We start from the raw sequence: 144,179 nt of genomic DNA, 5'->3' as shown, positions 1-144,179 counted from the left end.
GTGATTTCTGCTTATTCAATAATATTAATATTCAATAAAGGAGTCACCTAAAAATGTCATTTCTAAAATACTTAGCAACCTCATTGACACTTGTGTGCTTTACATGTACAAAGCATGTTATGAGAGACAGAGCTGAATGTGGGAGTATGGCATGCATTTACTAAAATACAAATGTTTGAGGTCAGTTGTGTCACGAGCTCTGTGATGTTTCATTTTACTTGCAAAAATGAAAGTAAATTTGTAGTTATTCTGAAAACTTTCCTGCAGAAAGGACTTCACGTGGTTATTATACATACCTCAGCATCAGGGGTTTTGAATTAAAAACTACAGCATTTCAAGTGGTTCAAACCAGGTTAAAGGAACCATACAAATAGGGGAAAAAAACTGCATGCAGGTAATCATGCTGGCAATTTGGGATTTTGAAAGAAGCGATATTGAAGACAGTGACTTGGCTGCGGCATCTTTTGGATTCAATCCAAGACCCAATGTTTTGGGTCTTTGTTTTTATTGCAGTTTTACCAACATCCTTCTATAAGTTGATTTGTTTCAATGTGAAAATATGGTAGGCTTATGTCACTTCCCCAGTTAGTAAATTTCTGGCATGCACCGTGAAGTCAACAGTGAGTACTTGTATTGGAAAAGAGTAAAACAAATGCTGCATTTCATCTAGCAGCATTGCAGGGTGTGAATAGGAATTGGTGCAGATGTGTGAAGCATTTACAGCTCAGCTCAGCTGACACTATGAGCGTGAAACTTCTGTTACTCTAAAAGCACTGATGCTTTCTGGCTTCAGCCAAACTTAGACTGCGACACTTTCAGGTTTCCTTGTACTTCTTTTTAACTAACTGAATTTAGAGGGAGAACTAATAAAAAATGTACAAAGCTTCATGTCTATCTTTATTGTAAATACAAATGTGACAATTTTTTCAGGCAAAACCTAAAATGGAAGAGAAGGAAACATTCATTTCAAATTAGGTGGCAATATACTCAAGATGAAAAAGCCCCAAGAAAGCAGGAGAGATCTCTGAAAAGCAAATTAACCTACCTACCCACCTATTCTGTGATGGGAAGTTATTTTTAGCACACCTGTGACACTTCCTGATAATTACTTTTCCATGTAATCCAAGGTTGCATTTAGCAAAGCAGAGATGAAATGGGAGTTCAAAATGAAAGGAAAGATGTCTCTGCAATCAGATTTATTGTGATCTCATTAATAACTGGAGAAAGCACTGCTACAGAACCCAAAGTTACCTTCTCAAAACAGAGCAGAAATAATTACCTATATTAAGTACTTCCTAAAATCCAGTGTAATTCATTTTAAATTTGCTTCTGAATGATCAAATTCCAACAAGTGTATAGCAGGCTGCAGAACCACAGAAATAGGTGAGTGGTGTTAACTGTTTTCACAGCAAGCTGCTTCTTTTCCAGACATCACGTCATATCAAGGTACCATTGAATTTGAATACAAAAGAACAAATTTGTTCTTTTGTATGTGTAGTTTGTCAGCAACAGTGAATATAATTTCTCCAGACTTATTTTGCTGAGGGCATTTTTCCTGTCTTTGGTCTCTTTCTGATCTTCTGTACTTCCTGAGAAAAGAAAGATCTATACTTTATTAGCCTTGCTGAGGAAATTGAGTGGTAGGATTTTTTTCCTTGACTGACTGCTGAGTGAAAAAGAAATTATGGATAGGTTATGATTATTTTCTCCTGCTGTGCTGAGATTAGAAAAGCTCAAGTCAGCACCTGGTTGTGGGCTGCCATCAATAAAGACATACAATAAAAATGAAATACAGTATTTCATTCACTGTTGGAGAAGGGTCTCAATTTCTGTGCTCACTTCCTTATTAAGAAAGTTCTCTTCCATCATTCAGCAATGCTTCTCTGCTTTTTCAAGATGATGTGCACTTCCAAACTTAGCACTTAGTAGGAAAGACGATTATTTTTGAGCTTTTCAATTCTCTTCATTGACTCAAAAAAGGAAAAATATAATGTAACAATTCCTTTCAGCCTGAAAAGAAGGTGAGATACATACTTGTTGGTATACCTGGAATGCTGGTCATGCCAGTATGATCATCTGTTGCCTTTTTCAAAACTTGTTACAAACTGGTTAAGTTATAACATAAGTTCAATTTAGAGTTTGTTGAAGTCTTCCTCGTGTTTTCATCTTTTCTATGGATTTTGCTAGCAATGTTGGAAATGATCCCACAGTGGTTTTCATTTTAGAAGTGAATGTAGGTATTTCAAATGTATTTTGAAATATTGAAAGTGAAAAACTTTAGAAAGCATTTGAGTATAGAAAATTCTCTCTGTTGTGTTCAAAATCTGGCAGTTTTCACAGGCAGCATATTTTTAGAACTTTTAAAGAAAATGTATCAGTTACGAGTCTTTACAAGCCCCAACTTCAGATGGAATTTAACAATTAGAGTCTAATTTTATCAAAATAAATGCTTGAGAAGGAAAACAAGTATAATTTGAGCATGACACTTCATTGTGAAGCGCTGAGCACAGATTCCCTCAGTTGCACATAGCTACCTATACTGGTCCAAACTGTCAAAACCAGGTGCCTTGAAATGTTGTAGAAAGGTTGAAAAAATGCAGTAGTTAAGCCATGGTAGTTTTCCTGTTAAAGGTTGCCTTGTTTACAAGCTATTCAAAATATATACTGTTACTATAATTTTATAATAAATGGATATATATGACCTGAAAAATTTTCCTGACCAGATGAAAACAGAAAACTGCTTCTGTTACTCTGAAGAACCTACTAGGAAGATTTCATGAGGGGATATCAGGTATTTTATTAACTATACATTTTAGCCAATCCGTTTCTTAATCTCAGTTCTTGAGGACAGGGCATTTGTGCTGTGGAGCAGCTGCCACTATTGCTATTTGATCAAACTATTTCTCTGGTGCTACTTCCTAACCCTACAGATTTGCCAGTAGACTGCCCTGTTCTGCTGCACTGTTTGGGAGTTTTTTACCATCTATTTTTCAGAACTTTTCTTCTTCTCTTAAATTCCTTCCCATGAAAGACATGTTTTTTGTAATATGAAGGAACATTATTTCAACAGCTTATTCATAAATTCTGATTGCGGTGCTGCTTTGTGATAAAAAAAGATGGTTCTATGTTACATGTTTTCTTTCTGATTACTAGTCCTGTTTTTCTTAACTGTGCAAAAGAAAGCTAATGTGTTTCAGCTGGCCTTGCTTTTACTTTGAAAACTGGACTTACTACTATGACATATGGAAATAATGGTAAAACAAATATGAGGGTGACAAGTTAAGCTTTTGCCTTCTACGTTAACACCGAGGTATTGCATTTGAGTTCATTGCTTTTTATTCATAGCCAAAATCATCTTTTCTTCACCATTTGAAGCTGCTGTTCCCCCTTCCCTCCCCCCCCCCCCCCCCCAAAGAAAAAAACAAAAAACATCAGTACAACAAAATTACCTAAGCTAGCCATTATGATAATAGTTGTTCGTGCTTCACCGCAGTCAACATTCGTAGATGTATTAATGGGTTTGTAGTTTATGCTTGACTAGTGTGACTAAATCTATCATGGGTTCACAGATACTCACTATCAGGTGATCATTACCTATGATGTTGTTGAACGACATTCAAAGTCTCCTTAAAAACCTGTTCTGATTACTGTTGTGTCCAAAACTGTCCTACAGGACAGAACTCCCTCAGCATTCCCACTCCTTTAGTCTACACACCATGTGACTTATGTCCTGAGAGATTTCTGAACCCACAAATCATGAAGTAATATGGAGCTGAACTATTTATTTCCCATTTACAGTCAGGACACAGAGGTTCTCTTATGTCATAGCTAAGGGAATAGCTTAGATGGACTATGGGTAGGGCAGAATATCCTACACTGAGGTCACAAACAGAATACTTCAATCTTTTACACATTCCCTTCTAAGCGAATTTACAGGTGTATAGCCCTTGCCTCTGTTTTCAGTAATTTATTCTTTTACTTAAACCAGGGAATGAACATATGAATTATCTTCCTGTCTGACATTTGCATATTTATTAAACATTTTGTTAAGTTATTTCACAGTGTTTTCAATGATCATTCACTGACAACCCAGGACGTACTTATCGCATAGCAATCTAAATTGGTAAAGTTGTACAGAGGCAGACTTCAAAGGGAATGATAATTCTTACCCGCTGTAAAATACAGCAGTGTCAGAGACTGTGCTTTTAATAGGCAATTTACTATTGCAGGTTGTCTTCATTTCTAAATTGCTTTAAAATATTTGCCTGTTTAGCAGCACCAAACATATTTTCACTAGCATACAGGCATAATAGAAACACAGGTCTTGGCATTTCATATTCTAATTTGCATTCATGGTTTTGACATTAAGACTTAATTTGTATTTGTATTCTAAAATAGCATGGACAGGAAATTAGCACAAAATAAAGTAAAATAATAAGGATATAGACTGGTGGATTAACTTTTGGAGTCTGACATGAAGCCCTCTGCTGATGGCACCATTTTTGAGAAAATATCCCTAATAACTACACTGGGTTTACATCATAGAATCATTGTTATTTTACAGACATTCAAGATAGCTGGAAGAATAATCCATTCAAATGTCAAACTGTGAATACTCCCCAGTATGGTACTAACAGCAGTGATTTATTGGTTTTGGCAAATAACACAAAAGACCACCTTTTCTTGGGTGTTAAATAGAAGCATACGCTGGTTGTGCACAGGTCAAGATCTGCAAGGTAAGATCCATGTACTCACAAGGTAGTGAAGTGCTAACCACTCAAGACAATGTGGTGTATATGATTTGGTTATAAATTCAACTTTGTTTGACAACATAACTTGGAACTAAGTAGAATTTACCTTTTCATCTTTACAAGGTTGAAGCTATGTAGCTGTACAGTAAAAAGCTATTCCTATAAATTTCCTGGGATTTAGTTTTTTGTCCCATAAAGATTTACAACTCTGTCTTCAAAATTTAAGAAGTTACATTCAACTCAAGATAGCACATTTGAAATGTAAGTCTTAACAAAAAGCAGTTCTACCTGCTTTGCTCTTAGTAGTAGCATTAATAGGGATGACAGTAGAAGAAATGTGTTGACGTGTGTTTTTAAGCCATAAGACAAGATTAAAATGATAAATTGTACATAGTTTTTCTCTGGTGGGATTTATTGACTATAAATACAGATGATGATGTTAGAAGGCATAGACAGGAACTGCTGGAACGTGAGTTATTTCCTACCTCACTTGAAATGTACAAAGAGTTTGGCTGTGAAACGTGGGGGGCGGGGGCAAAAGGGGGGAATCAATCAAAACAAAAAAATTACACAACTATTTTATAGAAGGCTTTGTTCCAGTTTTACTTCTTTGCTAGTTTTTGTTTGTTCCAAAAACTTTGAAAAATGTTTTAAAGAAAATTTAGAACACAAAAAGAAACATTGCAGGAAGTACTTTTTAGTGTTGGAGGAGCATTTATCTTTTCTAAGGATCGTTCATTAAAATGCTACAAACTTAATAATGTTACTTTGATTGGAAACAATTTAGTTTTTCACTTAATGCATAAAAGTGATTCTCAGTGATGACTGTATATGAGCAATTGTTAAGTAACTCCATCAGAATTGACTTCAAAAAGCTCACTGAAATATTTAGTAATTTGGACAAAAAATGAGCACTGCTGGGGATGACCTGGTCTAATGTTTTTTTCTATTTAACAAGTAATGGGGAAGTTGTAATGGGTTTATTATGCAACATCGGTAAAAACAGTGGTATGGTTTGTAAGAAGCCTTATCAGTACTTCAAAGCCTGTTACTAAAAAGCTTTCTCAAGGTTCAAGACAACATCTTTATCTTTAATGTGACGATGGAGTATTAAACATAAAATTGTTTTTATTTGTTCTATGTGCAGAAACTATAGTTGACATAACATTTCTAGAATTGGGAAATCAAACAGGTTATTACTCTCTCCAAAGCAAATTGTTACTGCTATTTCAGGACTATTTGTTCTATTCATTTTCAGTGCGACACATTCATTTTGCAAAATTTCATTATTTTCTTCCTCCCCACCCCCAAATCTGTTTTGTCTTCTTGTTAAGCTTAGGTTAATGAAGGACCAAGTGCATTTTGCATATGTAAAGGTGTATACAAATCTGCTTACTCTCAGCAAGTTTTCTTACAGAACATATCAATTATGCTTTAATGATGCAAAACCCCTGTAAGTTTTTTAGATGTTGACTGTATTATCTTTTATGAATCCTTAGCCAGCATGACTCATCATTCTATAAACCTTATTGTATTGTCTTAACTCTCCTATAAAAGAGTATTGTTAAGAAATGTCATGATTCTCAACTTAAGGCAAATGAACTATGCTAAACTTTCCAGGAATCAGACTGAATTGATGATTTTAAATGCTTGGAAGAGGTCAAAACAAACAAAAAACCCTGCATCATTTGCATTTTTTTGGTCACCTTGTTGCCTCTTAAGGTGTTTGCTGCTGCTCAGGCCACTTCTAGCACAGTATGATTAGCATCCCAAACCAGTGAAAAGTTTTAAGCTTTAAGTTTTTGTAACTGACCTGGATTTCTTGTGACAGACACTCCACACTGATGACCCTCTGCAGGGACTTCTGCATGCTCAGCAGGGCGGTGGGACCGCATGACTCCTTGCTTTGTACTTATCCTGCTGAACAGCACACAGCTCTCTCCAGGTGTCTTTGGAATGGAATGCAAACTGGGTTTGTTTCTACTGAAAATTAGGAAAAAATGACACAAATGAATAATAGCACATGTAATAAGCATATAATCTGCATGTACTTCAGTAGTTGTGTGCATGGCAGTTCCTCTGTGGTGTTTGTATCTCTCAGTTCTGTTTGCATGTTACAATGATGCTGTTTTTTATTTTTCACACCTCAGAGAGCAGGCTGTGAGGGGGCAGATGTTCATATGCTGAGATATACAGGATAAGAAATCCCCATAAGCTTCCAGCCCATTCCATGTTGCTAAACATACCTATCCCACCGTCTGTGTCCATTCTGTGTGTGAGGAATGCCTCCACGTTCATCCACAAGAAATTGTTTTGTGAAGTTCTACTTCTCTTTAGTCCATAACCATAAAAAAACTTAGTCCATAAGTTTTTTAGATGTATAAGGGGAACTTTAGCAAGGGGAGAAGCTGGGAAGGCTCTGCATGATCACAGAGGAAGACGTTTACATAGGAAGAAATGTGGCCTGCCTTCAGGATCTCCGTCGTGACTGCTATGAGGCAGCGCATCCCGGCGGGACAAGCAACCCCTCCTGCCTACAGGCGGCGGGGAGCAGAGCAGGGAGGGCCCGCTGGCTTTCCTCGCTGAGTGGGATCGGCCCCACAGCCCCTCTGGGCCCGACTCCAAGCGCTGGATGGCGGCTTTCACAGGGCGCCGCGCTGCTCCCTCGGGCGGCGCTGAGAGACAAGGCGGGAAGGCGCCACGGAACGGAGTAGAAGTAGGAGTCAGAGGCAGCTTCTCTCTGGGGACGTGTTTAAAAGAAAAAAAAAGCAAAACACCTTGAGTAAAATGGCGTTTTCGCCACCCGTTTTTCACGTGCATACCGTCGTTGTCGTGCACCGTAGTTCTGGTGCTTCTTGGTGAGCTCATAGTTCGTTTCAGAGCTGTGGTGTTTTGGGTTTGTTGTTTCTTTGTTTTACTGAGTGCTGAACAAAGAAACTGAAATACCTCAGATGTATTTTCACGGATTTTTTTATTTATTTTTTTTTTATTTTTTTCCAAGATGGAGAACTTGAAGGACTTTAAGGAAAACACACAAGGTAAAAGCACATATTTGCCTCCCATGTGCTGCAGATGTATCCCAACAAATAACTCTGGTTTTCATTTCCCTTTTATCACCAAATGTGATGCCTGTGAGGCCTCAGGTACAAGCAGAGCCCTCTGTGTGCAGCTCCCAGCCTCGTGCTGGCTGCTCTCAGGTCCCCACGGCTGCAGAACCACCTCACCCTCTGCTCCAGGTAAAGGATTTGGGGCTGCAAAGAAATAAAGCCTTTGAATTTTGGCTTTTCTGCATTACTGTGGGTAACAGCCTGTTGTGTAGTAGTGGTGCTGACAGCAAATCAAAATTAGGGAGTCTTTCTTAATGAATGCATAGGAAGATTAGAAGCCATGTATTCAGACTTAGATGTATACCTGTGTTTGCTGTAAGCAGCATTTAGCCCTTATTTAATTCTGGAAAGCTTGGGAACTTAAAAGCTGCTGTGGAAGAGTTTGCAGAGAAGCGTAACATTTGGGTGTTTCATGGGTTTTGATTCTGAGTTTTTCAAACCAAACGTTCATTCCATCAGTCTTTGTGTTGGCATTAGGATCTGACCTAAGGGGGCAAGGCACATTGCATTGCATGAGGAAGTTCTTGATTAGGGCCCACATTGATTGTGAAAGACAATTATTTACTGTGAAAAAAAAAAAAAAGAGAAGCACACAGGAATTCTGTTGCTTTTCTGTGATTTTTACAATGTTTTCAGTAATTCTGTAACAATATATTATAAATTGGGGGGGGGGGGGGGGGGGGAGGTGGGAGGGGGAAGAAATGATACTGCTTTGTATTCTTGGTTTGGGTTGTTTTTTGTTTTGTTTTTTATTTGCTTGCTTTTGCACATGAAGTTACAAATAATCAAATGCATGTATATATATACATATATATATATATATATATATATATATAATATATATATATATTTCTGCTGTTGATTACACAGTCACAGTTAGAGGGCAGTTATGAATGCTTGTTCCTGAAGTAGGTGAGATAGAAATGTCACTGGGAGTCCAAGCTGGTACCCAGGAGGGACTGCAGGATCACTTTTAATTAACTGTTAATTAGTCTAAATGAAGGTGAGTCCCTCTGATTTGTATTAATTTTTTAAAAAGCTTTAATTCAAATGGAGAATAACCAGATAGGCATTTTATTAGCTCACTGTTAAGTTTATTTGCCTAATCAGAAGTACCGTTGTTTTGTCTGTCTATGTATATTTTGTATTCTGGTGGAGAAAAGCCTGATGTGATAAAGCTTTTGGAATCTTCCTCAGAGTTTCCATCTTAAAGTCTACTCATTGGCCATGTGTTAAACAGCTGCAACACAGAATTACATAGCAATGCTATGTGTAAAGAACAGTTGAATTTACGTGGAGCAGAGATGAGATAACTCAGCTCTCCTTGCAACTATTCCAGGACACACACAAACACACAGTGGATATTCTTCCTGAGAGTTCAAGGCCCTGATTTCAGATGTTTTGTTCAGTTGGTTCTTAGTTCTTTCCTATTTGTCTTGTAATTATTATATTAATTGTGAGCTTCAGTGAAACTACTTTAGAACTTCTCTTATGTGAATTCTTGAGTGCATTTCCATCATATGTCCCATTTCATGAGACAGGCTCTGTTGAAATGTACACAGATGTAACTGTATCTGTGATAACCATTAATGTCTGCATCTGGGTCCTATTAGACTTTTCCTTTGGAAAGAAGGTGAGTTGACTTTCTTTGCTTGGTGGCTGTGAAGCATCCTAGATGCACTTTAGTACTGTTATGGTTACAGTTTCTGATACAGGATCTCACTGAGAAAACGATGGTAAATATCCACTCTATACATGATTTGTTTATACTGAGCCTGGGCTGCAGCTGGAATAATATCTAGCAACATGAAGAAGACTCGTTCATTTTAGACTCAGTATGCTCATTGGTGCTGTGGAGGAGAGAGGTGAGCTTAGAGCTACTAGCAAGTGCGTGTGAATGGATACTTCTGCTATGTTGACTAGTAGGAAAAGTTAGGCCTATTCCATTTTAAGCACCTCTTCTCAGACAGCTCAAAAACTGACAAGTTTGTAGGTCTTTGTTGTTTTCTTTGTCCTTTGAATTTTTGTTTAGTGTGACAACTGCACTGAACTACAGCACAAAACAAAGATAACAATAAACTCTTCCCATGTTATTCCAGACACATATTCTGGTAGTAGCAGTGTCCTCAGTTGTATCACTTATCTTTTTTGGCTTGCTCTGTTACATACCTCTTACACCCTAATGTGCAATTTTTTTTTTTATTTTTTTATTTTTTTGTAAGAGTCTTATATTTTCTGTTTATAAAACTGCCCTTTAGAACTCTGCTGAGTAATGATCTAGTCACAGGGTACTGTTGAACAATCAACTTTATAGACTGCAAACGCATTTTAAACATCTGTTGGATGAAAGAAGTACGGAACTTATCAGTTAGGGACAAATATATCCTAGATATTGCCTTCTTACCCTTGAAGGAATCTTTTTTAGACTTTCAGCTTTGTGACAAAGAATGAAAATTGTTTTTATTGGACTACAGTTGTCTATTATTTTAGCAAATGTTATGAGTTCCTGAAAGACAAGTTAACCTTAATATAAACAGAATGTCCTCTGTTTCATATTGCTCTTTGGAAGCTCTGTTGAAGTTTGCAGTGATTGCTCACAGTGGTAATTAGATGTTAAAGTGGTATTCTCTGGGGAATCAAGAAGCTGTGAAGCATTCTCAAGGGATCAAGGAGAAGATGATAGCCTGCAAACTGAAGGTGAGGTGGAGTTGTGAAACCTTCCTTTTTGCTTTTTCAGAAAAGAATAACCACTTCAGAAATAGCTGAATACCTCCTGACAAGTGGAAGTGCATTTTTAAAGTGGTTAATTAGGCATAAGTTGCTTCCTTGTGTTTAATTGCTTCTTGTAGAAGAATGGAAGATAGGAAAAGATTATCAAAGATATTTCTTAAATCCTCACCAAGGCAAAGATTATCTAAGTTCTGTATAAATTCTGCTTACAAAGAAGATTCATTGTTTAAAAGACAGTGCTAGGATGAAACTGGTGTGAATTCTCTACATTAGCTACTTACTGCGATGCCTTTACCATCCAGTGTTTGTTAGATCTGAGTTGCAGACATGTTGGGAGTTACCAGACTTCTAAAAGATAAACGCCATATTAGTACTTCTGATCTCCCTGCTCTTACAGAGCTGTGTTTTAATAGTGAGCTTAATTCTGAGGAGCCCTGGGAAGCATGGGTGCCTATGGGTGCCTTGATCATATACCAGAGGCTGTTAGTACAGCTTGAGATGTCTGCTCAGGTGGATGGGAAGAAACCATGAGCATGCCTTTATGAGAACTCTCTCTTGGGTCTGTCATAGGGCATTAAGTGTACATGTGGGCTACAAGAAGAAGGCAGTCTTTTCTATGTAATCATGTTTTTATGTAAGTAATTACTTGTGTCAGAAATTAGATGCTACAGGTATCAGGTAGTTATGATTTTTTAGGTGTATTCTTCCACCTACTTTGCATTTTATGTATTTATGTACTCAGGAGTCCTATTGTTCCTTATACCTCTGGCCATTCTTACTGTTATTATTATTATTCAGACAGTCTTATGTCAATCCAATTAAAAGGTCTTTCTGCTTCTTAACTGACCTAGTTTAGTCATTGCTAATTGTTTCTGCACAGCACACCTGTGCTTATCCTTCCCTTAAGCTCTGTTATAACTTCATGTTTTGGTGTATGTACACTTGTCACCAATATTCTCTGGGAACAGGAAATAAGGGATCAGGTTGTCTGTTCTGGCAGAGTCTGAGCAGCAGTTCAGAAATACAGCTAAGGTGGACTGGCTGTAGTGCTGGGCAGAGAGGTTCTTGCAATGGCAAATCCTATGCAAATTGTGTTTCCCCAGTATGCTGCTTTGCTTCAATTACAGCTTGAGTGATGTTTCCCTCTGCCTGTAAATTTAAATAATGTGCCATTGACTTTTCATGGATAATTTTATTATTTCCTGTTCCTTATGCATAACCCATGTGGGAGATGAAGCAGGTTTGATGTCCAGTACTGCTGAAAGTGGAAGTGACAAGCACACAGTGCACACTCATTTTATGCACGTGAGTTGTTTTTGTTCTGTTGGTGGTGTCTTTTAATAAGAAGTTAAAACCAGATAATAAGGAGCTAAAACCAGATATGAGTACTTAGTCTTTGACTTGGTTTGCTTAACATTCATTCCTTGTTGTAAGTATCTCTGTTTAGATGTGTACACAATACCTGGCAAAAACAAGCTACCTGGGATTTGTCAGGTTTCAGGTGCTTTCCTTCCACACAGTGCTGGCTATTTATGACTATGTGAACAAGTGTAAATTTCACCTGGAGCAAACCTTATATGCAGTCAGTGGGCTGTATGTGCAACCTTGCACTTGCAATTTATTTTTTTAATGTGATTCTTTGTTACTAAAGTATTCCTTGAATGGACATCTAAACACCAATATATCCAGTTATGTCTCCTCTAGACACTAATTTGTCTTCATGTGTACGATCACACAGCATGCACATAGGGTGTTCTGCAACCTGTTTATTTCCACAGAAATTACAATAGATGCAAAGAGCAATTACACTACTTAACAGAGCAAATTCTCAGCTACAAAACACTATTTTTCAACATAACCACCACCATTAACTGTGCATTTTTACCTGAAATGAACTAGAGCCTGCATGGCTGTCTGGAACCAGGCTTGTATTTCTTGTATTTCACATTGCAGTCATTGCTGCTGAAACACACCACTCACTGCCTTACTGTGCTCATATCAGTTGGTAGGTCTCCAGAAACATTCAGAATGTCAATGGGTGCCATTTTTCCACATGGAGGAATTCAGTGGCACCCTTTTGCTTCAGACACACTTCCATGTCAGACACCATTCTGTCAGACTGTCTCTCTGCTGCCATCTGTCACACAGCAACAAGGTGTAATAGAACACTGGTGGGAAGGTTCAGTCTCTGCTGCCATCCCATCAGCATCAGTTCTAACACTGTGGGCAAACATCATAACAAAGGAGGCGTTACTTTCAGGGCACCCTTCATAAATCACTTATTACATAGAAACCTTCAGAATTTCTCTTACATTTTTCCAAGATGCATCTTTAAATCCTGTGCTTTTGTGAAGCAGTGCCACTTTCTGAGCTGTTCTGATACTGTTATTTTGTAAGTAGATTCTTCAGAAAGTATTTTTGCTGTTATCACTGGTAGGATGGCCTTGGTGGCTCTTATGTCTTTATCTACAAGTGGTCGTAAGAGTGTGTGAGTATGGAGTTAAGCAAGTATAAATTATGTTGTAATTATGACAATGGCAATTTCATTAATCTATTTATGTCAGGGGAACTACCTGCAAAATATATTATTTTTGCCCCAAAATATTCCTGTTTGTGAATAATGCTATTAAAATCTTGTCTATTAAGTGCCAGGGATTTGTGAATTATGAATTAATATTCACAGGCAAAGTATGTGAAAGTTTTGGATTTCAAACAAATGACCTCATGGAACATTTAGACAGTTACAGTGTATTTATTTATTCCAAAAATATCTCAGAGTTCAGATTGAAAAGACCTTTGGAAAGCAGAACATAGGAAAAATTAATGAAAGTAAAACATTTGCTTCTGAAAACTGTGCCTCATGAAATATTCATAGTTTTACAGATAGGATATAGTTTGTGAGGTGGAATAAAGAAGTTTGTTACAGATCTTGAAGTTTGATGTCTGCTGATTAGCATTAGACTGTAATTATTTTACATAATCACATGATAATCGCATTGGGATAGCAGATATATATGGCTTTGACTGGAAAGATTGTTTCATAAATGTGAGAAGGTGTCCTACAAGCGTCCTGTGAGATTTCTGCTGCTGGCCTTGGGTGAGAGTTGGAAAAGTACACCTCTGTTTCACTTAATTTACTGATATTTTCATCGTGCAAAACTGTTGCTAGTCTAAATATTCCGAATATCTTCAGTATCCCACTGACTTCAACTTTTCTTGTTACCACCATCCATTTAAAAGGATTTTTAATAAGATTAATTTTAACATTTAAGAATGTGCAGTTGTCTTAAGTTTGCCTCTAAAAAGTGCCCATTTCAGTTGCAAGTTCTACTTTAGAGTTCTAGTGAGTAGAGGCATTAGTCTTGAATTCTTTTCTTTGCTTGTCAGCTTGGTAACAGCTTGTCAGAGCCAAAATATATGCCCTTGTCAGTGGAGCAGAACAGAAGTAGCTTAGTACCTGCCTGCAGCAGAGTTCCTGACCTCTACTGTACTTTTGGTTTTAGAAAAGAGGTTGATCTGCATTAAAGATATCACCATTTCTTAAAAATTAATTCAGCTCAGTATGCATTAGAGTGTTCTGTCACTTCAGGCATGGTAAGATGCTCAGCCACAGTTTCACGTGCCTGCATGGCTGTTTAGTGTTCTTTTTTCCTCCTCTCATACTGTATAGATTGGCAATAAGGTGTACTGAAACAAAAATATCCTAACACATTTACTCCCCCCAAACTACAGCACAGCTAATTTGTAAATGAATATAAATTCAAATTTGTATGTTCAGATCTTGCAGTACTGATCTTGCAGGCCAGTCTAAGAGCTGAACCCTACGTTCAAGGTGTCCTTCTGAACAAGAAGCAAAAGTGAAGAGGCAGTAATTGCAACTGATTATTTATGGTTCACGTTAAACGCTTCCAAAAATGCCCTAAAGGGCTTCTGAAAATCAAAGTGACTGTGGGGGTAAAGTACCAAGGCTGGAAATGGCACTTAAGAACCTGGGACTGGAATGCAGGCTACTGGATGTGACCTATAACCTCAAAGGTTTTGCTACGGAGATGTAAAACCAGAATTAATTTCTCCCACTGTGGTCTCTAAATACATTTGTACACTCCTAGAAGACTGTATAAAATGAACAATGTAATTTCTGTCATCTTGATGTGTTTCTTTGTTTCAGAACTGTCTAGGCTGGGATTGCAGGTGCCTTCCAAGTTACAAAACCCTCTGGGGTTTTTGCAGTAGGAGGAAAGAAGTCTGGGTGGAATTTTTCTTTGGTTTGTGCTTTTGCCATTCTTTGGTCGTGTTCTCTTGTTCCTTAGTAAGCTTCCTTATCTTTTTTTTCTGATTAACATCTTAAAGTGAATGTTCGTAATAAACTGACAGAACTTCATATGTTTGGCATTCCTATGGTTGCTGGTGATCCTTGTTCCTCTTAATCTGCAAAAAATAATCTGTCTGCTGGCTGCCATGAGACTGTTGCATAAATTTATGCTAAATTCATGCAATTCAGTCAGTTATGTTCATTCAGTAGAAATAACGGAATTAAATACATGATAATTCTGAGCTGTCTGTGCACTGAGAAACATCTTCCGTACTCGTTTTTAAAATAAGTATCAGACTTGTACTGTTTCATCAGATAAACAACAATGCCTTTAGGAAAACCACAGTGATTTAGTGGTGATTAGTCTGTCATTGAAATTAAATCTAACTCTGTTTTAGGCTGTTAATCTAGCAAGTTTTTGGTAACCATTTATGTTCCATGGTGAAAAGGCAGTGCATATGGCGACTTCCTGTTACCTCAGGGCGTATTAAAAATAACAGCTATTTTCACAGAACTATAAAGTTTTATAATTTCTGTATTTGATAATTTACTTTTAATGAAACATGCTGTTAATATTTTGCTGTGCACGTAGTGATAGTAAGGCAGTAATAACTGTGGTGTGTTGTGTGTATTAGGGCAGAAAATGACTGTGCTGGCAAAGCACTTTGTGTTGTGGCTACCTGCCTCTGATTACTGTGATTTTTTGTAAGTTGCTTTGTTCAGCCTGTTCAGTCTGGAGAAGAGAAAACTAAGGGGGGGGGGGGGGGGAAGGGATCTTATCAATGCTTATAAATATATCAAGGGCATGTGTCAAGTGGATAGGACTTTTTTTGGTAGTGCCCAGCAACAGGGCAATGGGCAGAAACTGGAACACACATGAGAAAGAACTGTCCTTTCCCAAAACTGTGTTCTGTATCCTCCTGTTTCTTTGTTATTATATCTTATATATATTCTTGTTCATCTATTGCCTGTTGACTTGGAAGAATAGCAGCTGAGGGGACCCTGCTCAGAGAATCTAAAAGTAGCTGCTGATTTTGATCATTGCTTTACTCAGATACATTTGATAACTCCTTTGGGGTCTGGCTTGTTTCTTTCTTGCAGGAATTTTTTGTTAGTTTTAAAAATTTTATTGGGAGTTTGAGGTTATCTCAGGCAACTGGGAGAGGATGTGAGGATGTTTGTGTGTGGTTTAGCGTGGAAAGAATACTTATCCAGTGGCTTTAGTTAGGTATTTATTAACAGAAACACTATAAAGGCTAGTTTTCTGTTTTGTAGACAACTTTTTCTATCAAAAATTGTTTTCTATCATATCTATTGTTTTCTTCTACTCCTTTTGAACACTTAACAGAATTTTTCTATTATTCCACGTTTTTAGTGCATATACATTTATTTTACTGAAAACAGAATAATCAGCATTGTAAAAGTTAATATGCCATAAATGTAGGTAGAGCCAACTGCTTCAGTAAGTTTAGATTTTTTAGATATTTATGTTGAGTATTTATATGTTCTTGAGCAAAGAATACTTTATCAATGCAAGAGAAAAATGATTTGATGTCTCTTACATGTTGAAGAAGAAATAACTGTAGTTAGATGAGATGTCTTTAGATACCAGCTGCCCTGAAGCTGGAACGTGGCATTCTGACTGTAGCATTAGGTAACGTTAGGACTGATCCTTTTTAGTGTACTACATCCTCACTTATAGCGAAGTAGGAATTCATAGTGAAATTTCAGTCCTCTAGGATGGGCTATGAATTGTGTATTTAAAAAAAAAAAAAAAAAAAAAGCATCTAACTGGAACAATTCATCCCACTTTGTGTGTTTCAGCTCCTTTGTAATTATTACCGGCTGGCCTCAAGATAGAGTCCTTTTGTGCCTTTGCTGACGAATCTCAAATGCTGCTTTGCTGTAGACTTTTTGAGCATTTTTGTGTTGCTCTGCTTGTTCACAGCTGTGAAAAACCCAATCTTGGAATTAGTCCAGTGATTGTGTATATTGTGACATAATGTGGCTTTCACCTGGAACATGTTGGTGGTGAAGTTAGTACTTATAGAATGCTTAGTCTGTGGTTTCTCCTGTCTCAGCTTTCAAAAGATCAATTAAAATTTTACCTAGCTTCAGTTTCAGTAATTAAAGATGAATGTAGAATTCTTTATTACATTTTGTCTGGAAATGTCATTCTTCAAAGTAAACTAGGTAGAAACACCAATGTGTTTAAATGTTATTAATATGTGAAACATAAATTAAAGATGGCTTCTTCCCTGTCTGACATAAAAAAAAGAAGAAGTAAACCAGAGAAGCCTCTTGGATTGAAAAAGCTCATGGCATCCAACTCTAGCTCTGTCAAGGAAGTTAACTAAGTTTGCTACAGAAAATGATTTAAAACTTTCACTTTTTCCTAGTTTGGTATAGGCTGAGCAGATGCAGCGTGTGAAATCTTTGGATCTAATGAAGAATTAGACCTGATAAAGAAGCAGTATTTCAAATGAAAACGCTCCGTCAATTTTATCTTCATGACATAGCAAAATACTTACTTTGAGTTCCCTATCTGAAATGTTTTTACTGCACTCACTATTTTCTTCCCCTACTTTGGAAGTAGCAACTCACCTGAGAGATAAGAAGATTCTGTGAGGCAGCTTTATAACTTAAGAATATTAAGTAGAGAGAACATAATTCTTAGCTGTCTTTGGAATGGAGTGGAAGAGTTCCCTAAACTCTTGAACTGTATCTGCAAGCTAGGCTTACAGCTCAAGTGTGGTGTCAGATACAAACTGTGCTGTATTTTGTGGAAGGAGCCTGCACTCTGCATTTAAGCATGCTTCCCTTTTCACCTCCTTCTTTCTATCAGGAAGCTAATTTATCACAACTTCTCTTTTCTGCATTTTGCTATGCACAGTTAATCTTGTCTGTAAGGGGTATGTACACCCAGTTGGCTTCCTGGGGTGCAGAACTAATCCAATAGTTTATGAGTTCAGCAGATGTTTCTGCTTTTGTGGCCAGGTGTAATCTCCTTTTCCCTGGAGTAAATGCTATCTGAGCGAATGGCCAAAAAATTTAATTACATTTCTTTTTTTCTTTTTCTTCTTTTTTTTCTTTATGCCTTCTAGATGCACATAATGTCACCTTAAAATTAGACTTGCTCTCTTTTAGTGAGCATATGATGCTCGTGCTTATACTTCCAGCAAAGAATAACCACTGGTTGCTTAATCTTTACAGTAGCATTTTTGGAGTTATATGAGTGTGTTTGGTATAACTGGAACATCCCAACTGGTGGCAGAGGTTGATGAGTGGAATATATGCTAGTGAAAATGCCTCTTGGTTATATTCATATCAGGATAATGCAGCTGTGTTGCTACTGGTTGACTGTAGTTTGATTAGAAAAAAAGTGCAATGATAACAACAAAAAATATCTAATTGTGGAGAGGCAAGAATGGTACTTTGGGAATGTCTGTTAGGTCTGCATTTATAAACTGTCTTATGACTTACCTGGAAGTAGAAAACAGCATGCTTGTCAAACTTATAAAAGACATTAAATTGAGAGTAACTATGCACCAGTGTCGAGCCATGCAGGGGTTAGAATATGGAAAAAGGATAATAAACTCCCACAAAACATGTAAAACATGAAAATGTTGCCTGTGGGGGCTAGAAATCCTTAGTTCATTTCCCTCCACCATACCCAAGTTAGTTGTAAAAATTAAACAAAATAGTCCAATATCTGTCACCTTAGCAGGCGAAACAGATTGCCAGTAAGAAAAAGAAAGGAGAAGGAGAAGATTTTTCAAGCCTAACTATCCTGACTGTGCATGCAGAAGCATTGAATATAATGGCAATTGCTGCCGCCGAACTCCGCTTTTTGCTGGTGCAGCTTATATTGCTGGAGAAGGGTACTGTATGCACTCCACTGGCAATGGTGTTGCTGGCACAAAACATTTATTTGGCAGAATTAAACAAAAAGCTGTCTTTCTACTGGCAAAACAGTTCTTGGACAAGCCTGGTCTTGGTCAGTTTAGGAAATTATTTTTAAGTAATTTGTCACTGCAAAAGGAGTTGTGTGTGTTTGGAAGAAAAATTCTGTCTGATGTATTTGGAAATGTACTGTTGACTTATAATGTTCATTAAGTTCACCCCTCACTTATCAAAAAAATCTACCAAAAAAAAAAAAAAATCAAGTAAAAAAGCCCAAACATTACCAGTAGTGGAGTACCTTTTGTTCTTGACCAGTTTCTGTGAGATAGTTGCAGCACACCACGTATTCTGTGCTGTTCTGCAAAAGGTTTTGCCTTCATCATTTTGCTTGTTTTCAGTTAAGTTCCCCCTTGATACATTTTTAAATTTCTCATGAACGAAAGTTCAGTGATGGGGGAGAAATCCTCGATCAATATATCTTTGAATTACTTCAGTATTGTAATACAAATTTAATGCTGTATTAATTAAAATTAAACTTCATCACATTTCCTTCCTGGTATGCTGAAATACATTAAAGTTCTTGGAAGTTTCGTAAGTTTTTCTCTCTCTTTTTTTCCTTAAGGTAGATGCATTCCTGACTATGCTAAGCCTACTTCTTTTCACACTGTTTGGTTCCACTGAGGACTTTCTTACTGGCTCTGCATATTTGACAGGGTGCAGAAGCTGACCTCTGGGTGACCTTCTTGTAATTTACTTTTCCTATTTATTAATGATTTGAGATTTTGTAGAGAATTTGTAGCAGCAGAGCAGGAGATTAACAATAATTTATGCCCTCATTAAATCCTCAGTATTACTTTTTCATTGAACTTTTCAGTAACTGAAAAGAACTAAGCCATTGTTCAATGTTACTGTAATCAGAATTGTCCTCCTTAAGTAACCAAATGTCTACTGAACTTCTTAATTTGCTTTCAGTGAAGGGATTACATAGCGGCATTATGTGGAGCTGAGGGTAGTGGCTAGCAAGCATGTTTGTTTCCCCCAGAATGGCTTTTTTCCTTCTAGGCTGCTCTGATGGAAAGCAGTTTGATTACATGTTTAAACAGCCCAGCCAAAGATCTTTTTAATCAGTTCTCAGTGCAGCTCATTCCTGCACCTCTGTTTCCTGTTGATAACCCACTATTTTGTCACTAACTTGAAAATTCTACATGTAAACTTGTATCAAAAGTTTTTGGAATACTGCATGAAGTTCTGGCACCTGATAGATAATTCTCTGCCTCCCCCACCATGTGTTTCGCTGATTTCTGTGGTGGCTTTTAAATGCTGTTTTTCTTTTCCCTTGTTTGGTTTCCTCACTTTCCTGCCCTCATGTTTTACCCTAAAACACAGTGGTGTTTTTATTTTTGAGCTCATATAGATGAGCCCTTATTGATTTTTAATTTTTTTTTTAATTTATTTAAACATTACTAAATTTATGGACATCTCTTATGAGCATGGTTGATTTTCTGCTGTAAAATCATTGTTCAGGTAATATTTTAAAAGTACTGAAATTGGTATTAAAATGTCTACTCATGTCATCCCACACTTTTAAAAATGAAATTGCAGACACTGAGGAAGTTTGAATTCAAATGTGAAGTGACATGTACCTATGTATTTAACATATGGTGGCAGCAGCTTTGCTTTTTCTGGCTGTGATCCAATGTTTGAGTCTCCTTTTCTCTTTCTTTGCTCATTGGAAGTTCCAGTTGCTTAAGGTGGATTTAAGGAAAGACTATTAGGAAACAAATGACAAAATAATGGTTAAAGGAATGAGAAGTATATGAAATGTAGTGTAAACTGGGCAGTTAACTGCTTTCTGATGCTCTGTTTCTGGATCATCAATCTCATTCCAACTGGATTTTTTTAAATTTCATTTTGAAAATGTTACTTCAAAAAAGTAAAGTATTTTAACTTTTTACTTTTTTTTTAACATTTAAAAAATATATTTGCACAAACATATCATGTGCACTCACTGTGTAATGAATAGTGTATGTATCAAATTGTTTACAGCACCTAGATCACTTCTAGGGTTTTGCTAATTACAACTCTGTTTGCGTGTAACTTTGTTCCTAATCAGAGCAGTATGGTTGATCCTAGATAGTTTATAAATGTTTTCTACTTTTATGATGAGCTTTTTTCTCTCTAGCAATACAAGTAAAGCAGGCCCTTTTCAGGATATTGCATTTCTTTTTGCAGCAAAGCACTGTTAGTTAGATATACTCTATGCTTCCTTTTTTTTTTCCCTCAAGGTCTGCCTTAAGCTGTTGTGTGTTTGTCTTTCTATTCCTTAGGCAACAGCATTCCAGCTGCCTGAAGCACAAACACCTCAATCCCAATGTCAAATGGAATTGTTTTAGAAAAATCCACTGGCAGAGTGAAAGAGAGCAAAGAAATCAGTCAGCTTGCTAAAATGAGGGTTGAAAAGCCTGAAAATTTTAGCATTTAAATAAGAAAATGCTGATATCCTGACAATCATCTACTTTCTGTTCTCAATGCTTGTGAACTGCTAAGATATCAAATTAGGTTAGTTAGCCTTGTGAAGCTATTAAGGGGAAGCTGTCTTGTCTCCTTCAGTTCCCTGCTGACTCAGGAGAAAGGAACTAGCAGGCTGAGCTATCAAATGCATATTTTAAGTGGACAACTTATTTACATTTATTTTTCTTTCCAGCTCTCCTGCAAAGACTTAGAAATAAGTTTTAAGTTCTAAATTTCAAGTAGTAGTGAAGTAATTCTTCATACTATATGTACCCTACTTCTAGAAAAAAAAAAGAAAAGAAAAAGAAAGAGCATCTTCCTTGCAGTGGAAGGATATACAGAGGAAGATGATCTGCACATTGGAATCTATTAAACTTGACAATATCAATACTGAAATCACCAGGTACCCAAAGAACATGAGGCTCACATACAAATCACAACATTAGAAGCTGTTTGTTATTTTGGCTTCTCTCTATGTAGTATGCCTTTGGAACTATTTTAAAACACCTCTTAGCACTCATGAGAGTGACCCTACTCTAAAACCTGGGATTGTCATGTAAATGTTTCATTTCTGAAGCATGCCCTTTTTAGTAAGTCATGAATATTGTGAGACCCCACTGTACTAATTGCCAGTTTCTATCCAGGCAGAGAAGAAGTGAACTTACATGCTGGGCTAAACTTTCTGTCTGTGCTACCTGAGTTTGGTTCCTGCTTTTTGATGCCTGTTCAGAAATAGTAGAAGAAGCTAACTGCTGGTTTGGATTTCTAGGTTTGCAGACTGTTCCCCACAAGCTAAGGTGTCATCTCCATTCCTGCAAAGAGCTGGGATCTCAGTCTCTAGGATCTAACTCGAGAAAGAAACACCCATATCTTCTGCCTAGCCAAAGCTGGGCAAAGTGGGCAGGAAAATAGGCATTGTGGTCAAGTGCTGTTTGTGTTAATGTACAGATATGCTGCTGAGAGGAGACAGATGGCAAATCCACAATGAAGCAATGGGCAAATTTTAATGATTGTTTTCCTTTTTACTTTTCAAGGAAATGTATTACTTTGTTTTGTATGTTCTTTAAGATTTAGGGACTGCCACAGAGATGGTGATCAATAGTGCTTTATTGTAGTTATAATTTTTCTATGTGGTATCTCTTAGGAAATTACAGCGGCTGGAACAATTTATAAGAGAGCAGTAGGGCTGCATTCATTCAGAGTTTTGGATTGTTATGCATTTAAAAGTCAGTTCTTAATAATAATCTACCAAGTATCAGTCTTTAAGCAGAAAAATGAACTAAAGATGAGACCCAAAACTCTGAGTGCAATCCCATTACATTATCAAGGTGACCTTTTAGCTTTTTAGTAAAGATAATCTACCATCTTTGTTCAATAATAAAACCCTTCAGGTTATCAATTTACAGTATTATTTTGGTAGTCTCTGTAAAGATCATTAAGAGGAAAAATGTAAGATGAATTGTGTAATGTTTTTGATCTTACTTCAGTATAAGAGAGTAAAAGAAATATATGGCTCTAATTTATGATTCCTTAGTTGAGCCACAGCAAGCTGCTGCTCAGGATGCTGAGTGAACAAAGCTGCCATTTCTCAATGCTGAGTCATAGCTCGTTTTGTTTTGTTCTGTCTTTGGCCATCTAGTTATGGTTTGCCTGCAAAAGGGAACTGGGTGGTTTAGGGTGACTGCTGTGCTTTTGATGAATCGACATTGCTGTCACACTCTTGGGCTTTCATTTTCATGTTTCTTTTGTCTCTTCTGTTTTACAGTGGAAGAATAAATGAAAGTTTCAATCATTTCTTACACAGCAAACATTTTCTAAATTATAAGATTTTCTCCCATTTGGTCAAAACTAAACTGTATTTCAAATGAGAGCAGCTAGTGAGAACACTTGCAGGCAGTCATAACCCAAGTTACATGTGCAACTTCTGCCTGGGAGCTGCCCAAATTCCTACAGAAAGAGCCATGTCCTCTCTTAACTACTCTCACAACTGAATTTCTCTGAAATGAAACAGTGTGTTTTTAGGGTGGAAAGTGTCTAACAGGAGTCTAGCAAGAAGTAAAATGAACTTGGATTTTAGCGATTCATGTTAGAATTACACTTAAGGGAAAACAAACATCTTAAAGATTTGGAGTAACTATGAAATAAAGACAAGATTATTTTAGGAATAGTTTTATTTTTTATCTTGAATTCAATGCTGAGAATTTTAGGGTCTTTTATTTGTATTCGTTTCCATTTGTTTCTCTTTGCACCCTTTGTTTCTCTTAAGCCTCATAAGTCTATAATGTGTTGTGCCTTCACATCTGTCTAAACACAAATGGTATTTCTGATGTTTTTTGCACCCTGAGGGAATTCATAAACTTTGACCCTGCAGTTGATATTAACGGGTCTGACTGACCAAGATCTTTTTTGGACTATCTGTCCTTTCAACGGCTCCTTACAGTAGCCCTGATGTAGAGGGTTGATGCTAAATTTAATTTAAATTGCAGGATTTAAGAAATAAGTGGTTTAAAGATGAATTTTCTTTGAAGTTAACAATAAAGTGACTGTCTACTGCACTACTCTTATGCATATGCCCATAAACGTCAAGACACAGATTTTCTTTTAAAACCGATAGAGGCCTGAATCAGTTGAAATGTCTGCTTTCTTATGTTCCAGCCACTTCTAATGAAATGGCTTTAATATTTAAGTAACTGTTTTTATGAGCCTCTGTTAGGCTTTAATAGGTGTTCCTGGAGTGCAGCTGACTTGCTCTTTAATAGTTAGCTGAGAGGAAAAGCTTTTATTCTTCTCCAGCAGGACCCTGAGGGTGTCATTCAACACCCCAAGGGCAAGAGGCAGAACCTAATTCTAATTCAGCATTAAGATGTAATGTTAAATCTGGATTTGAAGGAGATTTAGCAAGTTAGATCTCAGTTGCGCTCATTATCTACTTTTGTTAAATTCTACTTTTTATATGACCAGAGCATAATCAGATGCTATTTCCTACCAGTAAAATTTGAAAGTTAATTGTTAATTATTAATGCAAAGGAATTTCCCTTAGTGCTTTGGGCTACGCTTAGTTTTGTGTGAAAAATGGTTCTTGAGAAAACATCCATCTCTATATTAGAGACAACTTTGTCACTTTAAAAAAAAATCACAAATTATTAATTTTATGCACACACACACCCAATAAGACATGACATCTTATATCGTAGTAGATCTCATGGTGAGACTTGGGCCCTGCAATCCTAATACTGCTAGGCCTCCTCTTCAGGAGTGAATGAACAAGGTTTTCATGTTAGATGGGAAAAACAAAACAGAACTGTCATTTCTATTGAGTTGTATATATTTTATAGTTTATATTCTACCCTACAATATAGGTTCTCATTTGCTAGTTAAATACTGTGTTTCAATAAGAAGTAGTTAAGTCGGATTTATTCCCAACAGATGTTATAATGACTGTCTGAAGAGATGCAGTGCAACTGGGACTCAGACTAAAACATCTCTGAAGATGAGGCCTCCGAAATCTAACAAAGTATAAAATTGGAGTAACTGACAAGGTTGGTCTGTATTTTCCTACTTATGTTCAAAATGGAATTTGGGAAAAGCTTGTGCATACTGGAGCCTTCTAATGCTATGATGCACAGTCATGAGACAATTTTTTGTATATAGATTATTAGTATTAAAATTTCTTGGCAATACTGGCTAGAGAAATGTGTATTCATTGGAAGAGATTTTAACATGGAGAATAAGCGAGGTTAGCAACCACTTATAAAAACTGTAGATTTTATGGGACAATAATGTTTGAAATAACTGTTTTACATGAATGATAGATATGTAATTCAGCATAAGCTACCTGCAAAAAAATACATAAACTTCATGCATTATTCCACAATTTGAGGAAAACTGATGTAGTTTTATAATTCCAGTTATTAAAAAATACTTGTCATTTTTAATTCCTATAATTTAATTTGTAAAAATCCAATCAAAAAGATGGTTCTTCTGTGAGGACAATTGATGTGTCTTTAAAACATTTTCTTAAAAAATCCTTAAAGTATGTTAAAAGCTAAGTCAGTACCAAAGACGAAATTTGCTGAAAATGGGTAAGTAAAGATACAATTTTTGACTTAATATTTGGCAGAGAAAATACTGTGTGGGTTTTTTTTAATAGAAATGCTTTAACATATAAATCTTGGTTATAACAAAGTACCTGCAATATCTGCTGTCAAATTTGTTTTCTGGATAGCTTAACAGTTCAGAACTTAAGCCTGTATGTGTTTTCACTTTTTTTCCCCCCTTGCTTTCAGCAACTACTGTTGTCACCAAAGCGCTTATGATATTTTTCCTTTTGCACAGAAGTGTTGATAGGTTGTAAATACTGCTTTAGGGTTAATTTTCTGGAGTGATGTTTTGAAATGTAGCTATTTTTGTAAGTCACTAGGCAGTATAAACCAGACAAACTAACAAAATGTGAAATATTATGGCTGCTGGGCATAGATTGAAGGCTAAATATAATTAAATTGAAACAACAGGATGAACAGCATCAGGCTCAAAATAGAACCCGCATAACTTATAGTCTAGTTTGAAGCACTCGGTCTTACTCTTGCAGCTCTACGACACTGAGCAATGAACATTTAGTGGTTATTATTTTCACTGTTACTAAAAAGAGGAGTTCAGTAACAGAATTTACCAGCTTTCTTAAATGTAAATAATACAGTTCAGTATAGAAGCTAATTACCATGGAGCTTTACCCCATAAAGATGGGGTAAAAGTAAAGAATATTCATGTCAAAGACACAGGGAATAGCTTGTCCCTTTAAATCTCTCTGGGATAAGATCAGAAAAGCAAAGTGGAAATCTGATTTCTGATGTAATTTCCCCAGATCATAAATCTCAGTGGCACAAGGAGTCGTGTGGTTGTGGGTTGTTTTATTTTTTTGTTTGTTTAAAGCTAAGCTTCTGTATGAAACTTCTGGGCCTTCATCTGACCTGGGTTTCTTCACTCAGTGGTAAATGGCTTTCTCAGCAGTGGCAACCTGCCTGTATTAAAAGGGTATCTCAGCTGTAGAGGAAATGATAGAATATGAAGTGTCTGAATCTAGTCACACTCTATCAATCAGAAATGTAGGAGATGGAGATAACATTGTTTTGCTCATTATCACATGAGGACAGCTCTTCCCATTCAGTCCCTTTTCTGTCATCACTGTAGTACATTCTTGTGTTCTGAATGAGGCATCTTTCTGCTAGAGAACTGCAAGAAATGGGCCTCATCTTATGGAGACTCCGATGAGCTCCATGACTCATGCCTTAGGAATGGAGGCTTGCCAGTGTGGCTCCCATCTACATGAAGGATCATAAGGAGGACCTCAAGAACTGCAGGCCCACCAGGTTGATCTCAGTGCCAGGAAAAGTTATGGAGCAGATCATCTTGAGGGAGATCACATGGCACATTCTGGATGACAGAGATCCAGCCAGCATGGGTTCAAGAAAAGCAGATCCTGCTTTACAAACCTGATCTTCTATGATCTAGCGACCCACCTGGTAGATGAGGGAAAGGCTGTTGACGTAGTCTACATAGTCTTAAGCAAAGTTCTTGACACAGTTTCCTGGGCCCAGAGAGGTGAATGGAGTTAAATCCAAAGGAAATGGAGCTGAATCAGTCATTAGAGGTGTTCCTCACAGGTTGGTACTGGGGCCTGTCCTCTCCCATATTTTATTGATGATCCTCAGTAAGTTTGCAGATGACACCAAGCTGAGAAGATGTATCAATCTGCCTGGAGGTAGGAAGGCCCTACAGAGAGAGGGATCTGGACAGTCCAGATCACTGGGCTGAGGGCAATGCGATGAAGTCCAACAAAGCTAAGAGGTGGGTCCTGCACTGTGGCCACAGCAACCTCAGGCAATGGTACAGGCTTAGGGCAGAGTGGCTAGAAGACTGTGCAGAAGAAACAGACCTGGAGGCGTTGTTTGATGCTCAGCTGAATGTGAGCCACCTGTGTTCCCAGGTGGCCAAGAAGGTCTATGGCATCCTACTTGTATCTAAAATAGTGTTGCCAGAAGGAGCAGGGAGGTGACTGTCCCCTATATTCAGCACTGGTGACTGAACTGTGTTCCATTTTGGGCCCCTCACTGCAAGAAAGACATTGAGGCCCTGGAGCATGTTCAGAGAAGGGCAATGGAGCTGGTGAGGGGTCTGGAGCACAAGTCTTTTAAGGTGAAGATGAGGGAACTGAGATTATTTAGTCTGGAGGAGAAGAGACTCAGGGGAGACCTTACTGTTCTCTACAAGCACCTGAAAGGTGGTTGTACCTGATATTTATAGTTCTTTATAATAATGAAATTAGGCAATATACGAAGGCAAACAGCAGTTTCTCTTGGACTGCTTATGAGGTTAGGATACTTACTACTTTTAAGATGTGCCAGTATTGTACTGTAAATCAGTGATAATCAAAGGAGTTCTAACCTGGATATATAGGTACTTAAGAAAACTTAAATGCATTTATTCAGAGATTTGCTCTTTTTACTTTCCAATGAGGTGGTTGCACAGTACTGTGATGTATGCAACCTTATGTTGAATGGATGTCATATCCAAGCATTTGTTAGGTTTCAGCTTTCTGAAATCCCATTTGTCTCTCTTTGGCACATCATGTAGTCTGACTGTGGCTATAGCTGTGAACCAAGTTCATGGATACTTGTCACAGTGACTTGGCTTTTGCTTAACTGTAGGAAGAATTTAGGTTTATCTCTACCTATCCAAAATGCATTTGCCTGTAACTATTAGAAGTGACCAGTATAAGGTATCTGAAGATGGGTATGAAATCATTTGCCCACAATTCCAAAAAGTGAAAAATCTGATGTTTTTTATGTATGTATCAATATACAGGTATACAGGCACACACATACACTTAATCATTGCATTTTATGGACGTTTGACTGCATATTTGTGTGTATGGGTATATTTGTGAATATGCATTTCTATTTTGTAATTGTTTTTTATTTGTTTTTATTATTGTAGAATTACTAGATAGATAGTTTGCTAGCTTCTTCAAAAAAGAAAACAAATGAGGGAAACTCTAGAAAGCCGGAAAGATTTGTTTAGCTTTCAGCTAGAATAAACATGTCAAGTTAAACATCCTAATATAGGCAATTTGGTTCAGCTCTGACATTTTTGCCTTTGGCAGTGATTAGAGAATTGCGGTTTATGTCACAACCAACCACCTACATTGCCTAATTTTGATCCTGAAATTTCCATAATCAAAATGTTTCAATTTGTTTTGTCTTTGAAATTGAAACCTCTTTATTCTGCTTGTTTTTTAGCTGATTAATATTTTCCATTCTTCTAAAATGTTTATATGTAGCTTGAAGTAACAAGAAATCGCCTCTTCTGAAAGACAAATGTAATTTACATTGAACTCTTTGAAATAATTCTTTCAAAAATACTGCAGGCTCTATCCATAGTTTCTCTTCTCAATTGAAGACCTCTCCCAGAAATCTGTATTTTACTAGCCATTCACAATCTCCTAAGAAAACCACCATGTCATTCCCTATGAGGCATCAGGCTCTGAACAGTGGTACAGAGTGAAAGGATGAGAAATAATGAGCATAAATTTAGAGAAGAGAGGTTCAAAATGGATTCAATGTTTTTATTTATGTATTTTTACTATTGGTGTTTATTTTCTTTCACAACATGGAAGACAGTGAGACTACGGCACAGGTTGCCTAGAAGGATTAAACAGCCTCTGCCTTTTGATGGTGTCAGGATCCAACTGCCTATAGTTTAAGCAAAATGAGTTGAACCTGCTATGAGCAAGAGTTTGGACCAGGAACTCCCTGTGGTCCCTTCCAACACGATCATTCTGTAACAAAACAACCAGAACAACTTACGTACTTGTGAAATTAAACTTTTTTCTGAATTTGTAAGGAATGTGCACACATTATGTATGAAACACTTGGTCTGAAATGTAAAATTATTGATAACAAAGCTGTACCTGAGACATTTCAGCATAATGAGCAATTAAATCTGTACCCATTTATAAAATATATGAAATTTATTAAAAAAGCAGGCACTTTTTCCCCTTCACAGCTGTTCACTTCTGGGAGCTTTCTGCTTTTCCTGCCTAAAGGCCTGTCACCTTCTTTCTTCTTTCTTCCTTACTTAATGAGATGTGGAAGCATCCTTCTTGGAATTGGCTGTATTTGACAGCACACTGCAACTTAACGCTCCTTTCTCATCGTATGAATATGTTAAAATATGAACTTTGGGATATGCTTGAGAAATTAAATTTGTGGTCTTTTGTTTTTTTCTTTTTTTCTTTTTGTTCTGTGAATATCTGTAAAAGCCTGTTTGACTTAAAACAGAAGTAAAATTTTAATTGCAGAGATTTGATGGCTGCTTGCAAATCAGTAGTACCTACTATTACTTTTGTTGATTTAGGACCTACTGAGGCATGGATTTATACCCACTTTTAAGGAATGTTCTGAACTAGATGAATTAGGATGGATTTAGGTCTATACATACCACTGATCTTGCTGTGTAATATCTATACCACAGGTGTCCCACCTTTTGGTTTGCCTGGGCCGGACTGGGTAAAGAGGTATTGTCTTGGGCTGCAAATGCTAAGTCTTAGGACCTAAATCACTCTGAAAGTAATGCCTCCTATTTATTTCCATGGAAACTAGAATCAATACAAAGAGCATAATAATACTATTTGATATAATACTTTCTCAGCTACAGAACACTACTTTTCAACATAGTCACCGTCATTAGCTATGCATTTTTGCCAGCAATTAACAAGAGCCTGCATGCCATGCTTATAAAAATGTGCACCAGCAGAGGTGACCCACTGTTGCCAATGCTGAAACGCATCACCCACTGCCACACTGTGCTCATATCCACTGTTTGGTCTCCAGAAACATTCAGCAAGCATCCATGAATGTCAATGGGTGCAATTATGTCTGCACAGAGGAATTCAGTGGCACACCTTTGCTTCTCATACACTTCTATGTCAGGTACCTTTTTGTCAGACTGCCCCTCTGCTGCCACCTGTCATACCTCTGCCATCCCACCAACATCAGCCTCTGATGACATGGGCCAACATAATAAAACAGGAGGCATTACTTTCCGAGCAGTCCATTAACTGCAGCTCTGGGCAGACTTCAAAACAGTGTATTGGAAGAACAGAAGAACTGTTTTTTGCAGAAGTGTTATAATACTTTTATAGCTGCATGTAATTCTTTAGCATTATAAAAGTTGACGGAGACAGCATTTCAAGTTCTTTTTAACTTGTATACTTGTTAGTGTATATGCAGGCCAACTGATAACAATGCAGTACCCGGTTCGCTTCTATTAGTGAAATGTGCAGCTGGTAATCTAAGAACTATTGAATTCAGGAAGAAAGATGAGAAATGTAATTGTGTGAGAGGATGATTACAGAACAGAAAAGGAAGCAAGGTGAAACTGAAGGAGAATCATCTCTTTACTAGAAAGGATGTGGTCTCACTAATGTAGAAGGGTTTAATTCTAATTCTCAAAGATTTACACTTCTTAACTTCCTTGGAAATGAATCCTGCTCTGTTGGTGCAGATCCTTTTTTCTTCCTCTTAACTTGAGTTCCTTTCAATCTTTTGTCTGTTAGTCTGAGTTTTCCTCTTCCCCAGATGATTATAATTTTTAATGTAATTGCTGTATTATTTCTTTTTGGAGTCTGTCTTATGATTTAAATTACATAAGAAAAGCTCACAGAGATTTCTCTGAGCATTAAACTTCAGCTGACAAGGAAAAAAAGTGCAGCCATGCCATTTTCTCTCTCTTGTCAACTTTTAAGCAAATTGAATCTTACATTCTTTTTGAAATTAAAATAAATAACATCCCATTTTGCCCTAGGACCTTTTTAAAAGTGTGATAATGATATCAAAACAGGCTTAAACTCAATCTGTAGCTTTCTCAGCTCTCAATTCTGGGTACGGGAATGTAGTAATGAACATATACGTGTGTGGCAGTCTGTGTACACATATACATTTACAAAGTATCTATATATACTGGTTATATGTACTTTTCCCCTGGAAGGGTAACCACAAAATAAATTAAAAAAAAATCCACTGTGAACAGATTTTATTTACTTAGCTTATTTTGCTTTTGCTTACCAAAGGAAAAAAATTGAATTAAATTGTAGTTTATTCACAAGTAAGGTTTGTCTCTGAAGAGTTTCAGGGGGCAAATATCTTTTGGGCATTGCATTTCTCCAATCATTATTTTACACCAAGGTCTTACTGGCCCTTTATTTAGTAGTTGTTGTTCTGCTGCTATCAGAAGTGTTGAACTAAGAGACACTGCCATGAGAATGTCTATTTTTAACCTTTCTGTAGCATAGGCAAAACAGGTACATTTATGAGTAGAAAAGATAGGGGATAGAGGGGTTAACAGTGTGGTGATTACAGATTCCAAGGCGGTTTGTTTGCAGTACACACTTTGCAACTTATTTCTCTAATTAAAGGTAAACAAACTTGTAAACAAGAATTTAGCAATAGCCAATACAAAACTAAGTATCTAAACTAAAAAAAAAAGACCAATTAACAAAAAATTAAGAAACTGTGTTTCTTACTGCTGGTTTGACCTGAAGCAGCCTGAGTGGTAATAAGAAGACTCTGAATGCTTGGCCTCTGACTTCATGAATGCTTGCTGCACGGTAAATAATACTGGAGAAAGCCTATCCCTCTACCTGACTCTGAAATCTCTTTTTTAATTTTGTGTTAGTGTTACACTTTTATGTACTCTCAAATTCCAAGTTCATCCTGAAATCTTGTTTTCCATTGCTGCGTGAATGCCCTCAAACAGTGTTAGCATCCCCAAGAAGAGTGTTCTGTGAGCTATACATGCCTTCAATTATTTTTACATGAATTATGACATTGATTTATATTGTTTTGAGAAAATCCTGCCCTTTCTCTCATGTGCATGTGTAAAGATATTCTGAACTTTGTAACTGCTGAGCATGCCCAGACCCATACGGATCAGGGTCAGTTAAATCGATCAAGCCCTCTATAGAAAACTTTATTAGCCTGCAAAAAGAAATTTTGAAGGCTATGAACACAGTTACACAACAGAGCTTTTCTCAGGGAAGCAGGCTGACATGGCTGCTGTGATGTGACTGCTGTGACATGACTTGTTTCAGCCCATTCCCATGCTGACCCTCAATTATGGTCTAATTGATCTACTCTCACAGCAGAGTAATTATTCCCAAATGAAAATTTACTTCTGTTTTCCCAGAATAGAGTGTTTATATGAATTGTTGGGAAAGAGGGACTCTCAGGTTGCTGAAAAAGTATTGAAATAGGCAGTCTCTAGCATATGTAATACATACAGTGTGTATGAGTGTTGTGTGTAAAGAGCTGAGACTCAATGAATTGAAAAACAAGTATTGAAGAAAGCAAGTATTTCAGGGGAGTGGATCTCTGTTGAAAACATTAACTGTACCACACAGTAAATTAATTAAAATAAAGCAATGTCAATAGTATGAAAAGGGAATGTGTGCATATTGGCTGAATTAGACTTCAGACCCATTAGTTTCTTAAAATGTACAAAAATATGCAAATTATTACTAATATGTACCCATATTTGACATCTCAGTGTCTTTGCTCTTGGATGGGACCTATTCTTACACTGCAAAGATGTGAAGGTCTGTATATAGTGTTCATGTAAAACATAAATCTGTATTAATAGAAATGTGCAAAGCGGTTACCTCTGAATTGTCTTCCAGTGTCTGGAAAGAGTAGGCCTAGTTTCTCTCACTAATACTGTTGTCTGTATTTACCTAAACATGTCAGATCTTGGGCTTTGTGAAGCCGAACTGAAAATGTGTACAGAAGTGTTATGATCACTACATTATCTCTGCCTTTCTTTTAAGAGATCTTTTTGCTCTTTAAAAGAAGATCAGCCCTTCTAATCTGTTTGCAGAGCACTTACGGAGTCTCTTAATGTATGGCTGGGACTCCTTGACATATTAAGTCCAGGATAACTTACCAAGCTTCTGTGCCTGGCAGGTGGATCGATGTACAGTGTTTGTGCTTTCTCTGCTTGTAGGAGAACATTCTTTATGCTCACATTTAACTTGTCAGTAGTGGTTAGACATCTTGTGGGATCTCAGCCACGCCTTCCGTATTTCTGTCACTACTGTGAATGTGACTGCAGAGAAGTGTGAAGAAAAAAAATTGATCTGAGGATAACTTGATAGAACTTGATTCAAGCACAATTGATGCTTCATTTTCCCTGTAAACCTCCTTGAACGGTCCACAATTCTTTGGGAATACCAGAGTGCAATACTGAGTGTGTCTGAAGAACACAAAAAGAAAAGAGATTATGAATCCTGGGGAAAAAAAAGATTGCAAAATGGAAGCTTTCTTCTATGCTGCTTCTTCGAAGTGGTTCTACTCTATGCTATCTGATGCAATTTTAGCACTGGATGAGGTGACGTTTCTAGCAAGCTGCTTCACTCTGCGTTTTGTTTTCAGCTTTTTCATGTCTGATTGACAGTCCCTACTAGAAATAACAATGAAAAATTCATGAGGTCAATCCCTAAGTGATTCAGAAAGGACGTTCATGGGATTAGATGGTGGCAGTTAAATTTCCTGGGGCACAAGTTTGTTTTCAAGAAAGGGGTAAAAGTGCATTGTTCTCAAAATAATCCTGACTAAAATACGAAGGATAATATTGGGTGAATTAGAAATTAGAAAAAGTGTCCCCAAACTGTCTTTAATGGTATAGCATAAAAAGCAGTATTAATAGAGATGAGATATGTTTGCTTTGTCTACATATAAGTGAAGGAGGTATCTTCTCTTAATTACACAGGATAACTTGCCTTTTTAGCTCCCTTTAGTGAGAGTGACCAGGTAATTTTGGCTCATTGAGTGAGGAGAGTACAGAACTATTAACCAAGTCTTAAGATACTTTTGTGTTATATTAATTCTTATGTTTTCCTTCATTTTTTCCCTCTATAGGGAAGAGTGTTTTCTTTCACTTTACTGTTTTTGTTTTATTTAACAATCGACAGGGACATATCAGAATAACATGTGTGAGTGACATTAATTTGTATTTCTGATCTGCATTGCCAGGAGATAAAGAGCAATTTGTTTCTATCCATTGCAAAGCATGCAGATACACAGTTGCAGAAAAATGAGGCTACATTCTCTTTCTGCCTATAATTCATTGTTATGTGCTGCAGTCGAGTACTGGGCTTGAACTAGCAGGAGGTAAGCATATGTCAGGAAATCAAATTTCTGTGATGAGCTGCTGGTGCTTTTGGAGGAACTTTCCAGTGAAGACTGCGGCAATGGAAATTTAACTGTTATGATTTCACATACCCAGAGAAAAGCTGGTTTGTGAGCTCCAGAAATAACGCACAGTCTTTCTCACGGTGCATGGAAAAATCGTTCTGTTTTCAGATACTGAGAGAGGGAGCAGCACAAAAACATGCATGCCCAAGGGGTCTGGCCAGGATCTTTACATGTGGCAATGTTGGTGGGTATTGAGTCTTCACTGCCTCTTTTTTCTTGGATGGTGGTAAGTAACTGAGTTTTGGCAGGTCATTTATGTTCCTGAGGTGGCAACAGTTATGGTTTGTGATTTGTCTTAATCTCACTTATTCATCCTGCTTAAATCTCCAATTGCCCATTTTCTTTGTTTCTGTTTGTGGTCACGTTATGCTGCAGTATGCCTTCCTGCTGGGATAACAGGATGAGAAATGATACAGATTGCTTCATCCTGATGCAAACATCATGCTCTGGTGCCACTGTTCCAACTCCCAACATTTATTCTGGTGCTTTTACACATAGATGTTTCTATTCATGCTTCATTCAGAACAATATTAATGCAGATATTTACCTTATTGTTTGTTGCTCAATGGTGCTATATTCTGCTTTCTGTCACAAAATTACCTTTTTTTTCTGGAAGCAGACAAATTATTCACTAAGAGTGCTTAGAAGAAACATGTTAGATAGCAGAGGATTTGTTGGGTTGTTAGGTTAAAAAGGCATTCACCCCCTTGAGTGTGGTTCATGTTGGCACCTGCTAACAACGTTTTCTTAGTAGCTTTGGAGAGTTTCTTCCAAACTCTGTTGCAGTGAGTTGGGCAGCTGTCTCCATTGAGTCCTGCTGCTCCCTTTTGCTCAGCTAGCAGCAGGAGTGAAGGAACATTAGGAACTGTGAACAATCACTCCACTGCTGACAAGTTCTCTTTCATCTTGCTGCCTTCATTCATCTCAGTGTCATATTTCGTTTTTAGGATGTAGGTGAGATCTTTTTAAACAGGAAGTTGCATTTGATACATCAGAATCACTGTGATTAGAGTATTTGCTACCATGATGGCTGTGATCCTTTACAAAATGCTTTGCCCAGAGGAATAATGTAACTTTTATGTAGATAATTAAAGTGGAAACTAAGTTTAGTGTTTTCTTGGATTTGTTTTGGGTTTTCGTGGTTTCTTTGTTTTGTTTTTTAAGATCTCTAGTATATGTGATTGCTGTTCAAACTAATTTTGAACAGCAATAACGTTATCAAAGTAATTACCTGAATGTTAGTGCTTTCTTTGTGTTTTCCTTCTATCTACATTTACCAATGATTCTGTTATGGCACAAATAGGTTTTGTATCTTTAAAATTTGGTCTTATTAAAGAACTTTAACAAAGTATTTCCTTCTGTGGGAGAAAAAGAAATGTTCCCTTCTCCTGATATCTTGGCAGTGTGTATTCTCTGCCTGTCTGCTTCTCTCTGACAATCACCCTTGCTCTTCAACGAGGCTATTTTGGTTCTGCTGAGATTGTCTTTTTCAAATAACTGATGTACGAATAACGCAAAACAGACTTGCTCTGCTTAGTTTGTTTGGGAAAGCTTGCAAATGCTCAAAGGAAAATGTTGCAAAACAAATTCCCTGTTATCATTCATGTGGCACTTACTATTTCTTCTACTGCTTAGTTCATTTAGATCTGTGGGTATCCAAAAATGATTTTTATGATTACCTTATTCTTGAATGTTCTCAGAGCATCTGGGTTGCCTGCTGTTGTTTTTTTCCAGATTAACTCTCTGCCTTTCAGCTTGCTCTTCATCTCATTCATTACAGGGAAGAACTAAATTCTTTAAAATGAGAGGAAGCAGAGGGAGGGTTATGAGCACTTTGATACTTTGAGCACGAACTCAGCTATTTCACAGAAAGTCTCTGGAGAAGTGTTGGTGGTCTGAGGGGTCCCACAGTTGGGTGGTCTGCAAAACAGCCTGCCTCAAGTCTGGGTGAGGTACAAGAGGAAAGAATGCAATTACAGGCTAATTAGAAATCCAGATTCTTTTCTGAAAAATGTGAAGTTTCCTTTTTTGCCTCAGAAGTGAAACAGACCTTACAAGCACTTAAAAACCAACTTGCCAGCAAAGAAATGACATAGTCCAAAATAGCCAGTAACAAGAGAATGTATTTTTTCCTTGATTCACATCTGTGGTCTCTAACTACTCACCTGTTAGCTAGCTGGTGGGAAAACAGAGCCGCATCACAAAGAGCTTCTCCCACAGAACCTTCTTTGAAAGGGATCCATTCCAAGAAAAAGATTCTCTTTCCCCTTTGCCTACTAAGTTTTTTTTTTCTTTTCTGTTTGTTGTTTCTTTTCTTTTCTTTCTTTCTTTTTTTTTTTTTTTTTCCTGGTTTTGCCATACTGCTAAGAAGTGAGATAGTGTGCTCTGGGCAATATGGCAACTGTCCTTTCTGGAGAAAAGGCAGTTGCTTACAAGCATGATTAATGTCAAATCCATGCTGTGAGGCTGGCTTTGTACTTGCTTTGGGTGTTGTCTAAGGATTTTAGTAGTGTGTAAAAACAGTTCTCAGGAAGATCACTTTACTAAATGGATCTGGCAGAGGTTTTCTTCAAAATTATTACATATATTTGGATTGTAGGAAAGCACCTTTCTTCAAATGTGTCATTAGATTCCTAGTGGAAATATTTGTCAGATGTTCAGTCAGCTTTTATATAATGCCTACACCAATGTTAAGTAAATTTTATTGATTATCTATGTTAATTCTAGCTGTATATGTCCTTATTCTAGCTATAGATATTCATTACAAGAGAGCTGGATTAGATGACCTTTAAGGGTACCATCCAACTCATAAGATTCTATTATTCTAATTATACAATCAATAACCTTTTAAAATGTCAATTCCCAAGTTGCAAAGTTCTCAGATCATTTAGAAGCTGAATCCTTGTCCCATTAATTTGAAAATATTTCCCTTGATTTAGTTATCCCTCTTGAATCTAACCAAGGAAAGTAGAAGGCAACAGCACCATGCTGGGCAGTGTGAATAATGAGCAGGAAGGAATACTTTACCTTGGGGTAAATTCACTTCCTATGTCTTATTCACTGTCATACGATTAAGCATCTACGAGTTTGGTTAGAGCTAAGATGTATAGAATAGATTTCCAGAATAGGGAAAGACTCAGTGCTTCCCATAAAAGAAAGAGCATGCATAAGTTCTCAGAGAGACTGAGAAAGATCTGCTTTAAGATATAACTCTTCAGATCTGGTCAAACAATTGTTTTCTGTTTTAGTATCTCGCAAATGAACCTGATCATCCGCCAAGCACCATTCAAAGATTGTTCACAGTAATGTGAGCAGATTTTGTGAGGGGGCCTTCCTAATTAAAGCAAGAAAGGAAATACTGCAAGTAAAATTAGGGATGGCTGTCATGGTTCCACTTGCATTGTTTCTTTCCTCAATTTTTTGCAAGAGATAACTGTGGCTGAAATTAAGTTAAAACTTATTTTACTTAAGTACTGGTATTTTGTCATCGTGTGTGTGATTTGTATGCTCTGCATTGGTAACTGATTACTAAAAAAGAATGAGCAGATTAAAATATTGAAAGGTGGTTAACCCACGAAGATGAGGATGTCACATGAATGCCACTGGGGCAGATTGGTCAGGATTGATTTCATTTTGTGGAGTTTCAGACAAAATGGTCTGGAAAATGTTCATTTATTTACAGAACAGCAGAATCACCCAGTTTACAGAATTGGTGTATTTATAACAGAGGAATGGAGGAACTTTTACTTGGAGTACTTGCCTAAGTTTGATACCTGCACACCTAATTCTGTGATTCATCAGATACTTTTGTTGATTCTATCTTGTACTGCACAGTGTTATAAAAAAAAAACACAGAACTAGTTGTGAGAACCTCTTAGGCCCACGCAGATCACTGGTGCTGTAAAAAGATAACGGTTTTCATCCTTTGCAAGACAGCATATTCTCAGTGGTTTATATATGTCACTGAGTTTGCTAATTCACAGGCACAGCAATACAAATTATGCAACCTGGCAATTTCCTCTTTTCCCGATGCTATCATTGCAGTTGCTGGTTTTATTCTGAAATCTCATGGTCAGATTTGATGAGTGTTTGATATTTGGGTTTTCTTTTCAGTGACCCTTTTCCTAAGGCTATTACTAGAAATACATGGAGGTATTTGCTCACCAGTAACTCACTGACAGCAGCACGGTTCCTTGCTAGTTAGCACCTATTAACAAGGACAATGCTAATTTGCATTTCAAAAGGTAAATGTGAAGAGCTAAATTTGAGGTTTGGGTGGTGTGGGTTCTTTGTCCTGTTTAGAATTCTGTGCACACAGCCTGCTTTGTCTTCCTAATGTTCCTTTAGTGACGTAAACTAAGCATCTTTTACTACTTTTGCTGAAGTCTACTCGGTTTAGCCCGAATCTGAAGCCCTTCGTGATATTTCGAATTACATTTAATGAATACTTTTTTTTTTTTTATCCTGTATTCACTTCCTTTGTTTCTTGATGTTAAAGTGTTTATGTATGTACTTTGTCATACCCTGTGAATAGCTGCTTTAGTGAGTCTCAGAGATTAACGTTAGTGTGAAGCTATTACCTGTAATATGGCTTTGTTTTTTCTCTTCTTAATAAGCTGTCATGGATTCTACTATACAGTCAGCTTAGTGTCACAATTAGTCTAGTAATATGCCTATGTTACTCTTAATCCTCTCCTTCTAAATCAGCCCTAATGGAAGAAATTCTATTTTATATTTGTGTAATAGTGATTTTATTTTAAGGTTATTCATTTTCCAGCATTGTTGTCTTGCTTAAAAACAATGAAGGAAATTAAACAACAACAAAAAAGAACGCAGCAGAAACAAAATGCGAACAAACGGTGCAGTGGTGGTGATCACCCAATAAGCAATAATGTGCACCAGTAAATTCTGCATATGCCTGTGGTACACTGCAGCTATTCCTCATTCTACTTATATCAGAAGTTACCAATCCAGTCAATACATGATATAAATTCATCCTGTTATTCACCAGTGCTGAATGTTGTCTCTCAAGCTGAATTTAGGTACATTCTTGTGTCATCTCTCATTTCATCCTTTTTAAATGGACACCATAACGTACATTAGCGATGGATTCCTTTGCCACTTCCATTGTTAATGAGCCCAGGAAGGATCGGTGAGTTCCCTAAAAGCTCGGTGGTGAATTGATTGCTTTCAATCCCTTTTGAAAAAGATAGTTTTGTTACTGCGCTAACCGAGGCATCTCATTCTGATAAATTCAAGTAAGCATTTGCTGATTCATGTGAAACGTAGCTTCTCAGCTTGGTATAGTCTGACACTGGTAATAACCAGGTTCTTCTGAAGTAAATTAGATTTTGATCCTTTAAACAAAATGAGAGCAGGCTTTGCATTGGACAAACCAGGGATACGTATTACAGCAGTAGTCAATGTTGTTCTTTGCATTTTAAGAGAATATCTATGAATGGAAGCTGTTGTTTTATCTTTTTTAAAAAGCATATTTTTTTAGAAATAATTGCTTTTAAGCAACACATTGAGATATTCTTTAATATACCCCCAGTAAAATGAATAATAAAAAATTCCACTACAACAAAATTAATATGAAGGTTCAAGATATTCTGTACAAGAGTTTTTTGTGTGTTTGTGTTGGCTTCTGTTTGTTTGGGTGGTCAGTGTTTTATTTATAACTGTTAAAAAAATTTCCATTTTAAATTGTACACCAAAAAGCCAATTTTGAAACTGAAGACAGAATTCCCATTGATTTTGCTCTTTGTTATTGCATTCTGGGAGTTAAACTAACCAGAGTAAATTAGGGAAGTCAGTAGAGAGCATTATTCAATTTCTAGCGCTAAGAGTGTCTGACTGAGATGTAAAACATGAAACCTGATTTCTTAAATGATGAGTGGGACTTCAAGACTAGTTTGTAATAGATGGAAGGCTTACTATTCCCTCTGCTCATACGTTCCGCTTCTTTCCTTGCATTGGCTCAATCAGGGCAGTTTTTCCTCATACTTCCCCTGTCACCTTTGAACACTTGGGCTTGATAGTACTGCAAAATGCATTTGCCAGCAAATCAAAAGAAAACCGATAAAAGCAGCTCTTCATAAACTGCTTATTTAATTTGCATCCTGTTTTTAAATTTTAAAATAGTCTTTTGTAGTGGTAAAGCAAGTAGTCAGAAAACTTCTTAGAGCTTAATGGGTTTTGACAAAGTCTGGGGGCAATGGTATTATTACTCACTTTTTCTAAAAGATTTTGATCCCAAATAAAGTTTAAACCAATGTAGGCTGTTACAGCTTCTGAACAGTGCTCTCACTCCCTTTACAACATTTATTGTCAAAATAAACTCTGTAAAAAAATCCTCCAGCAATACTCAAGTTAATAAATGTCTTAACAAATGATGAGCTGTCCAACCTAGAAGGAATTGTGTTAGCAGTAGTAATTTTACTGATGGAATATATTGTGAAAAATTTAATTTACACAGAGGCACAGAACAGACAAAAATGTTTGTTATTGCACCTTTTTGTGTACTGTTCTTTTTTTTTTTTTTTTCCTCTGTGTAGTTGTTCATTTACTACTTCTAACTTCCTTTCACTTAGGTTTTATTAAAATGCTTTTTATGGGGGGAAGGAGAACTAGTAGAGACTTTTTCCTATCTGGATTCAGTCTACCTTAGGTTAAGTCACATGTATGAACTTTCACTGGATTGAGATAGAATCAGGAGGAGCAATTAAGTTCCTGTAAACTATGAATTACTTCTTATCGATTGTTCTTGTTTGAGACCCTCTATGGATTTAGAAGCAGTCTTTGCCCATGCAGCCTCTCATGACTGTGCATATCTTAAACTTCTGACATGAGAGTCATTTTGTCTTCTGTCTGAATACAAGTGATATTCCTCAGGGCTCTGAAATGTTTACGAGTGTTCACAAAAAATAAATTTAAAAAAAAAAAAAAAAAAGTAAAGTAATATATTCATGTAATAGAATGGTCTAGTCAATTTCAAATAATTCTATTCAGAATCTACTTGTGCTGAGGTCTTTGTGCTTACTTGACAGCCTTTGCCTTCAGCAGGCATACAGAGTTTACTAGCTAACTCCAACAAGCAGGCATCTCACTCCCATGAGCAGGTGTCTTCTTGGACTCTTCTCCATGCTTTTTTGGAAGGGATCTCCAACTGCTTTGGTGTGCCCAGCCCACTGGCTTTATTTTGTCTTAAGGCAGAGTGCAGTTTTAATTGTCTGAAGTGGCAAACGAGGCAGGAAAGGGTTAAGAAACTTTGCTTTTAACAAGGCCACACGCAGGCTGAAGGCATTCTCACCTCTCTGTTAGTCTGATCCAGATAGCTGGGAGACATGGAAGAGGTGTCAGCCTCCTGCCAGGGTTAAACAACAAAATCCTCCCCCACTCTTGTTGACAAGCCTCAAAGCTGGCCAAGAAACCCAAGCCAAGAAAACTCAGAGGAGAGACAACCTGGAGACATACATTGGGCGAGCTGAAGGAAATTTAAGAAGCTGAGGCTGGGATTGTTTCAGTTAAGAGCTTAAGCAGAAGGATTTTACAGACACTAAGGCAGAGTTGGTACTTCTTCATTATGCTCACTCAGTTTTTCTAATCTTGTGAAGTCAGAGAGTAGAAGATGCAATAATTTCGCCATCCATAGTTAAAACAAATTGTCTTAATTACTCAACCCTTTTTCAGAATGGTACACCTGCAGATTGCTGCTAGTGATGGCTGCAGTGTGATCAGTTAGCAAACTGTCTGCATGCTGTTATGTTTGGCTGCATGCTAATCATGGAGAGAATGGACTGATCATGTACTGCAAGAAAATACAATTAATTGAATGTTTTCAGTGTTATAGAATGTTGCCTTAATGATATGTAAGGAGAATTTCATTGTCTCCCTTCCCAAAAAGTTGGTTGCAGCTAGTCATGACATGTATAAACCAAGGAAAGCAAATAAAGAAATGGATGTGGGAAAGGCAGGAATCCTTAAAATAAGGGAAAAAATAAAGGGTTGGTTTTTGTTTTTTTGTTTTGTTGTTGTTTTTTTGTATGCATGTGTAAACTTTGTTTTATTGCTGTTCATATTGAGAAAAGCAGTTTTCTAAGAAGCTCATCAATGAGATGCAGCAGGACACAAGGCATTCAAGATATTAAGAAGAAATGAAACAGCTGCAGTGTACCCTTGCAGCTGAAATGTTACTGGCTAGGTAGAGAACTGAGTTGTAAGTAGCTGTGTATTTTCAATAGCTCTTCCTGAAATGACAGTGGGACAGATAACATTCCACATCATTTTTTGCTTATTTATAATGCCTTTCTGTACTGTCTGTAGTAGTAAATACTGACTAACAAATTAACTCACTGACTGCTTTGTTCAAGTGTTTATCTGTACACAGATTTAAATTACTTCAGTAATTTTTCTATTACTAAAACAGAATATATATTTTGTCCAGCTGCACTCCCTGGTTTATTTGGCCCTGGGACACTTGCAAGTTTTCCTTACAGAACAAACTCAGAGGAAGCAGTGGTAGTATTAGCACATGAAAGACTCAGTGAAAGAGGCAAATAAGTGAACTCTAGTCTGCAATTATGCCAATACTGTTTTTATTTAAACAGTAAATAGTGAGCTTAAATATTATGAGTATGTTGTAGTTACATCACATCATTTCTTTATTTAAAATACTTTTTAAAGAATCTTGTAAATCTTTGCTTTTATGTCATGGATTTTAATTTGTTTATACAGTCATTGGAAGTTTATGCTCTCTTCAGCTAATTTCAGTTGAAGGTGATGGAAGCTGTGGGTCTCTTGTGAAGGACTTCCTTAATGACCTCATATATATATATATATATGTAATATATATATATATGTATATATATATATATATATAGTAAATGTCTTTGAATTATTTAAGAATTCAATGTATTATTTTTTAAAAGACTTTGAATGATATATACTGGTTCTGATTGTCTAATCTGGGATGCTATTGATTGTGCACTGATGCTGACAGAACCATTTTTCTTCCCTTTGTGACTTTTTCACCTTTAGGACTTGCACAAGGTGATTCTGGTATCCAGAGCAATGTTTGGGGGTATGTGAAATAGGTGAATTATAAATCCCCAAGCAGAGTCTTGAAGTTTAACTTGAAAGATATGTTTCTTTCACATGAAGTTTGTAGAGTTTTAGGTAGTCAACTGATTTTGAAAGATTCTGAGAACATGTTTAAAGAGTGACCAGTGAAGTAAGCAAATGTTTAAGCTTTTTCTTACCCTATAGGTATCAAACACAAAGTTCCTTGAAAAGTCTGGATTTCTAAGTCAAAATAGAAGAGTTATTTTTAGCATTTCCACATAGCTGCATGTTCTTTATTTCCACAGGCTCTGTATTGTTTAAAGGTACTGTTGGAGCAGTGTTCACACCAACTTCATTAACTGCCATTCAGGGCACTGATTTGGTCCCAAGATTGCCTTACATTTTTTTTTTTTTTTTACGTTATGAATATAAAATTTGTTTTAGGTGTTATAGGAAGTCACAATTTGCAGAAATGCCAGATAAGGCATAATACTGAGTAACGTAATTTGAAAAATTAAATGTTTGTTTGAGGTTTATGACAAAGTGTGCCCTGGTGGCGCAGGTGGTAGGAATGCTGCATTGCAACACTGGGGCCCGGGTGTTCAAATCCCCTGTGGCACAAGTGGTAGAAGTGCCGCTCTGCAACACAGAGGCTTGAATCCCGGGGGTTGGACTCGGTGATCTCTAAGGTCCCTTCCAACCTGCACGAGACTATTACTATTACTATATTACTATTACTTTATTAGCTAAATGCCTGAACTGATTTTAGGACAGATATTAGGAGGTGCAACTCGCAGTCTGCAAATACACAACTGAAATCCCTTATCTAGTTGTACTTTTGTGCTCACACCAAGCAAGTGGAAGAAATAACAACTTGATCTAACCTCCTTCAGCCATCTGCTTGGAGAAGTGTATTTGAAATCTTTGGGATGGGAACCATGCTAGGAGTCACTTTTCAGACTAAAAAGCCATTGTAACTCTGAACAAATGACTAATTGTGAATTAATTGAAGGAATTGTGCTTTTTCATCTTTATTTGTACTTATTGCTTTTGAACAGGTCACAGAGAACATACTGATTTGTTATTTGCTTGTTTGTTATTTACATATTACTTCAGCATGTTATTGCTGGCTGGCAGGTCATTGGAGTTCTTGCTTTGAAAATTTGTTATTAATTTTATGATGGTTTGAGATTTTGTTCTGCAGTGTTTTACGTGTATAGGATCTTGTTTAGTTTCATGCTGATGTGGGAAAAATCAGGAGTCATATAATAAAGTGAGAGTAGAAAGAAATTAACATCTCAAAGCTGTCAGAAAGGAGGTATAATATTCTGATGAATGTTACGGGAACCTTATATAACTCATACATTTTTGAAAGAAGTGCACTTCATGTAGCCTGTACAAAATTGGAGACAGAGGTAGTTAGAAAAAAGGAAATGATGTAATAAATTTTCCCATGCATTATTCGCATTCGCTGATAGTCTGAACTACTCTGGAATTGTAGATTATTTATAAACTGCAGAAATTAACCATGCAAATCAAAATGTAGAAATGTCATCACACAACTCTTTTCTGATGATTTTCTGCTTAAAAACTGCAAGATAAAAAGAACACAATAGTACTATGTGATAGAGCAATTTCTCAGCTACAAAACACTACTTTTCCACAGAGCCACCATCATTAGCTGTGCATTTTTGCCAGCAGTGAAAAGAACCTGCGTGCCGTGCCTATAAAAACGTGAACCAGGGGAGGTGACCCATAGTTGCTGTCATCACTGCTGAAATGCACCACCCACCACAGAGGGTTGCAGCTCACATCCGCTGTTTGGTCTCCAGAAGCTGTCAGCAATCATTGATGAATGTCAGTGGGTGCCATTTTTTCCACGTGGAACAATTCAGTGACACACCTTTGCTTCGTATGTATTTCCATGTCAGATGCCATTCTGTCAGACTGCCCCTCTGTTACCATCTGTCGCACAATGGAGCATCAACAGAATACTGATGGGTAGGTTAAACCTCTACTGCCATCCCAACACCTGCCTCTGATGTTATGGGCCAATGTAGTACAATTAGTAGGCATTACTTCTGAAGCAGCCCTGATGGTATTTTACAGTATGTTAGCAGCTGTGTAACTTGTCTTTAATTACACTTTGGTTCTGCTGTGCAGAGCTGGCATGCTGTTTGTGTTATTGCTTGAGTTGTCATAGAGCTAAATCTCATGTTTGCATTTCTGAGGGGTGACCAGCAGTAAGATATCCTCTGCTTGGTATCTTCTCTTCCACTGCTGCTCTAGATTTCACACTCTTATCTGGGGTGTAACTAGTAGTGCAGTTTGCATTCAAACTATGAAAATGTTTACATTTCTGAGGACTGAAGAAGTTGGTCCAGGCTAAGTGGCTGGAAAAAGATATTGGTTTGTGTCTCTGCAAAGAGTCCTACACTTCCTAAACATTTGAGGAACTGGGACTGGCAGCACTTGTGCAGATGTTAAATAATATGTATGATTCACAGAAACATCACTATCAAAGGCAAGGCAGGAACTCTGCTGCTGTATTTTGTTCTGCCCTTTAGGTTCATCTGCTTGTAGAATGATGCAGCTGATGAATTCTTCATCTCTGAAGAACAGCTGCTTGATAACAGTTTTTTGTCCCTCAACATAAAACGTCATGTTAATGTTTTAGAATTTCATCTTGATTTGAAATTTCTCAGTAGAAGAACATGGACAAATTCACGAGGAAACAGCTATGCCAGCATATGGCAAGTTCACAAAGTCACGATGGTGAAGGTGAAACGTTTGCAAATAGTGTCTGCAATACTGCCTATGCCCACGCATTTGTTACTATCACCAGGTGTGGCTGAATACCGTGAAACTTCTTTGTTTTCTGCTCTTTTTGTGTTGATAGATTATAAGCCTTATGTGTGAACAGTATTTGTCAGCAGTGAATGTGGCTCATTGAGGCCTCATTAACTTCTCAAGTAAATTAGATTGCCACGTCTAACCTACTTGTGCCTTTTATTTGATGTGTCAGTTGTACACGTTATGTTCCAAAAATCTCCGGTGTGATTATGTGTTCTTGAGTTGAGGGTTAGATGAAGATTAGGGAGAACTTCAAAGCTACAGTTAATCTGAGGAAAGATGAGTTAAAACCAAGTCATTAGAGATCCCTTTGAAGTGTTTTCAGATTAAGTCCTGTACCTTTTAAGTGGGATACTTCTCTGCCTTTCAATATTTAAATAATAAGACATGACAGGCAGTGCTTTTCTGAAGGATTATTATATGCCTGTGGTGTGTTGTAGAGGCGTGAGGCCAAAGGCAAGGAACTTCAGTTGTGGAAACACTGTAGTAATCCTTTCAGTTCACTGCCAGAATCCTTCTGCCAGGGGTTAAGCAGACAGTTTGGAGGTGAGAAGACCACACACCGTATGAGCTTCGAAATGAGTCTTGCAGATGATTGTGTGTCGTTGGCGTTAGCATCACTGCGAATGTGATGCTTATGTTTTAGAAGGGATAATGAGATGTTACAATAACATTTTACTAGAAACAAATTTATTAACCTTAAGCAAATTAAAATGCTGCCTTATCCTGCTACCCACGCTAATCCATTTTGACCTGTCAAGCTTAGTGCAACAGTTAAAACAAGCACAGGAGACCTGTGGGCTGTGATCGCGTATATATTAATACAAATGAAAGCAAACTGGATTTTAGAGTGCTTTTCTGTATAAAAAGTGACAGATGGCTTTGTGTGTGTGTGTGTGTGTGTGTATGAATATCTACATATTCAGAAAATTCTTAGCGTTTCTACCAATTACTCTAAATGTTTGTAGCCATAACCAGAGTTGTTTTCTTATAGTATGAAATCAAATTGTTTATGTTTTGGTCTCTATAAAAAGAAAACTTGAGTACAAAAGTTTATGGAATTGTGGAGTAATTTATGCTAGAAGGAACTCTGGGAGGTTGAGTGGCCTGGCATCCTGTGATGCAATACTACAAATGAGACAAACAGGAAGCAGGGATGGAATAATTAATATAAATACAAAAACCTTTCTCTGTCTGAAAGAACCTTGAATATGTACATATACCTACAGTGGCATCAATCCATCCAGGCTGCTTGTCAGCAGAAACTTGATTGCATGAGAATCTCTTTATCCTGATGATGCAAAGACCAAAATCTGATAACTGAAATGTTGCTAAGCAGCTGGCATACTCCCTTGATTTTAGAAGTCTTTTCCAAGTGGATTAGTATTACAAATCATTACCTGCAGATCTTAGAGGCTTGTTTCTCAGTCCTAAGCCTGCTAATGTGAGCCTTCAGGGTCAATTTGTATTTTGCTTCTTATAGGTCACTTTCCATAAAGACCTGTGTTTCACAGCTTTGCTTTCCCATTTATTTTCAGTGCAGTATAGAGTAGAAAAAGGAAATTCTGTTTCTGCTTTTATGGAAACAAATATTTATTTCTAGCATGATGCCAGTCCTCATTTGATGACTTTTTAATGTGTAAAATTTTGTTAGAGATACAGGTTATTAATCTGAATGTTAGAAATATGAAATAGCATTTATTAGGGTTGTCGTTGCTGGAACTGAAGGTGTTGAAATGTAACGCTATTAGTATGATGAGGGCTGGGTAGCTCTGTGCTTGCCACATCATTACCATTTTTGGCAAAGATACCTGGGCAGTTATTTACAGGGGTTCCTGAAGTAACCTCCTGGCCCAGAGAGTAACTCGGGATTTTCCCTTTTTCCCATTTCACATTTTGTTCTCATATAAAGAAAAACAAAACAAAAAAAGCATCATGATTAGCAAATTATTAATATTATATGCAATTTATCTCCCTGATAATTCTTGAGTTCTTTAGGATCAAATGGTTCCTGATGTCCAAAGCCTCCCAGTCCACTCGGAATGATTACTACTTACCTAAAGCAGCAGCTGAAGTGTGTGGGCAGTGCCCGCTGCACATGCATAGGTTGATGTGGATGGTGGTAAGCTAGAACTGTACCTGTGTTACCAGCCTTGGGCTCCTTGCATATGGATGCCATGATGTAGAGTGCATGTGTGCCCCTCTGTTCATGCAGGAGCTCTGAACCTCTGTGGTATGAAGTGTGAAGTGTGCTGGTTGTTTTTTTTGTTTGTTTGTTTGTTTGTTTGTTTGTGTTTTGTCTTTTCTTGTTGGGAAAATTTCAGATTTGCTTAGAATGTATGGTTTTAATTTAACAAATATTATTTGCCAGAAGGTTCAAACTAGATTACAAGCCAAACTGCTATGTTGTGATGGAATTCCCTATCTTCCTATCTTAACAGTAGCTGTAGAACTGACAAATGGTTTCCTGTGTACAAAGGTTATTCTTTGGTGATATGTATGACACTCTATTTTCAAGGTAATGCAGTTTTCTGCTGGCAGCAATTAAGTGCACAACATTTAGCAACAGTCCATCTATGGAACTATGAGCTCTCTTTGTTGGGTCAGCTGAATGTCCCTCCTGATAGGCAGTAGATTCAGTTTCCATGCCTTTTTTTCCCCATTCCTCTTCCAAATAGTATGTTTGGTTTTTGTTTAGTGGAAAGCAGGAGAGTGCTTATGTTTCATCCTCTCTAATTTCTAGGCTAGGTGGATTGCAGATAAAACACCCTCTATATGGTATGCAATGTCAGAGAGGAATATTGTCTGCACATATTCTAGCTTCCAATCTGTTTGCAATTTGGCTGTTTGGGGAACATACAATAGATGGTGTTAATTAAAAATTTTTCTTCCTTTTAGTATCTTGTGTTACTCTTGTTTTGGAACTAAAGCAGAATACTACTTAATGGTCTGGAGCTTTCCCTTCCAATTATATTTCTAAAAATGAGTTTTACAAACATTTCAGACATATTATAAGTGCAGCAAATCTGTTCCCTCAACTTGTAACTCATATAACTGGAATATCTGGCTCGCTGAGACATATTTTGTCTGCCTGCCCTATTTGTTTCACTTGGCAGATAGAAAGTGGTAAGAAAAGTTTTAGAAGTATTTAGAGCGAAGTTGTCAGAGCAGCCTAAAGGAATTCAGGTGGCCAAATCTCTGTCCTCGCCAGGGGCTTTACAACCGCTTTTTATTCCTGCCTATCAGCTCACCAGCAACGATGAAGCCAGATTAAGTCTTTCCATTCAGTCAGTTTCTGTGGGCTAATGTTTACTAAGCGTTTGACACTGTGCCACTGTCTTTTTTTCTATGACACCTGCTGTTACACACCAGGGGTTTCCCTTTCCATCCAAGGGGTAGGCAGGCCAGAGTCTGCCCAGCTGTAAGGTCAGGTGCGTTCAGCCCAGTATATGATTGTGTATATAAAATATCATTTGCTGAAAACGTTCACTTTTGGGAAGAGTGAATTTTCCACTATTGATTTTTAGTGTACTGAGGGATTGTATTACCTGAACATAAACTGCTATTGGTTTAAATAAACTGATTTTGTCTGGCATATATTGTTCAGGATTGTGCCTTTAAAGATTCTTATTGACTAGAGCATCGTGGATGTCTCATTAAAACCATTTGTCATTGTACATTGCTATATTTATTCTGTAATAAAACCACAATATTATGTAACTTTTGATTTTTCCACCTTAAGGTGGTATTAAGCTAAATCTTTATTTCCTTTCAAATGATAAATAAGTAATTTTATACCCGTAACATTCATGCTTAACATTTCCAGCCTTGGCCACATTCCACAGAGGAAGATGAAACAAAATTCAGTGAGATTGTTTTCAGGTAGAATTCCTTTTTTAATTGTAGTCTCTGCCATCTAATATGTAGTTCGAGGCAGGAAGTCTGTTAGCTGACTCAGAAGAGAAAGAACTGCCTGATTTAAATTTAAATTGTATTGTTCAACAATGTTGTGTAATTAGATGGGAAAGCAGGAAAATCCTTTTATTAGAGATGTCTTTGTAGACAGTAGCCATGAAAGACACAGTGGTTGATGCTAATTACCATATTTTGTTTAAACTTCCATCTAAATGAAAGGATCATTCAATTCAGAAACTGCAGCCATACAAAAAACACAAGTGCAGTTGAATTGCTGCTGCCAAGCAGATGGGGCTTTGATCAGAATAAGTTATTTGCAGCGTTATTGTCTGGCTGCCAGGGTGGGGCTTGTATTGAACCACCTCGTGCAGGAGGAGGAGAAAAGGGACTTGCTGATTCGAGAGTTCATGGGAGATATTTCCCATTCCTAGTTTATTTCTGCATATGAAAATACAAATTTTCATAGAAAAAGGAAGATCTTTGGTATTGGGTTACACTAATGCCTATGATGGTTTTGTTAGGAACATGTTGTTAAGTTTGTTTTATCTATAGGATGGGATGAGGGAGAACAGGGAACACTGAGCACAGCTGACTTAGTATTTTTTTTCCAAGGTCTGTTCTTTCCAAAGTACACGATGAGAACATTGCACTACTATAGTCATTCACTGCAAAAGCCCAACAGCTTTGCAGGTCTGCGATACCTTCTGCATACCCAGTGCTGTAAACTAGCCAATTTACAAAGCCATCAAGAGAGTTACATTGAGGTGAGTGAGAGAGAAGGCAGGAGAATAGACAAGATGTAAAAAGTAGCATTGGGTAGCATTACTGGGATGTATGGAGGATCTTTAAATACATCATTTTATTGACACAAAAACTGATTTCTAGCATTGACTGGAGAAGGCTCAGAAACATTACCTGGAACTGTGTGGATCTGAGGTGGAAAAGCTGTACATACTGAAAAACAGAAGTAGACTTCTACTTTGTATCGGGAGTTTCATAGCTGAGCAATATATAGCATGCTTATTTTCTGTTACTGAACTGTACTGCCTCAAACTTTTCTTCCAGTGAAAACTAAACTCTGAAAGTGAGAATCAATAATTGCTTCTGATATATATACCTAGGTATGTGCATTTAATGAAGGAGGATAGCCATGAAAGTGATCTTATTTTGGCCTGCACCATTACTGTATGATTTCAGGAATACAAAGTCTTTCACAAGCCAAGGTGGAGGGAGGCAAAACAAAAGTCAAACTTGGAAGCACTGTATTTCTTCAGTGCTGTGCTACAAATAGTGTGGCAGATCTGCATCATTTCCAGGCAACTAAAATTGGGAATATTTGGAGGCTGCTTCAGAATTACGTTGTTTGACTTTTTTTTCCTGAGATGACAATCCTGTTTGTAGGCATGTTAATATGCGCTGATGCTCAGAGTCCTTGAGTTTTGGCCTTCACCATGCATATGAATCTTGATAGTGATAATAATGCATGATCTTAAATCCAGGTGTTCAGATCAGTGTGATTAGTACAGTTGGAGTGGATTGGAGAGAAATGTTTAGATTTACTGAAACTCCCTCCAGACAAATCTTCTTAATATATTTTGTATTGTGCCCCTTCCTCTTTCCTTTCTCTGCTTGTCATCCCTGAAAAGAAAATCTCCCTGGTGCTCTATACAAAAGAGCATTTCAAAAGAAAGCTTGCAATCTAGTCTTTATATCAGACTATTTGAACAAAAGTGTGATGAAATTTAAAACCAAAGTGTAGCACTTAAAATTTTAGTGTTTTGCAAAGTCATACTTGGTTTTAGAAGGATAAAAATATAGATAGGTTTGTTCTGAGTAAATGGAGTGCTCCTCCTGAAAGAAATAGGTTTGAAAACTAATTTTTTTTCATAAAGAAAAAAAGAAAAAGAAAAAAAAAGAAACTTAGATTTGAAATGCTGTGTTTAGTTGAGCAGATTTAAGATACAAATTTCTAAACTCAGTAGCAGTAGGTTTACCCACCTTGTCTCTCAGGCAAAACCATAATTGAGAACATGCATTAGTAGCTTAGTTAGTGGGGTGTTAACATTAGTACTTGGTTTTCTAAACATAGTAAACATAGAGTTAAAGAAATTTTCAGCCATCATAAGTGGTACAGCAGCACATGAATGAAACACCCAACAAATCTCAAGCTCTTCTGCAGAGGTGACATGCAGTAAATATACACTTTAAGTAAGGCATTCATATATGTGTTCCAAGATGTTATTCATCTGACTTTCTGAAAGATGGTAGAAGACTTGGGAACCTTTTAGGGCGTAATTTTTGGAAAGACTGTGGAACTGTAGGACAGGTCTTTTTTCTTGTCTGTGAGAGTGCTAGTGGATAAGCAAAACCTTTTTGTCATATTTTTGGCAGTAATTTAACTTTTTTTTTAATGTACTTTCTATAAGTTTTGGCTTTTCTCCAGATGCAGAAGGCATCAATGGTGCTGAAGAGGGAAAGCATTGGTGGCAGGAAGCAAGTAGAGACCTGAAGGGTTCACTGTGGTGGGAAAGGCTTGATTTCACTTAGCTGTAGCATTTGACTTGACAAGAAGTTACGAGTAAAAAATTCATATTTCGATCATATGCAGCCTGAATGCAGTATACTGCCAGCATAACAGAAGACTTTGTTGCTACACATTGAGAAGTGCTCAGTGGAGTATCTGTTATACCCAGTGTCTGCTGAATACTTGGGCTCAGGGGCAAATGTTGGATGTGTGCTGTTCCAGGAGATGATCCTGCTGCTTCTCACTGAAGATTTCATCACAAGAGCATTTCTTTGCTTAGTAAAAAACTTTCCACCAGTAAAATGTCCAGATTAGCCCCCAGACTGAACTTGTGGTATACTTGTTGCTGAGTAGCTGAAAGCTTACTATTGAAGTAATCCTCAAAGTACAGTGGCAAGTTGGAGTGATAGAGAATAATGTCTCCACACACTTTATTGTTTAAAGACACAGCAGAAGGACAGTCATAACACTGATCTGTGCATGAATCTAGGGACTGATACTGCAATTTGTTGACTTGACAATAACATGAACGGTGCACTCATTGCAAATTTGTGGCTTTAGGAGTTAACAGGTGAAGTGATAAAAGAAGTGATAAAGATCATAATCTATGTAGAGTAACATGGAGGAGGACAGAGTTGTTTCATTTTCTTTTATCCTAAAAAAAACATTTGTTTTGCATGGTTCTAGAAGTTCAAATGAGGTTAAACAAATGCAGTAAGTCTGGGAAAGCACATTAATGAACTAAGATTATTTATCATAGATGTCAATTTGCCACCAAGTTATGCTATAGATGAAGTTACATCATTGTTGGGTAGTTTATATCTTTATCTATTTATGTATCTTTATAAGAATAAAGCTTAAAAAAGATCTGCTAGAGAGCAGCATACATGTATATAGCTTGCCTTCTTTTTACTTTCTTTTTTGAAATAGGAAGATATTTTATGAGCCATTATCACAATGACCTTTTGATTCACAAGTTTCTGTTCTTATTAGTGGTTAACTTAAAAATTCAAGGTGACAGCTGCGTGGTTGCTATAGTGATGGTTTGGAAATAAGAAGTTCAGAGGGTTTATTTTAACCAGGAAGGAGTAAAAAGTGAACCAAAATCCTGATCATGTGTAAATAATCTAAAATTGGCAGCACTTCGGACAAGAACTTCCCAAACTGTTAAGCATGGATTACAGCCATTTGGCATGGTTTTCTCAGTTGTGCAATGTTATGTAATACAGTAGCTGGATGGTTATACCATATTTTGGGAGACAATGTAAATACTTGAAAACTTTCATGTAGTCACCTCTGTCTTTTTAGTTTCTCAGGAAATAGTTCTATTTTTGAATACTCTAGTTTAGCCAGCGCCTGTGAAAACCATTAAGGAATGCTAAAGCAATGAGCTCCCTGTGTTATGGATTTCTGCTCTTTAGTATCTGCAAAGCAGCTGATGCATTTTGGGACAGTTTCTGAGGACTGATTTATTTGGGGAAATGAATGTTCCATAGGTTGAAGGAGAAACTATACTGTATTCATGCTGTTGTATTTAGCTTCTGTCTTTAGCCTCTGCCTTTGAGCACTGAGGATTCTTGTATAACTAAAAAGTAAGGCACAATAAATCCAACAGGTAGTTTTTTAACATGACTATAATTATAAAATTACTCAGTTCTCCTGAGAAGTGTGTCCATTTCCATACAGGAGACATTGTAAATGTATCTCAGTGTAGTGCTGTGAGGAGAGGGAACTCCTAACTTAGGCTGGTGAAGTTAAAGATTGAGAGTAAATACTGTGAATATTGCCCTTTCTGTGCAGTATGCGAGATGACTTTAAATAAGGCTTCATGAAAAGTAATTGTGCAAGCAAATACTCCCAATTTTCATGGCAAATTTACTACTCGCTTCAAAGTGAGCCTGCTTATAAAATAGGGATGCAGATAATTAAAGAAACTGTCTTCAGAATATCTGGCCTTACAGACAGCATTTGTTTGAAAAAATATATAAAAATTTGAGAAAATTTATTCAGGGGGAGCTTGAGTAGGGCATCAATAGAACATGAAATTTCAGAACATGTTGCTGTGATAGATGCATAAAAATTCATAGTAATCTAATTTTTTAAAAATAAGAAATAATACTTAAAATAGCTGCTCCTAATCTAGGAAGGTTTTTCTGTGTATTACTAAAATTAATCCATTTCAGGTCAGGTTCTCAAAAGCAGTGAAGAATTTAAATAAATTGGTTCTTTTTGCTCTGCTATAAAAGTGTGTGGTTAAAAGATTGCAGTTAACTAAAGCATTAAGAACTGTGCACCTAATTGTGCACTTAACTACTTTCAGAACAGTTTCCTTATTTAAAGCAGAACTTTACTTTTGCAGAAGCTATAGAGGAGGCTGGATAAACTATATAAAGGAGACTAGGAGGGCTTCCTCTGGGTTGCTTTTGTTAAGGTTTTTCCCTTATAAGACTCATTCTTCTCTATTGGCTCAAGATCAGCCAGTGACTTTCCTGGCTCACTTGAAGCACAGCAGAAATGAAAACACTTCTGGAAAGGTCTCTTGTCTGTTGCCCTTGGAACTGGTCCTTAAGAAGGTTTTTGTCTTTAAAAGTGTGGAGGAACAACATTAAGCCTCAGCGAAATCTTCATTTAATTCCTAGTTTCTAGACTGAGAGGCTGTATGTGTTTCTTATTCTGCTTGAAGATTTCTCCTCCCTCTCTCTACTCCTTTTCTGACCTTGCAGAGGTATTTTGGCTGGAGCTAGAGCTGTAGTGATGGCTGACACACAGTAGTGGAAGAGAGGGAGATGAAAACCTGAACTGCTCAGCTGTTGAGACTGTCCTTCAGTATTTGCCAACCTTAATTCCATTGGAGTTTTGCACTGAATAAGACTTCAGTACATTGTCTTGATACTGCCATTGCATTAGTGCTGCTTACTAATACAATTAGCAGGTATTAACCACTTTTCTCAATAAAATAAAATAAAAGAGCAGTAATAGAATTTCCTTATAAACTAGTTTTCACAAACTGAAATTCTGAGCTATACTGTTATGGAAAAGTAGTACAAATGTAGTTCTTTTTGATTTGAAAAGTCAGCCATTGGATTTGAAGTGGCTTAAGTAGCCCTAAGAATACATTTGAGCTGTAATTGTGTTTGTAACCTGTTTTACGGTTACCTGGACCAAATCTTGATTTTAAGTTCTGTGTTCTGAAAGCAGTATTACTTCAAATTACAGGTTCATGTATCAGCAGCATTAATTAATGTTATCAGTCACTCTTTATCCTCTAGAGAGTTATTTTCTAGTGAGCATATTTTGCTTTGCAGGAATGAAAATATAATGATGCATGATTTCGTTAAATGAGGGCTAAGGTTTCTCTATGTGTGATTTCACTGTTTGATTCTTTTTAGTATTTAATTCAAATCCTGATGTCTGTATTTTCATCTTCATTTTAATAACTTCAGAAAGAGATTATCTTTTACTAAAGAATCAAAAAGTATCTTTCATTTTGTTGGCAGAAAAAACTGTAGATTTGAATTTGCCTTTATTCTTTACATTGAATTTTTAGGGCATTATTTTAGTTCTTAGGATATTTACTTTTGTATGAGGAGAAATAGCAACACATTTTAAAATTTATTTTTCTTCCTATAGCAAGAACTTGTCAATATATATATCACAATTCAGATTTAGAGATGCTGGTTGAATTGCATTTAACTTTTCAGTTCTGTCGATCCACTATCAGAAGGAAAAAGAAGAGTACAAAGTCGGGTGAAACTACCCAGCACCTAGCAGTCCAGGGAGAAAAGCATTTGAATGGAACCAGGTATCAATAGCAAGATGATCAGTGTTTCAAAAGCAAAAAAAGCAATGATATAGTCAGTAGAACAGATGCCTGCTCCTTAAAATCAAAACAAAGCAAAGAAAATAATTATTAAAATGAAATAAATCCTGAAACTTACTGTTTGTAAGCAAGTGAGTTTCTGCCTTATGGGTTTGCTCACACAAACACCAGCTGAACAATAGTGAAGTTTATTGTATTCACTTCAAACAGATGTTCTTTGGAGAGTACCTTTTTTACCAAATACGCTTTTTGTTGGTTTTAGTTTCTCAGTAGCATCCTCCTTTCATCTTCTAGATTTTGAATACGTTTTGACAGCATGATATATGGTTTGGGGGGAAAAAAAAGCAGCTCAATGCCATCTTGTATGTAGGACTTTTTTTAACCTAAGAAAATTGTAAAGGATCTTGTCAAAGTTGACTTCTTTGTGTTGATCTAAAGAGCTCAAGATAACAGCTTTTAGAAGCGTTAGCAATTTATACGGATGGCAGATCAGAGCTATATAATAAATAGCTAGCTGAATATATGGAAACTTCTAAAAGCCTCCTGTCTTGTCATTTACATAACTTTTTAATTAAAGAAAAATAAGAAACTTCTAATATACCCTATAGTAACACTGTGATTAAAGGAAGTTTAATTTGAACTTGTATTCATTTACTTACCAATGTGAAATTTATTTTGGCAACATACTATTTATCTCCATCTCTCAATTGAGCTTTCTACATCATAGTAATATTACTGCAGTTTAATGATATAGCTGCTGACTTGCAGCTTCACTACCATGTGATTACCAAGCTTCTCCAGCAGCCACGCTCCTCATCCAAGTCCCTTATTTAGAGGTTATGGGCAACTGCCCCAGAGATGCCTGGTACTCTGTGCTCATGGTTCACTTCAGCATCCTGCCACAATCCTGCCACAAAGTACAGTCTATGCAGCTGTTATCAGTTAGCTTCTAAGGTTTCTGCTATGTATTTTTTTAATTTCTTGACCAAACTGCACTTCTGTCATATATCAGAATTGGGAAGAAGTTACTGTTCAGACATAATCACTTTTACTGATAGAACAAACTGGAAACATAGATACTAAATGCTGGAGCTCATGTATATGGAGTACATAACATATATATTTTGTAAAATATTTTAGAATTTAATAAGGGTAAAATTTATCAATGCAACCAAATGATTTTGTTTCCATTAAAATGCCTTTTAATAGGTTTCTGATGAAGTTGCAACTTTCTCCAAAAATCGTGAAAACAGCAGAAATGCTCCAAATAGTAGAATGCAATTGCAATGAAGTAGATCATCCTTCAAAGGAAAGGACATCTTGCATATCCAGTCCCATGTCCTGGTTGTGCTTCCTAGTGTCATTGATTTCAGAGCATGTGACAGCACTTTTTCCAGACAAAGAAGTTCTCAAGTTAAAATGTTTAGATTGTGACACCCAGGAAGTAATCAATTAGAGGTGGAACACTTGGAGGTGCAAATGTTGAGTTGCAGCGTTGATCCAATTAACTGGGAAAAAAAAAGAAAAAAGAAAAAAAAAAGAAACTTAGAGTTTATGAAGTTGCTGCTTTATGTCCAGCACATCTGAAATTGCTTTGTCTGTTTTAGGAAAGGGAGCTGTATATTAGTCCTGAACTACTTTTCTCTCTTTTATGTAGTTTAGTTGGATGATGTTTTCACATCATCAGACGTGCATTGTGTCTTCTCTGTATTAACGTGGCAGTGACGTTATTTCTAGATTTGCACAATTCAATCTCCATGAAAAATCTGTGTGCTTTCTCATCATTAGCTCTTCTCATTTTACTCTTCATCCTTACTCTTCTGTGACCTGCTGTACTTGCCTGAGCAGCTGTTCCTGCTGCAATTACCTTTTCCCCCATCTGGAAGGCAGATGGACTAATCCTTGAAGAGACAGTATTTGTTCATGGATCAGTTTTCAGGGAGCCTGAAGTGAACAAGTGACAACCTTCCTAGAGATGCTGAACATGTCCCTGACCGGGCAATGTTCTGCAAATCCAGAAAAGTCTTTCAAGGATGGATAGATTTTTGTGCATGTGCACATACATTGGAATAGGAAGATGAAAGTATTTCTTTGTAGTTAGATTACTTTGTACATACCCTTATGCTAGCATTTTATGGCTATGCATTTTGTTGTTGTTGCTTCTTTAAAAAAAAAAAAAAAATAAAGAAAGGAAAAAGGAAGGACTTTCCTATTAGATGGCAGCAACTGCAATATTGAAATTCAGCAAGGACTGTGCCATTTCAGAAGGCTGGTGTCTGTCTGTATTCACCTGTGGTCTCCGATTTTTCAGTTTTCCTGGAGACATCTTGCTTTTTATTTAAATATTTGGGCTTTGTTGCCAGGAGAGTCACTGTACTTGCAGTTTTAGTATGATGTAAAACTATTTTACCCTCTCTTCTCAGAAACTTTGAAGAAGTGAGCTAAAAATGAAATGAGCTAAAACTACACTTAGCCATTCAAAGTTTTGTTAGCAGTGGGATGTATGCCAGTGTATCTAGTATCATGTTAAACTGTGTGTGTATTACCATGTGGAAAAGCTCCATCCAAGGGTAATTTGTTTCTTTATAAATCCTATTTTTAAAACAATTGTAACATATTAGATGATCGAAAAGAAGTGAATAATGTTTTTCAGGTGTATCTTGTGTGAGTTAAATGAAGCTGTTTTCTTTATGTCCTCAGACCTCGAGTTTCTATTCTGAAAGGCAGACAGTGAGTTCTGTTCCCCTGACAAGTGACTGTGCCAAACTAGTATCTCTGCAGCAGTATGCATTATTTTCTTTCCCAAATACCTGTGGGTGCTGCCAGTTAGTGCTGGTAACACCTCACAGAAAACATGGAAAATGAGTCTACACGTACTGTGAGTTACTAGGAAGCTGGCCTGGAGCTGTGAGAGTCCCAGAAAGAAAATGATACGTTTAGGCTGTGGCTGATGTAACTGAGGAGTGAAACTGCCTCCCTGTACAGAACCGCCCTGGCGCATTGTGTCTCTTCACCTTTGTTCACCATCTGTCCTCACTGGAGTTGATGTCTGCCATCTGAGGGCTGCCTCTCTGATGCTTAATTCTCTGATTAGATGCTTATGGCACCTTCAAAAAAGCATGAAAGCAAAGACAATTGCGTGTCTTTGTGTGGTACACACTTCCACATCCCCATGGTGCTTTTGTGCATGCACCCTTAAGAACAGCCTTTTGTGTGCCCATACCGCAGATGGTTGCCTGCAGTCACACTCTTTAGTAGAAGAATCATATTCAAATGGACTAATGGATAATAAACTGTACTGACTTTGCTTTTGATGTGAATGGATGTTTTCAAGTTGAAGAAACAAAAGATCTCCCAGGGAAAATTGCCAAAGATATGTATCATTGTAAATCTTGAAGGAGGCTGAGGGCAAATCGAATAAATTGCAACTACTTAGTGGCTTTGCTGTGAAAACAGGCAGCACTGAAGTTAATAACTGAAACACAGAAAGTAAGGTGGATTAGCAGAATCTCTCTTAAATCCTGTTGTCTAAGTTATCACACCTAAGCAATTAACACAGACTTTTTTGTTTGTGGCCACACGTTCTGCCTGGAATATTTAGTGGCTTAATTTTACTGAAACAAAATGCTTTCAAGACAAAGACTTCACAGTTGCAAGTGTATTCCCAGAAATGTACGATAGTGATAGCTGAGCACCTATGAGGATCTCTCCCCTCCCCTCTGCCCTTCAAGTCAGGGAACTGAAATATGTGACACATTCTAAAAGTTTCAGATGAAGTTTCCTGGAATTTCAGATGCTGGTAATCAGTCTGCGTAGAAAGAGTCCAAGTGGATATTAATCAAACTTAGGCGATATCTTTGAGTAATTATTCCAGGGCTGGGAAAACAAAGGGTTTTTTTGACTTCTGTTTTGTTTTAAACATGATGGAAAATATGTATTAATGTTGAGATCTTTTTTAGTTCTGAGGCACGTTGCGGAAACACGATGCTTTTCTAACAACAAAAGTGTAATTTTTATGGAAGTAGCAATTGACACTGGATTTTTTTCGACATAGTAAGACTGTGAAACAAAACTCATAGACGTAGCTAATATTTGAGGAACATTAGGAATATATAACAAAGTTGAATGTTTGGAATGTTTTGGTTAACAGCAAATAGTGTATATTTACAGGGAGGATGTGAATAAATCTGACTTTGGTTATCATAGTTTCCCAAAAATATATTAAAATGCAGGATTTGTCTTCAAGAATCAAGGCAGAATGCAGGGTAAGTTCTGTCTTTTCGAGAGAATAATCTGGTTTGGACCTACCTCTTTATTTGTTTGATACCTATCTTCTAAAACATTGTGGAAACTAAGTAGATTTGGAGAGTAGTTTTGATACAAAAAACAATCTGCTTCAGCTAGAAACAAATATTTCTGACTGAGATACATGTATTACTTTAGATTTTCAGAAATGCATCATGTGGAAATCTGGGTGATACATCTAACCACATCAGCTCCTTGTGACAGTATTTGATATAACAGCTAATGCGTTATGGATTTACATTCTGTAGTTGCCTGCAATCTGATGTCTGCATCTTGTGGCTTTCCACAAGTAATTATTTTGAGATGTCTTATTTACTTCAAAAGAAAAAGATGGGAGAGAAAGATCACTACAGTCACTTCTTGCTAACTGTAAGGTCAGTGCTTTTCCCATGGGAGACCATAATGACTTATTTTCTCACTTGACCAGTTCAGCGAATTGATATTAGCAAAAGTGTCAGTAACAGTTAAATGAGTTTCCTTCACCTATGTAGTAGCTGATGTAGCAGAATGGATGCACAGTGGCCTTCTAATCCAAGGAGTCTGGATAAGTCATGATCCAGTCTAAATCAAGCTGAGATGATCCTGGTGCTTCAGGAAGCTTCAAGAGAGCTGCGTTCTTGCACCTTGGTCTGACTGTCCTTTTGAAAACTACAACAAAACAAAAAACATTATCTACTGCAACATCAGCAATCTTGTATAATAATTTGGTTTTTGATGATCCGTGACAGTTGTGGTCCCAAACTCTATATCCATTGGTTTTTTAACTGAGATTTTTGTGTTTGATTTCCCTTTTGAAATTGGCCTTTTAGTAGTGGCACGTGATCGCTGTAATATAGTCTGCTAAGTGCTATACAGTAATACCACTTGATAAATTAGAAGTTGTACAAGAAGTTGTAGATTGTCTGCATTAGTGCATTTCAAAGCCAAGAGTACAACACCAGAGTTCTGCGATATGAACTAGAGGCCATTCAGTTTCTGATGAAGCTTGTGACACTGTAATGACTTCAAGAGGTTTAATGTATTTTCAAAGCAAGTCTTAGTGAACACCTACTTGTCCTGGGTTGCAGCAGGCAGTGGAAGTACGCTGACTTCCCAAACAGGAACTGCCTCCTCAGAGGTCATTTTCAGTCAGATGCTTCTGCATCAGAATGTAACCACTAGAATTTGCCCTTTCGGTCTTGCAGAATCCTGAATAAGTAAGTAGAATGAATTTTTCATTGTTCTCAGTGTTCTAATAACTGCTACCATTGCTTATCGGTTGATTGTGGTATGTCTTCTGAGATGTCTCTGCCTTGTTTACTGCTGGCACAAGACAAGCAATCATTACTGTGTTTAAGAGAAAAACTTCTCTAAAAACCTTTGGCTTCTCTGTTGTTGGGAACTTATGGCTACCTCTGTCCAACTAAATTTTGCATAAAGGAAACACTTAAACACCAACTCCACAGAGAAATCAGTTACTTTATTCCTCATGACTCTGGGCTCTGAAAATAATATATGAACAAAAAGAATAAGGATAGCTTTCTTCTTAACTTGTTAAGTATTGTGCTTGCATAGTCTGAAAGTAGTGGGAAAATAGTTGGGAAATAAACTTGTCTATGTTGTAGGATGTGAAGTATATAGTAAGCTCTGGAAGTATATTTGGGAGTACAGGTGACTCTGCTTTTAGATGGACTGACTTTTGACATTTTAAAATAAGCTACTTCTGCAATGTTAAGTGTTTCTGAATGTCATCCTTATTTCTCAAATGAGGCATTCAAAACCTTTATGCCCTGTTCAGAATCTTTGAACTAATAGAACATTTCTCTGAGCAGTGATTTCCTAATCTGTGTGGGCTTTCAGTGTTGTGGTTCTACAAGGTTTTGCTCAAAGAAGTAAATTCTAACTTCTGCCCAGTGACCTGGGAGAGCAGATCTCTGTCTTGTAGCCATTTCTCAGTTCAGAGATATAAGTGTCCTAGCTTCCTAGTTAATAACTTTGGTAGAGCAGTGACGAAGTTTGCTACAAGGACAGATACGGTAGAGAAGCTATGTCACCTGGCAGTGCTTTTCATGTGGATTTCTAAAATCTGTGAAGAGACCAACTTGTCATTATTTCCAACTAATGATTATTTTATATTAATAACAATAATTATTAATTATAATAATTTCCTAAGCAGAAACAAAATGTGGCCTTCTCCAATCTAAATCAACTTCCATTCTCTTACCCATTCCTAGGCAGCAGTGGGTGGCTTCTCTGACTAGTCTGCCCGGCAGTTCCAAGCAGAGAGGAAAGGCAAAAGGTTTTCACTTGCACCTCACAGTGTGTTTCCTAGTCATAGTGGGAAATCACGTATATTATTCTTAAACTTTAATCAGTCAGGTACATTGTTCTTTTTCTTTCTGAGTGATTTTTATTTTGTGAGAATTATCAAAGAAGTGGAAGATGTTGATAATGTGAATAATGCATGGTACTTATGACAAGTCTGAATTCTTTCCTTCACAGTGTGCAGGTCCAGGAACTGCACCACGTGGTTAATTTTGCTGACTTTATGCATCACAGAGTTTATCTTGAAAGGTTCATAGTGCTGTCCTACCTGTGCCTCTTCCTCTCCCCCCCAGTTACTGTATCAGATATAGATCAGCTCAGAAGAATACACCGTATCTGTGTTGTGTTCCAAGTCTTTTAAAATCCTACTTGTATTATAAGTTGTCTGTTTCCTGTTCCCTTAATAATCAGTGTGGAGAGGTACATATATATTCTCATTTACATATGAGGCACATATATATTCTGATCTATATACAATAGTGTGTTCTAGCCCTCATTAATCAAAATGACACTTTCTACAGCCTGCATTTGCACATGAAGTGTGTTCCCAAAACTCTGTTCTGCCTGATTGATCTCTGCACCGTTCAGTTTTCAGACCTGGGTGTCTAAAGCTAGCTGGAAAGACACAAAAGTTGACTTCTAATGTGACTTCTTTCATTTTTTCTTTGTCAAATTGGTATTACTAACTGTGCAGAAGAACTTTCCAAGTTTGCTTTTTGTACTGAGCTTGGCACAGACAGGAACAACCACATCTCATCTTATGCTGAAAGTTATACTGCCTACCTACAGAGGAGGTGCTAGGAGACACTGCTGCACTGGGAAGCTGCTTAAAGAAAAGAATTCTGTTAGAAACTGAAGAAAAGAAAGCAAGGCGTAGGTTTTCCCCCTTAACTGTTTAAACATTGCCCATCCTAAAGCTTTTCTCCCAAATGAAAGCTGAGGGGTAGATCCCACTGGTACTCAAACCCAAGAGAATCACAGGATTTAAATTCAGTAACTTGTCCACTAGGAAAGAATATGGAAGACTGCTTGTTCCAAGATTTCCCACTGAGTGTATTTAAACTAGCAGCCACCTGAGTGAATGTGGAGCAGGAGAAAACCTTTTCTAGGCTTGAAGAACTTTGGAACATATGGAGACCTTCCATTCATCTGTTCAACATATGGGATACATTGGTGGCAGGGATGTATGTGTGTATGCAGGGCCAGGAGGGGGAATTAAATATTAGTCCTGCTTTCCACATAGGTTTGGTGGATGTTCTGAGTGTGGGAGCCCTGCAGGCACCTCCAGATCCCCCCAGAAGCACACTGCCATCATCTTACACTTGTGCTGCCCACATGGAACGTGTGAAACAAATGGTCTTTTGTACGTCAGCTCATCCTGAGCTATTTTGGCTGAGGATTCAAATAATTTGCAGCTTTAAGGTCTGAGAATCTCCTCTCTATTGTTTACGGTGTAAGCACAGCCATTTTTCTTGTCCGGTTCGTTGGACTTGCTAAAGTCTGAAAACTTCAGTAAAAAAAAGTAACGTGAACATAAATATCATCATGAAAATCAGTGTAAAAATTTCTTGCACTCTTCACCCCAGAAGTATAGAGCATAGATAGCACTGGAGGAAGTAGAATTTGGGGAAAAATACCAGTGGGAAGTACTCTAAGTTGTTCACCTCTGTAAGCTTTTACTGTCTCTTCCCATAGGAGACATCTATTTCGTGTCTCCCATAAGGAATGCAATGTAAGGACTACTACTGTGTCCTTAATCTTCATTGGTTCCCTCCTTATAGTAAGTTTTGGGGAGGGACGTGCGTAGGCGGTGCAAGGAGAAGCTGCTTCTGAAATGAGATGAGTGGATCTGTGAGCCGAGCAGGGTGTGTGAGGGAAAGCGCACCATCTGCACGGTGTTTGCTGGTGGTCCTGGAGATGGGCAACTTAGAGCCAGGGTTATTAGGATTAAAAAAACACTGCTGTTTCAAGTTAGCGTTTAGAGACACTGGTGAGCAGCGATGGAAGTGCTCACGTTTTGACTCTTGTGTAGCTTTCAGGGATTTGACGGAACTCGCTCTGGCCGTGACTCAGCGCTTACCTGGAAGCACGCGTTTATTTTTGGCACCCCAAAGTGTAAATCAGCTGCCTGTACACAGCCTAGAGAGATGGAATACTACAGAAACCCCCCAGCAAACCCCACGAGCACTCACGCTTGCTTAAGTTTCCGCGGACCGCTGCCCGTGCAGCACAGCGCGTCCGTCCTTTCCCAGCCAGCAGCTCAGCGCTCCCGCACGCCGGGCTGCGCTGCCCCGAAGTGGGCTCGGGGCGGTTCCGGCTCCGGGCGGGCAGCGGCGCTCCGCGCCCTCCGTGCAGCCGAACCCCGGGTGCCCGGGGCCGATCTCCCCCTCGGCTCGGGTCCGCCTCGGGCGCCCGCCCGCGGACGGGAGGGCCGGCCCGGGGGGAAGGGGCGTCGCCATCTGGTGTTAATTCCCCGGCCATTGGATTCGTGACCCGCCGCGATGAGATCAGCGGGATCGGCTTTCGCGAGGGGGCACGGCGGTCCCCGCCGCCGCTCTCCCCAGCTGCGTCGGCTCTCGCATGCGGCGGCGGGCGGCGCTGGGGGAGGCAGCGCGCACAAAGCCCGGTAGCCGCGCCAGGCCGCCTCCCGCCTGCACCGGGCACCGGGCGGGGCTCCCGGCGGCCCGGCCCGGCCCAGCCGAGCGCGGCGCAGCCGAGCGGGGCGCGCCGCCCCGGTCCCGCTGCCCACCCCCGGGCGCCCTGCCCGCCTCGCCGCTGGGCCGTGGCTCCGGGCAGCGCCGTGCGACACCGCCCGGCTCGTCTGCGCGCCTCCCGGGGCAGCTCCCGGAGCGGCGGGGTCTCCTGCCCCCGGCGGAAGAACCGCGTGGGGAAATTGTCTTGCGAGTCGTGGCGAGTTTCTTCTCGGTCTTCGAGTTTGTTTACTTACAGTTGGCGTCCTCTCCTTTGGATTGCCCTTCTGGTCGCATAACGGAGTTGCTTTGATGGTTCTTTTATGGTAAGTTTGGGACGGATCGGTTCATCTGCTTTTGGTAGTTCTGTGTTTTGTTGCATGGGAAGGCTGTAGAGATGAGGTGTATTTTTACACGGCTGTTCTCCATGCTGCTATTAGAAGAAATACATTTCTGGAATGTTTCCTATTTTCTAACGTAACGTTTTGAAGAAGAAATTACTTATTTGGCTTGTAAAAGAGGATTGTTCCTAGATGTTACCTTAGCTGAAGATTTAGGTTTCTTATAAACTTGTGTTGATTTGACTTTATGCTGGTGAAAGCAAACCCTTCTGTGTAACCCCTGCTGCAAGCTTCTATTTGGCAGTTTTTAGTTGGTGCTTTTTCAGGTACTAAAACCTTGGCTTCGCCGTTCAGATTGGCTGGAAATATTGAGCCATCTCTCTGTGAGAGGAAGAGGCAACTCGATTCGTGTGCGAGGCTTGACTTGCCACAAAGAAAGGTATTGCCCGAATCCATCCTCTTGTTACTTCTAAGAACTCCTGCTGCTGGCGGTGCTGGCGTGCAGCGATTCCTGCGGCCGAGGGCTGGAGAACCGCACGCTGAGCTCTGCCCCATTCATTCTCTAGGATCGCCTGTGTGTCAGCGCGGCAGAGGAAGTTGATGTGGCAGTGTCCGTGCTGGCAGCGAGTCGCTTCTGTTCCTTTGTGTTTAGTACTTGTGCTTGGAGTGCTGTGCGGGGAAAGTGTCCTTTGTGTGGGGATGGCTGGTCACTGGTTTGATGCTGGCTGCAAAGTGTAAGTTGCAACTGATATTTTCACAGCGTGTTTGCCGTGGGTGACAGAAACGATCCCTGATAAGGTGTCTGCTGGCTGTGAAAGACTTTATCCTCCAGGGAGGAACCAGCCTCGTGGAGCCGTTTGCTGTGCTTGGGGCTGGAGCTTGCCCCGCTTCTTCAACTATTTCAAAGGATGCTGCATTTTTAATGCTGTTTCTGTAACTAAAGCAGCCTGTCAGAGACATGAATATCAGATTGCTGTGACATTATTTGGTGCTGCTGACAGAATAATGCCAGATACCACACATTCTCTTAACAACTCAAAGTTTTGTAACTGGCATTGGTACTAGTGCAGTTCTCTTAGTGGCTGACATGCTTCAGAGTCCTGCTGCTGGCTGTGCCAGGCTGGGTGCAGGCTGACAGCTTCCACATCACAGTGATGAGTGGCTAAGCTCCACAGCCTTGCCAAAGCCCCCCTATAGGTATATGGACGTTGCCGGGCTCCGTCCTGCAGGCCCGGCATCAGTGCAGTTTATGAGTCTGTGGTTGTCTTTGTTAATGTCACCCGTGCCCATTTAGAAGACCGAGGCTTCCTGTCCAACAAGACTGGGGCTTTGATGTAATCAGGCTGTTCTTGCTTTCTGCAAGTAGCCCTTGAGAGTTGAGGGTTTTGTTTGCTTGCATTGGGTTTTTTATTGTTTTATGTGCAGAAATGCAAAAACAAACAATGAAACCCTAACCCTCCAGTGAAGCACTGTCTGAATATATTGCTTCCTGAAGGAATCAGAGCTGGTGATTTTTGATCTGACTGAATTAGTCATCCTCATGATTTGTGTCCTGTGCCACACAGGAATTTCTGAGCCATGGGCTGCCTCTCCCATGACTCCACATGCAGCAGCTCATTAACTTATCAGGCCTCACTGTTGCTCTATGAACTTCTGAAATGGATTTTCCATGTGCCAAGAAAAATCAAGCAAGCTTTTTTTGTCTTATTTTCTTTTGCAGTGACCATTTGCCCCTCTTCTGTGGGTGGGTCACTACCCTCTTTCTGTGGGGAAGGAGACTACTTGGCACAGTGGAACTCAGTGCCACATTCCAGAAGGCTGTTTGAGGGTTACTTTGGTTGGATATTTTTTGTTGTTTCTTTTTTAATTGAGACTTATGGAGACTTTTCCTGTGCCTACACACGTAAGGTACAGTAACAACAATGGAAGAAGAAAGCAGGGCATGGTTTTCTGATGCTTTTACTGTTAAAAGTATTTAATTAAAGTGATCAGCAACAGTGGTTAGGTACCCAGCTGTCCTGTCTCCTTAGTTCCTCTTCATCAAGATTAGAGTGAAAAAGAGGTTTTCAATCTGAGGAGATGCCTTTACCAGAGCAGGGTTCTGTACCTTGGGTTGCATTTAGTCTGCATTTTCTCTTTAGCTCATTTGGCTGCTTGTTGCTGTTCACTGACATCCTTTACTCATGTGCTTTTGTGCTCTGGCAGCATCACTTCAGGGCAAATGTGGGGCTTCTAGAGCACTTGTGGGTGCCCATCTTCAATAATGGCAACACAGAGCAGTGTTGCTATTCAATTCCATTTCCTCCTTCACCTAGTGGCTATAAATGCACTCTTCTTAATATAATATACACCAAAGGGAAACGTAGAGGTTTGACGTAAATGTTGCTGGACTTCATAAGCCCTGGCTGAAGGCCAAAGAGAGGTGGATGGCAGAGGGGAGCACGAGTCTGGTGCTGCTGGCTGCTCTGTGAACTGGGGCTCTGTGCTGGTGGAACTCGGCTTAGATTGATGCAGCTCATTTAGTTCCGTTTTGCTGGGCTACGTTAATACAGCACACAGCTTGAGGCTAATGGAAATGTAGGCCACACATGTTGTCCTGGGGTCTTAAAGTATTTATTAAGCCAGTGCAGGCCCGTTTGCTGTTCTGAAACCAGTGGTTAAAAAAAATGAGGTTGTTTATTCAACTGGTAGCCTTAAGTCAAAGCTCAATATACGGTTGCTATGCATAGCTAAATATTTGCTGATAATTCTGTAAATTACTGTTGTTGGACTTACTGTTAGGAAATAAACATGTGCTGTGGACTGAAACTTGCCAGACCAGATAGCTACCTCACCCACACGTATTTTTCATGGGATTGTGTATGTTGCTGAGAGAAACACAGCATGTACATGTCTTTCAGCAATGACTTAAAGCTGTCTTTATAAAATGCAGTTTAAGATAGGAGGAGCTCTGGCTGATGTATGAGCGCTGCTCTGAAAGCAGTGCTTCCTGTTTCATGATGTTAGCTCATGATGTCAGAGGCGGATGTCAGTGGTATAGCAGCAGAGGTTGAACCTTCCCACCAATATTCTGCTACATTTTATTGCTGTGTGACAGATGGCAGCATAACAAAATGGCATCTGACATGGAAATGCGCATGAAACAAAGGTGTGGAACAGAATTCCCCCATGTGGAAAAAAATGGCACCCACTGACATTCATGGATGCTTGTTGAATGTTTCTGGAGACCAAACAGTGGATAGGAGCAGTGAGGCCTGAGCAGGACTTTCAGCTAAGAACTGCCAGAATCTGATTGGAAGTATTTGCTTAAAACCTAATGGCTGTATTTCAGCTACCCCTTTCTGTTACAGACTGGGCCTGCACATCAAGGTCATTAGGAAGAGTTCAATTCTTTCCTGGTTTTTGCCAACTTCTGGACCAAACAGTGGAATAGTAGGTTCTAGTGTGCTTATATTTGTGTGTGTATTTGGGGCTTTGTGCCATTTTTCTTAAAGGGATGTTTTCTTTGCCTCAGAGACCAATGCAGTTCATTCTTTATGTGTTCACTTCCTTAGTGAGAAACATGGGTGTTCAGTGTTGACCTAGATCTGTTCATAATTAAGTCAGCTGAACTTAAACTAAAGCTAAGCAGCAGCAGTTATATTTCCTTCTCTGTTGTGTATCTTTGAGTTGGATGCTGTAGGCTAATCCTGTTCATGATGGGTGTCAGGTGCCGAGTTGGATTGTGTTGTGCTACAGTGAGGGTGACTTAGCAACTTTATCTTTGAGGATTTGTCAGAGGCTGAGTGACAAGTAAGCTTTGGTGTGCAGCATAAAACGTGGCAATGAAATCCATCTTTTGAGCTGACTGCAGGCTAATTCTTGCAGAGCCATATGGCTGACTGTCTAGTTGAGTTCACTATCTCGTGACTTCCCAGAAGGATGTTCTTGTTGGCAACCCAAGTTTCAAATGCACTCGCATGCTGTTTTGACTGGGCTGTCGCTTCTTATTCTAACAATTCCTAAGGAACGTCTTGCAAAGGGACTTTGAGAGATGTCCCAACTTTATTCCGCCTTGCCAGAAGAATCAGGATTTCCTTCCTGCAGAAGTAGGGCCATGTCCTGAAACATAACCAGGATCTGGACTGTTCTAGCTCTGTCACCTTTAACTTTTTCCTTTGTGTTATCTGCTGATCTTTCTCAGCAGCTGGATGCAGTAGAAAGCCTGAAACTTTTCTATCTTAAGTCTTCAGTCTTAAAGGGTTGTAAAAGGACTGTTGACATACACTTTGCTGTTGCTGTTTCTTTAGATTTTGGTATTGTCAGTCTCTGAGGCTGTTAACATCTGGGTAATATTAATTGTGGTAGTCACGCTTGTAATTCACAATGTACTGATCGTTCATTAAATATTTATATAATCCTTGCTTTTGATGTTGCAAGATAAAAAGGGTGTGTTTTCTGTCATCTTTCCTATTCAAAAACAAATGGCACACCGAGGCTGCTGGCTACTTACAATGTTTGAAATATCAGATAAAGAATTTCCTCTGTACTTTGGTCAGTGCTAGCATAACTGTTTCCTGTAATCTTAAAAATCTTCCACTTAGCTCATCGATGATTTGAATAAAGTTAGATTCAGCATTGTAAGCACACCAGTCATCTATCAAAGATGTGAAAATGTGGATGCATCTGGAGAAAAGGTGGTGAATTCATTAATCAACTAAGTCTAAAAATTCATCAGTTTTAAGAAATGAAATGTGAAGTGTAAGCAGTTTTCATAGTCAAGGGGCATGAATGAAATCAACAGTTTCTGTGAGATACCTGTGTGTGCTTGAACTCCTTGCTGTGGGACATTAGTGCTGCCGTGGCAGTGTCCCTCACCTCGCCTGCTGGAGCAGCTCCTTCTTAGTGGTGCTGGGAGTAGAGAAAGTGGATAAGATTGCTGCCTTGAATTCATGTCTATGGGCAGGGTGGTCTTTTTGTTTTATGGCATTTTTTTCCAGCAAGCCATGTACAGCACTGATAATTGGCTTGTGTTTCCTACCCTTAGACTAACAAGAACTAGCAGTTCGTTCACTCGTATACACTTCATTCCAGCAAAGCTGAATGAAAGTGCAAGAGAAGAAGAAATTTGTATCTGCCAGGCTGTCACAACTTGACTACTGGAAGAAAACACCAAAGGGAAATTGAAGCTGAAGCGTATTGACACTCCATAGATGTGAGACTTACTGATCTGGCTTTTACTTCTGTACTCCATCCACATTCTGCTAATAGAGGATGCTGGACAAGGAAGCTTCAATGAAGCCAAGCCAACATGCTCCCTTAATTTTTAAACTCTGTTTTGTTCGTTGCAGTAAAACGGCTTTAAACTCATGGGAGTTAGGCCCAAGGTTGGGCAGAAATGTCACAAAGTAGAGAGCACAGGCTAATATGTAATTACTGACTCCTGTGTCAGAAGATGGGAGGAGACTCTTTTCTTTTGCTCGGCAGCTGGAGATTGCCGAGATTGGTAGATTGCTGTAATCTACTACAGGCTGCTCTGCCTGTGCATGAAGGTCTACTCCTGCTTCTGCATATGGATAAAGATAAGTTAATTGATCGTTTGTTTGTTTTGATTGTTAGAGTGGGAAGTGTGCTGCCTAACTCTGCCATCTAAATTTAGATGCCTGAATTAGGAATGCAGGAAACAAAATAGTGAGTATAGCAAGTAGCTCATTTCCCCCGGAACCTTGCTGATAGTATAGACACTGGGACATTTACTCTTTCAAGTATCTAAACTGTGCAGAGCAGGCATCTGTTTGCACCTGTTATGAAAAATGTGTGTGGGATGCTTCCTCTGGATATCCTTACACCAGGGCATAACTGACATTTAGTAACACTTTCATCACAGAGTTCCCACTTAAGTGGCCTTCACAAGGGATATTCTGCTTGCATGTTTTTGATCTGAATATTTACATACAGTGGGGTTTGATTCCACAGCTGTTCTGTGTTTGGTTTCTGAAGAAATGTGGTGTGCTGGAATCAAAGCTGAGGTCTGTTGTATAAAAATAATTGTTGTTGAGCGATCACTATTACAGCAAAGGTGTTTGGGGTGACAGGCTCTTAGCAGAATTCAGGTCTTGCATTTAAGTCTGTAATGGTGCAAGAAGATATTTTTATTATATGTAACAACTAGCTGTTTAAATAAAGCGGAATATCTTTTAGTTTAATCACTCTGCCTTATATCAGAGAAAAATAAATTGTTCTTTTGTAGGAATTCAAGCTCTGTGTTTTCTAGAATGACATTTTAATTGAATGTTATGTTTATTACATATTGTTATTCTGTTGGGTTCTTACCTGTTCCTCAGCCTACAGAATCAGCTGTGCTATTACAGATGATAAACTTCTGTCCTTTTTGTCCTATCAAACAAATATTCAGTGGGAAAGGAAAGGAAATTACTACTTCTACTGGTTATTTTTAATTCATAACTCACATTCAACTACACTTTTCTTGTTTACACTGAACACTGTACAGCTGCTTCATATGCAGTACATGAATAGCTTGTAAATAACAAAAGTAGGTTTAAATTTCATACATGTACTTAGCAAAACTAATAGCTGGTAATCAGCCTAATGGCTGATGATAGATTGTGCAGTGCCAGCAGGGGAGCTTGTGCCCAGGAAGAGTAACACGAGATTGGGAATGGCTAGAGAATAGTTGGTGAATTTGGCGCTTTCTTAATTCCCTCAATTAACTTGATTAAGTAGCTTAGTTTTAAATAGACAGAATTTGGGGATTGAATGTTCTCTCATGTAGTATTTCCCACTGCCTTAGAAATTAATTCCTTTTGTCTGTGTAAAGCGGGCGGCCTTGGTTGTTCCTGTGTTCTGCACAGACGTGAAGTGGTATATGCTTAATATGAGAGGCACACACAGCCTTTTTTCCTCTGCAGTTGGGTCTAGGCAGAAGTCATAAATCATAGTGATTTCTGTACAGTGCAGTTGAATGGTGACTGACTACCATATTTTATTAATATTGAAAGTTCCCTGTGCTTACATTGCTATTAATTCTTCCTTGCAGAAGAGCATGCTGTGTTTTTTTTTGTTTTTGTTTGTTTTCCCATTTTATTCTTCTTCAGAGCTGTGTTTGCAGTGTAAGACAAGCTCCAAACGCAGTCCTCTGGTGTGTGAGCTAGTTTTAGCTAGTGTGCTGTGGTAAAGCCTTGCCTTAGCATTGCCTGGGAGCATTTTAGACATGAGATTCCTCATTGAAGAACGCTGTGTACTGTGTCCCAGCTATAGCATTTGAGGCTGTCTTTTCTCATTGCTCTTGAATGTCTGTGTTGGCTGCAGCTGTGGCACAGTTCAGTAAATATTTTTCCTCTTCTCCTTGCCTGATTGTTCCTGTGTTCTTCTGACCACTGCTTTAAGGCAGCGGTTCCCAAACAAGGGAATCTTAGCAACCACTTGGGAGGATACCTGAGGTTCCTGGCTCCACCACCAGTGTCCTTAACAGATACATCTTCTTTCCTACCCAAAGTCTATGTCTTCATAGCATCGGGTGAGGAATTGGGATAGGGATGTTAGATAGGAAAGTTAGATGGTAGCACAGAGTTCTTCCTCTCTCTGCTTTCTAGTTTTTTCCCTTTCTAGTAAGGGTTGTGGTCATGTTAGAGGATCTTATAGTATTTTCTGTTTTGTAGAGCTCAGAAAAGCAACCTGAGCCAGAACCAATTTCTGCATGTCCCACAGCCCCTGGTGCTACTTGGGAACTTATTCATCAGCAGCTGCTGCAGCACAAATATGCCTCAGTTCTACAAGTATGTGGCCACAGATGAGTTTAAATGATTTTCTGAAGTAACTGAAGTACTTTTGCAGTACTAGATGTTTTGATATCATTAGATATCACATTGATTTTCATTAAAGCCATGTGGTAGATTTGGAAACTGGGATCTGTGTTTCTGTCTTATTTTTGCTTACAAGAATTTCAGAGCTAAGACCTTGACACTATTGCAACCTTATCTCTTCCTCTGGATTATACTGTGCTACCCAAAAGCCATGACATAATGTTTTAGTAATGATGGTGAGTCTGTGCATTTAGATTGAATCAAGTATATGCTGCCTGATGAAAGTTGGTAGATGTGTGTGATTCTGTGGTCTGTCTTTTTAGCAGTGCCGGGGGGCTACGCTAGCCAGAAAAGCCTGTGCTGTGAGGTTGGATGTAACCATCTTAAACTAGTGCTAAACAGCAGCAATAATGTCAGAATGGTTTTGGTGGTCTTCATGTATGCGTCTACTTCTTCCCTGTTCTTTATGTTGCTTATGAGAAGCACATTAAGTGAGTTAGTGTGTTGGTTTTGTGCTGTATGAGATGAATTCCACTATCTCCTCTAATTTTAGCCAGAGTCACTTTTTATATTCATTGCAAACTGGACATTTACAGACTTTAATTTTATCCTAATGATGAGCTCATGTACATCACAGAATCTAAATTTTGTCAGATTAATCCCACCCATGGGTCAGGTTAATGTTTCCAAATGACAAAGTCAGCTGTAAATAAATAAGTGCTCTTTCAGGAACTGTAGTGGGCTGGTGCCAGAGGAGAAAATAGAAACAGCATCTGCTGGAGATTCCCTGTGGTGATGACTATGAAGGGGAGGTCAGGAGAGCTTGTATGGAGAGGTGGGGTGGGGGCAAAGCTGTAGTTCTTAGGAAGAAAGAAAATTCCTGATGGTAACACACGGAGGTCTCTCCTTCTGTTATGCAGCTGGGAATAGTTTGGTGTAGAAGCTTGTGTCTCAGTGACTAATGAAAGCTGGTTAACTTTTATAAACAATCCTGTTTAATTGCAAATACTTTGAGGATGGGTTTTTTTTATGAATTGTTGAGTCCAAATGTGAGAGTCAGATGTAAGTCCACTGGTAAGGCTGCATGAGAAAGCAACCTCTGACTTCCAGACTTCTTGGAAGAAGGGCTTCACTGTACTAAACAGCTGACAATGTGGCACGTGGAGAAAGGATGGAAAGGAGAGGGAGGGTGTGGGGAGACAGGGATTGTAACAGGCAGGCCCTCTGCCATAAGCCTGTGTTGAAGAAGATATACATTGGAACTGAAGTGTCTGTTCTTTTTTTCCCTCATTTTCATGAACTCTGTTCCCTCCTGTGTGTGTGCTGTTCTTAAAAATGGTAAAAGAAACCAAACCGAGCTCTGATAGAGCTGAAAAAGAATTGTTTTCCCAATGTTTGTTTCATAGTGTAGGCCACATCAGGAGTGTTACAGTTTTATAACTCATTGGGAAAACAGATATCTTTTCTTCCTGAAGGTTGTCTCATAACCGTGAAGACATTTCTAAATGTCACTTTAATTCTTTATTATGCTGGAAACCAAGGTGGTCTGTACATCCCATTGTAGTCTAGGGTTTCAATACTTTTTCCAGAAGAACTCTGAAACAGTGCTTTTTTTCCCCCCTCTGTTGCTGGAGTTCAGTTTTTTCACTCTGTGCATGGTGCTACTGATCCAAACTTAGCCTGAGCATATTCACTCCTGGGCAAAGCAGGGCCTGCCTGAGTTACTAGAGAGCTGGTACCTGGCAAATTTAGATGATGGCTTGAAGATTCTTTATAATCATATCAATTTTTATTTATTTATTTATTTTCTTGTGAAGTTTTAATAGGAGAGTGCATGTTTTTGTGTAGCTTTGGCAAGGCTTCCAGAATACTGTGCTAATTGTTGTAGTTCACTGGCAGTATATGTAGACATTGAGCACTGATATCTTTTTACTACTATCAGAAATTGTGTCCTGGTGCAGCTTTTTCCCAAATCATTTGCTTTTTTTTTTTTTTTTTCCCCTTCCTCTATTTTCCCCCAGTGCATTCAAGAATGAAATAAAATTAGTAATGAAATACTGCTTGAAAGCAAAGTCTCTGCAGAAGACTGCTTAGCGGCAGGAACTTAAGAGGGAAGTTATTTTGAGAAACAGCCTTTGCAATGGAGCTTATGGATCAGTCTGTGTTGAGACTCCTGTAGGTAGGCACAAAGCTGATTTCTTTCTATCCATATCTCTATCAGGAAGTCCCGTGGGTTGTTTTGTTTTAAGTACTTCCCTGTGGTCAGAAATATCTGGAATTGTTGGCACTTGTAGCATGAAATTCTTCTAGGATGTGCTTTGTTAGGTCAGTGGTAAGAAGATGTAAACACTTCTCGGCATGACAACATCTTTCACTATGGCTTTTCCTAGTTCTAGCAGTGGAAAGTCTAGGTAATGGGGATGCATTTTCCTGTATAAAATAGTATTCGTTTGAGAAGTCAGCCCTTTTTTGTCTAGCTCTGGCAAAATGGAAGATCCAGAAAGGAAATAGCAGTATGTCTGGTCGCTCCCAGGGGAGGACCTGTCCTGGGTCCTCACACAGGCAACCCTTGTGCCTTCAGGGGTCAGAGATGCTTACTGTGCGGGGACCTAAGTGGCTGTACAGCTTTAACTCTTTAAGTCCCTGTGGCCTTTCTGAGACTCCTCTACATTACTAAATGCTCTGCTTCCTTTATTAACAGAAAGCATGGCAAAATACTGCCCTGTAAAATGAGGACGCTTTTAAGTGTATGAGAAGAAAGAATTTCTAGTTGGATTTCAGGTGGTTTGTTTCTATTTTATTACTCCTCCGTTCCCATTTGTCTGTGGAATTGTTCGCTACTGGCAGTTGGGCTTTAGCAAAGCCGTGTTTAAGACAGATGACGTTTGCTGCTGTTGCTGGTTTTGTTTTTTTTTTTCTGTTCTTTTTCCTTTTTTGAGGAAATATTTGTTTATATAAGAGGAAGTTGTTTGGTCTCTTTGTCAGAGCTCAGGAGCTCTGTGTCACTTTGTAACCTCACTTGGGAAATATAAAACCGTCATAAATCAGTTCATGGTCTGAATTTCTGATGCTGCTTCCTTAAGATGTGTAGAGTCTGTTTACTTTACCTCTGTTCTTTAAAAGAAGTCCCTCCAGAAACTGCAGGACTAATGAAGCATTTCTTCCTGCTCCCTTCAGGACCTGAAGCCTGCAGGATGCCTCGCCTGCAGTAGGGTTACAGTTACAGCTTGCAGTAGGCTTGTTGGGTTCAGTGCTTCTTCTTAGCCATTGGCTTGCAGTCCAACCTGACAGTCTGTGTGGTCACTTGCAGGGTGCCTGTCCGCTGCCCAGCTGCCCCTTCAGTTGTAATGTAGTTACTCTGAGCCGCTGCTGTTCAGACTTGGCAGGGGGTGACTGCTGGCTGAAGTAGTTAAGGGGGAAGGGTTAGGAGGGATGCAGATGGTGTGATTGTGTAAGCCTATTTTCCTATTAGACAAAAGAATACGCTTTTGTTCAGAATGGAACTTGTTCTCGTGCATTCATCCTCAACATGTTTGCAGAGTACAATGGCTGGGTGCCCTCCAGCCCTGCCCTCCCCCCCTTCATGACACCCTGAGTACAGCAGTGGCTTCCCTGAAGCCTGTCCCAGCCCGCCTTGCGCCAGGCTGAGCAGCTCACTGCAGGGAGCCCATCTCCAACGCCTGGCCAGTGTGTTCGGCCAGAGAAACAATATGTTTCTGTCACTGGAATTTGGCAGTTCTGCTGGAATTATTAAAGCCATCCAGGTCGGATCAGGAGCTGCTTGGTATGCGCTGCTTCAGCTGCAGTGTTGGATGTGTTTGCCAGTGGCCCACCAGCAGTGAGCATCTGACAGGTATTGTTCCTCAGCTTTTGCTCTAATTCACATGAGCACTGAGCAGTGTAAGCCTTCAAAGCACTACAAGCAGATGAACATAGTCTGGTCGTTCCAGCAGCACTGTAACTTTTAAGCCTTCAGTGAATTAGTTTTAATAAATGGTACAGAGGCTAAGAACTCACTCAGCTCATTCATCGATGGCTAAACACGCAGACAGGCATTGTGGAGATGGAAAACTTCTTGCAGAATCTTTGAAGTCTGCAGCAGCCTTGTGATTAAAACAAGCGTGTTCTTCCTTACTCCCATCTTTACCATAGAAGTGACCCTTGAAAACCACCTGTACACCTCATCTTCTTCATGGTTCAGACTCACCAGATGTGGGTAACACTGAGTCTTGCAGTGACTTAGCCTGGAGCTGAGGGGCCAGCTTTTTGCTGGAGTACACTATTACTGTTCCTGCAATTGTGATAAGGTTCTGGAGAGCAATCGCGTTAAGCTGGGGGTGTGCTTGTTTGTCTGATAATCTCTTTCTGCCGTCTTTGGAGCTCCTCTCAGCCGGGGTGCAGTTTTGGCACGTCCCCTGTGATGTGAAGCTGGCTGCGTGACCAATGTGGTGCTTTCCAGTGGAGTTTTTCTCATCTCTGACTTTGTAACTTTTTTTTGCATTTTGAAGGCCATCTGATTCCACTGGAAGTTACATCAAAAGAAATGTAAGCAGATGGTGTGTAGTCAGCTTCATCCATGGCTGGAGTTCTTTGTTTTGAAACTGACACTGTGAGGGTATTGATCCTATTCAAAGGTGTGGAGTTAAAAGTGTAAAATAAATTACAAACAAACAAAAAAAAAGGTGTTAGGCTGGTGAAAAGTAGTAATGACTGGAGAGAAATTGAGATATTAAAGCTTAATTACTTTTTGAGCTTTAAATCTCGTGTGTTCTGACACCTATTGCTATTACTTATTTATTTGATGAAGCAAATGTAAAGTAGGAAATTATACCATATAGTGCAAAATGGAACAGAAAGCATAATTCTCCCTTTAGTGGTAAGCTTTATTCTTGTATTAATTTGCTCTATTAATATAAGTGTGACACTTGAACATTCAAAATATCCACTTCTGGAAGGCATTGGCCATAGGGGATGGTTGGCTGGAGGCCAAAAGATGCACGATGCCTTGCCAGAAGGGTGAAGAAGATGTAAACTCATGGCTTGAATTCAGATGCTATGACACTGCAAGTGTTTACAGGACTGTCTGATGTGTCAGATCAAAGGGCTCACAGACTTGAAAATAACCTGGCAAAACAAAATGCAAGATTTTACCAACTACAGTTTCCTGAGACAAATTCAAGGGCATTTGAATGCAGGTGGCTGCAAGACAAAAGGGGAGGAAGGAATGGGTTAGGAGTGGTAGGAAAGTGCAGCAGCTTGAATGTGAGTAAGCTGATGGTAATTGTGGAATCACGTGGGTATTCCTGTTAAACACCCTGAAACAAAAGTATGTTTCTTTTCAGTAATTTTCCAGCGAAATGTTTTAAATAGTACCACGTAACAAAAAATATTTCATTGCATTATGTTAGTATAATTGGTTTTCATTTTATGTTAGTCTATTCTAAGAAGTCATTATGCAAAAAAAATAAAAACAAGTATTTTTTGTCATCTTGGGAAAATGTTTCCATCTAAACCCAACATTCAGTACTGCAGAATTAAGTTCTGGAAACCTGCAGAGAGAGGGGGCTGAAAAACGAGCTAAAACGTCAAAGCAGCTCAATTCCAACATACAGTAAATGGAAGCATTTAAAAATATACATTCCACTGTATTCATAGCTATTCAAGATTCTTTCTGAATTCTTCATCATCTGACTAAACTGCTTCTAACTGTGGTGGTACAGATGGTGTGATATTTCAAGTTATTCTAATTCCAAACAACTAAATGCACAATCTATTTTAACAACAAGCTTATCTTGAATTTTGGAACAATTACATTTTTGTAACATTACTAAACAAGTTACCCTTTATGGACGCACATCCTTGGGATTTTCATGATGTGCATTCCTTTTGGAGTTGAAGAAGTCATGACTTAGTGCTGCAGTGTTCATCCCACATGTGAAATGTTGTTTTGCTAAGTGTGTATGCAACACAAAATGTTATCTGTAGCATGGGATAGCTCAGGGTGTCCAAGCTTTTCTGGCTGCTTGCATTGTTACTGTATATTCCCAGTCTGACAAAGGAAGCCAACGCTGTTCAAATATGCAATAAATCAGAAATGTTGGATGCCAGGACCTATAGCTGAAACCAAGCTGGCCAATATTTTAGGGTGCCAAAAATGTACTTAATTCATTGTCACCCTCGGAGCGGTGTTGTCATGGTTTCATAGCTGTTTGCATGCTGTGAACATAAGCTGTAGACACTCGGCCTCATGCCTTTACATTTTCTGTACGGAGCTAAAGGTCCTTGTTCTTTAACTTGTGAAATGCTTTTCATTGGCTTGTCCAGCACAACAGAGCTTGTGTTTCTCTTCTTACTGTCTTCTCTGGAGAGAGGTTAGGACCAGATTCAGAGTGCTGGAACACTTAGGGGATTTGTTCTGTTCAGGCACCTGGTGAAAGGACAATGGCTGTGCCCAGGCAGAAGAGGCACTGGTTTGGAGACTTCTGTTGCAGCCCTTACTGTCTGGGAGCCTTTGCCTGCTGGAATCAGCCTATGGCAGAAGGAGCAGTGCTGCAGGAGCTGAATGCATGAAGGCAAAAAGCCAGCCAGATGCAATTGCAAGAAGATTGGGAACTATTGCATAGGAGTTTGCAGTGCTTGCAGGCTGAGGGGTCACCTTCCTGAAGTGAGATTATCTTAGTACTGTTTGTTAGGACTTGCCTCACTTCACTTATTTTGGTGCCTCATTAGTAGAACTGACATAAGCTTCAGAATGTTCTAACTGTAGTTTTGCATTATTTCTATGTTATTATTTCTCATCTGTGTTTTTCAAGTTTTCTGCATATGTGGTTCAGGGTAATTGATGGGGAAACATAAACATGAATGCTGAAAGCTGACTTTGCAAGAAAGCGTGTTTCTTTTATCAGCAGTTCTGTTCTACTGATGCCAACATACCGAATTGCTAAAAATGCACTGTATTTAATTACAGTGAAGTAATATCCCAGCAAGCTTTTCTTTGCTGAGTATAATTGGTGTTTTTATTGTGAATAACTTCCCTAAATATTTTGGCAGTCTGCATGAAGACACAGCTAAGCGACGCTGACACACTTTTCCTGTTAGGAGTTGGCTTGTTCTTGTACAGTATGCTTAATCTAATTGTCAGATCCTGACAAAGCCTGGCAGGAGTGCGAGACTGAGACAGAAACGCTTTAGGCTACACCAACTAGCAGTCTTCCCAGCCAGAGCTTTCCAGTTGCTTAGGGACAATACTGGTATGATTCTTTTACTCTTCCCATGAAAATACTACCCTCTTCCACAAAATGTGTTTTAATCACAAGGGTGATGACGTTTAATGTTTCACTTCTAGCCTCTGGATGGATATACTGGAGAGATCAAACCTACTATGCTAAATGGGAATATTTTCTTTCTTAACTGCTGTGGTGGTTTGAAATTGTTGGAGGAGCAGCACACTGTGAAGGCAGCATCTTCCAAATCAAATTTGACATTTGGCATTCAGAGCAAAATTATACAGTGAAATTGTGTGTTGCTTTAATTTTGGGATGTTTATATGTCTATATATGTTGTTCCTGATGATGATTTTTGACTTTGAAAGGACGGGGAAGGAGCTGAGTTTCCGTAAGTAAAGTAACGTGAGGTCATTCAAAGTCACAGGAGGTTGATGACAGTGCAATGCTTCAGCAAGTTTTCATCATTTCAGGGGATGGTGAGAAGGTTTGTGACCAAATATTTCTGTAAGTGGATTGAGTAGAGCTTAACCTGAAAGGAGCAATCTTATCCCATCCTATCCATTAACCCTCAACTTTTCTATTGAGAGCTGTCTCACCATTCTGTCCTGCAGACTGGAAGCAAGTTTTGTGGTTTCTTTGCTAGGGAAGTTGTTAACAAGTAGCTCTTCTTCCCCTTGTGAACATTTGGGCTTTCCTTACAAGTTCTGTTGAGCTGTCAGTGGGCAGTTGTGTGATGAGGAGCTGACAATGGTGGTGAGCGGGGCACTGCCAGGGCTGCTGTGTTGGCAGAGTGATGTTCCATGAGAAGGGGGAGAGCAGCCAGCTGTGCTCTTGCAGCTGCACCCCAGAAAGCTGCACTCATCTTGCAGGATGAAGGATGAGCTGTGATGCCTCTGCTGATGCATTCTTGCTTCAGAGCTCGTCTCTACCATCTGTTTGATGTTGAATGGGCAGGATGCTGACAAAGGAAGGGGATGGATGACCCGTGCTTGGAGGCAAGCTGGTGCTGCGGGCAGCCAGAGGGACTGTTGTATTCCAAGAACACTGTCTACATGAGTTGCTCCTTACAGGGCTCAGGTTAGTGGTGCGTAGGCTGTGAGCAGAAGGCATGCACTGCAACCTCAGATAGAGAATTACATTTCAGTTGCCACTAAATGCACGTGATCAGAGCTGTGAAGTAGCAGCTAGTGTGGGGTTACACCTGTGCTGCTCTAGCAGTACAATTGTGTTCAATTTGCTTTTGCTTTTATTTGTCCAGGTCCTCTGACAGCTGAATGTTACAAGTGTGGTTACAGTTGGCCTTATAGCAGAACAAATGTTAGACATGCACAACAAGAATGGGAAGAGCACAATATGTTATAGTCGGTGGGAGAAAGTATTTGATGAAGGGCAGCTTTGAAGCTCCATGGAGCTCTTATCTTTAACACATCTGGAACTATAAAATTTTACATTATCATTCAGTCCTATGTACATACAAAGCCATTTGGCAAAATGCTTCAGTGTATGATTAAGTTGTTTGATAATGTTGATATGTGAACAGCGGTGTTCACGTATAACCAAGCACAACCCAGAGTAAAGGCACAATTATGCTTGTATCAAAGTACTTACGATGATATATTTTACTCCTCTGAATTACTGATCTGTTTATTAGCAACCTATTTCTGTTACAGTTCGGGGCACTTTAGGAAGAATGTTTGTCTATGGCTTGCCAAGTGAGTCCCTTTGGTGTTTATAGTCTTTTGGTAACCTGCCAGTTAAATCTCAGTGCCAAGGTTAGTTCCTCATGTAATCGGGAAGTGAAATGCGAGGATGCACCAAGGACTTCCCTGGCTGTCTCCCCTCAGCATGCTAGCAGGAACATGGCAGTTGCCTTGTGCTTTCAAGATGAAAATTTAAGAGACATGTTGAGCTAAAGCTCTTCCGGGAATCACTGGGGTTCCTATCAAACAGCTGACATTTTCTCTTCCCATATACTCCTTTCAAGCTCAAGCATGTCTTTGAAAGGAGCTGCCCAATTACTGATCACGTGTCCTTCTAGGAAAGCCTTCTTATCTGATAATATTTATTCCTTGTCACTTCTCTGTGTGTGTATTATTGCCAGTATTTTGTTGCCCTCTGGGTAATTACAGTACCGACCTTGCTTCAGCAGACCACATTCATCACTGTACCTTTGAGTCAGCTTTGCAGAAGTCTGCAAGTGCCTCTGCAAGTTTGCAAAGGCAAGCATCAAGTTAAATCTAATTACTGTTTGAACTTCCAGATTCTCTTTATGTAGTGTGGAAAGAAGGAAGAGATCTTTCGAGTTGATCTCATGTTGGGTAATTTTCAAGTTGCTGTACTGTTTCAGTGAGAAGGAGATCCTGGGGAATGTCTTTACTTTCCCTGTACCACTCTTCAAAGTGACAGAGCTGAGATTCCTCTCTGTCAGAGATGCTTTCACACTTTGCTAAACAGGGTACCCTAAAAATAAACATTTAGAACTCTTCAGCCATTTGCTGCTGGCTTCATTTCTTCTAGAGGAACCCAAAGCTGAAGCCCTGTTTTGCAAGGGCCCAGGGAAAAGAACAGCTAGAAATGCAAGGAGATGTAGTGCATATTTCTGAGAGCATGAAACAAAAGAATAAGTGAAAGTGAAGCTGCAGCTGGACACTAAGTTTATTGCTGTTGCTGGGGAATACCATGCGCCTTTTTCAAGACTGCTGTGAACCTGGCTAGACAAAATGGGTAGAAGGGCAGAAGGTGAGGAATGTCTGTATCCTATTATGAATTGGAGGAAATGACTGTCTGTGCTCTGTGTGCTGGTGGGCTCAGAATATGCTGTCATCAGTCTGGTTAGCGTGGTACATTACTGAACAAAAAGTGGTAAATTGTCAGCTTTTGTGTTTCAAATAACTACCAGGGAAAATAAGTTGTTCTTTAAAAATATGCTGTGGGTTTTCTATTGACTTTCTTAAACTAACTGGAAAATTTCTGTTGTTTGTTTGTTTCAGGAACATTTTTTTTCTCTGGAAACATTGCTGCTAAAAAGCTCCAAACAGGAGAAGTAAATTCAGTCAGCTTGTCAGGCCACTGGCTCAGAGTACAAGTGCTTCCATGAGGTAACGTTGGGCCAAAGTCAGCTTTTCTTTCTCCTTGGTAAATCTGCAGCCAAGCAATGGGCCAGAAAATCTCAGGGAGCATAAAGTCTGTGGATGTGAGGGAGCCCCCTTTTAGGCCAGTGAAACGAGAGCTGAGAGGCCCAGATTTCTGTAAGCCTGCACGGCTGGACATGTTGTTGGATATGCCTCCTGCCAAGCTGGAGATCCAGTACAAACATGCTTGGAACAACGAAGATCGCTCTTTAAATATATTTGTAAAGGAAGACGATAAACTGACTTTTCACAGACACCCCGTTGCCCAAAGCACAGATTGCATCCGAGGTAAAGTCGGCTACACAAGAGGCCTCCATGTCTGGCAAATCCACTGGCCCACGAGGCAGCGGGGGACTCACGCGGTGGTGGGTGTCTCTACAGCCGAAGCACCACTGCACTCGGTGGGGTACACGTCTCTGGTGGGCAGCAACAGTGAGTCGTGGGGCTGGGATCTGGGACGCAACAAACTTTATCACAACTGTAAAAACCAGCCTGGGGTCACCTATCCTGTCTTTTTGGAACCGGATGAATCTTTTGTACTCCCAGACTCCTTACTGGTGGTTTTGGATATGGACGAAGGAACGCTCAGCTTTATGGTAGATGGACAGTATCTCGGAGTGGCCTTCAGAGGACTAAAGGGGAAAAAACTTTACCCGATAGTCAGTGCAGTTTGGGGGCACTGTGAAATTACAATGAGATACATCAATGGACTTGACCGTAAGTCTTACCATATTTCTTCATTACATTCTCCTTCAACCCTTCTCTTGTTGAATTTTTTTTTATCTTTTTATCTTCTAATTGTGAGACGTGTACTATGGGATGAATATCTGCTGTTAGTAAACTGCATCCCGTAGTTATTACAAGTTTCTATGAGGATGGTATGGACTGCATTTTCTTCTGCAAGCATTTTCTGTTTCAACAAGCAGAGCGGTAAGAAATCTGTCTCCAATGGAAGTGAGTTGACTTAGGGGGGAAAAAAAACTGAGAAATTTCTGGATGTGCTGAACAGTAAAGCTCTTGTTTACTTGAGGAGATGTCTTAGATCTGTGGTTTTCAAATAGGATCTGTGAACCTTACAAGTTTATAGCAGTGGGAACTCTTGCATGGTGTGTAGAAACATACAAGAATTCAGACTGATAGGCTTTCTTTCATAGTTGTCTTTCCTGGACCCTCAGAAGCAGTGGTTGAAATGCAGTTTCTTGGATTAAGCTTTAGCTGCTTTTGATCTGGAGGGATAATATAAAATTAAATGCTTCTGTAGTCAGGAGCAGCATGTCGCTGTCGTGTCCCTGAAGTAGCAGCACGCCAGTGTGTGTGTTGCAGACTGAGTTTTGTCCAGCTCTTCTTGCTGCTTGGGAAGGAGCAATCTCTACCAGATCCAGCTGCAGCGCAGTGTGTGGTAGGTTGTGACCAGTTATCTGCAGCCAGCTTATCTGCTGCTGGGAATTATGCAGCGAAGGCTGAACAATGTAGTAAGTGGAACTTTGTTCTTGTTAATACTGTATTATCTGACCCACAGTATCAGCTGTGAATATAAATGCATAGACTTAGCAAAAAAAAAGATTACTGAACTAAAATTCCTAGATTTTTGGATTTGAACAGAACTTAGTCTCGTACACCTGCTATTAGATTATTCTTTCTACAGCACCTGTGCTTTTCAGTTTGTGATTTATAAAGGAATTTACTCTTCAATTAGGATAGAGGTCTGTTATTTCCATCAAATTAATTCTCTGCTTGTTAGCATTGCATTTCACATACAAAGGAGTAACATAATTAAAGAATGTGACCCTTCTTAAGATTACCCTTTTTATAAGCATCTGTAACGGGCACTGGGGGGTTAAGAATCTTTATCCTGCCCTGCTACAGGTTCTTATAGTCAAATGCTAAATAGCTTCTTGAGTGCTTTCATCCAAAGGACTTTGCAGTTACTCGGGCATTGTGGTGACAGCTTGCTACAGATTTTTTTTAGAGGCTGGTGGGGGTGGGATGCTTTTGCAAACTGGAGTTTTGTATGTGAAAGCAGTTTGTGTAATGTTGGGAATATCTGCCAAGGTAAGCAAAGTGCCGCTGGCTTGGTCCACTATGTCTGCTGAAGGAGCCATCCCGCATTCCTTTTCTGCCTTTTGCAAGGCTGCTCTAGGAAACACTAGGAGGATGAAAACAAAGGAGGAGGATGTGAATGTGTTTGGGAGAAATTATAAAATAAGAGGGGATAAGTAGGGAAGCATAGCTGTGGACTGTGAGACAGCAGAGAGAAAAATTCCCATCTGGTCTCTTGTGGGTTATTTCAGTTGGCAAGACAGGATAGCTTCCTTAGATGATCCCAGAGGAAGACAGAATAGTCGTTTCTAATCGTGAACCCATGGCTAAGAGTAAACTTGTAAACTAAGCTTTTATGTCAGCATGAATGCTGACCTGATCATGTGAAGAGGAAGTTTAAAGCCACTTTGCCATGAGGCACTTTGACATCCTGGAATCACGTCATTTGTTATCACATGTTCACTGCTCCCTTACTGTCCTGCACAATAACAGCATTCAGGAAACCAAAGTAGCTTGTCTAGCTGGTGCTCTAAAACAGATATCTTCTCTGTTAAAAGCTTTTCAATCCAGCCATGCGTACATGTGTTGTTTTTTGTTGTTTTCTTGCTTTTTAACCTTAGGAATTTTCTTTTCCTGGAGGTGTCTCTTGCTGCTGGCTGCAGCTTTTGGTAAATCTGGAAGTAGTAACCTGGAAGCTTGTGAAATAGTGCTGTCAGACAGTGCTTGTAACTTGTCATTTACTGATTGATTGCTACTGCTCAGTGCACATCGCAGCTTAGGTGTCTGTTTACATGATGCCTACAGTGCAAGTGGAGACCTTGGCAGCAGGGATTTCCAGCAGTTCAAGTATTTCAGAGTAAGGCTACAATTTGATGGTGAAGACTGTATTTTAGACTATGCCAGCTCAGAATACCAAGTTTTGGCTCGTGTCTGTTGTATAATTTTAAAAATCTCTTTGCAGTGTGTTCTGGTGGCTGACTGTGATAAGCAGAAAACACCTGAAATGCTTCTCAGAACAGCAGATCAGAGTTTTTAAAATTACTTTATGTGAAGCAAAATATTGTTGATGACTGTAAATTGCTTGAGCTGTTTATTTATTTTAGAAGCACAGGTATAAGAAGCCCTCTATGCCATGCCATAGTGCTTATCATGTGATTTTTAGAGCTGGTAAGGAAATCTGCTCTTCCTCCTGAACTCTTTCCAAGTATTTGATATAACAGAGAAGTCCTTTGGTCTGTAAGAAAGATTACTTTGTTTTTACACACACATTGAGTAAAGGTGTTTCCAAACCTTTTAAGGAGCTTCATTTTTTAATTTGAACTTTATCTCACTTTTCAGAGGAATTTCAGAGGCAGCCTCTTTTTTTCTTCTTTTTTTTTGTCTGGCAATAAAGAGTACTTTCTGATGATACGGTTCACAAGCAGGAAAATATGTTTGTATCTATACATAACCACTTCTGTGGTGACTTAAATAGCTGTCAGATATTAGTTTTGTATATTTTGACTGTCTATACTGCTCCTGTGTAGTAAGAACTGCTATTTTCATAAGGAGCCTGTCTACCTAAACAGCTGGATGTCAGGGTTTCTTTAAACAGGAGTGGATGAGCAGAAGCCTTTTATAGTCTGGATGTCTGCAGTGTACCCATTTCTGTACAGAAACTTATTTCCTTAGGAGAATTGCTAGTTTAGGGGGAATAGTCTGAGCCTGAAGCATTTTGGAAATGATCAGTGTTGGTGTGCCTTTCTTCATGCAGTTCTGAGGTATAGAAGGAAGGTGAGATGTACCTGGAGCAGCGATGCCCAGGGAGGGGCCAAGGAACAAAAAACTGAGGGTGGGTAAAGGCATGGTGGGCAATGACCTGAGCTGCTGACTGGGAGGGCTATAAAGTACTAAAGGTTGAAGAAAGCAGGGGGATGAAAGAGATGGAATTGAAGCAGTAAGGTAATGTGTGTTTGGGAATCCATCGTGGTTCCAGCAGTGAAGGCTAAAGTCACACTTTTTTTTAATCTTCAAAGATGAAGTTGAAACCTCGAGTTGCATTTGAGATGAAATGATAATTTGTAAAAATCCACCTGACCACTTTGAATTACTCACGAGTTTGAGCAATATGTGTGATTTAAAGAAGTAACTTTGAATGTTCTGTTGTAAAGCTTTCCAGAAGCTTCAGAAGCTCCTTTAAGCATCACTTATTGATGGGCAGTGACTTCCACAAGACAGCCTTCTGCTCGGTGCCGGTGTTGGTCAGAGTTTGGGAGGGAGGGGAGGTGGACAGAGTGGAGGGTGATCCTCATAAGCATGCTTAGTTCTTCCCTGGACAAACTTCTTTGATCAAATGCTATCAGTATTTGCCATGTTACTGTTTTCTCAGTATCTTAACTCATACAGAATTTTACATTAGATTTCTGCCTCACTGTTCATTGCAGTAATTAAAAAAACAAAAACAAATGCACAGTAAGGGCGGCATGTGTTGTTTTTCAGATGCTTTTTTCTTTCTTTTTTTTTTTCATTAGAGCACTTTGGTGTTTTAAAAAATGCTGGACTATTTATGTCTGTTGTCTGATGAGGAATCCTGGAGACTATTTATAGACTAGAACAGAGAAATAGCAAAGTGCTGCAGACCTTCACTGATACATCAGTACCTGTGTATTTACACAGAGTGGTAGGAGGCCCCCATAACAGTGCTCTGGTGGGAAACTTACTCCTTGAGTAAGTGAACTGAGCACAGTGATTTATTTGGTCCTGAAAAATACCTGCCAGAATAGCCAGCGTTTGGAATTCCAGCAGAATGCTTTACAGAAGAACGTCCAGAATACAGGCTGTCCACATTAGTAATAATACTGTGTGATCCACACTTACACATAGGGAATTTCAGGCTGGGCTCTGGAGAAAGATCTTTCTCGTAACAGTGGTCAAACACTGAACAGTCTAACTAGACGGGTCGATACCCCAGATCTGTCCAGCATTCAAGAGGCATTTGGGCAGTGCCCTCAATATCATGCCATAACTTCTGGCTAGCTTTGAAGTGATCAGGCATTTGGACTTATCTGCAGATCCCTTTCAACAAAACTATTTTGCTATCTTCTAAGTTTACCAACAGTGAACAAACATAGGTTAAAACAATCATCTAAACAGAAATTCTGGGTCCTGTTTCACATGCTATCAGCCTGTCTTCTGCTACTGCAGAGAGCTGCAGCAGAAATAAAATTGAGGATGTTCAGATGACATTGGCTCAGTTTCAGGATGTGTATCAGTTACTGTATTGAGGCAGCTCAGAAGCAATAATTCAAGGTTTTGATGCTCATCTGCTGGGCTGCCTGGGGAAGAAGTGGTCCTTGTCCCTTTGGCTCCTGCCTTCCTGCAGGTTGTCTGCTTACAACTCCATGACTCTCCAGGGAGGAGCACATAGATTTAGTGGGCCTCTGTGTTGTCTCAGGAACTGCAGGGGAGGAGGGGCTCAGGGTAAAACTGCAGAGGCTTTAGGGCGTGGGGCTTGTTCAAACCTTACCCTCCCAGCCTCACGGAAGGCCACGACTTAACCCTTGAATACTTGCCATGCCTTGGGTTGCAGTTCTTCAGTATGCTTTGTGCACTGTACATCTCAGCTGAAATAACAATTTTGGACCTCTGGGAGTGAAGCCTTCCTCTTTCTTATTATTTTAACTCATATTGGTCTGCCTGTAAAATGTTTATAATTAACGGTTGTCATATGGACTCTTCCCCACAGGCCCCTTTATGCTATGAAGAAATCTAAGTCAAGCCTTCAGAATTACTAACTATCTGGAGAAATATATAGTTTTTCACCAAACACAGTGGATTTTCTCCCAAGTGATTTTCAATTACAATTTTTAAATGAATACGTTCTTTGTTTAGATAAACCTGTTTGTTTTATATGGTGTTTGAATAAAGTATTACTCGGGAGACTGCAGTGAAGATGCAGTGCTGTTAGATTTTAGGAAGAATTTCCCTGCAGATTTGCAGTCAGAGGATGAAGTGGCAGCAACTGAGCTGCTAAAGCTTTGAAGAAGCAATCTTTAGTTTTCAAGATAATTTAACACGAAAAAAGTGTTTTCAGTTCTTGCTTTAAGAACCAGGTGGCTCATTGTTTGGGCTTTTTGTTTTCACTGTAATGTCCGCCTCTTCCCCCTAGTTTAAGCACATTTCTTGTCCTCTAATCCTAATCTGTTGACATTTTCTAATTTATTTGGATTTGCAGCCTTTTCTCAGAAGCTTCATTCCACTGCTTTGTCACTTGAATACACTACACGGTAAACTGGCTTTTTGCCCCAGCCACCTCCTGCCCCTTCCATCTCTCTCTGAGATGCTCTTCTGGTGTTCTTCAGTCCTCCAGCTTCTTTTTTCCCTTCCCGAGATAAGTTTGTCTCTTCTTATTGCATGCCTGTTAAAAATTAACTCTTACCTTTGTTGTTGTTGTTCTTAACTTCAAGTAATGCAGGTTTTTGTTATTAATAACAGTGGAATGTCAGATGCAGCATCACTCTTCCAAAGGATGGAAATACCGTATCTGAGTGTGTGACTTAAGTTGCAATGGTAAATTGTCTTTGAAATGGTCGGTGAATGCTGAATTCTTACACTTTTTTTTTTTCACTTGTATAAATTTTCTGTAATAATAGATAGAATCACCAGATTACTCAAGGCTGACAGTAAATAGTTGCTTGGTATATGTAGCCAGAAAAACTTCTGAAGCTTGTACTCTTTTAAGATTAGCCATGTCTTGTTATATACAACTTTCACCTAGTAAGACCTCCAGTGATAGAGGCGCCTCAGGCAATCTAAGGCATACATTAGCTTTGTAGATATCAGGGTTTTCTCCTTGCAATCTAATCTAGTCTATTTAGCAGGGAATCCAGTATTCATTGGCCTATAATATGAAAAGGTGCTGGTGTACTTCAAAGTTCGGTAGCTCCTGAGGTGATGAACAAGCTTCAGCAGTCTGCAGCTGTGTTATGGTTTATTCGTACCCTGACATACCTGTGCTTTTTCTTCCCTCTGTCATTAATAAATATGCCGTGAAATCTGTGGATTTTTAAGGAAAAAACAGAAAAGCATGCCGGTGTGCTCTCTTCATGTCTCTGTTTCTGTTCTGAAAATTGAAGTGAATTTAGTAATCTAATGGTAAACTTTGAGTATAATACTTATTACCCTAAATTAGCAATTAAAAAATTCATAGCCTTGCTTAATCCTTTTCTGAATTTGCTGGAACTGCTCAGCTTTGTGATTCTCAAAGGTTTGTATCAGAAGCTGTGATTTGCAAGCAATATTTCTTTTCAGATTTGCTCTGTCTGTATTGCTGTCAGGCACAGCACAGCATAAATCCAACCTTCCATGCAAATAACTGCTTGGCAATAGATTATCCAGTATATTTATTTTGTTGTCAGAAACGTACGTGCTTTCTCCATGTTGATTATGATTTCATGTGAGTTTCCTCATGAATAACATTTCTCCTTAAGATATTACTTTTAAGTGTGTCTATAACTCTGGAAGTTTCTTTCCTTCTCTAATCCTGAGCTCCTTGTACAGATGGCTTTAATTTTCTTCTCCTACAGGCAGGGTAGCTGAGGAGAGGCAGATAGCAACCTGACTTCTTTTATCCAGGCCAGTGTTTCACTCAGATAAAAGGTGGTAAGCTCTGCTGCAAGCCATCATTCTGTGTTCCCTTTTCATCCACGTGGTATCCTTGAATCTCTTCTTCCTTGTGCTGTGTGGCTGCAGGCACTGGTGCGCCCTGTATTGTCCACCACAGAAAGCTTTGCCGTAGCAGGCAGACCCTCTGTTCAGGTTCAGTCCTCTTCTGTCTTTTGAAGATAACAAATAAAAGTCCTGTTAGCAGTGACAGGACTTGGATCAAAGCTCCCTCTCACCTTATTTGATTCGTGTATATGGAGAGAATGTAATTTACTTGAGCCTTTCACTTGGAACTGTTTTGGGGTGGGACTGATTAATCATATCTATCTTCATGCCTGTTATCAAAACAACTTTAATTTATCTGAATTCAGCAGTGTGAAATGGGATGTCAGTGCTGAAATTCAGGGTTCAGTCAGGGGAGGTGTAACATAAAAATTACTGACAAAACTACACTTCACCTACAAGAAGTATGGGGGTTCTTTCCATTGTTTAGATATGAATTTAAAATGTTAGCTAGCGTTGAAATACAGAAGATAAAATGATGACGCTTATTCCAGGATCTTATTTGACATTCTAAATATTGACCAGTAATTTCTATGGCTGGTTTTAGTTTACACATCTTTAGCACTGGTGCCAATGATTGTCTGTTGTAATGGGAGCATTATTCACTGATAGCATTGGATAAAATAATGGACTTAACAGTAATAAAGTGAGGCAACGTTACTTTGCATCAGTTAGTCAAACTGAAACCTGTATTTTCAGGTGGCCATGCCAAAGAAAAGACAAATTCTGTACATTTGTCAAGCCCTTAGGATGTAAAACAGTACAAGAGTATTTGTGTTGTATGTGAATGTTTCTAGAAGCAACGAACTTCCAGACCTGACGTATCTTTTGGATCTCCTTTTTAAAATAAGGTGATTTATTAGAACTGTCTGTCAATTTCTTCACCTTGCTGGAGGGTATCTTTCATTGTCATATGTTTGTATTCTGAGCAGAACAGGTTGGTTAGATGTCCAATTTTAGTTTCTTGGAACTAGCATCTGTCCTAGCAGATGAAAAATAATTGTATCTCTATATGTATGTTATAGGAATATAACATACATATAGGAATGTTGTATGTATGGCATCCCTATTATATGTTGAAAGAAGTAGGTTTTCACACATATTTTAATTAGACATTTTCTGACTGTATGCCAATAGGCACAGCTGCCATTGAGCATGTAATACAACAGATTTTACTGAGGACTCAAAGGCACCGATTCTGTCCAGAAGGACTTATTTGAAGTAGTTCTACAGTGTTTCCAGTTTGCATCCATCAGCCTGTGCATTTAAACTTGCAGGTTATAAATGCATCAGTGTTGCAGAGTGATTTCTTGTTTCCCTGTATCATTGTTTGGCAAAACAAATGATCTTGTTCCAGAAAAAGCAATTTGTCAGAACCCAAAATTGATTTTAAACACAGAGTAGGCAACAGAGAAACACTTGACAATATTTTACCAGGACAAAGTGATAAGTTTCTTTCAGATCCTGATGCTCTTCTTCATTTTCTGAAGTTATTACACTTTACTTTTTTGGCTTTCTCTTAGGCAGAGAGCGTGTAACTGCTCTCAAAAATACCTTTCTGTGTCCATCAGTACAAAACAAAGAACTGCCCCATGTTGCCTGTAGTGATGTGCGTCATCCAGCCATGGGCACTGCCTGTGGATCCGGTGTCCAAACAAAAGCAGCCGACCAGCACACTCAGAGCACAAGTTCAGTGAGTGCTGCTCCTCCAGCCTCACATTGTAAACCTTTATATTCTTTGTGGTAGTGACTGTCACAGTGCTGAAGTTGCACTTAAAAATTGATAACAATTTGTCACTGTTATTATCAGAGACTGGCGCTTTTCTGGAAAGGAGCAGTGCTAGATTTAGTGAAGAGCTTGGGTTAGACCAGGCTGGAACACGTGTTTTAGCTTCTGAAGAAATACCAGTCAGTTTCTTACTTCATACTGCTCTTTCACTGCAATGCAAGGTCTCCTGATCACATATGTGAACCCGCTGTATGTTTGTTATTTTAACTAAAGCAATTGCTTTAATGTGCTGTGTATGGCTGTACTCTTGACTGCATTTCTATTTGATGTGTGCATGCCATATGTGTAAACAATTTGCTGATTTTAGTGGTCTGACCTATTGGCCTCTGCCTGTATAAACAAATGAAAGCCAAAGTTCAGAGAGATCAGAGGGGGAACTTTAAACATCCTGCAAAACCTGCAGTCCATTAAGTGTACATTAGTATTTGGTTACAGCCAGTCCTTTTGTACTTTCAAATAATTTGTTCATTACACGTTTGGGAAAGCAGGATAGCTTCATCTGATGCGTGGATATTTCAGGGAACTTCGTATTCTTTTTTGCTTAAGGGAACTTCTTAATCATGTGAGTACTTATGTACATGGAACTGTATTTCTGCAGCTACAAGAATTGCAGAGTATCTATTTTCATTCTTCTGATAGAGGGCTGAAGCCCGGACTTGGGACTTTCATTTGCTACAGGCCTCACCTGAATTTGCATTTCCTTTCGTTTATCTCTTTCTTTCACTAGTGATTTCTATACCTCTGAAGCTATGGATGGGGAATAATCAGTAAGACAGAAATTAAGTTGGGTGGAACGCATGGAACTATTTGCCTGCTGAATTTTGTGTTCATCTCCAGTGAATCGTTTCAGGTGTTGATAGTCTGCAGGGTTAGGTGAGTCCTTTCTTCCTTAGTCCACCCTCTGCATACACTCAGTACGTGGGTGTGATGGTTTGGCATTTGTTGAATGTGCTTGTGAGTATATGTAGTATTTAGAGATTTGTATGTTAAAATTGGAGACACAGGCAATTAGAAAAGGGTCTGTAGCATACAAAGAATGACTGATAGCACTGGAGAGACAGATGACCAACATGCATAAAAGAAATGTGTGTCAGGAGGGATGAAGTGAGAAATGCCAACAATATCTCTGACAAAAATAGTTGAAAGACAGTGTGAAGAAGGCACCTGTGCTTGAAAGGAGGAGGGGAAGATGGAAAAGCATGGTGTGGGTGAAAAATGCAAAGCAGCCTGTATTTTGATGGAAAGAAATAAGCCTGGAAGCAATAAGCTAAATAGTACATGGAAAAGTCAGGTCAGGTCTATCCAAGTTCCTGAACAACAAATATCCCTACTTATCTTCACTTTCTTTAGCAGTTTTTCTGCCAGGAGCTCATATTGCAACCCCCAGCTTTATGGGGGGGACTGAAGATTCACCCAGGTCCTCCTGGTATTGAGCAGAAACTTGCTGAGCTTTGCTGACTGCTGATGACTGCTTGTTCTGTAAGCTGAACCAAGAGCCTCTAGAAGTCAAACAACTTGGCAAGTGTTTGCTGTGGCTTTCAGTACTGGCTTCTCAGGAATCATTGTGATGCTGTTGGCATCTAACAGGGTCTTTGTCATTTGTGTCTTATCAACTGAACTTTTCAGTTTGAGCAAAAATGAGTGAACTGTACTATATCTGAGTCTGAGAAGCCAAATTAACCCTGCAGATTCTTCTGACCTGAAATATTCCTCATTTTTGACAGATTTCTGATTCTGAAAGTCTCCATTATTTTTCCAAAGTCTTACTAAAAATTGTTTCTGTGAATCAGACCCTGTATCCTCAAATTGATTCTGCAAACTTCTGTGTAAGACTGATGAACAGTAAGAAGTTTAAGGTTTTCTATTATTCCATTGAGAGAACAAAGCAAAAACTGTGTCATCTGTAATGCAAATGTTTCCAAAATCCAACACATAACTTGATATACATCAAATACTGGGGTGTTTTATCATCAAACCTGGCAGGAAGTCTGAGCTTTCCTAGATCAGTGGTGTGAGCAGTGGCTGCACGTGCATGCAAACAATTTCCTGAAAATGCAGTTGTTTTTTTTTTCCAAATTTGCTTAAGCAAAGGGCCTTTCAGGTTTGCTCTGTCTCATTTCTTTCCAACAGCTGTACATGTATAATATATGTAAATACATATACTGTTATCTTAAAGTGTTAATGAAAATAAGTTTGCCCTTAAAGCAGGAAGGAGATGAAACAAATCCAAACAGCGGTTTGGGCTGTGTACCAAGTGGGGCTGTGCCTTTAGCAGCTTCTGTGGCTGGGGAGCAGCAGCAGCTGTGTACTTGTACTTCTTAGCCATCTATTATTTCCTTGTTTTTCTCAATTGTAACCAGTCTGCCATGATACAGAGATACAAGATTTGAGAACTTACCTGGTTGTAAGAGAGTATTGGAGATGCTGCGCACAGGAGTATTTAGTGCCTGAAAGCTCACAGCTGAGAGGAGTTGCAGTAGAAATTTCTAGAGATTGCCTGCTCCCAAAAGGAAAAAAACAACAAAATGAAAAAAATTGTTTTTTTGTTTCAAAGGTAGGGTTGGAGGGGTCCGTCTGCTTAGGGAGGCTTCCTCTGCTATCTTGTGCTGCTGACATAAGAAGAATTTTTAATAGTTGATGAATAGAGAGATGCGGTTATGGCCCATCATTTTGTGTGTAGTGCTAGTTTCAGAGTGGGAAAAATTGTGACACTCTGGAGGAATTTGTCCCTTGTATTCATTTGAACTCAGAGCAAGCCCTTGTATGCACTTATCAACTGCTGGAGCTTCATCAGACTGCTCACTGGCATTGTGGTTGTTTCTGCGTTGTTAAGAACCTACTTGAAATGTCAGTCTCAAAAAGCAAGACTCAATGTATGAAACCTGAGTGGACGTGAAATCTTAATGTCTTTTTTAACATAGTGTGCAACTCATTGCACATAGATTTGAATTACTGTGATTTTATTTAATAGAAATTCTTAAGTCTACCACTTCTACTGGCTAGTCCATAGGTGGCATTCTGATTTAAACAAACTTTATTTGTGTCAGAAGGATGAAATCCTTCACATGCTGGGCAAGACTATTATATGAAAGAAGGGAAAGCATGCCAGTATTTGGGCAGGGGGAAGCGGAATTAACATTATGCATGTCGTTTTTTCTGTCATTTATTACTGCTTGTAATAATAAATGTAGTTACCTGTTTTGCCTTGTTGTAGTCACCCTATAAATAGGGTAAGTTGGAGTTCAAAACCCTATTACATTTAATGTTTTCTGGATACAGTATCTCCTCAGTACACAAAAGAAGTAAGATTTTTAAACTGGAGCTTTAGGGTAACAACATGGTTAGTATTTGAAGTAATACATGAAAGTGGTTGTTTTATAGGAACCAGCCTGCTCTTAGAACAGATCAAAGTGGCAATGAAACATTCTCTTTCTTTGGGAAGTCATTCGGTACTAAACAGTAAAGCTGATGATGAAGAAAACCATTTTCACTTCTATAAATAATATGAGAACATACATTAGGTGTGCAAAAATTTGTTTTTCTAGCTTTTAGGATTAAGACTTGAAGCCTAAGAAGCAGATGGTAAGTCCACTTCCCAGTACTAATCTGGCAGTAATGTTCTGATCCTCTGTGGAGCTCAGTACTCTGACATCCATAGGCTGCTGGTAAAGGGCATCTCCCTGTGCAAAGTCTTCTCTGCTGGTTTGGCTGGTGCTGGTGGAGCGCCCTTGCCAGCAAGCCAGTATGGGTGATACTGTTTCCAATTTTGTCTATAGTGAGCATTATAAAATAGAGAATTTGCTGGAGAAACAAAACAAGCAATGTGTTGTCCTTTTTTTGTGTGGAGGGTTGTTTGTCATTTTCTGGCGGCCCTGCTAGGCAGAGGGGTTGGAACTACATAATCCTTGAGGTCCCTTCCAACCCGGGTCATTCTGTGATTCTGTGTGTGATTCTGCTTCTTTTTCTTTTTCTTTTTTTTTTTTTTTTTTAAATTAATCTGTGAATGATGCTCTGTTCCTGCAGGCTTGAAAAATGGTCTTTATCCATCTGATTCTGCCAGTTGTTTTGCAGAAACAGCATTTCAAATTGGTTTTTGAAGTTTGTTTGTTTGCTTATTTAAAGAGGGAAGGAGGTGACATCTGGAGAATTTGGGATAAGCTAAATGAGTCATAGCAGTACAGTTGGGCAAATATGTTGTTCTCAACAAGGGCAAAAGGGTTGTTCTGCTTCTCTTTCTGTGTCAAAATCAGTCTTGGTTACAAGATTTCCTATAGGGTCTCTGTTCAGCAGGTCCTACATAACTTTTTTATCCTATGTTTGATCCAGAGTCCAATGAAACACTGTGCAGTTGGAACATTTATTTTGCATAAGGCCTGATGTTCAGTGCTGCACGGTACTGTCAAAGAGTGAAATGTTCTGGATTAGGTAGGATTAGATTTGTAACTTTTCCAGATCTTCATCTGTTGTTGTTTTTTTTTTATTTTTTTTATTATTATTCTAAACGGCTGTATAAGCTTTCCAGAACACATGGATGCATACATACATACATATATATTTATTACATATTGCCTGTCTGTATAAAATTCTAACTTGTTTTAGGGCCTATAATGAAATTCTCGTAAGCCACATGCAGCTCTTGCTGAGAAAGTAAGCAACTGCTTCATTAACCGAGTAATTGTGTATTGCAGACAGCAGTCTGAAGATGTTCCTACCTTTTCTGTGAGGTAATTGTAGTAGGGAATTCAGTGCCCCTTAGGGCATTTCTCTTGCTGTCTGTCTCTTGTTTCCTTCCTCGCAGAATGAGGCAAACGGCAAGTGATTTCTGGGTTTAATTAGCTGGACAAAAATGTGTGTCCTGAATACATTAGAAGGTGTAATCATCAAGTGTGTGTCCCTATAGGCATTTCCTCGATGTCCCTTATAGTTGCTCATATCCCAAGGCTTGCTGTTCAGAAGGCTGTGAGGATATATGTGCCTCCCTTTTGGTTCAGCCTTGCACCAAGGGGCCATCTCTGGAGATTTGCATGGTGTGACGCTGGCTGTTCTCATTTGGAACTGGGTAGCCCTGCAGAACCTTGCTGTTGCTGCTCCTTGCTGCCTGAACACGGCCTGCCTGATGAGCCTCTGAGCTCGGAGAAGCAGTAAGTTTGAACATGGAGCTGTAACAGGCTCTGCAGAGAGAGTCTTCATTAGCAGCAGTGCACTGGGGCTCCTGAAAGCAGTGTTAAATTGACCTCCTTCTTGCTCTTCAGAGACCAGGGATTTATCTTTATTGCATATGAACAGCTAAAATTGTACTCAAATGATAGTTTTGAACAAAAATAACTGGCTGGTGGTATTCTCGATGGATGATTATTTATGCTAGTTGTACAGATGGTTTTAAAGAGATTTTTCAGCCATTGCAAATTTGGGAGTCCATTATTAATAATAAATTTATGAAACTAGAACTTCACCACTGGAATGGTGGTTCTGCAGCACTCTTGCTGGCGTTTTTGTGCTCAGAGTACAGACATTTTCATGTTACTCCCATTGAGGCCTCAGACCTACTTTTTCAATGCTTTTCAATTTATCTAGATGTTACAGTTGAGAACACAATTGTATTTTCAGTTATCTAGTTAGCATTAAGAACAACAGATTGCATTACTGGGGGAAACCTGCAGTTTTTGTTTCTCATTGAATCAGTCAGGAGCTTTAGTGTTCAGATGAAAAGAAAATTAAAAAATTAAGGCAAAAAATCAATCTTTTATTGGAAACTGTAATGAAGAATAGAACTATTAGACAAGAGTGTGTGTGATGATAATTGTAATCATTGCATGGAGGGGAGTTAATGCTTGCTTTTCAGAGCTGTCTGAAGGTGGCATTGTATGTGGGAATAATAGTAATGTGACAGTTCTCGAAGTTCTGAGAATTCATGTACTTTCAGAGAACCTTTCAAAAGCCTGCCTTCCAAAAACAATTGTACACCACTGAAGTTTAGCAGCTTAGTTATTTAGAGAATTTCCAGAAAGGCAGGAAGCAAAAGATGGTAGTAAATGTTTGGATTTTAAGGTGTAGAATCTTACATCTTAGTAGGGTCTCTGCTGAGGTCTACTCTGCTCAATAAATTAATAATGAACTGGAAATGAATATGATGGTGTGAATTGGAATCAAGTAGGAAACCTATAATATTATTGTAGCCTTCTTACATCTTGAGTACTGTTTGCTCCTGTTATTCATCCCTGTGTTCTTTTTCCCCCTCTGTGCAACTATAAAAGTAGCAAGTGAGTTCAAAGCTAAATGAATACTAAAACTTAGTAGGCTGGATAAGGAATCACAGGATCACCAAGGTCAGAAAAGACCTACAAGATTACCCAGTCTAACCATCCACCAATCACCAATAGTTCTCACTAAACAATGTCCCTCAGCACAACATCCAAATGTTCCTTGAACACCTCTAGGGTTGGTGACTCCACCACCTCCCTGGGCAGCCCATTCCACTGCTTGACCACTCTCAGAGAAGTAGGATTTCCTACAGACAGAATGACTTCTGCACTAAGAAAGTATAGAGCATGTAGGAGTGTCTGTGTTGGATCTTACCAAAGGTCCCCTCTGGTCAGTGTCCAGTCTTCAGCATTTGCAATTAGTAGCTGGCTAAGGGAGACTACAGGAACTGGGTGAGCATATGGAGTATTTCATCCCACAGCCTCTTAACAGGTGGATGTCAGTGACTTCCTTAGCCATATATATGTGTGTGTATTTAATAATTCTCAATAGCTTGTTTCCTAAGCTCTCCGGTTTCCATTTGTGGAACTATGTAAACTTTTTGTATCCAGATCATGTTGTAGCAGTTTATATATATGTGATATGACAAACCACCTCCATTGGTTTGTTTTGGCTAAACTCCTCAGCTTCTAGGAGAAATGTCCGCAGGAAATACATATATTAAAAAAAACAATAAGAAGAAATCTGTGGTCTTGAATGGTGTAGGAAAAAGGGACTTTTGTCAAAATGTGATAACTGAGGTATCCCAGTGAAGTATCAGGTGTCTTATTTGAAAAGTAAATTTTGTACATTGAAAAGGTCCATCAAGTGAGTTACTGCAGTAAAATTCTGTGGAACCCTAAATTATAGATGGGTTTAAAAGGGAATTATGTGTATTTAATACAGAACAACTGATGTTTGTTGAACATGGCCATCCATTCAGTCGTGTTCTTTACAACAGGAAACCTATAAACTGATGGTGATCAGAAAATGGAAACGAGAATAAGCAATCCATAATGAAATCACATACTCATAACGAAGTTGGAATTTCATGTTGTGCTTTCTTGTAATTCAAAATAAATGTGTGATTTAGCCATGTTTACTAAGAGTGAAGTGCCAAAAGGTGACAGAAATGAGGTTGTGGCTCTACATATAATGATAAGAAGAGAGCTTGTATTTAGTATTATACTTAGTAAACTATCAAGTAATACTGAAGCTTTTATGTGAGTTCCAGCAGGGATTACAGGGTCGGTTTGTCTGGTCATATAAGGTGAATTCCTTTTCCACTTTGCATCTATAAATAAGATTAGAATAAAGTATGGAAGTACTGTTAGAATTATTTGATATTTTGTTACTCACATGTGTTTTCCATTACCATCTAAATGCTTAAAATAGTTCCAGGAGACTGAAAACAAGTTTCTGTCAGTTTATAAAATACTTTCAGCAACTTAAAATGGAAATAGCTTAAAATGGATTATTGTAGGTAAGCTTAAAAACTACCCTCGATAAAGATTAGACCATGACAAAGTTCCTGCTGTTACTTGATAGTGGAGTTAATTCCACTTATGTCTTGAGCTGAGTATGGATATCTATTCAAATTTAGGTAACCTTTAAACTTAAAATATAAGCTATATGTGCAGTTTGCAGGGTACCCTTAGAGAGCTACTTATGGTTTATTCAGAACTGCTCTTCACAAATATGTTGTAAATATCAAACCTTCCCTTCTGAGGATAAGCAGCAAATGTTTTGTATTCTGTCTTTCTAGAGAAAGCAGACACAGCCCAAGCAGAGGAGAAGGAAAGTGATCCATGTAGAATGGAACTGAGCTGATCTAAAAACCACCTATTAAATCTGTCACAAGTACACCATCAAATACCTGCTCCTGACAGCTTGGTTAGAGGTAGCTTTATGAAACATATGCTGGTTAGTCAGTACTGACAAAGTAACTAGTACAACATTGAAAATAAATTAGATTCTAAAAATGGGTAAATTGTGAAATTACTAAGATTTCCTTGGGTGGTTGAGTGCTTACCTACTTCTTCCCTATTTGTCCCTTTGTTCTGGCTCCAGATGTTTGTACCTTTGTTTAGTCTGTATTGCTGCACAGCACTCTGAGTTGATGGTTTTTCTGGGTTCCAGGAAATCTGGAAGAATCATCCCCTTCCTGAACCATAGATAGTGCACCTCACTTTGCTTGCTGAGTGCTGCATCTTGAACCTTTTCTTTTGGGAACTGACATATCTCCACTGCATGTGCTACTCTTTTTACCTCTGGCTCATAGTGGTAACACCATGACTTGTCACTAGTAATGCTGCAATCCAGGAAGCCATCACTGTCAACCTTTTATTTGTTCAGTAGGTCCTGGCAAACCTGTGTACAGTGTTCATTTGTGGGAGCCACCTGGCACAAACTTTGATATATTCCAACACTGCCACCATTGCTTTTAATGCAGTGAAGCCAATTTTCAGCTCCGCACAAGGTTCCCTAATTGCAATCTGCCAATTTGTGCTTGTGAGCTGATTGAAACACTCTTCATTTTGTGGTGTGACGGGTGTGCATGGGTGTCTGAAATGTAGCTTGTCTTTTACATCACTACTGCCATGGCTGAAACACTCCACCCATGATTTCACTTCGTTCACATCCACTGTTTGGTATTCAGAAATGTTTAGGAAACATCCATGAACGTAAGTGGGTGCCATTTTTTTCCACATGCAGTAATTCAGTTACACATCTTTGCTTCATACGCACTTCCATGTCAGACACCATTTTGTCGGGCTGTCCCTCTGCTGCCATCTGTCACATGGTAACAAAATGTAAAGGAATATTGGTGGGAATGTTCAGCCTCTACTGCCATCCCACCAACATCCATCTCTTCATGTCATGGGCCAGCATAATAGGAGGCATTACTTTCAGAGTAGCCCTTGTAATTGATACAGGCAGGGAATAAAGAATCAAGATACCTCTGGGGCAGCCAGTGAGCTTCTGCAAATCTCTTTACCCCATATAGTCATCAAAATAGTTGTCCAGACAAGCTTCCAGTTAACAACACTGCTGTTTTATAAAGAGGTGCGCTGTGAGAAGAAAAAGGCATACGTTTTCTACTTCTTTCTAGCCACGAGGACTCTATTGTAAAAGATAGTTTTAGAAAAAATTATTTATGGATGCATTGGATCATTGAACAACCTAAGGGTTGTTCTATTGCACATTGATTTATCTGCCAGTAAGCTTAATGCGTTCGATGTGCATCGATCCAACTTTGCCCAACTTTAGCAAGGTCTTATATTAGGTAACGCAAGTCTTCTGGCCCACAATGACAGCAGCAGCACCACCCCCTGCTGTGTTTCTTCCACGTTTTATCTTTCAGTAGTACCAGATGGCCAACAGCAAACCTCATGGGACTGCTGAGTGTTGGGCAGTTGCACTGGAGTGTTGAGAAGGTCAGCAATTGACCTATTAAAGAAAGTCAGTAAGGCATTTAATTGTCCTCTAAAATTGATTACTTTTAAGTGACACGTGAAATTTGTGTGCATTTTGTTTTCTATGTTTAATTCTGTGAGACAGAATAAGTGAACCAGGGCAGGTTTGACACTGGCATATGGTGATAAGTTATTAGATAAATTCAACTGACTTCTAATTCGTGTTTCTGGGAGAACTGTAGTAGTTTCTGTTCTATGGTTTAAAGTTCTACCAGAAGTTTGCCGCTGTATTTTTTTATTAATTTCGGTATTTGTTCACTTTCAGTTTGAGTCCTTCTGCTTCTGAGGTGCCGATGCAGTGTGCAGCCCTCTCAGAGGCTGCACATCATTGTGAGGCAGTGACACATGTGCTGAGCCGGCTGGTGTGCTGAGTAGGAGTTCAACCAGCTGTCTGTCTGTCCTGACCACTTTTTCCTACTTGCTATGGTTTGCAGAGTGTTACACAGGCTTGGGCATAAGGTGAAATGATGCTTGGTGTCTGGTTCACTCTTCTGGCTTTTCTGTTCCTTTAGTTGAACTCATAAATCTTAGCTTTCAGTATTAATATCTGTGTTGGAGCTATGTTTTTCTAGAGGAGTTACCTGAACTCAGTTACCTGAACTCAGTACCTTCTTTTTCACTCATAAATGCTCTTCTCTTCCAAGTGTTATTTTGAAGATGGAACTTAACTTGACAGTGCTGTCTGTGCAGTCCTCCCTCTGTGTGTCTCTGCGCTGCTCATTATTGTCTAATGGTATTTACTATCTGGGAGGAGTGCTGATAGGGATAGAGCTGAGTTCTGTTTCTGATATGGTGCTGAGCGTATTGAGTTAAGCTTCCTTGGCAAAGTAGAGCACCTGAAATCTCACAGGATAGTTCTTATTTGTAAAGCTCTTGTTATGAGGTATCGAGCTAGTGTAGTGTACAATATTTTACCCTTAGCTGAAAAAACAGGAGGATGACTTAATATTACGATCACTTATTGGTATAGGATGATTTGAGGGATAGGTTTATCAAATGTGATCTCATTAAGAAGGAATTATTTGATCTTTGTATTGTGATTGACTCATGACCAAATCAACAGCAGTGTATTTTAAAAAGTTTTGTGAGAAGTACAGAAAGGGGCCTTAAGACTTCGTTATTTGGGAATCTGTTCTATCCAATGCCTGTTTTCACTGGTCTGCGTTCATGCCCTGTTTAATTTTTGAAGTATGTTTGTTGTTTAAGTTCTTAGGGCAAATGTTTACTTGTTATTAAATCTTATTACAAAATTCTTTGTGCCGGAGTACAACTGTATTAGGAATACATACCCCATTATTTTACTTCCTCCTTGACTATTTGACTTCCTCCTTTATTACAAAGGAACTTTTTGAGGGGAAAATGGTGCAGTCTGTCATACTGCTGGGAGCTGTGATTACTGTAGAGTTAGCATGGCCATGTGTTCCTCAAAGACCTATAAGGCTAGGGAAAAAGTTTGGCATATTTTAGTTGGAAAGCCTGCATTGGGATGAGGCCAAACTAAACACCAGTACCTCTCTGCATTTATGATTTGCATCTTTTTGGCTGTTTGGGTTCCTTGGTTGCAGTGATGTTTATACATACCATTGGTGAAGATCTGCCTGCAAGGAGAATTGCTCCCATTATTGTGTGGATACAATACATGGGGTGCATCTGGGGAGAAAAAATGTTTCTGTTCTTTGATTTCTAAAAGAGAAATTTTACTTTGACAAAGAGTTTCTGGAGATGAGTGATTATCTTTCCATGAGTGGAAATTTTGAAAACACGTGGGTATATCTTCACATTTTTCCCCTAGAGTTTAAATGTGTGCTTTTGATATAGGATTTTATAGGTATTTTATAGGTTTACCTGGTATACCGATTATTATTATTTTTAACTAGACTTCCCTCTGTGTGCATCTACATGCCTATATTGATATAAATAAATAAAACGAGTTCCTAGGATTGGAAGAGCCATCTTCTGTTTTTGTCCATTAGAGACGAAGCTGCAGCAGTGTTGATCTCTTTTCCTGAACTGCGCTCTGCTTATTGCCCAGTACTACTTCAACCAGAAATGCCTCCACAGTTCAGGAGTTGGAATTCAAGGAGGAAACTGATGATAAAGAGTTCTTTCAGTTAGTGTGCACAGCCCCCAGAAGGATCCACTGGTTAGAAGGAAAATATGAACTGGAGGTAAGTTACAAGTTTTAATAGTGAGGGTTACTTAGAATCCTCTGGAAGGCTTCATGAGGGTATATAAACCCCTTTGGTTGCAGGCTTTTGTCATTTGACTTTGAGTACCTTGGTAAAAACATATTGCGCTCATTGGATCTGATAGTAGGGTCGCAGTGTTCTGTTTTATGGCTGTCACTGCAGAGGCTCATGTTGAATGACTTTGATTCTTCTGGCAAAATAGGAGAAGCTGAAATTCATTCAGTCTCAGTTAAAGCAAGCACTTGCTCAGATTTGTGCAGTTCTGCTTATGGTGTTCCAGAAATACCTTTGGCAGTGCCACCCTTAATCTCCTGCGCAGTTCCATGGCTATGGAGCCTGCTGCTGGTTGGAGCAGGTGTGCAGCTTTGTCAAGTAATGTTCTGCTTTTCAGGAGAGGCAGATCAGAACAGGCTGGTTTACCTTCTGCTTCTGGACACATTGGGGCACCCAGTAGTTGTTCCTTTCATGTTCTGGAAGGAAAAGGTTTTCAGGAACCTGTGTTGCATGGTAACCTTTAATACTCAGTGATTTACATGGTCTGCTGGATAACACACCGAAGATGTGACTGTTCACTGGTCTGTGTAGCTTATGAGTCCTTCAGTGCACGGTGGCAGGCTGGTGGCTGCTTTAACAGGCTCTTTGTGAAGTGCAAGGTTTGGCTTCTCCAACTGGGTTCGCCTCTGAGAATGGCACTGCAGGATTCTTCTCTTTTGGTCATTAAGTCATGTAGATACTAGCATTTATTTTAGACTGCACCTAATGGGACTGTGGATATTTTATGTCATCTCCACATCAATAATGCAGTATGGGTCATGTCAAGAATTGATTCTTCTTGTTTGGGGAGGGATGTGGAAAGATAATATTACTGTTGGAAGTAAGAGATTCATTTTAGTAGCTCCAGTTTTAATGTAAGTTCTAGGTATGACCTTGAAGTCATAAATGGAAACAAGGAGGCTAATTAGCAAAATTTTGTAATGACTTTGGATTAGTCCCTAAATTATAACCACACAATGAAATCAGTATTCCCTTGAGCAAAGCAAGTTGTACTGCAGAGGCAGATTAGTGCTTAGGAGTGTAGTGGCTGTGTTGCTCAGCTATATATCAATGTTTCATTGTATCTGGAAACTAGATTGTTCTGTGTTTGTTTGTTTTTTCCCATGGGGTAGCCTGGGAGAAGTGTTAATTCTTGTGTGTGCTGTTTCCACATCTGTTCTCCTTCCGTCAGAGAAAGTCAGCACTTCTGTTTGTTGGTGCCAAGAGTGCCCTTTCTGAGGATCAACGGAGTCCTCCAAGTTGTCCTCTGGAAGGAGTCCTGCTCAGCCCAACTGCACCCCTGCAGATGACAAGGAAAGGCCTGATGTAGGAAAATGTTCCCAGACAGGAGTATGGTATGTGCCACAGTGCTGTAGAAAGCACTGGGAACACTTGTGTCTTCTAGATAAGGAAGAAGAGTACTTATTCAACTATACTTTAAGTTGAGAGAAATTCCCCTGAAGGCTGACAGTAAACTTTTAATTCAATATTCAGGATTTCAGAAGTGTGAATTTTGTATGCATGAGTTAACATGCACCTCCTTGGTTTTGTTCATCATGGATGTTAGGTATTGCAGTGTATCTTTTTTCTGTAATTGAGGTTTTTTTGTTGCTGTTTGTTTTGCATGCTGTAAAGTGTACGCTCAAGCATTTGTAGCAAACTTGCATTTGAGGAGACGATGTACCAAGAACTGGTGTGATTCACTTATGATAATAATTATTATTTTGAATGAGAAAAATAGTTTGAAATGAAGCATTTGCTTGTTAATGCGGCACTGGAAGCATTCTGTTTGAGATGCAACATTGCAGTTATTGTTAATCCATAGCTTCAATACAGAATACTCCGAGTGCTGATATTCCTAACATAAATTGCATAGTCATGGTTACATAAAGGATAATGATTTAAATGTGGTTCTTCACCTAAAACTGCTGAGGAGAAGCTCTTCAAATTATTAATATTAATATAAATGCATTTTCCTTCTCTTAGACTCAAACTTAACCCTTTTTTTCCCTTTGATTCTTCAATTCTTTACACTCACAAGGAAGATAATGTTTGTTATCTTCTTTTATTTTATACTTACAGACTGACAAGGTCATTTTCATTTCTCAAGTCTGCACCCATCAATTGCAAAGTTCCTATAGCTCATGAAAGATGAGTGTAGCTCTGCCCAGCAGAACACAGGGCCAAGTGGATGACTTAGTGGAAAAAAAACTCTAGTCTTTCATTTCTACTGAGGAGGTCATTGTGAAGCATATGAAGGAGCAAAAACCAGCTGAATTTGTGATTAAATCCCTGTTTTGTTGACACAGGTTGTGTTTCAGGCGGCATTTCTGGGTTAAATACTCTGCCTTTTATTTTACAAGGTGAGGTGATGAAGAAAAGAGATTTCTCTTATTTGTTTTCTAGTGGTTTCTGAGTAATTGCTTGAACTGGGAAGTAAGGAATTAAAAATGAGGGAATTGATTTTGGTGCTGAAAAAGCCCCATTTGCTATTCATTTCAAAAGTTTTTTTTTAGTAGGCTAAATCTTCTGTTGGTTTAGTGTAGCATCTCTTGACTTCAGACAGGCTTCAGTTATGAAGAAGCAAACTTTACAACTGCAGAACAATGCAGTCAATATGTGAATGCATTGGGTGCTTTTACAGAGTACACAGTATTGTATTTTCTTTTATTCAGTCCTATAGATTTTAGTTTCATGTTAGGCTATAGACCACTCTGGTGCTTCCTTGTGCTGCTCAAGATTACAGAGAAATGACTCCTGCATTTATCCAAAAGCCATTCACCCAGTTGTTACAGGCACTTGTACAACACAGATGTCAACTGTACCAGTCATTGTGTTTAGTTCAGATAAGGCATATTTGGATAACTGAGAAGAGCTAAAAGTGCTGATGCCCTGGTTGTGTGTTAAGCACCAAAGGCAGTTTAGGAAATAATTGACATTTACAGAATTTTCAAATGTGTATATAAGTTTCTTTGCAGTCAATGGTGTGTAGGTGAAAGCTAAACAGTACTTAAGGGCCAGGCACCAGGAAGTCCTCGTCTACAGGAAAGAGACCAATGTACCAGTGGCAGAAATAGGCTGTGTGCACATCTGATGGAGGCAGCTGATTCTCTGGTACTGACTAATATTATGAAAGATTTGCTTTTCTGTTGGCACATAGTACATTAGAGTAATCAACTGTGATTATAAAACAAGTCATTTGATTTAATAAAAAGCACAAACAAAATCCAAACAAAAAAACCCAACTGCTGATCCTTTTCAGTCTTTCATCAAATGCGATTTTGCTGATGCTGACAGAAATGAAAGGCAGGCATGCTATGAATACACTTAACCTCTTTTAAATTTGTCAGTGATAATGAAAACTCACATCCTTTCCCATTGTCACAAAGAGTGCTGCAGACCTGCTGAGTTAACAGTCTGACTCTATCACCCTGTCTGTGCTACCAGCCCATCAGTTTTTTATACTTCATTCTAGCTGGCAAATCTGCAGCATCCAGAGTTGATGTAAAACCTCTGGTTGTGATAGTAGCTTTGTTCCTACTGACACTTTATCTTCCTGTGAGAGGCTTGTGTTTCTGATCATTGATTTTGAATTTCTTGTATTCTGTTTAACTTGCACAACAGTGAGAAAAGTGCACTCATTGTGCTGGAGTATTTGCCTTTGCAAGCGTGCTGGCAGTAAAGTTACTTGGAAATAAATACTTATTTATTGGTAGGTTTGCATACACTGAAATCTCACGTGATTAATTTTCTAGGATTTTTTATTTTTTATTTTTTTTTTACCATCACATGCACTGATAAGGACTAATGTCAAAAATATTTTAAGCACAGGGGCACAATCTGTGTGAGCTCACCTCTCCTTGTGGTGGGTTTCTGTCGTAGGAGAAAGGAGCAGGCTCAGGCTGGATGGATGCCCTGCTCCCTCTGACTGTCACCATGACTCCCTGTTACTTTTAGTGATTTCAGCTGAAGGGGAAAAAAGGATGAGTCAGCCGTCAGCTTATTGTAAGACCATGCAGACAGTTGTAAATATAACCTGTCTGGAGCTTTGGTTCCAGTAATCAGAACAAAATAGCTGTAGACTAAGCGTAACTGAGCCCTTCTCGCTGAAAAAAAACAAACCTTGGAGGGGTGGGAGAAAGTGATTAATGTTGCTTAAAGTGTAGAGTGTAATATTCATTGTTAGAGTGTATATTTTCTTGTGATGTTCATTGTTTTCCACAAAAGTGGAAACAATTAACTTGTAGACTATTGCTTTGGGTTAGTATCTTCCAGTTCAATGCAGCTTACTTAAATAAAACTCAAAGATATAATATCTGAACCTGAGGGTACAGGCTCTTCTGTGCCTGGGGAGAAACTTACGGAGTGGGGAACAGGTTTATCACAGTACATTTCATAATTGTTGACAACTTGGGATGAAATCTTGAATTTAGCTTGCAGAAATATTTGAGAAGGATGTGGCTGCAATGGGTGTGTGTTTAATTTTCGTGAGCACAGCTTTTGTATTTCTGTTGATAAAGGCTTATGAATTACATGTCTCCATTTGAACTTTGCAATAAGTGGAAGTGTGTGAAGTGAACCAGTTTCCCCTGCAGACCTTGCATTTGTTTATTTGCAGCACTTAAGTCTACAAAGGCATTAAAGCAACAGAGCTGTCTCCAAAGGCAAAAAGCCTTTTTACCAAAAGCTCAACAGCCATGCAGAATCGCAAGTACATGAGCTAGGCTGAGTGAGGAAGAGATGGGACCAATCTCTGTATACCTACAGGCAGCTGGAGTTTTCCTTTAGAAGAGGATTGTAAGAGTTTGGGTGTTGACTGAAGCCTTTCTTTCTTAATAACTCAATGTCGTCAGGCAGTTAAATTTGATGCATTTTTTTTCCTCCAGTATTTTGTATTTCTTAACCTGTTTCATATGTTTACGGGCTGAATTAAAGATGTAGAAAAGGCTGATTTGTAACACCTTGTGCAAACCCTGTACGAAAAAGCACCAGCATGTGTACCTTGTTTCCATTGTTTCCATTTATCCAGTAGCCTTGCACTGGGCAAAGCAGTGGAGGCAGATTGCCTCTGCCTGGCCTATGGAAATGAGATTTAAGAAATAAATCTAACAGCAATGCCTAGATTTGCTGTTCTGAAATGGAGATAGGTTGCAAAACAAAGATGTTGATTTCATATGGATCTCTTTTAGTCCTGCTAGTGCTGCTCCAGGAGGCAGGAATGAAATGTAAGGTATTAAAATAACAAAATCACCAACTCCTTTTTTTTTTCCCTTTCTATCTTTCTTCTTTTTTCTTCTTCTTCTTCTTTCTTTTTTTTTTTTTTTTTTTTTTTTAAATCCTTTCAGCCTACTTATCCATAGTCCATTTTTGAAGTGTAGTTACTCTGTCAAAAACTTCTCAGATTAACATGTAGTCTATGACTACTAAACAAATGTTGAATGTTCCCTTCAAATTAATACTCCCAGCAGGACCTGCACAAGTAGGTCTGGAGGAGAGAGCTCAAAGTCCTGCCTGGTTTGTGGCTCATGAGCCTCCCAGCCCTGAAAGCCCCTGAATTCATTGTAAAGGGGCTCTGAGCAGGTCCCAGGCACTGAAGATGGGTCCAGGCAAGAAGGAAGCTGAGGATAGACTAATGCCTACTGATATGGAAATAAGTGGTTTCTGCCCTGTGAGTATAAGTTAGTTAATCAGTGCTGCTGCATATACAGTCTCTTTGCTTCTGAAGTTTTTGAACCTCGTACTGTAGAAGGTAATTTTAGGTATTTCAGTGATGGAGTGTGGTAGAGGGGGGTGTGCACGATGCCTCTCTGAGGCAGGAGCAGCTCAGATGCAACCCTGCTATAAATGCTGGGGACAAAGTACAGGTGACTGCAGCCTACTGAATGAGTTGCATGAGCAGTGCTATTAATTCAGAGCAGGACTTGAGCCTACCAGAGCACCTGTCCTCTGGCAGACAGAAAGCGCAGATAATGAAAAGTTTCCTCTTTGGAAACAGAATTTTCCAGACATTAAAAATTTAAAAACAAGATGAAGCTGCTGATGATGTGTGGCCTCAGGAAAATGTTCCACGAGTTTCATATTGAAAGATGTGTGTTAATTGCTGAATCATCCTCTCAAGGATGCTTTGCACTTAACTGTGTCTGAAGAGAAGTGACCATACTTTTCCAGTGCGGTACAACATAAACATAGCAGCCTTCTGTAGGACCGTAGTATTGACTTTTGTTACTTGTCTTTTACAATTTATTTAAAATTTTCTAAGTAAACCAGTTAACGGTTGGAGTTAGCATGTGAGAAAAGAATGCTGTTTCCCAGGGAGAGCTCTCGACTGACACTTTAAAGTTTATTCTTTCTTCAGCTACCTAATTTGTTCTGATGACCTGAAAGGCTGCCAGTGTCTCTGCTGATTCAGAACAAGCTGACAGTGTTCTCCGTACTGCTGCAGGGATAGCTGGGTCTTTGGTGACTGTCCTGAATGAATTAAGGCAATGTTTATGGGCTGGAGGCTGTGAAGGCAGCATAGAATAATTTTGAGAGAGCAGTCGCCTCTGTTCATGTAAAAGCAAACAAGCAAAATGCCCGACACCCTGCCTGAAACAGCCCAGTGAGACTGCAGTGAATCTAGTATCAACAGAAAGTTGATTTCATATGCTTGTAATTAGGGAATTTCATCAGGGCATGGGGCAGATGTTACTGCTAGGAAAGGTCACGAGTGGATGGCGACCGAGTGTTGGATGCTGTGTGTGTTCGCTCATCCTGCGCCAGCTGGAGCTGCGGGCACCGTGAGTGCTCTGCGGCTGCTGTGCTCCACACAGCTGTTGGCTGGCACTGTTCTTGTGTCAGCACCCGTCCGGTTCTGGGAAAACTTTTGGCATCAATGAGAATATGAAAAAAGTTGTTTTAAGCAACCACATGAAATTTGAAACGTTCAGTTCTTCTGTCTTTGGGCAGTGATGACTGTTGTGTGGACTTATTTTAGAAACCCATGTCTGAGGCAGAAACACTGCAAGATGTGTGGTTTTGTTTTTGGGAGGCTTAATTTGGAAAGTAACCCTGTTCTCCTTGATGTCAGCAGGATGTGGAGCAAGTGCTGTGGACACCTTTCAATGCTTCTTTCATTTGCTACTCCACCAATTCTTGGCCTGGCATTTTTCTTGAGAGCACTCTGCCCTTTGTCTTAGTGCTTCCAATCCCCGAGCCTTCTAGGTTCAGTTGATGTATTGCAGATCCCAGTGCCGGAAATATCAGGGAACAGCACATGTTCAAGCTCCCCAGGTGTGCTGTCGTGACTGTGGATAACTGTTGTCCTTCCATAGCCCAGGGAACATGTTCACAAACTTGGAATTGTGTTACCTTCAAATGTGTCAAATTTTTTTTATTTCTATTAATAATATTGATACTAATGTAATTCTTTCATAACGATTTGCAGCAAGTCTTCAGAAACAGGTTTTTTTCTACTTTCATTATCTTTTATTAAAATCCAGTTTAATACTGTAACGCTTTCATTGATAACAATTTGCACTTAATTAGAGGTTTTGAAACTTAGATTAGACAAGATTAGACAGTCTGCTTTGAATTGCCTGCTTTAAATTGCCCGCACCATCCTCTTAACTCCTTGTACTTGGATGTGTATAAACATTTGTAAGAAACTCCCTCACTCTTCTCCAGGCTGAACATCACAGGTCTCTCAGCCTTTCCTACTAAGTGCATATGAGTGTATATTTCTGTTTCTTGAATTTGATTGACGTCACAGAATAGGTAATGGCCAGAATATGAAAGGTCATTTCTGCTGCCCGGGTTTTTTGGGAGCTATTACTTGGCCACCTGTGAATAGCTTTACCTATGGGATGCTATCTTTATAACCACAGGTAACATGGTCTCTCTGTCTTCTATTCTTCTGCCTGTGCAGAGGTGTAAAATGGCATGTGTGGCATATGTAGTGACATGTTTGTTTTCTTACAAGGAGAAAAATCAGGGGATACTGCTTCATGGCTGATCTCTACCTTTCTTGTGTGCCTGTTGAAGAAGATCCTATGTGTTATGAACATGCATGTGTGTGTGTACAGTACATATGTCTATACATGCCCTCCCAGTATCAGGACTTTCAGAAGATGCAGTAGTTGGGCTGATCCTGGAGGAGCAGAGTTCTCCTGCAGGGCCCACAGAATCCTTCTTCATTCTTGGAAACTCCCCATTCCTAGTGCAGCTCCCAAGGAAGTGGTCATTAAGAAGAGATTTGGAACTGTGTTAGGTATCTAAAGCTTGTTGCAATGTGAAATAGATTAAAAATGCTTTTTTTCCTTTCCTTTCTCTTCCTACCATCTCTAATTCTCTCTTGTTTCTTTTGGGATGTGTGTGTAGCCAAGATCTACTTAAAAGTTGGGGTGTTTTTTTTGTTTGTTTGTTTGTTTGTATTGTTTTGTTTGTTTTTTTTCTGGGGGGCTGTCTGGCTTTTTGGATTTTGTTTATTTGTTTGGATATTTTTGTTGTTGATGTTTTGTTAGATTTGTTTCTGATTGGTCAGGGTATTCCCTTCATGTATTGGAAATAGTTTTCCTTACCTAGTTTTATCACAGCATATCTTGGAAGGCTGGGAGGGAGAAAAGACATGGCAAACACATGGCTTGTTGTGGGACTGGGCTTTGAAAATGAATGTTGTGACTATTCCACACTGAACAATTTCCTCCCCCACTGAAGCCAACTGAGATAGCTCCATTTTTTTTCTGAGATGTTAGCCAAATTCTGTCCCAGATGATGAGCTGCTTTGTTACAGTGCAAAATGCTGTAGGCCCTGAAACAGTCTCTAATGTGTCTTGAGGCGAAGATTGTTTCCCATAGGGATTCTTTCATCTGATGTCAGTGATTACTCTGAAGCATAAGCAGGAGGTATTTAGATACTAGTAGAGATAAATATATGATTTCTTCAATGTAAGTTGGATGGAAGTCCTCATGTGGAGGTTTTCTATTACTCCTCCTCTGGGAAGTTTTGGTGAACCACAGTGTTTCTGTTACCTAAGATGTAATATTTATCAGATTTTTGAGATGAAACGTATTACAGTACTATATGGCCCAAACAGTGATTGTAACAATAAGCTTTGGAAAGTGCCTGAATGGATATTAGTTGGCAGTGCTCAGACTATGTCAGGAGAAAATATGATTCATAGTACAGAAAGTAGGGTACTTCTAGTCTGAGCCTGTAGGAAAGATGCTGTTGTTTCATCGTATAGAAAAAGAGCCAATATTTTCTTTATCTGGAGAAATGGTTATTTGTGACAACCCTTTTGAAGGAGTAGTGATGCTGTGGGAAGTAGCAGAAACCTAATGCACACTCCTAGCTTACTAAATATATTTGTTTTCAAAAATGAGAATAAGGGAGTAAACTAGTTCTACTGGCTGTGTCACTGTTTGAGTTTTATTCAAGACTGGTAAATGCTCATGGGGTCGATACATAGACAAAGGTACAGGACCTTGAAAACCATCTGTGAAAGGAAACGAAATCATTTGGGAGTGATCTGTGCATCTCATAGTGCCCAGTACATCTGACCTTCAGTGTGGTGTGACAGAAAGGACTTTCTGTGTTGGACAGGGCAAGTTAAGATGCTGAATGCATCTCCTGAGTCTGAGAAGCAATAGGAATATGAGACCACTTTTCAAATGGCATATTTTTTTATTTTATTTTATTTGGATGTTCTGTGTCTGTGCTTGCAGAGGGATAAACCTTTATTGGTGTCTGTTGTCATGAAATTCAATGGAGTTCTTCTGCTGACTTCAACAGCAGCAGATGAAGCCCTGCGTGTCTCTAGCAGCTGTGGCACTGTTTTCTGCCTCAGTTCTCAGTCTGGCAGCATCTGGTGAGCATCTGCTCCCTTTGGGCTGGAGCCATGACAATGAGGCTTTTGTTGCAGTGAGTATTTTTGAAAAGGAGGAGGCTGTGTGAGAGGTAGTTTTGGGTAGTCGGTCATCACTGCTACCTTAAGCTTTGGTTGATGCTGTGATGCAGTGATACATTGCCAAGGAAGGAAAAGATGAACTATTTCTTCAAAATAAAGCAGTTCCCTGGGGCTGTCTGTGTTATTGAGATCTCCTCAATGAGTTGGATTTGGGATGTGGTCAAGCTACAGAAATATGGGTGATGCAGTGAAACTCTTTCAGCTTTTGATCTCTGGTAGCTTGTGATTTGGGTATTGGCTTTTGCATTCAGTTATCCAGCTGTTCCTACAGCCAGGTTTGGAGACATTGACTGATTAAATTATTTAGCAGTAGTAAATCTGAAGTACTCGCATGTGAATTTGCAAGGATAAGTCAAATGCTATTCTAGGTGGGAAAGAATAGGTGGAGTTGATGATTATAGTAATGTGAGCTATTACAGCTTACACAGAACTGGAAGAGGGGAGTTAGACTGGAGATACAACCTCTCAATGTCAAGGTTATTGCTTGTTATTAATATTTATACACGAGTGATATTAATGTGTCCTATAACTGTGTTGTGCAGCTGGATGAATTTATTTTGCTTAGGCAGAAGAGCTGGGCATCTGCAGTCATCAGTAAGCAAGGCACAAAAGGAAACCATTAGAAACCTGTGTGTGTTTGTGGCCCAGCCTATTTATTGCAGGGAGGACCCAGAGCTTGATGGTATCAACTTTTTTGTTTTGCTAGATAGATGACTTTTGTTTTATTTTGTTCTCACAATGGAAGGTATGTACACAAGCAAGTGCTGTCTTGATGGAGATGGGGAATCTGTGTGCTTGGCCTGCCGCATGGCCCTTCTGCTGCTCACACCGCTGTCCCATCCTCACTCAGTGGTTCTGTGCCCACTTGTTCACCTAGTCCCCTAGTCCTGTGCTCACTTGCAGAGTTCTTTTTCTGCATGCATGTTTGAACTTTCTGTACTTTTAGTGGTTTAGAGGTCAGTGAAATTTCTGCATCTAAGTGTGTTTAACAAAGACAAAGATGTAGTGTTTTTATGATGAAGGCTGAGCAAATTCTACAGAAGTTGGAATGGCATTCCCTTTTTTTATTGCTTTGAGTGTCTGGGCAGCCAGTGTGAGGACTGTTTAATTTTGGGCTGGGGCTGCACCCTGCTGTCACGTGGGACCCTGGGGAGGAAAGGAGTGAGGTTTCCTTCCTGCAAAGCAGCCCTGCATACCTGGAAGGGATTTTTGGATAGACATGAGGCCAGGAGGGAGCCTGAGCTCAGAGTCTTTGTGTGGCTGCAGGGAGGAGCAGGAAGCTGACAACTGTATCCCTGAAGGGATGGAAGAAACAGCCTCTTCATGGACCTGCTGGGCAGAATGTGTCCCAACCCGGAGGATGCTTGAGTTGACAAGCTCAAAGTAAGCCAGAAAGAAAGGCACTACCTGCCAGGCCTAGCAGGAGGGGAGGGAGGTTCTTCAAGAATTTTCAAGCATAAGTTCTGTTTTATCAATGAGCCAAATTCCTTTATCTGATATTATCTTGTTCTAGTCTGTTCTGATGAAACAAGCCTTTGAGATTCCCTGTGGTATTTGGGGAGTTCTTGCTTTTGAGTAAAGGTCTGGGGAGATTTTTTCCCCAAATATTTGCTGAGTTGCTGTGAGCACCTATTCTAGCAAACTGAGGAAGGATTTTGCCTGTTTGGTTTTGAAATTAGTGTTCCTAACAGAGCAGGTTTTGTTGGGTTTTATCTGAAAAATGCCTGGATGAAATCTTAATATGGTTAAGCTTCCTGGGAGTTATTTTGGGACTGTGATTTGTCCTTTTATGTATTTGTTTGTATAGACTTCTCTCTTAGACACATGCTGAGTATTTTATTATGTTTTCACACAATCTTATACTTTGACAGCGCAAGTGCTATTTTTTTTTTTTTTTTATTTTTTTTTCCTGTGGGATAAATTGAAGAACATTGTGATCAAGTAAATCTTTCCCCTAAATATCACTGGCAGGTAACCTCACCGTGTGAACTAGTCATGAGTGTTGCCGTTCTGTTCAGAATGCACTTTGCTGCTTTTCTACTCCTTTGACGCTGCATCAGTAGAGATGAGTGAAAATGTACAAGAGATAAAAATCAGATTTAAGCAGGAAGAGATGAAGAAGTGCTGGTATTTCTGCATTTCTTACCAAAAAGATGAGGGTATACGTCCTGTTACACAACATATTATGTGCTCACTAAACTTTATCCTAAGGTAAAGATGACTGCAGTGGTTAATTTTCCCTTCTTTGGCTCCCCTACCTCCTCTGAGAACATGCTAGCAGTGATAGCAGCATGCTCCCTGCTGGAGTTCACTTGCAGTATTTCTACCAGTGGGAGGACTGCCATATTGGCCTTTTGAAGTAAGAATAGAATCAGTGATGTACTCCCAGACATAACACAAACTAAGAACCCTTTGCAGGCATTTTGCAATAAGCAAATGACTGGTGTTTACATTTCTGTATTTATGAGTGGTTATTTTGAGGGAGAAAGCTGCTACTGGGAAGCTAGTTACTGTTTTCAGTCCTTCTAAAAATAGATGTATTTTTCAAAGTAAGTTGCCAGTATTTGTGCGTTATATATTACTCAGTAACCATAGAATCATTAAGGTTGGAAAAGACTTTGGCATGTTGCCCAGTAAACCATGTTTCTAAGTACTAAGTGAGCACCTTCAGGAATAGTGATTCAACCACCTCCCTGGTCAGCCCATTCCAATGCTTGACCACTCTTTTGGTGAAAAAGTTGTTCCTAATCTCCAACCTGAACTTTCCCTTGTGCAGCTTAAAGCCATTTCTTCTCATCCTATTGCTAGTTATACGGGAGAAGGGGCCAACCCATCACCCAGCCATCACCTTCTCTCAGGCAGTTGTCCAGGGTTATAAGGTCTCCCCTGAGCCTCCTCCAGACTGAAAAATCACAGTTCCCTCATTCACTCCTCGTAAGACTTGTGCCCCAGACCTCTCACCAGCTTGTTTTCCCCTGGACAAGTTCCAGGACCTCAGTGTCTTTCTTGCAGTGAGGGGCCCAAAACTGAAGACGGTACATGAGGTGCAGCCTCACCAAGGCTGAGCACAGAGGATGATCACCTCCCTGATTCTGCTGGCAATGCTGTTTCTGATAAAAGCCAGGATGCCATTGGCCTTCTTGGCCACCTGGGCACACTGCTGGCTCATGTTCAGCCTCGCATCAACCTGCACTCTCAGATCCTTTTTCTCTGCACAGTCTTCCAGCTGGTCTGATCCAAGCCTGTAGTATTACATGGGATTGTTGTGGCCAAAGTGCAGGATCCGGCACTGTTGAATATGTTCTTGTTGGATATATTATATATGTATATTGTTGAATACATTGAGTAATGTTCTTTCCTAACTGATCCTTAGTCTCCAACTATTAAGGAACAAGTAATTTTTTAAAAACTAGAATCCAGGTAGGAAAATAATGATTTTGTAAGTGCTACCAATATCAGCAACTTTTTTTGTTTCACATTTAAATTCAGTTATTTCCATAAGTCAAATAACACACGAGAGATAAGTTATTTGCTATAAATTATTTGAGATCTACAGAATGATATGTGTATGTAATGAATTGATTGGCTCCAGTTGGGTTATGGTGAATATGACATAAGGTATTGCTAGCATGGCGCAGGGCTGAGGTTTACACTCCCTAATAAGCTTAAAGGAGAGTTTTGTCATGGGATTTAACATCTGTATGCTCTAGAGAGGAGGGCAGGGACTTGTGAAGGGTTGCACAGAGAAGTGAGCAGGGGATTTGGAAGGTCTTTGCTGGCTGAAATGAAGCAGTAATTCATCAGTCTGAGGGCCAGCAAAGAAGATACGTAGGGGGAAACTTGGCTGAAATGATGTATGGCAGGCGGTAAGTGCAGCTTTTCTGTACATTTACAGCATAATTGCAAAACTGTTCTTGAGAACAAACTCTACGCTTTAATATCATTGTTAAACTTTAATTACACCAGATCTGCTGCCACCACTTGTATTGCTGGCTTCCCCTGTGTTCGCTGCTTTGCTGTGTGGGGCATTGGCACTGTCTGCAGAAATGTACCTTCAGAAAAAGAAAGGCTTTGGTGAGGGAAAGTATAGACAGATCTCTTGTGAACAGTGAAACTACTCATCTTGGTAGTTTGGCTAGGAGGCTCTGGAGGCTAAAGCCGTGACTCAGCTGACTGTGGTCACTGGCTGCCTAGCATTCTCTTTGGAGTGCTGTGGGTAGATGGGGCTGAAGCTGGTGGAAATGCATGGTCCTGTGGGCCTTTGTGATAAGGAAAGAGCTATTACATGAAGACAAATGAATTGGCAGAGAGGTTTGCACAGTCTCAGAGAAGCGTAGATATTTTTCCTATCTATTTGAAAAGAATTGTGTTCATAGTTTTTGATCTTGAGGAATGAGAGAAATCAATTAGAGTTTGCTTACAGAGCACAGCAAACAGTACTGTTGACTAACTAAATAACCAAGGTCTTGGATCAGGTTTTCCACTGCAGCTGGGTTATGCACACCCCTTTAGAAAGTAGGGAAGGTCTTTTTCTGGGGAACCATGTTGCATGGATGCAGAGGGCTCCTGGCTGCAGGATCTGGCCATAGGGAGGGCAGGGTGTGATAGCAGTAAGCAGTAGGTCAATGGATGCTAGAAGGGAGAATCAGATCCTTTGCAATGCTGTTTCTCTGCCGAGTATAGCATAGGATCTGATCCTGTAATTTTAGTTAGAGTTTTGCTGTCTGAAAACTGCCATGGGACAGATGTGCAGCAGTTCAGGTGCAGAAGGGCATAGCTGAAATGGGGACAAAGGATGAGCCTGTGCCCTGCCTAAGGCTGTAGAGAAAAGGAGATTTAGGAAGTGGAGGAGAGGGGGATGCACGGCCAAAGCTGAAAATGAGTGAAGGAGAGAATCAATAGTTCATTAGATTTGCAGAGTGGAAGAAGGAGAAAAAGGATCGATAGTTCATCAGATCTAGAGATACAGCTTGGGAAAAGTGGTTACTTAACACAGAAACATTTTGCTGGAGTCATTGTTCACATTCCTTTTTTTAACTAGCGAATGTCATGCAACAGTACATATAGATATATGTAAAAGATCAATGGGAAAGTAGAAGTTAAGGGTAGAAGGCTCATAAAGCTTATGTTAGGGGAAGGCCCTCAAAGAGATCCTGTTGACAAATATGAAAACATTCTTTTAGCTTCTCTTGCCCTCCTTCTCCAGCGATGTCTTCACTATGAACAGCATTGCTCAATTTTGTGCAGTTTTCAATTAGGATTTTGGTGAATGTGAGTTTTGTCTGCAGGATTTGGCTTTGTGGTTTTAATGGTTTACAACCCAGGTGAAAAGTAAATACTGTGCTGTAAAAGACAGATTTCAGGCATGACTGTGAGAGTTTCTACAAAATGAGCTCACTTATTTAACACATGTGGGCTAGAAGTGGTGCAGTCATGGTTTCCATGATTATGCTGTAGGGAAATAATAGCTACTATACTATAAAGATGTATTTTTAGATTGAAGGTTGCAAATATATTGTTTCAGATTGGCCTAGCCTTCTTTGTAGATGTAAATAATTTCATCAAAAGGGGCTACTTTTACAACAAAGTAGCTATTTTCTACATTTTTATTAACTTAAAACATTGTGTCTTGTGTTGACATTAAATGATAAAGGTTTCATTAGGGTCTATGCAAATATGCAGTATAATATCCGCAGATACCTTACAGTAATACAGGGATTCTTTCTTCCATTCAGGAACATTATTAGATTTAAATATTTTTGTGTTCCATGCTTCGTAGAAAGAACTCTCCAGTACTGTGTGCTCACTACAACAGGAGAACCCACAGTGCCTGTGAGAATGGAGTCCATCCATTTACCTGCTTGTGGCTGTGTAAGAAATGAAGCAGTAAACCTGTCATTTGCTTTCAGATTAAATAGTGCAGGCAGGCTTTTAATGGCTACAAATGATGAGAGCCTCAGAAGCAGAGTTCCCCATAGCGCTGTGAGCAGATGAACACACTCCCATCCTCTGTGCATGAATAATGCATTGCCTTGCCAGCTTTAGTAAGATACCAGTTAATTCTTCTCAATTTAAAGTGTTTTTCCCCCCTACTTCTATTATTTTTATCTGCCATCCTGTTTGAAGAGAAATAGTTAACTACATAAGTCTACGTATGCTGTTGAATGCAGGAGACAATTACATTGTGTGAGTAAAGGAGATTGACTGTTCAAATCAATGTGTTGTCTTCCCAGACTTACCAAATGACTCTCTTGTGCCATAGACATAGATAGCGTACTAATATTCAGGTAATTTTGTCTTTAGACAAAAGGCTGCTGTTTGCCTTCCACCCTCACAGCCCATATTCCCTAGCTTAGGAAGGGAGTTGCTATTTGCAGTGCTTTTTACTTTTGTGTCTCTCTATGCCCCTTCTGAGTTACATCTTTAACATCATTTCTGTGTGGGTCAGAAGCACAGATGTACACAACTAGGATTGCTGAGGAACAGCCGTCTTGTGCTTCTGTCTGTTTATCCTGATGGAATGTCCTTTTTAAAATGTTTTAATTAAAGCTTAAATCTGTTCTTCTGCACTTCATCCTGCACAGCTGTGGAGAGAATTTTGGTGTGCTCTGTTGATTTTAGCAAGATATTCTCTTGACTTTGAGTAGGTAAGGCAAAAATTTGAGAATGGCAGGGATTGACAGTGCACCTGCTAAAACAGACTGCTCCTTATGATTTGTAATTCAAATGTTTATTTTAAAAGGAAATACTTTGGTTGGCAGGCTATGAAGTGTGTGGTGATAGCTGAGTAAGCCTAAGCCTATCTGGATAGCAGGAGGTAGAACCAGGTCATGACATGTTGTGCTTTTTCTCAAAGCGTGATACTCAACGATTTTTCAGCTAGTTAACTTGATTTGCAGACACCCATAAAGAATAACTGAACCCTAACAAAATGATTTTTGATTCATCGTGACAAGCTGTAGCTGGACTGGAGGATAGAGGACGTTAAAATTCTTTTGTAGTATCTAGTGACATTTACATATAGTCCTAAAGTAGCTGAGAATTGGTGAAATTTATTGCCATGACATGCTAACAGCTCAGGGCTAGACCATAGTTTTTATTCACTATATACTCTGTTGCATCAGTTTATTGTTATTTCTGTTATTGGTAGGGAGGAGATGGAGGGCTGGATTCACTGCTCATGTGGAGTAGTGTAGCTTTGGCTTGATCACGTTGTTACAACAGAAGCTTAGGTAATAAAACTAAGAATTCCACACTATGTAGTCAGGCCCTCTCTGTCCGAATAGCTCTCTTGCGAATAAATTGTTCTACTTGCATTGCTATTGCCTTCCCTTCTGCTGCCACTTGAGTTATATCCCAGATCAAATCATTCTCTCATTATTTGCTCTCAAGTTGAGAAGTACTGAAGGACATTATTCGTGCAGAAAGACCACATAACATCAGGAGCACACGCTGGTTTCTATTAGAGCATGGGATGGAATGAGTTGACACTGGGGATGCTGTGCTGACAAAACTGTTCTCACCTCATGTGTTGGATTCTAAATGTGGTGGTGTGGGTTGGCTGTAATTTACCTTGTAGTAGTCATCACTATTGTGCTACAGGTATGTGAAGTGCAGTAAATTATATGGCACAAAGTAATTTAGTAGTCCAGAGCCAGTTTATTCCTTGTATATCTGGCTCACTTTATTAAGGCATTACCATAGGTGAAATCAGGAATAGAAGCCACTTACATTATTTTTATTATATATTTTATTATATTATTATTATTTATTATTTACATTAGAGAAAGACATTTGGTAGTGGCAGAAGCAGTCATTTAGTCTGACAAAATTACCCAGTGTTTCTTATGCCTATTCTAATTGACTTTTTTCTTCCCCCCAGTAAAAGTGGTATTGTTATATAAGATAAATCTACAAGCTTTGCATGCTATATGCTGTATGTCTGGTTTACAGTTTTCATAGTTCTAACAATTGTTTAAAATTCTCCTGCATAAATTACTTATGATTCTTGTTCTTCCTCCTGACTGTGTTCCAATGAGTTTTCTAAAGACTAATTACTGCAGTCCCAGCTAGAGATGCTCTTTTGCATCAGTGTTCATTCACAACTTGCTAGATGCCTGCAGCTACAAATAAGCAACCCTGGGAAGTGTTTCGTCATTTATTTTTCACATTATACATCCCATCTGGTAATGGAAGAAACTAATAGTTATAAGCATATTATCAACTTGAAATCATTTCTGAGCCACTGTAATTACCAGTTTCTTCAGCCACTACTGTTGACTCTGAGCATCTGCACATGTGCTTGTGTGTGCCTATAAAGGGCAGGGGCTTTCTTATCTTTCTCTTTTGCTGCACAAAAGACTTAGAAAAATTTCTAATAGTGGCCTTCCTCCATCTGGGCAGTGCCATGCCATTTTCTCACTATGCCAGCTGCAGCCTGTAAATGCAGCCTCTTCTGTGCATTGCTGATGGTGCGGTTTAGCACATGACAGCATTACTTTGCAGCCCTGGAAAACAGGCAAAAATGCTGTAAGTGTGTGAAGAGAACTCAGAAGTGTACTGCAGAAATGCAGAGTAGGACTTTTGTAGATGGGATAAAGCTTAAGCTGCTCTAAGAAAAGGCCACTTGGTTAATGGAATGGCTACACTGCATTATTTGCAGTAGGAAGATGCTAAACTCAGCAATTAAGTCTTTTTTCTTCTTCTCCAAGTAGCTTCTGTGCATCTGCTCCCCCTCCTATCTCTGAGAATCTATGAAGATTCTATACTCTGGCTTCTGGTACTCTTCGTAAGCCACCTTTATTCTGAAGTTGTACAGTTTCCTAAGAAGCTGCTGAGTGTTACAACTGTTGATTTTGGTCTGTCCTGTCTTCTCCCCACTGCTGCTTTCATTGTAATAAGTTCTGTAGTGCTACTTCTTCTAAATCTCTTATTTCAGTCAATCTTAGGCTTAGAAGTTTAATTACTGCGTAAGAATGTTAGAAACACTAGAAATGCACAATTGCAACCAGTTCATTTACCATATATTACAATTTAAAAGTTCTGTAATAGGAAACTGAATTAAGGGTTTCATTTTACACCAAATCTGAGAAATTGAAGGGTGATTTTTGTTAATTTTTGTTACAAACTGAAGAAGAAGTAGGTGTGATTGAGCATGTGCTTTTGACACGTGCTCCTTAATTCGCTGCAGAAAGATACGATCTCAGTCTATCCCCTTGACACGTTTTGCTGCCCATGTTAAGAATAAGCCATCTGTTGTTTTCTGAGTATATTTCACAGTCAATTTTATTCAAATGTGCTGAAAGCTGCTAAAGGAAGAGATTTTTGCCAGGCACTTAAGTATGACTAAATGGAGTGACTGACATCCTGATTTGCTCCTTGAGCGTGAGGAGTTCAGTGGGGAAATTCGGCTGGGCACATCCTAGCTGGAGCTCTGACATTGTTCTTGTCTGCATGAAGGGCCACTGTAATTCTTTCCAACCTATCACGATAAATGAAACTAAGAAGAGTATTCATCGTATACAATTAATTTGACAGGTGTTTTTGCTACTAACAACACTATGAATTTTGCCAGCAGTACTCAGGATGGGTATTGATGCTGGCATGTAAGTAACCTCATTTCTGGGCAGATTTGCAGCAATTGTAGACAATGCAGACAGAAGAGCCCTCTTCTTCTTACCTACTTTGGGAAAATGCTCCAAATGGTTTTAGATGAGAGGAAGTTGCAGAGAATCCAGCTCTGTAGACACTCTGCAGTGGACGGGCAGGGTGAGCTCCCACAGAGCAGGGTGGTCTGGCAGCATGGTTGCTGCACTCATCTCACTTCTGTCACAGCAGTGTATGTTGTCTGCTGCCTGTAGGAGCAGCCTCATCCTTAACTCTGCTCAGCTTAGGTATCATAGCATATCTCTGTGTATTCTTGAGAAATACAGAGCCAGTCACTCCTTTTTATCTGTGAATAGAAACAAACAAGCATGTGATCTTAATGCACCAAGTGCCTCCCTCCCTGCTCCTCCCGGGTGGCACAAGTGGCTTCCTTTCAGGCTTTCTTTCCCCAGTGCTGTTTTATAACTGCACAAACTTCATTTCACGTTGAAGGCTCTGCAAATGCTCACTCAGTTAATACCTTCAGAGAGTTTTCACACTGTGTGAAAGCTGCTGTAATGGAAACCAGTCTGGCAGAAAGGTCACCTCCTTTTAATGTCTTGCTTTTTGCTTTCCTTTCTCGGTAATAGCAATAGGAAAACCCAAAGGTTTTCAGATGTTGGAATTTCAGTGTATGTGCTTTGGAAGGAAAATGATTTTCTCCCAGTGAGGAAGACAGATAATGATGGTGCATCTTCAATTGCTGCTTGCAAAGGTCTGCTCCTAGCTGTACTTTCTACTCCCAGTATCTATTACACTATATATTCATATTCCTCAGAATGATTTTTCTGCAAAAATACCCCTGAAATGGAAAGTACAAAATCTTGTTCCTTAAAAAATGGTTTTGTGAAGTAAAAGTTGTGTTAAAGGCAAAACCAAAAAGGAGGTTATAAGGGACTAGTACAGCTTTTGTGCTGTCAGCTCTCCATCCTTCACTGTTGTGATGTATCAGCAAAAGGAGCCATGAGGAGCTCTTCTGAGTGGAGCAGACTTGCCTCCTTTGACTTTCCTGTATCAGACAGGTTGCCACTGCCAAAGGGAAATACCAGTTCTCTCTGGGACGGAGTAGCCTCAGGTGAGTACCACTGGCACAGCAGCCCAGCTCTTTGCATTCCTCAGTGAAGGTGCTGTATTTAGGAAAAGGCTCTAGATTTGCTTTGTATTGGTTATCATGGTAATGCTTATTTGTGGCCTTTTATCCACACAGGGTTCCCCGAGCTGTTCAAAACTATACTGCAGTCTTTGGCAGGGCTCTTCCAGTTCTGCTTTCCCTTTATTTCCAGTGTGGACTGTGGCAAGGCAAACACTGCATCTAGTTCAATCTCATGAGTGGGAGCTGTGCTCCTTCAGCAGCTGAAGTCTGCATTTAGAAAACCAAAATAAAATCATTTCAGTTTCTAGGCTTTATAATGTTCTCTTAGGAAACACTTAAGATGTATCACAGCTGATACCAAGATCCTTAGAATTCTAGAGCAGAGTCCCATGAGGGCCAGGTCAAGTCTAAAGTGCAGCACAAGCGTGTCAGCTCAAAAATGCTGCCCTGCAGTGGGATGAGGTCACCTTGATTGTCCCCACCTGCTTGAAAAGTGCAAACCCAGAGCTGGCATGAGAAGGAGAGTCCCAGTGGCCCCTTCCCTGGAGGTGGAGCTGAAGGAACATTGCCCCAGAAGCAGCCCCCATCTCAGCCCAAGTGGGCAGCTGTATTTGGGCAGGAAAGGGACCCAGAGGAGGACATGCAGGCAGCAGCACCCATGGCATCCCTGATCCTAAAGCACTGTGCCAGCACACCTCTCCAGGTCTGGACGATGTGCGTTTTGAGGCGAGACGCTGTGGGAGCGGTGCAGGGATCTTTCCCACTGCTGTTGGCTTCTCTGCGGCCAGTGCATGGTGGCGTTGGCTGGGGGCACATTGGGCAGCTGACCCTGTCAGCGGCCCAGTACTCAATGCAGCTCCTGCAGAAGATGTGCCTGCAGGGGATAACACACTCTGCGCCCAGACTAGTGTCCTGTCTGAACGTTGTCTGAGCTCAACCTCTGCAGGAACTTCCATCGGCAATACAGCCTCACAATCACACTTAAACTGTTCCTTTCACAGTAATTTGATGCATTCCCCGTATTTTTGGTTCATTCCTTGTGCTACGTATTCTGTTTCAGATGCAGAAGTTTTCCAAAAGACCTGCTAATTTAGCTTCCTCTTACAATAGCCTTTAATCCACATAACAATACAGAAAAAGCTATATATAGTTTGCTTCTGAAGATTACTGGCACTATTTTGATTAGAAGACACTAGTGAAGTTTGATGGCTTACCACTCAGGAACATATCTTAAATGTTCAGAGTATGTGCTGTTTCCCTAGAGTGATTTATAGTGGAAAGCTTAAGAAAAAGCAGGAGAGTTTGGATGTGAACACATAAAATTTCTTGGCAGAAGCTTTTTGCTGGGGAAGCTTAGTTGTTTGGGGTTTTTTTGCTCCTTTTCCTTTTGGGAACGAGAGATTTCGAGGAGGAAATGGCCGGTCTGGGTTCCCGAGCGTGCTTTTGGAAGGCAGGCTTAGAGAGCAGCCTCATTTGCATCACAGACCACGTCCCTGTGAAAAAATGCGGCGTGCGCTCTTAACCTGCTGGACTTGGCTGGTCGTATTGGGAGCGCAGCCACGGCGGCTGGACAAAGGCGGCTGGTGCTGTTGCTGACCACGGCTCCTGTACTGCAGAGGGCTTGTAGCTGAGCCATAATGAATTGCATTTTTCTGCTGGACACGGTGAAATCGTGAAGGTGTAACTAGAAACTTACTCTCTTGTTTCTGAAAGCAAAAAAGGAAGACTTGCATAGGATTGAAAGTATTCTGGTGTTACATGAACAGTGTGCTATTTTGCTCTTGGCAGATGCATTTCAGGTTTTTAATGTGATACATTATATTTTAGTAGATGGTGGATGCAGAGATGACATCATAATTGTTGCATTTTCCAAAAATACTGAATTTCCAGCATCACAGGTGTTACCTTCTTTTGAGCAGAGTTTCCCACAGACCTGTTTTAATGCTGTGGGACACAGAGCTTCATTGAGACCCTACTGGAGGAGGTCTATCCACGTTGTGCCTGCAGCATGACTTGTGCAGAGCAAGGAGTGTCTTCCAGAAAGAGTCAAAGGAATCTGAGAACTTCTGGTTTGTTTACTTCTTGCTTTCTGTGTCATTCCTTCAAATTCCCCTCTTTGTGGTCCCTACACTACTTTGTGCAAACAAACATAATTACTTTGCACATCAGTGCTAACATTTTTAGTTGTAGGCTATATACTTATTGCAAATTTGCTCTGTGTGGCAACAGATTTATCAGTCGAGCAGCAGTGTGTGTAGCCCTTGTTGTAACTATTGTGTGCCTGATGTGCCATTTTGCACAAGATGTGTGTCTAGAAAAAGTGGAAAATAACAAGCATGGCAGATATGTCTGCCTTTCAACTCAAAATTAATATGAGATTGCCCCTTTGTGACTTTCTGGGTTATGATGTTTGCCTTCATTTTCTTTGAAACTTCACTTTGTCTAGGATAACAAATGTAGAAAACAAGAACTTGAACTGTGAAGGGGCTGCTCCGGAATCAAGGCAGCAGCAGCTGCTTGGAAGAGCAGCCTTGAAGGGCAGGTCTGCTGGGAGCTGTCTGCCTCCGGAGGTCACTGTGCTTTGGAATCTGACTGAAGATTCAGTATGCATGGGAGGCTCACTATAAGGTCCTTTTTCTATGGAGGTTTTGTTACAGCTAATAAACCATACTGCCCTTCTCATGCATTTGTTTTAGGAGGAACCCTGAGCCACAGGCTCGGTCAGAATTTCTGTGGTCAGTGCCATGGTTTAGGTTTGGTAGCTTGGGGAAGGTGTGTACCACAGTGAGACCTGAAAAACACGCACACAGATCTGTGTTTTAGTGAGAACAACTGGAGTCATCTTGCCTTTACAAAGCAAAGCAAGCAGTAAAGCAAGATAAAAAGTTAGTTGGATGTTTTTTAGAAATGAAATGTGTGCAGGAGCAGGTTTTCAGCACGAGTTTTTAAGAAAGGTATGGTATTCACCAGAGGATGGCAATTCTGAGGACAACTCTGGTCTGTTTTCTGCTCATGTTTCACGACTAGCAGACAGCTCAGCCTTTTGAACTTCATACTTTTGTGTCAGGATTTTAGCCAATATGTTGTTACTTGGAAACATTCTCATTGCAGAGCTCCTTGAAAATGTTTTTCTGTAACCTGTGTATCTCTGTAAAGTGTTTCTTTCCCAAAGGGAAGCTATTCCACGTAAGAGAGATTTTATTCAGGTATTCTAAATAGCCTCAGTGCTAAGGCAGTTTTTGTAGGATACACTTGTTTGAATGGACTGAACTGAATCTTTCATCAAAGCTGGACAAAATCCCCGAGGAAAAATATGCATAAAATTAATTGAGCTCTACGTATTTGAAAGCAAGGATTTGGTCCTGCTGTGACTACTGAGCACGGAAGAGGAACAGACAGTTTTGGAAGTTTTCTTGCCCCTCGTATTTGACTGTGCACTTCTCTGAGCTTGGGGGTTTTGACTCCAGTTTTAAAAAAAACCTGAAAACAAGTGCAAGGCCTTGACTTCTGCTCTCAGAGAAGGGAGTAAAAGCATAGCCAGGATAGATAACTCACTAATGTGATGTGTTTAGAGAACATCTTAAATTGAACGCCTCCCAGGAAGTCTGGTCTATGTGGCTGCTTCCACCCATATAAAGAATGACTCTGGAAATGTCACATTTCCAAATGTTTTATTCAGTCATTGTGTGCATGATTGACTTCATTAGTGTAGAAATATGTGAGAGTCACAGTGACATGGGCATATCCTCACACCTGAGGGATTAATGTTTATCTCAAAAATGTGAGTGCTTAGGTAGAAAAAAAGTATATCCACTTAATTTTACAGGCCGATTGGCATTAGAAAAGACTTGGCAAGGGGAGAAAAGGCCACATATCCATGGATAAGGGATGCTATTTAGCAGTATTTACCCTGGCAAAATTCCCTCTGGCTTTCCTGAGAATGCTGATGGAGTGAAAAAGGCTGAGTTGACACAAAGGAGAAGGAATTTAGTGGGAAGCATTCTTTTGGGCTGTGTGTAATTCTGAATCTGTTTTTAATATTTTGGGGTTTTGTACTCTGGATTAAATACTGAGCTGAAGAATTTGTTTTGATAGCTGAGCATTTCATCTGCTGCACCATTATCACCTAGGTTTTAGGACAAAAAAAGCCAAATATACCACTGTGCTGATGTTTACGCACCCAAGGCTAGAAGGGTCTTGCGCTGTTAAACCTGAGTTCACTGAATAACGCTGCTTGCTCTGAGAATTAGAGCACAGAAGGAAGGCAAGGAGGCAGATGATAAGATACACTTTAAATGGTTTGTTAGGTCTGAAAATGTGGCTGAAAACAAAGCAGTTACGATTGTATGGGAAATCACAGCCTGAACCTCTGATTAATCAAGTGTTGGGTCAGCTGTGGGAGCACAGGTGAGAGTAATCTAGCTGTGCTCCCGGAAGGGGTGGAGCTTGACTCCACCTCCTCTGAGACCTCATTTAAGGGCTGACCACCACTGAAGCAGCATCTCTTGGAGATTGCTCCCTGGTGGAGACTGCCTCAGCTTTCCAGTCAAGGCATCGACATTGGTGAGTTTTCCTTTGCTAATAACCTTTGACTATTTACCACCATCTTGGTTAACATCTTTATATTAGCCACCCTTACACACGGTAAAGTTATTACTATAAAAAATACGTATACATATTTATACATACCATGAGTGTAAAGTTGGACTGACGTTTATGTCTTGCCTTTTTAACTTACGTAAACTATAAAAAATTATTTTTATGTTGGAAGAAGGAGGGGGTGGCTCAGATATTTTCACTGGTGTTCATCCCTCCTTTATGTGTCATATGTATAAGTACATGTATCTATCCACACACAGAGTAGTAAGCCAAATGCCTCAGACTACTGCCTAAATCTATTTGGGAAGCTTTGAAAATGTAAATGTGTAGAAAATTTTGAAAGAACTGTAGTGCATGCTCTCTTTCTTTCCTTCTGTATTCATGTTTGAAATTGGCAATGTTAGTGGGATGATGGGATTCCCTTTCCTATGGAAATGAGAGGCACACAAGTACATGAAATGAGTGAATGGCTCAGCCTTGCTTTGTCCCCAGACACAGTGCTTCTCTTAATGGCCAGCCTTAAAGATTGACCTGGGAGCTGAAAATCTAGGTAGATCTTTGTTCACAATAGCTTCTCTGCAAGTCAAATGATGCTCACCTTTGCATCTCCATCAGCAAGCTGGTGGCTAGGTGTTGGGGGGCTGGATGTCATGTTATTTCATTACTTTCCCATTTACTGATGAAGCTTGTTTGACAGTGAATCAGCAAGAAGCAATAAATGGAGACCCTTTATGGTGTTTCATAGTTCCTTCCAGAGTGCAGCCACACTGCTCAGTCTGCTCAGTTTTTTCCTCATCTTGTTTGACATCAATTATGTCTTGTGCAGATGGTGGTCATAAAACTACGGGTGGATAGCATGAGGACTGAAGGATCAAACGTGAAACTGGGAAGTGTGAATGAAGGAGAGGACCCAGACAAAAGGCACTGGACTCTTTTTGCTGTCTTTCTCTCTGTGTCTTTATTCTCTGGAACAGCGCTTTCAGGGGATAAGTGCTTACATGCCATCTGAGAGGTCCAAAGAAACTGCGTTAGCATGACCTGGTGACCTAGAGGAGGGCAGGGAAGTGGCTGTAGCTGGCGTGCTGCTACCAGTCAAGTTCTCAAACTGTGTTAAGCTTTATGCTGTAGGGAATAGAGTGATGGATGTATGTAACTCCTCTGCTCCTCCCACAGCAGAGGAGCTGAGGGGAGCCCTCATGGTTGCAGCAGGTCCTCACAGGGAGTGGAGGGACAGTGCTGAGCTGTGCTCTGTGTGACAGTGAAAGGGTCCAAGGAAACAGCATGGAGCTGTGGGGAGGGCCAAGTGGGTTCAGGGAGAAATTTTGCACCAGTGGATGATGGACATGGAACAGCTCCCAGGGCAGTGGGCATTGGAATTCCAAGGGGTGTTTAGACACAGCTCTCAGACACAGGACTTGGTTTTGGTCAGTCCTGGAGCCAGGAGTTGGACCTGATAGTCCATATGAGTCCTTTCCAACTCAGGAGAATTTGTTTCTCTGTGATACCACCCTCACCCATTGCTTCTCCTTCAGCAGACTTTGTGTTGGTGCTTTAAAGGCTCAGAGTGCAATAACAGATAACCTAGAGCACCTGTAGCAATACATAATAAGGAAATCAATTCTCCATGCTTTTTTTATTTTCTCACAAAATGACCGTTTTCAATACAGGAAGGCCAGTTGTAGACAGCAGCACAACAGTGTGAAATTTCAGGCAGAGCTTTCTCAAGGTTGAAGCATGATTACAGGAACTTGTGATAAGAAGAGCTGAGAAATGGTGAGTAAAGACAGCCCTGTGTGTTCAGCTTGGGGTATCAGAGTGCTTTAGAAATGTCTTCAGAGAGCATCAGCTGTGTTTGCATGAAAGAAATGACAACAAATCGTATGTTCAGTATAAAAAATAATTCAGATCATTTCTAGTACTCATTTTGTGCTAATGGAGATTATGTTACTTAAGGAAAAGAAAGTCCCTTTCAAGAAATGTAAGTATAAATAATAATGAAATAACAGGATCAAATAGATGTATTGAGCCTAATTTGCAATTTCATTGCTTCAGATTTATTACAATGTAATTCTATTTCTATGAGTAGAGTAACAAAGTGCCAAATGAGGTCTGTTGTTTGCAGATCTCCCCCAGAGCTCATTAGCTTGTATACAATTGCATTAAAATTTAAATGATGCACTGCACCAGTTTTTTGCTTGGTTTGAGGAAATCTGCCTATGTTGGAGCCTCTGGGTAAGTTAAATTGAAGTGATTGAGGAAGTGTCATGTAGTGGTAAAACAAGGAGCACAGTAAAATATTCATCGTCTCTGAACAGCTCAACACAGTTTTTATAAATTTAAGCAGGATAGTCATCAGCTCTGTCACCGTCCATCACTTCTGTTAATTATGGCAAAACTATGAAGAAAGCGACAGTGGGATACAGAAGATACTTTAATTCCATTTCATTGCCAGCGAGAGTAAGTAACTTTATTATCTAGTATGATATGAAAAACCCATATAGAAAACTGCTGTGTTAGGTTCCAGCTGAGAATATATGAGCTTTAAGCTTGGAAATCTTGAATGAACACGTATTGGTTTAGTGTGGTAGCATTAAAGAATTCCTGCAAGGCTCCAGAGTGCAAGATGGCGGCTTAATGCATCGTCCCACACGGCAAGTAGGTCATAAAAATTGTAACAGGTAGAGAAGGCCAGTTGGAGAAGGGCAGAGTGAGAAGTTGGGCAGTCAGATGGATTCAACACATATCTGTGATAGCCTTTCTGTATGCCTTTCTCTCATCCACACATTTTTACTCCCTCTCTCAAAGAAGTGTATTTCAGGAGATGAACCCAAAAAACAAAGTGTGCTTAAGAACAACAATGAAAACTTATGATTTTGAACATTAGAATATTCTAATCTGTGTGGTGAGGTTTTGCACCAAGAAACTCTTGGTTCGAATCCCCCCTGTGGCGCAAGTGGTAGAAGTGCTGCTCTGCTACACAGAGGCTCGAATCCCAGGGGTTGGACTCGATGATCTCTAAGGTCCCTTCCAACCCACACGAGACTATAAGACTCTGTCATCTTCTGTTATGCTGTTAGGATGGGAAATGTGCTGGTGAATTGAGGGGTGAGCAAAGATTTGCTTAAAAACAGTCTGAATTTCTTTCCCCAGAACAATAAAAACTTGTTCGCAACCGTAGAAGTTGTTATAGGCAGGTTATATGTGCAGGGGTGTTTTATGTGCCCGTTTATGAAGCACGTTTCATGGAGAGAGAAAATGGAAGAAATATTTAGCATATTTCAGTTGTCGTGTTGCATACTGTTGGCACCGTGTGACTACCTGTTACAGGAGCTGTCTGCAGTGGTTCATCCTTGAAACCTGAACTTTCCTTCAACTTTCTCAGTTACTGCTTTGCCTATAAATCCATCCACAACCCCCTGAACAATGCAGTGAAATTCTCATCCAAGCTTTAATCTTCTCACACCTTGATATATTTTAAGTTCCATCTTTATGGCCTGGCATGCACAAACTGAATTTAATGGTGATAAATGTGCTGAGAGTAGAATCTCTGAAGTGTGCATTAATCTGTGCCAGATTCTCATTCCCAACATGTTAAGCTTGAGGAAGCTGAACAGGGAGGATCTAAGGAGCCCGTTCCTGTAGCTTAGGCTCATGTCTTGTCCAAGCACGTTCTTTTTTTGGTGAGCGTGTATGGTTTAAAATAGTATCTGTTTATGTTAGGTGTCTCTTCTACTATGAAACAGTTAGACCATCACTGAACTAGCTCAATTTACCTTCATCCAGTGTTCAGAACAAAGCAAGGAGTTTTGTGGAAGTATTTGAGGGTGGCAGAAGAACAAACAAATCTAGTTCAAAAAGCAAATCTTTCCATCCTTCCTATTTGTACTTTCCTGATACCCACGGGGAGTGAAATCATTCGTATTCTTCCTCTTTCAGAAGAGAAGTGGCTGTAGTTCTCTCCTTCTCTCAGAGCATACAAAAACAGCATGCTGCTGAGCTGTGCTGCATTCATTTGCTGGTAAAAGTTGTCATTATCTGGATCTGTTTTGTAGCTTCTGAGTAACAGAGCAGTGCTAGTAATACATGACGTGGACGAGTTGTATGTTAAAATGTTTTCAAAAATGAATCATACCTGTAATTTTTATTAATGTAAATGGAATTATTATAAAGCACATGGGCATTGGAATTACCTTTCCTAATTCAGAAAATGAAGATGTTCTGGAAAGGTCCCATGTGTTGTCAGTGCATTTATTTGTAGATTTATCCCAGATTTTGGCTATGAGCCAGACTTTATATTGCCCTGTGTTGTAATTGTGCTTCAGTTCACCTATTGCCTTTATAAAGGTGGTCCATAAACTCACCTGGATAGTAAGAAATACTTTAATTACTGTTTTAATACTGTTCAGACAGATGCTCACTGAAGTCATGATGATGAGCTAAAAAGATCCTTGGGGCATGGTTAAACATTTGCTTTTGAAGCAACGTAATAATATTAAAAATTCAGTTGATGATACAGCAGCTTACTCCATAAACTCTTGCTTCTGTAAGAGTTTAAGATAACCTTTGCCCTCAGATAGACTAATGCTGCCAGGCTTTATAGGTGTTCCACCAAGTTGTGAATGAGATTGCTGAGTTTCTGACAAGTAGCCTGGTGATACTACTGCAGCCAGCTCTGACAATTAGTGCTGTTAAACCACAAAGTATCTTGCAACTCTCTTCTTAATTCTGCAGGATCTGTTGTGTTGCTTTGTCCTGGACCTGTGGGCATTGTTCTGCATGAGCAATCTTTTTTTTATTAATGGACTAGGTAGGAAACCTCTTGGGTTGAGTCACACAGTAAACAGATTCATCTTGGTTTGTTGTCTTGTTTTTTTTTAACTTGCATTGCTTCCAGTTCAGGCTGGGGAAGAGAACAATCCCTGGGCCAAGACATTTGTTTTCCTTTCTTTTGGGGTAAGGAAAGGGGAGAATGAAAGAGTGATCTATCTCTGGTTATTTAATTCTGTGGGGGTGATGGACAGGTTTGCTCTAAGACCATCTCAGTTCTATAAGGCTCACCTCAGGACTTAAAACTTCCTGTGAAGTCTCTGAACAAGGCATTTACCCACTATTTATCAGCATCGTTTCATTAGTAAAACAGACACTGTGTTATCAGTGTATGCTTACTGCTGCATGGAGCAACACCAAGTATTTGTGGAAATCATTTGAGCATTCTGAAGAGGGCTGTTAAAGTATCTAGATATGATTCTCTATATATAGCCTTCCTACAACTATAGGCAAGCAAATTACTTTTCTAGGGGAAAACACTCCTGTAAGCAATGTGTATGGGGCCTGTGCTTAGGCTTACTAAATCAAAACCTTTAGGAATAATTGCAAAGCTTGCATTGAATTCACTGGATTTGGGCATGTGCTCTGCTGCTTTCTGATGACTTGTCCTCTCTTGTCTTCCTCGTAGCAGATTGCTAGCAGTGAAATGTGAAGAAGAGATTACAAGGAGATGTGTATTTATAGTCAAATGATCCATTCTTTATCAGCCATCTAACAAGAGGCTGCTAGCCTTTGGAAATTCGGAGGGATTCTTTTCCATTCTGTTCTCCCTTCCTCTCAAGAAAATACAGCTAGAGAGCATAAGCTGAGAACAAATAGTACTGCAGAATATCTGCTTGTTCATTGCTGCTCTTTGAGGTTAATTCTGCTGAAGGTTGCCTGACTAAAACTTTAAGCAGCGTGTAACTGCATTTTACACTTAAAAGCTGAAGGTACGCTTAAAACGATTCCCCTGGCCCAGCACATGACATGCAAGCAATGGGGGCAGAGCTTTTAACATGAAGCCATTTCTCTCTTCAAACTTCTTTACTTTCCTTTGCTCTTTAAAATATTTAATTTCACATACCAGATTTTTGGAGGAACATGTGTCAGCTCAGCTACAGAGGGAGGGGTGCTGATATTATATTTCTAGTCTTCCTTTTTTTCCCTTTTTCTGCCCAGCCTGCTAAAAGCCAGGTGCTGATGCAGAGCTACAGAAGGTTTTATTTGTTCTGGAAGACAATCACTGGAGATGCTGCTTATCAACTGATAAGCATCCCCATCTGCCACCTTTTGCAGAAGGGAACAGGATTGCTGGCAGCTGTGTGTGAGCGCCCTGCAGGACAGCAAGGGGATGGTGGTGGGGCTGTAGGATGTGTTCTGCCCCTGAGAGCCTGCCACTTTGGGCAGATGTGTGTGGGAGAAGTGTCACCGGGTGCTTTGGTGTGACCTTTTCAATTGCAGACTTCTTGGAAGTGCTGTTCTCCTGGATCTCCAGAACTGTGACTAAAATGTGGTGTTCTGAGGTATTCTGTTTACGTGGCTTGCTGGGTTAGTCTGCAGAGCCCACAGACATCTGTGGGAAAATAGATAAGTAATTTCTTTTCTTCTGTTCTGCTTCCACTGAGTCTTCGTTATTGCTAGGAGATTTATTAGTATTTTTTATGACCAGTCATAGCCTGTGTTCTTTAAAATATTATTTGCAATTTCCTTTCTCTAGAATGTGCCATTTAAAGAACACAAGTCAAATTTTCCATCAGTTGCATCAGGGAAGTCATAAATATGTCAAAGTGGGTGTATTTATGTATCGTATTATGTGGGAGAAAGAATTTGGCCTGTACTTTGTAAAATTAAAACAATAATTAAGCTCTGGCAGAATGGTTGGAAGGCAAACTGCAGCTTTACATATATCTGTATGTTTATTGTATGTGATAATTCAAGGGTAATTACAAATTTTAATATACCCTAATTCACCCTAATAGAAATACTTGGGTCATGTTACCCTTTCACAGGTGTTTTAGGATCTGGAATACGAGGAAAAAATTAAGAAAAAGATTAAAAAGGAGTGTTGTGGTCTGATGCATGGAGGACTTGGTGCCCTGATGGGGCAGAGAGCCACCCAGTAGCACAGGCAGGCATCAGGTAGTAATGGAGCTTGCAGAGGCTGAGATGGAGACAGAGTGGTTCAGAGCTGAGTGATATGGAATTCCTGGCAGAGGAGAGGACAGAAAGGGGAGCTGGTCGGAATCTACCACGTATGTAGCAAACAGAAACTATTATGCCTAGACTAAGGTACAAGCAGAGGCATCATGCATCTCCTCAGTTTGGGAATGGGAACAATGTTAATGTTTGTTAATGTTTTGCAGCCAGAAATACCAAAGTATAAGATAATTTGTTGGGAAAACAAACAAACAAACAAAAACAAACAACAAAAAAAACTCCTAAAAATTCTTACATTTTTGTGATGATGGTTCTCACAAAAATCTCATTTTCCAACCAGCTTTGATATTGCTTTCCCTCCTCCAGACAATTGTTATTTTATAACGTAAGATAAAAATGTACTTCACAGATTAATGAAAACTGCAAACATTACGGGTTGCTCTAGGTTTCAAGATTCCTTTCAGAAAATGATTATTGTCATTTGGCAAGTAACTGCCTTGTGCTGAAAGCTGTTCTTTTGTACAAGCATTATGTAATGTGGCAGTTAATAACATTAATGTTATTGGATGTTAGATGACTTCAGTATCTTGATGATAAAAGCCTGTTTATAAAGATGAGGCATTCTTGTTGGAGTGCCAGATTGTTAAGTAACCGCAGGTTGCCAGCACGAAATGAACTTGCAGCCTGTAATGATGTGTGAATTGCAATTGCAGATGCATATTTATTGGGAAAATGCTTACGAGCACATCATTGGTCACAGTTACAAAGCGTGCAGTTAGAATGTACACATGTATGTGCTGCCTGGGGCACCTCTTGGAGGCATGCTGCTCTGTGCCAGTGCTGGCAGTGCCTCATATCCGTATTCCCTTTTAAATGGAACTTCTTGTGAACTCCTGGGAGATGGAGGAACTAAGCTGAGTAGTGATATTTTTTTCACTTTTTAATTTTTTTAAGTTTTCTAATTTTTTTTTAAATTTTATTTTTATTTATTTATGTATTTAGTTTTGTTTAAAAGTATCTTTCTGTGATGTGACATCTCTGTGAATCTACTTTTAGGTAAAGAAGTTTCATTCTAACCCCAAAATGAGCAGATTCCTGTAGATGCATTCAGAAATCGGGCAGCAATTTGGAGGGGACCAGACCTAGAGGTTACCAGCTAAGCTAGGGCTGATTTCTCTTCTTGAAGTTCTGCTAGAGCCTGAAAGGAAACTAAGTTTCCTGTGCAAAGCCTGCTGCCATGTGCTGGAATATCTCACTCAGTTTCTTAGCCTGGTTGGGAACTCAGTACAAAGAGCCATTCTTGTGAATTGTGTTTTCTTTACAATTTTGTATTTCAGCTCAGCAATTCATTCCTCCTTTTTCTAATGGATGGAGTGTTACTGGAGTGCACATACCTTCACTGAAATGGCTGGGTATTCCTTCTTTCGGGAAGCTTGAATTGCTCCAATTTCATTCCATTTCGGACTAATCTAAAAATAAAACATTTGTTTAGAGTTAGGATAAAAAGTGAACCTAATTATGAAATACTTTGATTTGATTTATTGTTTTCTGCCCTTGCACAAAATCAGTTAATATCCTCATACTTAAAAGTTTTTCAAAGGTAAATATGTAGAAAGACATATTTCAATAGCCACATTTGCAGATGACCACGTGGCTTTAGATTATCCATTTTGTATGTCTTGCATGTTGGAATATTCTGTTGTCATTTGCACTGTTGAGTATTTTGGATACATGAGGTCTGTGTATGTTTTAGGTGAAGTGCACAGCATATGCTTGAGAAGATTGAACTTTTCCTTTCCATGCTTTTATCTCTAACTGAACTTTCATGAAAACCTAAGGCAGTTTTGGTGTTTGCATGTGAGTGGTCCTGCTGTTAGAGCCTCCTCGCCGCCATCCAGTTCCCACCAGCAGAGCTGATGTCAGCCCGGCTCCCTCTCACCAGGCTCCAGCAGAGGAAGTGACACAGTTGATGAACTGTCAGCACCAGGGTGCAGTTATGGCAGAGCCTGAGCTTAGCACCCAGCTGAGACACAGGCAAACAGCACCTGGTGAACCTGAAAACATCTCTGAAATTACCACTTACATCTGTGCTGTGGGGCAGTTGTGCCTTTGCCCTGCTGGTTTCTGAGGCCAGCAACCCAGCAACCCTTACAGCCAGCAACCCAGAAAATATCACTTCTGTTTGTGTAGGTTGGTTGGTTGGTTGGCTTGAATTGCTGTTTCATAGAAAGGAAAATAAAGATAGTGTAGTTAAATGTTTGAGTTGCAAAGCACCTTCAGTATGTGTAACTCAGCAGCTGTTGCCAACACTTGGGGACTCTTTCTTTAGCATTTCAGAATTCCCTGCAGAAGTAAGAAAAAAGAGGCACACTTAGCAGCTCAAACTTGACAAATATTTTAACCTTTCCTTTAGCTGTGTATTAAAGTTTAGAATTAACTCTGTTCCCAGCTGCACAGATGGCTGCATTTTGCGTATTCCTTTGTCTAGGAGAAAAAGAGGCCATGTGATCAGTTAATGGCTTAAAACACTGTTAGTCTTCATTTATATCATATCATATCATATCTTCTTTATGGGACCCTTGGGAACTGGGGAAGATACTCGGAGAATTGCTGTTTATGGTGTAAGACCTGTGATATGTGTTGGACTCTGCGTCCTGGAACTCGTGAGCTATTTTTGCTCTGCTTACTAATGTATAGCTTCATCCCTGTAGAACCAATATTCATTGTGCTGATACTTAAAAGTTAAAACTAAGATCATAAGTGTATAGAAAGTGTTAATTTATTTCTATAGTGTGGGTTCTCTCTAAAATCTTTCAATAGCCAAAGTTCTACATGAAGTGGAAATGGATTGTAAGAAGAAGTGGACTTCATATTTGAGTCACAGAAGAGGTTTTAAAGCTAAATATGCTTTTTAGGCTTTCAGCACACCACAGAATGCTTTGTAGGCTTTTTCCCTGGACAGTTTTTGGAAACACCAGCTCCCTGTAATTTGAACACGAGGGTAGGAATGAGACAGAGTTGAGATGGTTAGAGATGCTGTCATTGCTGTTTGGGTCTCCAGTCTTAACTTCTGTCCATCAGGAATTTCAGTTGTTTTTGTGTTTTGAGGTTATTTGTGTCTGTATGAAAGCACACAGTGGCTTCCAGTATGCCTAATACTCCTCCCCTCATTTATTAATGGGGTAAAGGTTAAGTTCCCTATAGATTTTTAAGGGTTTTTTATTTATTTATTTTTTTTGCTTCCGCTGAATTTCGAAGAAAGAAAGGCTAAGAGAGTGTCACAGGAAAAGCAGTGTTTGCTGAGAAGTCTGGTTACCCTTAAGTACCGTTTCCAGTTCCTAAGGCACAGAAGGAGTTGGTATGCAGGGGTCAGAAGTTGCCAGTTTAGTTCATGTTAACACAACATATGGAATGTTGTGTTACAGAGCAGAGGCTCTTTGTCTTATTAGAAATCTGGAAATGTAGTAACTTGTTATGCTGCAACTTTGGAAGTGTGAAAAGTGGTTCTGTGTTATTTTAAGCCTTGCAGCTGAGGAAGCTCAGTCTGAAATTGTGGTCACTTGTTATGGGTGAAACGTGACACATTATCTCTTTTCTGAAAGTTCTCGGTTACCTTATGGTTGACAGGTTTTTCACAGTGCCACTACGAGCTTCGCTACTGCTTAACACGATACAGAATCTATGTTAATGATAACACAGACTCTAAGTGGATGTGCTGAGAAATTAACTCTTGTCTTTTTTTCTCCTCCAGCGGAACCCCTGCCTTTAATGGACTTGTGCCGAAGATCAATTCGCTTTGCCCTTGGCAGAGACCGCCTGCATGACATAGAAATTCTACCTTTGCCTCTGTCTCTGAAAAATTATTTACAATATCAATAAGACACCTAGAACCCTCCGGCCTCACGTTGGACTACATCAATGCAAATAGCAGGAAATTGTTTACAGCAAAATATAAATTTTCGTGATGGACACTTGAGTGTTATTTAATTTTTAATATATATATTTTTTTCTGAATCAGTGAAAGCAGATCACTGTGGGGGACTACTAAAGAATGTGAAAACATTGATTTGATCAAGATTCATGTGTTATCTGTTGCTTGTTGTTTACAGTCCTGAAAGCCATTATCCGAAGCTGTCATATATTGGTTTATTGTTGATGCCTCTAGTAAATGCCAATAGAAAATCTGACCTGCAAGATCCTCTTCATGCAGGGCAGAGCATTCTTCAATAATGTGTGTTGGTTTTCTTTTTTTCCCTTTCTTTCTTTCTCTCTTCTATACCCTGCCCCACTATAATCAGTTAGCAAAGGAAAACTTGAAAAATGCTTAAATCTGACCTTTGGTATGCAGAGTTGTTAAGAGCTTTGAGTGTTCTACACTCAGCATTATCAGCCTGTTACTCCTAGAAGCTCTGAAGTTAGGGGAGGAGGAAAAAAAAATAAAGCTAGCAGATTGTCTAGAAGAATGTGTGATTTAAAAGCATGAAAGGAAAAGTCTGATCTGTGTATCTGAAAGATCAGTTTTTTGACATGGTAGGTGAGATGCAATCCATTGCTTTCAAGAGCAAGTCTAGTCCCTCCAAAGTTCTGCAGCCTCTAGCGAAGTGCTCCAGAATTCAGGATACTCATATTTTAGACAGCTTGTCACTTTTTGGAACAAATTATTAATTTTTATGTGGTATGAACTCTAAATACTTGGTTCTCTTCTTAATGGATATGTGGCTATAATGTTTATTTATCTGTTTAGAATCTGTGGAGTTCTCATTTAACTGTTTCCCGTCTTGGGGTTACTGATTTTGTTGTGGTGTGTGTTTTGTTTTTTTTTCCCAATTTCACCTGAAATGTTGTTAATTTTTCAGGTTCATCCCATTTTTAAGATGCTGCTTTCTATTTGCATTTCTTACGTGTTTCAAACTATCAGCCTCATCAGTTATCTAGTTTTTAAACTGGAAGTTGTTGCTATGGCAGGATGTCAAATGTTTAGACTGAGCTGCCTTCAGCGTATTTTAATGTGAATTTACTGACAAATGAGAAAATTTCTAATAAAGTCTACTGTCCGAAATTAAACTCATGTCTTCTTTGATGAACTTCAGCTCTGCATATGGAGTTGAAGTTCAGCTCCTCCTGCAGCTTTGTGAGTGCTTGTGACCAGGACTGTTTCAGAATTGTTTCTTTGGGTTTGTGTGCAAGTGAAGATGATGATACTGTAGGCAATTCAATGTCCTGTTCTTGATTTAATGTTACTTGCTTTGAACATGGTTGTACTCAAGTATTATGCTTTTAATGTGTTTTTTTAACCAGGCTCCTCAAACCAGTGCCTCAGCTATGTGCTAAATTGCACTTTGAGTTGCAGTGGTTATGGTAACTTGCCATTTGACTTTGTGTGATACAGGCAAATACACTGACATGGAGATGGTTGTCCAGCTCTCAGTCACCCAATTACAAATTCAATCTGATAAGAGAAATCTGAGGTAAAAATACAGCAATATGAGCAAGTGTAGAAGTAGCAAGAGCAAGATAATGTAATGATGTTAACAATGAAATAAAGAATTGCTACTTTTAGGCTTAACTATGTAAGTTGATGACTATTTCAGCATTGATTTACATTTGGGTTTGCTTTAACTTAGTATGAGGAGTACATACTGTATTTCTTTCTTTAGCTTTGCAATGGGGAAGAAATTACAGCTGTGGTCTAGATTGCATATTTTTCCCATTTGCTTTGCTTATAATTTGAACCTTTTGTCTTACTAGGTACAAAGGAAGAAAGTGATGTAAATGTATAACAACTCATCCAAAATGAAAGAGCAGTGTCAGGTGATCTTTCATAAGCCAGGTAAGCAGCTGTTCAGGAATGGTGGAGTAGTCAT

At 39.4% G+C, this 144,179-nt stretch overlaps 2 protein-coding genes across 2 annotated transcripts; one reads left to right on the top strand and one right to left on the bottom strand.

Moving 5' to 3' along the window:
• Nucleotides 1-56,479: 56,479 nt before the first annotated feature.
• Nucleotides 56,480-66,988, bottom strand: LOC146758841 (uncharacterized). The gene is made up of 4 exons (XM_085513724.1): nt 66,712-66,988; nt 65,595-66,344; nt 61,582-61,746; nt 56,480-58,301 (listed from the first exon to the last, which is right to left on the bottom strand). Exons 1-3 carry the CDS (start codon nt 66,986-66,988, stop codon nt 61,625-61,627), a joined length of 1,149 nt encoding a protein of 382 aa, XP_085369850.1. The 3' UTR covers nt 56,480-58,301; nt 61,582-61,624.
• On the top strand, nt 65,648-143,379 carry SPSB4 (splA/ryanodine receptor domain and SOCS box containing 4). The gene is made up of 3 exons (XM_015871309.3): nt 65,648-66,418; nt 84,452-85,309; nt 142,067-143,379. Exons 2-3 carry the CDS (start codon nt 84,616-84,618, stop codon nt 142,192-142,194), a joined length of 822 nt encoding a protein of 273 aa, XP_015726795.1. The 5' UTR covers nt 65,648-66,418; nt 84,452-84,615; the 3' UTR covers nt 142,195-143,379.
• The last annotated feature ends 800 nt before the right edge of the window (nt 143,380-144,179 follow it).

Source organism: Coturnix japonica, chromosome 12, assembly GCF_054131305.1.
Source record: "Coturnix japonica strain WE chromosome 12, WE-NBRP24, whole genome shotgun sequence".
NCBI lineage: Eukaryota > Metazoa > Chordata > Aves > Galliformes > Phasianidae > Coturnix > Coturnix japonica.
This window is presented reverse-complemented; position numbering and strand designations above follow the sequence as displayed.

What these genes read in the sequence shown, in the direction of transcription:
- LOC146758841 (XM_085513724.1), bottom strand. Translation starts at nt 66,988, where the DNA reads ATGGGGCAGAGCTCAGCGTGCGGTTCTCCAGCCCTCGGCCGCAGGAAT. An exon ending in AATAGAAGCTTGCAGCAGGG is followed by an intron (nt 66,345 to 66,711) that starts GTTACACAGAAG and finishes GCCAACTGTAAG; the next exon opens with TAAACAAACTCGAAGACCGA. An exon ending in CCGCGGAAACTTAAGCAAGC is followed by an intron (nt 61,747 to 65,594) that starts GTGAGTGCTCGT and finishes GTTTTGTTGTAG; the next exon opens with TTTTCAAAAGGACAGTCAGA.
- SPSB4 (XM_015871309.3), top strand. Translation starts at nt 84,616, where the DNA reads ATGGGCCAGAAAATCTCAGGGAGCATAAAGTCTGTGGATGTGAGGGAG. An exon ending in ATACATCAATGGACTTGACC is followed by an intron (nt 85,310 to 142,066) that starts GTAAGTCTTACC and finishes TTTCTCCTCCAG; the next exon opens with CGGAACCCCTGCCTTTAATG.